The sequence below is a fragment of the Aristolochia californica genome, unplaced genomic scaffold, assembly GCF_029961685.1.
Source record: "Aristolochia californica isolate CCGP_79_NKW_82.1479 unplaced genomic scaffold, dmAriCali1.0.hap1 SCAF_2, whole genome shotgun sequence".
In the NCBI taxonomy this organism is placed as follows: domain Eukaryota; kingdom Viridiplantae; phylum Streptophyta; class Magnoliopsida; order Piperales; family Aristolochiaceae; genus Aristolochia; species Aristolochia californica.
This window is the reverse complement of record NW_027181881.1, coordinates 40,400,869-40,545,047: the sequence shown is the minus strand read 5'-3', so window position 1 is coordinate 40,545,047 and position 144,179 is coordinate 40,400,869. Positions and strand designations below refer to the sequence as shown.

Sequence of the window (144,179 nt, the reverse complement as noted above, 5' to 3'; positions counted from 1 at the left end):
ATTTACATTGGTAAAATATGATATTTTATTCAAGCCTCAGTTTTAACATCAACATGTAATTTGTAATTTTATGCAATTGTACAACCTGCACATTTATCTGATATTCGTTGTGATATCCCTGATCTTAAGGGAGATAACTATAAGGTCTAGAAAGAGAGAATACTTCTTCATTTAGGGTGGAAGGACAGATTATGCTATTAGGAAAGAAGAACCACCAGTAATTACTGATACCAGCACTGCAACTGAAATTACACTTTATGAACGATGGGAGCGATCTAAACGCCTCAGTGTAATGTTCATTAAGACTAAAATTGCTGTTGGTATTCGTGGTTCTGTTGAGCTGTATGAAAATGTTAAAGACTTGCTGAAAGCCATTGATGCTCAATTTGTCACTTCAGATAAGGCATTAGCAAGTACCTTAATCATGAAGTTCTCATCCCTAAAGCACACCAGTATGAGGGGTGTGCGTGAGCACATCATGCAAATGAGGGATATTGCGGCCCAATTAAAAAATCTCGAGGTTGATACGTCAGAATCTTTCGTGGTGCATTACATCCTGAATTCCCTTCCGCACCAATATGGACCCTTCAAAATCTCGTACAACACACATAAAGATAAATGGTCAGTTAATGAACTTTTGACCATGTGTGTTCAAGAGGAAGGGAGACTGGTGATGGAACAAGGAGAAAATGTCATGCTGGCAACACATGAAAAGGGCAAGTATCAAGCCAAACAAAAAGGGAAGGGTAAAATACACCCCCCCAAGATGGTATTAAGAACGATTCCAAGGTTTCTTCTGTAAAAAGAAGGGACACATGAAGAAGGAATGCGCCAAGTTTCAGAAATGGCTTGTTGAGAAAGGTACACCAACCTCATTTGTTTGTTATGAATCTAATATGGTTAATGTCCATAATTACACTTGGTTGATTGATTCTGGATCAACAATCCACATCTCGAATTCCTAAGAAAACCAGTGGGAAGTGAGCATCACATTTTCTCAGGAGATCAGATGAGCTCACATGTGGAAGCTTTAGGAACTTGCTATTTAACTTTAAGTAGTGGCTTTATTTTAAAATTAGAAAAGACCTTTTATGTTCCAAGTTTCTCCAGAAACTTGATTTCATTTTCAAAGCTTGTACCTTATGGATATTCTTTTAACTTTTCAGACTCATCTTTCAGACGCTTAAGGTTCAATGCATGTTCACACTAGTAATAAAAGAGGTGTTATTAATGAGGATTCCTCTACATTATGACACCGGTGATTAGGTCATATCTCCATAGATAGAATTAAAAGATTAGTGAATGAAGGGGTACTTAATACTCCGGATTTTACTGATTTTGAGACTTGTGTAAACTGCATTAAGGGAAAGCAGACTAACAAGTCAAAGAAAGGTGCCAATAGGAGTTCAACCATATTAGAGATCATACATACTGATATATGTAGTCCAGACATGGACTCACATGGTCAAAAATACTTCATCTCTTTTATAGATGATTCCTCATGATACATGTATCTCTACATGCTTTATAACAAGAATGAATCATTAGATGCCTTTAAGATCTTTAAGGCTGAAGTAGAGACACGATGCGGTAAGCAAATTAAGATCATGAGATCAGATAGGGGTGGAGAATACTATGATAGATACACTGAGAATGGACAAGCACCTGGGCCATTTGCAAAGTTTCTTCAAGAACATGGGATTGTTGCTCAATATACCATGCCTGGTTCTCTGGACCAAAATGGTGTAGCAGAAAGAATAAACCGAACATTATTAGACATGGTGCGGAGTATGCTTAGCAACTCCAATCTTCCTAGATCCTTGTGGCCTGAAGCACTTAAGACGTCAGTGTATATATTAAACCGAGTTCCAACCAAGGCTGTTCCCAAAACACCATTTGAATTATGGAAAGGTTGGAAACCGAGTTTACGACATATGCGCGTTTGGAGATGCCCGTCTGAAGTGAGAATTTATAATCCACAAGAGAAGAAGTTGGACCCAAGGACCATTAGTGGGTATTTCATTGGATATGCTGAAAGGTCTAAAGGTTACAGATTTTATTGTCCATCTCACAACACTAGGATTGTGAAATCAAGAAATGCAAAATTTCTTGAAAATGACTTGATCAGTGGGAGGAATCCAACTCGGAACATAGTTTTTGAAAAGGATCATTCAAAATCTCAACCTTCCACCTCAAGTGAGAGATTGGTTATTGTTCACAGCACCCCTCAAGTACAAATTGGTGTTGAACAAACAATCATTGAAGTTCAACAAAATGCTGACAACATTCTAGTAGATCAGGTACTTCAAGAGTTCCCAAACACTTTTGAACAACTAGTTGAACCACTTCTCAGGAAAATGATGGTTCTACATTAAGAAGATCTACTAGACTCAGGAGATCAACAATTCCTGATGATTATATTGTGTATCTGTAAGAATCTGACATTGGAACGGCAAATGATCCCATGTATTTTTCAGAAGCCATGAGTTGCAAAGAATCAGAATTAAGGTACAATGCCATGAAGGAAGAGATGAATTCTATGAAGGGTAATGGAGTATGGGATCTTGTTGAGTTGCCTAGTGGATTTAAAGCCACTTGATGTAAATGGGTTTTTAAAACAAAGAAAGACTCATTAGGCAACATTGAGCTATACAAGGCAAGACTCGTTGCTAAGGGATTCACTCAGAAAGAAGGAATTGATTACAAGAAAACTTTTTCTCATGTATCTAAGAAAGATTCCTTGCACATTATTTTGGCATTAGTAGCCCATTTTAACTTAGAGTTGCAACAAATGGATGTGAAAATGGCATTTCTCAATGGAGATCTAGAGGAGGAGGTTTACATGAAACAACCTGAAGGATTCCCCTCTAGTGATAGTGACCAATTGGTTTGCAAGCTAAAAAAGTCGATATATGGATTAAAACAAGCATCCCGCCAATGATATTTGAAATTCCATAATGTAATTTCTTCATTCGGGTTTGTAGAAAACATAATGGATCAATGTATATACCAGAAGATCAGTGGGAGTAAAATCTGTTTGCTTGTTTTATATGTGGATGACATTTTGCTAGCAACCAATGATAAAGGTTTTCTACATGAGGTGAAACAATTTCGATATGAAGGATATGGGTGAGGCATCTTAAGTCATTGGCATTAAGATTCATAGAGACAGATTTCGAGGTATCTTAGGTCTGTCTCAGGAAACCTGTATTAATACAGTTTTAGAGAGATTTCAGATGAAAAGTTGTTCACCAAGTGTAGCTCCCATTGTGAAGGGTGATAGGTTCAATTTGAACCAATGCACGAAGAACGACCTTGAAAGGGAACAAATGAAGGACATTCCATATGCTTCTGCTGTCGAAAGCCTAATGTATGTTCAAGTCTGTACAAGACCTGATATTGCATTTGCTGTTGGAATGTTGGGGTGATATCAGAGTAATCCCGGGTTAGACCACTGGAGAGCTGCAAAGAAAGTAATGAGATACCTTCAAGGAACCAAAGACTACATGTTGATGTATAGGCGGACGGACAATCTAGAAGTCATTGGTTACTCAGATTCTGACTTTGTTGGCTGTGTTGATTCCCGCAAATCAACATCAGGATACATTTTCTTGTTGGCCAGTGGAGCAATATCATGGAGGAGTGCTAAACAGACTTTGACCGCCACGTCGACTATGGAAGCCGAGTTAGTTTCCTATTTTTGAGGCTACTTCACATGGTGTATGGCTTAAGAGTTTCATTTCTGGGCATAGAATTATGGATTCTATCTCTAGGCCATTAAGAATATATTGTGATAATTCAACTGCTGTTTTTATGGCCAAGAACAACAAAAGTGAAAGTCGAAGTAAACACATCGATATAAAGTATTTGGTCATAAGAGAACGTGTTAAAGAAAAGAAAGTGGTCATTGAGCATGTCAGCACTGACTTAATGATCGCAAATCATTTGACTAAGGGCATGCCACCGTTTAAATTCAAGAATCATGTTGTGAATATGGGACTTGTTTCCATTATGTAAATTTTTCATTATATGAACAATGTTATTTCAGTGAAATTCTTAATTAATGTGATTTTTTTTCTCATATTTATGTGCACTTTAATTTTGAGAAAATTCATCTGTGTTGGACCAAGAGTAAACATAGGGTTTATTCATAAAGTATAAGTAATACATACATAGTAATACATGGAAGATAATACTCGTCATTAGAGGACCTATCGCCATGATTCATGTATTTATTACTTAAATTCAGATTATCGATGGGTTTAAGATTATATTAGAAGTTTGGACCAAGTGGGAGAATGTTAAACGTTTTTATGAGAAACGGTTTTCTCATTAATCGTGGTCTCAAACTTCTGGCAATTTCAACTTCCGCCAGTTGCAACTCCCTAGGTAACACAAAGCCATGAATAACCTTGATGGGAGGTTGGCTTCAGATGGTTTTTTCGGTCCCCTGTCTCGTCACTCAAGCCCCTTCAGTTGAGCCATCGTCATGAGTGCTCAGAGATCGGAAGCGCCGAACAGAGAACGAAATTTGAAGCGTATGGAAGGAGGTATGATTTTGCTTCCGTTTAAATTATATGATGAATTTCATGTTGTTGTTAGAAATTCATGTTTAAGGCTTACACTTCAATGTTATAAACTATTGGCAGTATGACTGCTGCAGGCATGAGATAGGCAAAAACACAGTTTCCAAATTCTGTTTTGGAATGCATTTAATTCATTCGAGGTTCATGAGTTGTTGAGCCATTAAGAGATGGTGTTTCAATATGTTCATCTAGAGCTATTAAGATTGCTCCAAATCTGTGATATGGGTATAGACTGGTGAACAAATTAAATACTTAATAATGGGACTGGTGAACAAATTAAAGCAAAGTGAGAGGGATCATACTCTCTTGAGAGTGAATCGGTTGTAGAGTTCTCTTTTCCTTTTACATAAACAATCTCATAACCAAATTCTAGTAGCTTAACAAGCCATTTCTGCTGTACAAGAGTTGTAATGTGCTGATTTAGAAGGAATCAAAGTGAAGTGTGATTTGTATGAACCAGAAACCATCACCTCAAAAGATATTGCCACTGCAATACTGCTTGAAAAATGGCAAAAATTTCCATCTCATAAGTAGACAATTGGATAAATAATCTGGCATACTTTCAGCAGTGAAAAGCCGAGCACAATATCAAGATTTAAAAAGAAAAGAGCAGATGTAATTAGCTTCTTTTGAAAAATCAAATTGTTAGAAAGAGCTTGAGGGTGAACGAAATTGCTGTACCAATCATTGCTGCAAATTTTGGGGAAAAAATTAATATCCTAATGTTAAAAAAATTAGTCATTTAACTTCAAAAATGCTTTTTTGTCCTCTACCTTAAATTGATCAAAATATAGCTACAAAATTATGATGAAAACAATAATAGTGCTAGGTCACATATTAATTTTGGTAATCTATAGAAGCTGGATTAAAGCTTGCAAGATGAAGATTTGAAATTCTATCGACAACTTTCAGATATTGGGCCGGTATTCAAAAGTGCATATATGCATATGGTATACATGCACGTTGGTACATTTATGTGCTGAAATTTTGCCTACATGCATGAAATTTGTTAGTTCTTCACTTTGGATCATTGATTTTGGAGCATCTTAGTGGTAAAATAGGTAACTTAACCTCTTGTACTATGGGCCGATTTGTTTCTATTGTTGATAGGTCTCAAACCAATGTCCAGGGTACCAATTCTTCTCATATTTCAGTGTCATTATCACTTAACAATATTTATTAATCCCACTGTTGCCATTGAGTCTCATGTGAGTTATCTAGTCGACTAAGAAACTTAATTGTTTGATCACCTTTTCCTTTTCACTATGTTTTTCAAGACATCAACACGAAATAGCTGATTGTTGGCCGGTAGGAGAGAGGGGGTCTATTCTTCTTGGATCCTTCAATATTAACAATTGTAGCAACAACAAGTTCGAATGCACAATTGTGGCACAATGGGCTTGGTTATTCCTCCTCAGAAAATTTAAAATATTAGTTCTATCCCTTAAATCTCTTAGTTAGTTGAATTGTGAGTTTCATGAGCTAGGGAAGCATCATAAATCTATTTTCCTTCCCAGGAAAGATAAAAACAGTTTCAAGTCTATTTTCTTTAATTCACTCCGATTTGTGGGCACCAGTTATTGTTACACAGATTTCCTAGTCTAAGTATTTTGTAATCTTTGTGGATAGGAGTGGCATCGAGTCGAGTCGAACCCGAACCTGCATATGTTCGAGTTGGGCTTGATTTAAATACTTCAAAATCAAGGTCGAGCTGAGCCTTGAGCCTAAAATTGGATCTCAAACCCAATAATTTTAACCGAGTTCAAGCTCGAATTGAGTTCAAGCTCCAACCTACATTTAAAACTTTGCATAAAATATATGTCAAATAAACTGTAACCTACATTTAAAACTTTGCATAAAATACATGTCAAATAAACTGTATATAAAATTATGCATAAATTTTACCTAAAATTAGGCATGACCTCTACACAAACTTTGCATAAAATTGTTCATAAACATTGCATAAACTTTATTCAATAATCAAACACAAAATTTAAATGAAATATCAATATCAAATTTACAATCACCCCCAAAAAAAACTATAAATCTAGTATAAATTTATAAACTCTAGCTTTTTCTCTTCATGCTATACAAAATGCTAAGTCCTCATTTGCATGAACAAAACAAAAGTGTAAAACTTATTATTGCCTGATAAAAAAAATACTTTTCTATAACTAATTACATAATGTAATGAAAAATATTAAAATTACCAAGATGAGAAAAAAATAAAACATCAAGTAACCGGTAGCATTATCTCCACAGTCTTCTTCTTAGGATGTAATCATCAAACAAAAATTTAATAAATGAAACTAAAAAATTTACTCAAAAATATCATAATAAATAATTATTCAAAAGTAACCGACTTTTTTATTTTACTTAACACCGTGAAGAGCCCCAACCCAATCACTGCCACAAATGAAAGCTTGAACTGAATTTGGTGCCAAGGAAGAACGATATGTGACTATTACTCTACCATCAGCACTAAACAGAGACTCTGAGGATACTGTACATATGAGAATTACAAGGATATCTATTGTCACCTTTGACAATACCCGAAATTTCAAATTATTTACTTTCCACCATTCTACAACATCAAATCATACTATGAAGTTTCCTCACAAATATATACACCTTCTTTAAGATAATTTTCCAATTCTGACTTTGGTGAACTCACTACTTCCACTTGTTTCACGCAAGTCATTAACTTTGACCAAACTGAACTTGATGAAGAATGTGACTTACGACCCTTGAAAACAACCGTAGGGCTAATACTTGAAACAAACCCTTCATTACTAATCTCCACGTTATATATGGATACATATTCATCATAAATCTCACATATAGTCCGTCGAACTAAGTTTATATTCATTATAACTTCCTCCTCATAATATATCTCTAGAAAATATATTGTGATCAATCTTAATTTGACCCTTAGATCGAAAACAGAAGTAACAATTGTCTTAATGAAAATATTTTTATTTGTAAAATAAAAATTCAAAACTTCTTTTACCCTATATACTTCATTAAAGTACAAATTAGAAGTAGGGTAGTCACTTCTAGAAATTATATTAATGACTACATTTAAAACTTCTAGAATTCTGCACACCATTTCAACATTTTTTCATTTATCAAGACTTGACAAATAATTATTAGTTGGTTATCTATCTTAAATTCTAGGAAATGCATATTTGAATACTAACTTGACTTCGTGTTTTGGTGATCGATTGGTTGTTCTGCCATTACCTCTACCACTCATTGATCTCTTTGCATGTCCTCTACCGATTGCCATTCTAAACAAAAGCCAAGTTCACTACAATGGTCACCTTCAAACTGAAGTTTCTATTCAAAGGGATAATGACCTGAGTTGAATATGATCAATTTTTGTGTTGTTTCTCTAATTTTGAACATTGAGGACAAGGTTCAATAAGTCTAAGTTAGTCGCTTTCGAGTTCCATACTAATGACTTAGCAGGTATGACTTTTTTTATTGGCTTGTTTTTAGTTGGAGAATGATTTGGTTGGGATGGGCCATCGTTGATCCTAACTTTTCTCTCTCATGTCTTCCTCTCCCACGCACCAAACTCTTTCGAGACTTTCTCTCTCACGCAAAACTTGTTCAAGCACTCTCTCTATCTCATGCCAAACTTGTTCAAAATCTGTCCCTCTTGTGGCTTCATGTGTAGGAATCTTTGCATGGGTGCCCGTATCACTGACATGTCTCTGTGTATTAAAGGTCCTGATACGTCTCGCAATATCGAGGCTCTTACCTCTGATGCATTGTTCTTTCCTAGACTGTTTTCTTCCTGAAGTTAAAAAAATTGATTTACTAATGCGATTCTGAAGGTTGAGGAATTCCTGGAGGCTTCTAGAAATTAGGGGGTGATTAAATGTTCTAGAAATTGGACAAGTTCTAGCGACAGACAAGTCGGCAGTTAACCGTGATAACTACTGGAGAAGAAGATCGAGCAGGGCTTACTTCCACTTCCAATTTTCAACGGTCAAAATTATACGCATTAGGCGGTGGGAGTGTTCCTGGAGTTTTTCCAGAATCGCTACGTTCCACTGGATGATATTGGTGATTGGGTCTCCTCTTCGACAGAGTCAATGGTCAAACTTTTTTAATGCCGCATTTCAAATCATAGTGAGATATAGTCTCATCACCCTCTTTGTCTTATTGATTAATATTTTTACATGTAAAACACTTGAAGAAGTCTTTAACTGCGAATCGACAGGCATCAACTCGCTATACTTAAGGACATGCAGGGCCAGGGCCAGAAATTGTGTATCAAGCAAAGATCAAGTCTCCCAATAACCATGGTGTTGGGCTACCACCTCCTCCTCCTTCTTATCCTCCTTCCATCCACTTATGGTGCCGATAGCATCGGAGAGTTCTGCACCGGCGACAAGAACCTCACCACTGCTCAATCATCCAACGTTGCACGCACACTTGAAGAACTGGTTGCCCGAACTCCGGGAACCGGCTTTGCTACTTCCTCCTTCGGCAGCGGCGACCAAAAGGCCTACGGGCTGGCGCAGTGTAGAGGCGATGTGAGCACGGAAGACTGCTCCTCCTGCGTAGCTGATGCTGCTAAAAGACTCCCTAAGGACTGTCCGAACCGGAACGGTGCAAGAATATGGTTCGATTACTGCTTTCTGCGTTATGGGACTGAGAACTTCATGGGGCAGTTGGACACCGGGTACGGGATTTTCTACTACAATGTAAATGACATTAACACCACAAACCCAGATAGTTTTGACACACAGGTTGGAGATTTGATGAACCATGTTAGGCGGCAAGCTCTCATACCAAAGAATCGTGGACTAGGCAAGGATCAGACTCAGTTTTCATCCTTTGTCACCATCTACGGCCTGGTGCAGTGTAACGGCGATCTGTCTCAGTTGCTTTGTGACCAGTGCTTGGCAATAGCCATCGGCAAGTTGCCTGACTTTTGTCAACATAAGGTTGGTTGCCAAGCTATTTACAGCAGTTGCAAGATTCGGTACGAGATCTATCCCTTCTTTTTCCCTCTTGAACCAGTGGGGAGGAGCAGGGGTTTCAATCGTAAAGTCATAGTGCATCCTTAAGAGCACAGCCGCGTGCAATAGTTACAAAAAATAAAAAGCTTGGTGACATGCCAAATTATTTAAGTTTCGTAAAGTCTCTAGTCTTTCAACTTGTTTTGATTTCTCTATCAATGCCAACGTATTTAATTATTCAAATATATTTACTATTAACTGTAATTGGATGAAATTAAGTGGTCTAATTTTGGTAAGTCCATTTACTGCTACAGAAGAAATATGGTTCAATTGAGTAGATACCCATATTGTCTTATTTAGGGAATTTTAGGAACCCTAATTAAACCATATAATTAGAACATTATTGTTGTGGTCCCCCTAAGACTAAATCAAAATACGGTTTCTCTTCTTCCTGTTCCAAAGAAAGACGATGGTCCCAAGAGGAATGAAGGAGATTTAGTTGAGGAAGATCATAAAACAATTAATACATTCGTATCGATTGTCGTAGTAATTCCGTAACATAAGATGGTTGTTAAAAATGGATCTAGGTATTTATCCTGTAACTCGAATCCTAATATTTTGGCATGATGTAAATTCAAGATTCGGATTTAAGATTAAGGTTATCTAAGAAGTGGTATCAGTGTAGTTCATTATTGTTAGATTATGGGGATTTCTCTTGAATGGAGTGATTTTGTTGAGAGCAACACACAGAGCGTCGACGCTGTGTACCGTCATCTTCCTCCACAGAACTCACCTCAGCGTTATTCGTCGGCCGACGGGAGTCCGACGTTTGACAAAGGAAGTTGAGCCTCCCCCTTCTGCGCGTGGTTGGAGATTGAAGACCCAGCGTGCGTAGGAAAGATTTTTTTTTTTTCGGTTTCATATAAATAACGAGTCGACTCGTACCGTTCGCGAAAGATCGGGTTAGTTGAGACAAGTCAGATGGGTTGACATGATTAAAAAATTAACAGTCGAATTGGGCAATTCGGGTCGACTTAGACGGGCTGAGCTGGCTCACCCGTTCAAATTCGTTGTGTCAACTCGCCTGAGAGAGGACCTAGTCAACTTGGTTCTCAAAATTATATCTTTGCACTAGCAGGGATTCAAACTTGCGCCCGGAATTCACTTAAAGTGTCAGTGACCATTTAGTCCATTGGCATTCATGTGTTATCATTGAATAAAAAAATTCATATATATTAAATTGCATAATCTATTTTTTATGCAATTTCCATTATATGAATATTTTATGCATGCACATATAGTTGTATAATGTGCATATTTAAGTTGATTTTTCAATTGTGAAAAATTCTATTGTATTTTTATGCATTTGGTCTAGTATTTTAATCAAATTGATTGAAGCTACAAGTTGCCAATGTAACCTCTGCAGTGTAGATTAATTGGACTAAAAATACATAGATGTTTGTGCGAAGTTATTTATGAAAACTGATTCGGCCCAAAGAAAGACATAGTTTGGCCAAATCAACAACGTGCTTGTGATGATAAATGTGTGACAATTATAAAGACTTTTCATGTGATCAATAATCGGTCCAAAGAAAGGCAATTGTTTGACAAAACCGATTGTCATTATTTGATCATTGCACTGAGAGTACTACTTACAATTAATTTCTTTGTCCAAAGACTAGGAATTAATGTTGTGCTAGGTATCTTGAGATGGGGGTCCCCAATTTGAATTGTTTGTACATGTCTTGTTTTTCTTTATATGACATGCTAATTTATACTTGTTTATTTTGTTCTATACACAGTTTCTGTTGCAATTGCTACGGATGTTATTGCTCAAATCAGCAACATCCCAATGCTGAGCGGGATGAACTTTAAAGTCTGGAAAGATGCCATGGAAATTGTCCTTGGTTGTATGGATTTGGATCTTGCACTTTGGGCGGAACAACCCACTCCTACTCCGAAAAATCTCAATGAGGTTAAGATTGAGAAGTGGGAGCGCTCTAACCGAATGTGCTTCATGATCATGAAACACTCCATTCTACAGGTGTTTCGGGGCTCTATTATTGAGAACAAGAGCGCCAAGAAGATCCTTGAGGAAATTGAACATTATTTGAGGCGAGTAGCCTTTTGGCAAAACTCGTTTAGATGAAGTAAAAGGGCAATAGGAACATAACGGAATACATCATGGAGATGTCTTATCTCGCGTCAAAACTCAAGTCATTTAAGATGAAACTATTTGATGACTTGCTCATGCACTTGGTTTTGATATCTCTTCATGCACACTTTGGGCAATTCAAAGTGAGTTATAACACTTAAAAGGACAAATGATCCCTAAATGAGTTTATATCTCACTATGTGCAAGAGGAAGAGAGGCAGCAGCGGGATAAGACTGAAAGTGCTCACTTGGCCTCAACCTCTCAAAACAAGAAGAAAAACAGAGGTAAGAATGTTGTGGAAGGAAACAAACAAATGTTAGAAAATTAGGTGCTGAAACAGCTACAAACGTCTTAGAAATTATACATACAAATATCTGTGGTCCATTCCCTACAACTTTATGGAATGGACAACAATACCTCATTATGTTCATAAACGATTACTCTAGATTCAGTTACCTATATTTAATACATTAGAAGTCTTCAAGTCTTTCAAAGCTGAAGTTAAACTTCAACTTGGAAAGAAAATAAAGGCTATCAAATCCGACTGTAGTGGTGAATACTACGGAAGGTATGATGGATCAGGAGAACAATGTCCAAGACCCTTTGCGATTTTCCTCAAAGAGTGTGGAATTATTCCGCAATACGTCGGGCAAACCTAGCATGAACGGTGTTGCAGAGCGACGAAACCGAACTCTTAAGGATATTGTAAGGAGTATGATCAGTCATTCCCCTTTGCCAGAGTCACTTTGGGGAGAAGTTTTAAAGACCGCAGTGTACATCCTTAACAGGGTACCAAGAAAAGCAATTACTAAAACCCCCTATGAGCTTTGGACAGGCAAGAAGCCTTGCATTAGGCACTTACACATTTGGGGTTGTCCAACTGTGGTACGACCTTATAGGCCACATGAAAGAAAACTGGACTCAAGGTCGGTTAGCTATTATTTTGCTGGTTACACTGAATGCTCTCGGGGCTATAAGTTTTATGATCCCACATCAAGATCCTTTTTTGAAACGGGAAATGTGAGATTCTTTGAGGATATTGAGTTTGGAGGAGAAGAAAACATAAGAAATATTGTCTTTGAAAAAGAATCTGTTATTAAGAGTGATCAGGTTTCCATACTTATTGTTGTTCAAGACATAGTTCAAGCACTAGAGGACAATGTTCAGGCTACTATTCCTGACAATGTTCCCGATCAAGACAACATTGAGATTCTTCCTCAAGCACCACCTTTAGAACAAACTCAACAACCTTAAGAAGTGCCATTAAGGAAATCAACTAGGGAGAGGAGAAATATGATTTCAGATGATTATATCATCTTTCCTGAAGAAGATGTGGATGGCATCGGATTGATAGAAGATGACCCGATAAACTTCTGTCATGCCTTATGCTGTTCTAACTTTCAAAAGTGGATTGATGCCATGAAGGATGAGATGAAGTCTATGAAAGACATGACGTTTGGGATCTCATCAAGTTGCTTGAAGGTGAGAAGCCCATTGGTTGTAAATGAATTTTTAAAACCAAGAGGGATTCAAAGGGCAATGCCGAGAGATATAAGGCTCGTCTAGTCGCAAAAGGCTTTACTCAAAAGGAAGGCATAGACTACAAAGAGACTTTCTCTCTGGCATCTTTGAAAGACTCTTTTAGAACAATACTGACACTAGTGGCTCAATTAGATCTAGAGCTGCATCAAATAGATATCAAAACTGTGTTTCTCAATGGAGACATTGACAAGACGATTTATATGGTACAACCAGAAAACTTTGTATCTGGAGATCTAAAGTCTATGGTCTGTAAATTGAAGAAATCCATCTATGGTCTCAAACAGGCTTCTCGTCAATGGTATTACAAGTTTCATCAAGTCATCACCCCTTACGGTTTTGAGATGAATGTTGTTGATTACTGTGTATATCATAAGTTTAGTGGGAGTAAATACATCTTCTTGATATTATATGTCGATGACATTCTGCTTGCTAGTAATGATATAGGCTTATTGCACGAAACCAAGAAATTTCTGACGAAGAAATTCGAGATGAAAGATCTTGGTGATACCTCTTTTGTATTAGGTATTCAGATACTAAGAGATTGTTCTCAAGGTATCCTTAGGTTGTCACAAAAGAGCTATATCGATAAGGTTTTTGAGCAAATTTGACATGAAAGATAGTAAACTTGAAGACACACCCTTCGCTAAAGGAGACACGTTTAGTCTCAAACAATGCCTAATAATGATCTTGAAAGAAAAGAGATGTATAAAATTCCCTATACATCAGTAATAGGGAGTCTAATGTACGCTCAAGTTTGTACTCGTCCCGACATAGCATTTATAGTAGGAGTTCTGGGTAGATATTTTAGCAATCTGGGTATGCAACATTTGAAGACAGCCAAATGTGTGAAGCGTTATTTGAGGAGAACAAAAGACTACATGCTCACTTATCGTAGATCAGACAATTTAGATATAATTGGGTTTTCTGACTTCGACTTTGCGGGATCCCATGATAGCATACGCTCCACATCAGGCTACATCTTTATGTTGGGTGAAGAAGCTATCTCATGGAAGTCTGCTAAACAGACTCTTATAGTTTCTTCAACCATGGCTGCAGAGTTCATTGCTTGTTTTGAGGCGTCCAACCTCGAGATATGGTTGCAAAACTTTGTCACTGGGCTGCGAGTGGTAGATGGTATTGACAAGTCATTAAAGATTTACTGTGACAATAAATCGGTGGTACTTTATTCAAACAACAACAGGAGCTCGACGAAGTCGAAGTTTATCGACATCAAGTTTCTAGTTGTCAATGAGAGAGTTTGGGATAGACAGATTTCTATAGAACATATAGGAACAAGCTCTATCCTAGCAGACTCATTAACCAAGGGCTTAACACTTAAGGTCTTTCATGAACACACTGCTCATATGGGCGTTATTTCTAAGGATACCTTGGTTTAGTGGGAGTTGTTTCTGTACTATTTGTTTGCTTTAAACATTGAGTTATTCGATTTTCTACGTAATAAAATTTGATTTCTTACGATTCTATTTCTGAACTTGCTTGTGTTTTTCTATGTGCAATGTTCACATTGCATTAAGGACTTTGGAAAGATTTCATTAAAGACTAAAGAAGGACCCATTGGAAATAGGCCTGTGTGAGATCACATTGCATGTAATTTCCATGCTACTGATCCATATTTAATCTATGTCATTGAGTGTATTAGTATGGTGATCATCGTGGTTTAGTCAAGACTCTATTGTGATGAAAGTCACGGTGGTTCCATTATTAATATATAAGATGGTTTCATTATTATTAGTATACATATGTGAGCCTAAAGAATTTGTGATATAATTGTTTCAGGAATGATATGTAACCCAAGTGGGAGATTGTTAGGAAATTCACGTTTCCGAATCTAATTTGAGCAACATATTTAATTATTCAATTATATTTACTATTTACTGTAATGGGCTGAAATTAAGTGGTCTAATTTTGGTAATCCCATAGATTGCTACAGAAGTAATATGGGCCAATTGAGTAGATACCCATATTGTCTTAATTAGGGAATTATGAGAACCCTAATTAAATAATATAAATAGAACATTATGGTTGTGGTCCCCAGAGACTAAATCAAAACACAAATTCTCTTCTCCCCATTCAAAAGAGAAATGACAGTCCCAAGAGGAATAACGGAGATTTAGTTGAGGAAGATCATAAAATCATTCATACGTTCATATCAATTGTTGTAGTAATTCCACAACAGAAGACGATCGTTCAGAATGGATCCAAATATTTATCCCGTATCCCGAATACTAATATTCTGGCACGATGTAAATTCTGGATTCGGATTTAAGATTAAGGTTATCTAACAACATCCACCCTAAGTTGCCACTAAGATTAAAGTTTAAACTGCAAGTTGCAAAATCCGAGTTAATGAAATGAATACCTTTAAAGATATTGGAGTGAACAACATTATGCATGAATAAACAAGTTGGCCAATGAGTTTGGTAATTGGCATGCTTCTCACACTGCAGTGGCTGCCATGGTTTTTGGTTGAATACTATATTATTAAGAAACATGCTTTAAAAAAAAAAATATTGACGATTTTTTTAAAGCGGTATTTGAAGAATGTGTTTAACCATATTTGTCACAAAGGACCATACTCAAATGAATTTTAGAAAGTTTGTTGTTTAACCATATTTGTCTTGTCTATATGTGTATTTTTAAGGATGATTTTTTTAATTTTATTATTGATCCTTAATGAGTATTAATGAATAAAATAATATTAACAACAAGTATATTTTAATGAATATTATTTTTTAACAATTTATTTTTAATGTAATAGAAAACAAAGAGAAAACTAAGCTATGATGCATTAAAATGATCCTTCGCTTCTCATCTCTTATCCCAATAGGGGAGGCAAATTTTAAACCAATTGGAAAACGAAACCAAAGCTTGACCCATTCAATTATTTGACCCAAGTTATAAATAAGTTGAAGCTGAAGATTCCTCTAAGTACCCAAGCATGAAGATTCCTCTAAGTACCCTATTTTTATGATAACAAACCCAAGCATTTGGCCTTGGTCTATGAGTGAAACCTTTGTAGAAACCAAAAGATCTTGAACTATTTTTTGAAAAAGGAATGGAGTCCATAATAAAGGAGTCAAACACATTAACGAGTAGAAACAAAGAAAGGCGTTTGTTGGAAGATAGGCCCAAGCCCACACGACCAAGGAAGGCTCACAGGTTCAAGTGTGTTAGAATATGGGCTCAAGCCCACAAAACCAAAGAAGGCCCACACATCCAAGAGAGGTGGTATCATGGTAAAGAATAAGACTTCTCAAAAAGATGGCACAAGGTTGTAATTAGTCAAAGAGGAACATGTCTACTTTTGTCTTTTCTTATGTAAAGCTTGTAGCCCTAAGCTTATTTTGGACATTGTAACATCCTCTCACAAACTATAAATAGAGGCCCTTTTCTTGTGGTAGAGCATTCAAGCTTTCTCCCCTTCTCTCAATTCGTCCAAGATCTCTCTTAGCATGAAGGCTCTCTCTCTCTCTCTCTGCCTTTCTCTCTTCTCTAATCCTCTCCCTCTCTTACTTTGCTCAAGGTTCTAATCATAGAATCCTAAATTCACCATGATATTAGAACGGGGAAAGGTCTCAAAATAAAAAGGAGAAGAAGATGGAGAAGAAGGGGAGGAAGAAGAAGAAAAAGAAAAAGAAACAAGAGGAGTTTCTCATTTTTCTTGTAGTCTTCTTTCCCAATTCATGTGTTTCATTTGATTTTTAACTCTCCTAACGTATGTTTAATATAAAAATTATATATCTTTGGAAATATATTTGAATCTAGTTTCCAACTAAAAAATATTCGTTGAGATCAGATTTTTCTAGAAAGATTAATCGAGATCTGAAGCAGAAAAGTTTTGTGTAGTAGCAGAAAACTTCAAATTTTGAGCCGTTTTATGCCATCAAGAGTGAGACTTTATATGGAGAATTATATACCTAAGAAAATATCTACAATTATATTTTCTTATCTATTTAACCAACTCTCAATCTGAGTTTTTTATATGAAAATATCGATCTCGGAAGAGTCAATGGTCATGTTGGCCAAAGGAGGAAGAGTACTTAGTTTGGTCAGATTTAAGAGTCTGAAATATATTATATAATTTATCTCAAAATAAGAATATTTTATGAAGTGAAGTTATACTTGGATGAAATTTATTTAAGTCTACTTTTAGAAGGAGAAAAATTTATGTCAATCTGATCTATATTTAAGGAGATATTTGCATTGGAAGAATGAAAAGTTATGTTGGTATCATGTTGCATGTGAAGATCCAAATTTAAACCATTTTTTTTACTTTATTGTTTGAGTTGCTGTAATTAATCAACAATATCAAGAAAGTATCTCATGATCTACCCTTGTAAATTTTATGTTTTTTAGCAAACGATATCTGAAAAAAATCTTTTGATTGATTTATTTGTTAAAGAACAGAAGTGTTCATATTCTGAATTATGAACCTTTTTTTACCAACCACGAATTTTGTGAGATTTTGCTGGTGATTTGGAAAGATTAGAAGACTCTAATTTGATATCCTTGAGTATTAAAGCATGTAACGATTGATGTTTTGGTAAGTGGTGCCATAATACAAGGGAAAGTTTTCTTATTTTTATTTGGAAGGCTAATTTTGTGAAAGATCTTCTCAAGATCATGATTAATTATCTTCATTTTGATAAAGAAAGATATGATTTTTGGCCAACCAAGAATTTCCTTAATTAAGTGCATGATTAATTGACTAAAGTTAATAATTGAGTTCAAGTTGAAATAGGAAGATTTGGCTCGTATTCTTCCTTGAGCCGTGTTGTTTATGTTGTCACTTACTTGAGCTATTTAATTTGGTTTCGTTCTTCTTAAACAAATTATGCCAATTGATATTTGAGTTATTGTGAAGTTATTACTTCTAGCCTCCTTAATTAGTGGATGAAAAATTGAGATGGAAAATTGACCTAAGCCCATCATCAACTCAAGCAAGCTCAATTTACCAATGAAGGACATCTAGGGCTAAGTTTAGTGATAGGGTGATTCACAAATATTTTTGGTGAGCTTGTACTTAATCTATTGTTTCTTGAGTTGATTATTAGCCCTTGTTAGTCCTAAGGATCAGCTCTCGCCTTGAAGTTTACCAAGGCTTGGAAATTACTTTCTTACTTCATTATATTAATTGGTTTCAACTTATTATTTGGTGTATATTCTCTTTATTCAAGGATGGACTCACTACGGATTATTTCATGTGTCTTTTTTAAGGATTTTCATTATTTAGTACGTGTTATTCGGCCATTGGCCCAAATCCGTTGTTGTTATTGTACCTCTTTGACTGAGACATTATTATTGGAAAAAAACTTCTTGGTTCCTGATTGTTGTCTGCATTGGTTACTTCGATGAAGAAAAAAATAATGGTGACCCTATACTATTGTCTTCTGGAGATTACCTTTTACCCCCTTATTTGGCCTTTTTACTTCTACAATTTGAGAGTTGGTGCCCTATGTTGGAAAATTGTGATGAAGGAGCTTAATACTACACTTCTTAGCAATGCCTGTAGACCCGCTACCTACAAAGGATAGGATTGTGCCCAACATCCAACATGAGTCAAGCCTATTATTCACCCAAAAGGTGTTTTTTTAGCTACCCTGAGAAAGTGAGTAGACTTTGTGCCCCACAGTAGGGCTACTTTTCCGTATGTCAAATTGAGGGGAAAATATTTTTGACTATGGCCATTTGACCGGAATATGGAGTTTTGCCTTATGACTAGGAGTGATTTTACTCTCTTATATTATGCCAGTTGGGTCTCTTGGAAAAGAACAAAGAGACCACCAGCTTGAGGGGGAGTGTTGGAAGATATGATGGATTGTTATTTTATACGGGAAGATCCTATACACTAATTGCAAGAAGTTGGGTGTTTATGATATTCTCTCACCCCCCAACTTGAGGGAAAATATTGGGAGATGGGCCCAAACCCACAAGACCAAAGAAGGCCCATACATCCAAGAGAGTTGGCAACACGGTAAATAAGAAGACTTCTTATAAATATGGCACATAGATGTAATTAGTCAAGGAGTATCATGTCTACTTATGTCTTTTCTTATTTGAAGCTTGTAGCCCTAAGGGCATTATAGACATTGTAACATCCTCTCAAAAACTATATATAGAGGCACTTGGCTTGGAGTAGAGCATTCAAGCTCTCTCCCCTTCTCTTAATTCGTCTAAGCTTTCTCTTAGCCTAAAGGTTCTCTCTCTCCCTCTCTCTCTTCTCTTCTCTTCTCTTATTCTTTTCTTCTTCTCTCCCTCTCTTACTATGCTCGAGGTTCTAATCATGGGATCCTAGACTTAAAAGATTTGAATCCCACTTACAGTAAGTTTTGAATTTACATATGGATTCGACCCATGTATTGAAGCTATAGAAAGAGTCGACCACATCAAATGCACAAAAAAAAATCAAATTGTGCTAATAGAAAAGGAGTTGAGTACCTAAGGGAGGAGTCGGATCCATTAGAAAAGTTGAAAAGAAAAGGAAGTCAATTCCTACTAATAGTAAGTATTTGGAATAAACGAAGTCCACCCCTCTAGGGTGCAGAAGCCGGTGGAGTCGAGCCCATAGAAGAATTTGAATACAAAAAAAGTTGTTGGAAGAAAAAGAATCCAACCCCAAGAAAAAGAGACTACCCTAGAATGTTAGAGGCAGATCCAGGAACCATAAGTCATCAGAATGTTTTAAGTGATGTACCAACTTTTCAATAGAAAAGATTGGATTTTATAAATTAATTTTTTTCATAAATTTTGGAACTTATGTTCACCTATTTTTGTAAACGGCAAAAACTTATGATTATCCTTTACCTACTCGAATATCAAACTCTTTGGAAAGTGTGATATATATATCAAACTCATCCTAAATTTCCTATTATCCTTGTCTACACGAATTTGAAAGCTCCCAAGATCTACCATGAGGTTTTTTAAGTGCTAGAACCATTTAAAGCTCAAATAGAATTACTTTTGACAAAGTTTTTCATTCAAAGGTAAGTTTTTTTACATCAACTAGAATACTTGGTTTTTTATTTATGGAAGTTTGGTCTCAAATTGTTACATCATAATAGGCTCTGATTTTTACATCAATTGTCTGATTTGAAAAACTTCCCATATGACCAGCTTAAGCAAAGTTCTTGAATGTATTTATTATAAAATTCAATACAGTAGAACTGATGAATTGCTAGTAGTTCACTTTAGGATTCGGTATTCTTTTTTATATGCTTGATTGTTATATTTGCATAAAAAATAACTCAATTGTGCTTCAAATACAAAAGCGAGTCACCCTTCCATGTAAATCGATCAAAACTTGGAAAAAATGTCTAGTTCATTAGTTTTAAATTGGACAATATATTTTGCTCATTAATTTTTACTAAAAATAACTTGTTTACCAACAAATTCTTTTATAAATTTTATGTCCTTTTAATTTTAGGTTCATGTTTTCAAATTAGAACAAGTTAGTGAAGTTTATCTCTTTTCTAGAAATTCAACATAGTATTAGAGTGGGTTCTATGAGTTGACTCGGTCAACCCACAGAAATAATGTGATCATTTTTTTTTATCTATCATCTCTAGTAGTTTAGGTTCGTATTCTATCTTTTTTTTCAATCTTTCGTGTCCCTGAATCTGTTGGTTTTTTGGGGCTTTATTGTATGGCTAGAAGTGATTTTATTCTCGTACAATGGGTTTTGTCAAAGTTGGGTCTATGTCTTTTTTTATCCCAAATTTGAGGGGGAGAAGTAGATGAAGAAATACAAGAATGAGGTATTTTGTTCCACATATTGTGGTAATTTTTATGTGACCAAAATATTTAATAAAAGGGAGACAACAAAAGATGAAGAATTTTTTTCAACAAAAGAAGATTGAAGACCAAAAATCTTTTCGTTGTAAGTTGAAGTTATAAACTCCACCTTGAGGGGGAGTGTTGAAGAGCAGGTATGAAAAAGTTTTACATAACTCTCACAATAAGAAGTCTCATAGAGCCAGAATTGTTATAGAGGAGTCTCATAGAAGGAGGTCTCACAGAAAAATCTCAATTAAAAGTTATAGAGAAGTTTCAAATAAGAGTCTCAATTAAAAGTGTTTTAGTTATGTTAGTATTCTATATATGTTCAGTTGTTCAATTATTCTATAACTTATCTTTTAGTGTTTAACTTAGGGTGTAGTTAGGACAAGGGTAGTTTAATTGTAATTGTAATTTATTTATTTTCTCTATTATAAATAGAGATTCATGTTTTCAAATTATAACAAGTTAGTGAAGTTTTTCTTTTTCCAGAATTCAGCAATAGCTCAAGTATTTGTTATCAAAAAAATAATCTCAGTGGGGATCTAGAGATCAAAGATTGTGTTATTTGATTAATATTATCTTGAGACCAATGATTAATAGTATATATTCCTTATATATGCTAATATCAAGTTAAATTATGTTAGAAGAAGGGCCCAAACCCACACGACCAAAAAAGACCGACACATCCAAGTGTGTTAGAAGATGGGCTCAAACCCACATAACTAAGAAAGGCCCACACGTCCAAGAGAAGTAGATGATGAGCTTAAACCCACACAACTAAGAAAGGCCGACACAGTGGGGGTATGATGGTAAATAAAGAGTCATCTCATAAAGATAACATTGATGTAATTAGTTTAAGTTTCAAGGGTATAATTATAATATTATGGTTTATTCATTTATAAATTGAGTTTCAAGGGGAGGGTTCGGACACAAGTCCGTAACCTTATTCTTCTTCTTATTTTCTCCCCAAACATGTCGTCTCTTTTTTACTTATACATTATTAATATTATACTAAACTTATTTTATTACAAAAATATTTATATCAATTATCGGTTGCAATAAAGTTAATTTTTCACCTATATACTTCTAAATATACCATATTCTATGTATTTTCCTATTTCGAACATACCCTAAATCATCAACATAATAAAAGGATGTATCTCATATGTTTTCTTATTCTTAATTCATTTCCAAAAGTCTTTATATTTATCTAAAGCAAATAAAGTAATTAAAAATTTAGAAATTTTTTTGCTGCCTATTAAAATCTCCATCCAGTCTGCTTAGGCCGAAGAAACGTATTTTCCACCAAGAAGTTGCAGAGAAATTTCAAATTCCAACACAGCCCTCTTACAGGCTACAGCGCGAGTCTAATCAATGCTTACTTGTTGCCCTTTGAGCTGTCGTCCATGGCCTACCATGAAGAGGAATGGCTTTCGTTTATTCTCTAATTGAGGATCCGTCTTCTTCATCAAGAAACTCCGTCCTGTAATGCTCGCTACCCAGTTCTGTGTCAGTTTATCTTCACTTAATCAATCCCCACATGGAACTAGTTGGATTATTTATTTGTTAATTGGATTGTTCCGTGTGGATTGCTTTTGAAAGGATGAAACGGGACCCGTCTTCTTAATCTTTGCTTCCACTCCATACCAATCTCAAAATAAAATTCAGATATGAAAACAAAATGGCATTCTTAGTGATTGAAATCATGGTTTTCTCAACTAAAAAAGCCTTCCTCTTGGTCAGACCATCTTTAATCGAATCCCAACCAGATAATCGACTTGAAAGAAACTGTCGTTGGTCAAAAAATTCCCCTTAGTTTTTCCACAAAAGATTTTGCAATTTCTTCACCGTGACTGATAAGAAACCGCCTCCGCAGCGATCCCCCTTTTTTTTTTCATTATCTTACATGCAAAGAATCATCATCCACGCGTGAAATCACTTTTTGGAACGAAGTTGGCCTCAGATTTAGCTACAGCCGGCGTTTAATAACTTATTTGAGTGAGTTGTAAATGACATTAAAAGCTTATACAGAACACGCTGTTCATGCTGCAGAGAGTGGGAGGCATGAGTGCCAGTAATCACTGGGTTACTGAAGCTTCCGTTTGTGAGCTTTAAAGATTACAGGGGACCCTTCAGAGGCTTCAAACGTTCAGTAATGTATAGGGGAGCTACTGTAAATTTGGCCACTCTGGGGAGATGAACATATTATTGAAGGGCAAGCAGACAGTAAAGAGATGGTCGGGAGTGATACGCTTTTGTCGCGTCTCATAATTGTGCTGTTGGCTGTGTCAAAAGGCTCCTCCATCGAGCATCGAGTGGATGGCTGAAAGAGAGACTCCTGCATAATTCCTCCAAAATGAAGGCCAAGTTCTTCCTCCCCAGGACCTGAACTCGTGCCATGTTCCCTGCCTCCCAGTCGCCATGCCTCAAGTGAAGGTTAAGTTATTCCACACTGTAGAATTGTTCTGGAGTTTGAGGGTGCTGATACAGAGAATGTTTTGGCTGTTGCAATCCCAGACAACTGGAGTGCTTCAATTAAGTCAAGTATAGAGACTCCTGCTTGTTTTTTCTATCCGTTCTGCTTCCATTTGAGGGTTCGGAGTATCGACAATGGCCAACGGAGCAGTCGTTGGCAGTGGCCGTATTCTAAGTTTGGCCGCCATTAAAATAACAGGAGATGCCAGTACGCTCCAAGAGATTAAACATCCAATTGTCCGACCGACATTCTAGTATTCGTAGAATATTTGGTTAACAAACATAAGAATCAAAACAAGACTGCGGCGACGCCACCAAACCAAATGACTGCAAATTTCAAAATTTTGAAATGCTTAAGCTATTCTAAAAAAGATTCTATTATGGTATTCAGTAGCCTTTCATTCGACAAACAAGGAAGATTCAAAGAAACAGTGAATGAATGAGATTATAAACCAGAACCAATTTGTTTATTTTTCTTTTCAATCCAAAGTGGCAAGCAGGTGGCGTAGAGGGAGAGTTGTTTCCGTAAATTTTGGTACAGCTGGTTTGGCCCTTTTCCCCAACTTTCGGCCACTGCTGGTTGCGCCCAGATCATCGGGTGCTTTTGGCAGGAAGGCGCAGACACAGGCGCCTGCTTTTCTTAAATTTAATCCGGTTCCGCCATTTTATTTGCAGCTTCGTAGGCATCGGTGGGGTCTGAGTGCCGACCAGCTAAAGAAGTTTTCAAAGGATGAAAGCGGACTGGAAAAGCAAAAGAAGAGAAGGGTCAGGGACGGAAGGACGGGAGGAGGAATTCCACTACCTAACTTTTTTATATTCCACTTCTCAAATCACTATCATTGCAATCCCATTTCTCAAATCTTCCTTTTTCACACCATTTCTTTTCAATTCAATTTTCATTTGATCCAATCTCTTTCCCTCTTTCCCTCTTCCATCTTCCATACTGGACAGCTATGTTTCATCATTCCTTTCCCGTTTTTCTATTCTTATCTCGAGAGGAATAAAATGCCCTTTGAATCCAAGGAAAACTTCAGAATCCGTTGCGGATACCCAGACCGATTGAATAGATAGATCCTGTATTCACTGTGCGTGAGAAATACTGAGGAATCTTTTTTTTGTTTTTTACTTTGCTAAGCCAAGACTTCTTTAGATAGGATCCACAATTGCCCTGATTCCAAGCCACGGCAAGAATTACATCTTTGATACATTTCAACTATCTTCATCATGAGCGTTAATGGAAAACCAGGACAAGCATTAATGGAGATTGTATGGAGGAATAGCGTTGAGGGTGGGTTAGTCTTTTGAGAATGGCTTATACAGTGTCCAACCGACATTAGTCACCATTAGAAACGACTGATCAACTTTAAATTTTGTACGTTACTGGAAGATTATGTCAGTGGAACCTCCAAAGAATTTCTTCACCGAGGAAGAGGATTACATTATAGAGAAAGAGAAGGTCATTACTGCGATTACCTGTTAATTTCTTGGTACTGACGTAATTAAATCTTTGGTATAAATTGACTATTTTGCCAAAACGCTCCATTTCTTCGCACAACAACTACCCGTTGTTGGTGCGTCTTCTCTCTTTCCCTCTCAAGACCTGTAGAAAAGGCTACTGTGCGCTCCGCGCTCTCTCTGACTTGGAATTCTTTCCAGTCGTCCGTGGCGGTCCCCTGTTGCTCAAAACCACCTTTCTTCTTAAACCCAGCATTCAATTTGTGATTTTTATCTATTCGCTTCTGCGCTTTTGTTTCTTCATCTCCCCCTTCCCCCTGTACAGCATAGAAAACTCTGCAACAGCAACAGCAATGGCTGCAAACAAGTTTGCCACCATGTTACACAGAAACACACATAGGATTACCGTAGTTCTTGTCTACACCGTTCTGGAATGGATTCTCATAATCCTTCTCCTCTTAAATTCCTTGTTTTCCTACCTCATATCGAAATTTGCTTCCTTCTTCGGTTTGCAGACTCCGTGTTTATGGTGTTCGAGGGTCGATCATGTGCTCGAGCCGCAGAAGGGGAAATTTTCTTACAGAAGTCTTATCTGCGAGACTCATGCCAGTGAGATTTCGAAACTGGGTTATTGCTCTAATCATCGGAAATTGGCCGAAGCCTGCGATATGTGCGAGGACTGCTCATCTTCGCGACCTTCAGTGGGCGGGGCGGAACGGCGAATCGCTTTTTTCTCTTTCCTTTCAGGTGATGGTGCGTCCAAAAGCGAATTGGGTACCAAGGATTTGAAGTGTTCGTGCTGTGGTGCGACCTTAGATGAGGGACTATACTCGCCGTATTTGCTGTTGAAGCCTTCTTGGGATGTTTTAGATTGTGCTCCTAAAGGAAATTTGGCTAAGGAAAAGAGTACAGAGGCTCATAATTCTGATGATTTTAATGATGTAAAGTACTTGGATCCATCCAAACCAGATTCCCCGAGAGACGTCGACGAAGATGAGATTCGGAAGAGAATTGAAATGGCAGAAAATCAGCTGCTTTCTGATGTTTCTGAGGACAAAGTTCCTAAAGGAACAGAAAAAATGGCAGAGGAAACAGATAAGAATGGTGCTCCTATGAAGCCAGAGCAAGATCTTATGGATGATCATCCATTTTTGCCTTCGGAAGGTGCCACTGTTTGTGAATCAAGTGAAGATAATGGGTTTTCGATTCAATTAACTTGTAGAGAGGATCCATCTTTCATTATCCTCTCTCCTCGTTTTCAACACCGACCTATTGAGGATCTTATGGTTCCGACTGAATCGGTCGATTCTATGACTACAAAAGGCCATAGGGGGCCAAAAATCAACACCGAGGATGAACAACTCAGTGATCCTGAAGAATTTGAGGTTGCCGAATCCGAAATTCAGAACCACCGTGAACCAGTTATGCAAGTGGAGATCACTTTTGAAGGCAAGGAAGAAACAGCGCTTGAAGAGCTTGAATTAGTGCGGGGAAATGAGTCGTCTTCGTGCTTTCCAGAAAGTGACTACATCAGAGACTCCATTCAAGATAAACGTCATGACATTGCTCAGACTCAAGGAAGTCAGATTCTTCCAGGCAATGGCGAGGAGATAGAAGCAGTAGTCAAAAATTCTGATGAATATTCTGGTAAAAAAATTACAATGTTATGCTTTTTTTTAAAAAAATAGAATGTTTATGATATCATCTCATGTATAATTATCGGCCTCTGTCATAAATTTCATCTCTATATGCAGCATTCCAGGAGAACAAAATTGTAGGCACCGATAACAAATGTGAGAATGGGGACAGCGAGGCCTGTGAAGAGGAACAAATAGCTCCTCGTGTTCATGATCCAATTCCTGTAGAAGGACTCACAATGGGTCATTCACCTTCTGATGAAAAAATGAGCGATGATCGCCAAGGTTTGCATTCTATCTTCCAGTTTCTGTTCCTCTGAAAACTGATGTAGTGTGGTTATGAAATTCAAGTACGGAAATAGCTGCTAATTTGTATATCTTCCAGTTATGAAATTCAAGGATGGGGGACATTACAGCTTGATTTCTCAATCACTGCCTGAGAATGAAGCAGTAGAAAGATTTGAGGCCGAGGAAGACAAAGCTCCTGAAACGCCTACTTACTTGGAAAATATCCACTCGCTGCATAAGAAACTACTATTCGAAAGAAAAGAGTCGGGAACGGAATCCTTGGATGGGAGTGTCATAAGTGACATTGAAGTTGGCGAAGTTACAATTGATCGCCTCAAAACAGCGTTGAAGGCAGAACGAAAAGCTTTATGTGCTTTATATTCTGAACTTGACGAAGAGAGAAGCGCATCAGCTATAGCAGCAAACCAAACAATGGCTATGATAACTCGGCTTCAGGAAGAGAAGGCTGCCATGCAAATGGAAGCTCTGCAATATCAGAGGATGATGGAAGAACAATCCGAGTACGACCAAGAAGCTTTGCAGCTCCTAAATGAGCTCATGGTGAAGAGAGAGAAGGAGAAGCAGGAGTTGGAGAAGGAGCTGGAGTTATACCGGAAGAAGATATTTCACTACGAAGCTAAGGAGAAGAGGATGATGACCAAGAAGAAGTCTAATGGGGTCAACCGAACCTCTTCATCTTCGTCCAGTCTTGTAGATAGCGATGAGCTATCAATAGAACTTAATGAAGGGGAAGAATGTGACAATGGATTTCATGAAAGTGCACAGAACACTCCTGCTGAGGAAGTATTATGTTCAGGTGTGACCCAAGAAAGCACAAAGCATTTGAGTACACTTGAAGAGTCATTAGCTGATTTCGAGGAAGAGAGATTATCAATCCTAGAGCAACTGAAAGCCCTGGAAGAGAAGCTCTTCACATTGGACTATGATGACGAGCTATTTGAAGATGTGAAGTCAATTGAACACTTGAGAGAAAATGGTGAAGTAAGCAGCCACAACTTTGAATTCTACAGTCCAGAAGAGAATGGGATTGCAAATGGGTTCACTGATGAAATGAGTATCAACGGAAAGCACCATCTCGAGAGAAGAAGCATGGGTTCGAAGGCAAAAAGGCTGCTGCCTCTTTTTGATGCAATTATTATGGAGAACGAAGAAGATCTGCACGAAGAACAAGAGGCTAGTGTTTTCCCACAAAGTTGTGTTTCTAAGACCGATTCAGAGAAGAAGCAAGCTATTGAAGAAGAGGTGGACCACGTATACGAGAGATTGCAGGCTCTGGAGGCAGACAGAGAATTCTTAAAGCATTGCATCAACTCCTTGAAAAAAGGGGACAAGGGAATGGATCTGCTTCAAGAGATACTGCAACATCTACGCGATCTCAGGACTGTTGAACTTCGAGCCAGGAGTTCGGCCGAGAGTCTATCGTGAACTCCATCATCATTGGCACAAGGTAACTAACAGAGTAGTCACCTTTGTTCTTTCTTCATCCTTACAAGTCAATTGACCACTTAGTGGCCAATGTACCAGCATATCAAACTGCTATTAAAATTATGTATTTGCCTCATTTTTATTCTGTGAAAGCAGGTCGAGTTCAGGGTAGAAGTGGATCATGATGTCAAGAACGCAGCCAGAAGGAGCTGAAGCTTTGAGGAGATCCACCAAAGTGAATTGTTCTGTCCCGAGAGGGAGAGAGACTCGTTGTTTGGATTGTTTGATGAAATTCTAGTCGTGTCAAGGCAGACAAGAAACAGAGGTCTGCTTGTCATTGTCTTTTTAGTAAGCCCAAAGTTTTTGTTGGGTTTTTTTTGCTTTCCTGTGGCGATTTCACCACTTTTAAGGTGAAGGTGGTGGAGGCAAGGAGTGGTGGGTAGGCCACTCTGTGATATTAGCTTGTGTGAGTCTCTGGTGCAGTGCCAGGTATGAGACAGGTTAAGAACAGATAGGACTAGCTCGGTGTCTTTTTTCTTTCTTTCTTTTATTTTTTTTAGGAGAAGGGTAAAGGAGTACCCTTTTTTCCTGTGGCATATGGTTTTGATCATTGTGAGTATTGATTCTCTTTTGATCACTTTATTGACTAGTTGGATTTGTACACTCTATTCATTTTGTATCTATATGTGTCTCTCTGTTTTTTGTGATCTCTCAAGCAAACAGTGATGAAGCTTCATTCAGACTTTCATATTTTGACTCACTTTTTCATTTCTGAGCAGTGTGATGAGGGAAATGTAAATTTAAGCATGGTAAATTAACAATTCATAGTCTCTGAAAAGAAAATATTTATAAAAGAAGTATTTTCAACCTATGGACATAGATTTCTTTCAAATCCACCCAACTTGTCTTTTCTATATTATTTTGGACTTTGTTGAGGTGTATTTCAACTTCAAGGGCACTAATTTAGCTTGATATGTAATAGCTTAAATAAAAAAAATAAAAAAACAGGAATCTTCCCTAGGAGTTCTTACCTTATCACACATCTATTAATCTTGTAAACATTCTCATAAAAATGTTTCTAATAATGATGGTCTGTTTGGCTTATTGGTGTTACTAATGTTATTAATGATTGTCTAATATAACATGTCGAAAAATTTAAAATTTGAACATGTACTCTTATGATACATGAGTGTTTTTCAAGTTTTCATTCTTTGTTAGGGTGATTTCTATTAAGTTGTGGAGCCTAATCAACACCTTACGTTGAGTCGGTACGCGGATCAACCTTCGTGGTAAGGTTGTCGTGGGGGTTGGAAGGGGGTGGGGAGCCCCTGAAAGGTCCACGATATATTGGTTGTTGTTTCATTAAGGGCAGTTTGGAAATTTTATTCTTGTAAAGCAATTGCCCTAGTTTTCTCTTTATAATTGGGGGAGCCCCACTATTAGGGTTTTATTATCATCACAAAGAATGACCTTGAGTTGCAGCCTAAGAGAGGTTAGAGAAAAACCCTTGTAAGTGTGTGCAATTCCTCTTTATAAACTATTTCATTTTCATAGTGGATTACTGCAACGGCAGAAAATAGGACGTCGTCTCACCTTGAGGTGAACTTGTATAAATTTAGTTGTATTTTTGTACTTGCTTTTTTTTTCTTCCGCGATTATTATTATTGTTCTCGTTAGTTTATGTTTATTTTCATTTTTTTGTTGATTTGAAATGTTCCATATCTTTGTTTTCATTGTGTGTTGTTTTGTGTTGCTGAAATGTTTGTTATTTTCGCTGTGTATTGCTTGTTTGGGTAAAAATGCCTCAATAGCTTTAAATCAAATTTATGTTAAAAACTTGCATGTGGTATTGTGTTCTCATTCACTTGTCATGTTGATTTTCTTGAAGATACTCATCTGGTTAGCTTCCACCATAACATTTTTTGCTTTTGACTTCATGTTAAGGGTTTCTTGTTCACAATTTCTTACATTCCTTCAACTTTGGGAATTTGTTGTTTCAATTTGTAAGTGTCTAATTTATAAGTTATTTTTTTTAAGTGACCAGGAAAGTGACATCCTAGGTGAGTTATTTAGTAGTTTGGGGCTTGGAGTATTGTGAGATCTCCTTTTCATGTTCACCTTAATTTCCTTGCATTGACTGTTAGTTAGTTGATTGGTTTATATCAAAATATTGTTTTTGTTCCTTCTGAATCAATATGGTTGTCACATGAAAGACAAATAACCCTAAAAAAATGGTTTTTATCTTCATAGAAACCTCTTATAAAGTGAAATGTGTGAATGAAAGAGAGAGGTTGTTAAGGTTGATAGTGAAAAGTTGTCAAACTTCTCACTAACTTACCTCATTTGAAATAAACTGGTGGACAAGACTTAGAGTGGGACAACTAAGGTCATAACATCGTATTGCACTACACATTAACCTACTACATCTAATGTAACTAACATGGTACCAAAGTCATGGAAAGGACTTATCCCTTTTGTCGTTTAATCTTGTTGTTCTCCCCTAACACGATATTTTCATGGTAGTGCATAACATGGTAATTTCCTTATAGAGTACCATAACATAGATTACATTTAATTTGTCTTTGCATATTTATTTAGCTAGTCAGTTTGTTTATCTATTTAGTTTGACTATGGTATAATTTTATTTCTCATTTCAGATGTCATGGTGAGTAGCATGGATCCTTTTGAGCCTTCATAAATGAATTTGCGTATTTATACCTTTATTATTTTCTAGATTGAGTCATGATTCAAAAGAAGTGTTGATTTGTAGGGCCAATACATAAACACAAGATATCTCAAGGGAAAGAGAGAAGAGAGGAACTTTGGCTCTTGGGAGAGAGGAGTGAAGAAACCAAGGGAGAGAAAGAAGAGGAAAAAAAGAGAAGTGTAAGAACAAATTTGAGCTAAGAAGGAGAGGCTTGAATGCTCTACCCAATGCCTTGAGGCTATATTTATAGTTGTGGGAATGTGTTTACATTGATTATAATGCACTTAGGGCTACATGTTTCAAAAGGAAAAAGATATAAGAAGACATACACTAGCTTGTATAATTCAAATTATATGTCATCTTTGTGGAAGTTCTCATTATTTACTAGCCATGACACCCCTACACATGCGGGTATGTTTTAACACTCCCCCCTCAAACTAGTGTTTGCAACTCCACTTTGTAAATAATCTTGGTCAAGAAACTTGAGTGTTGTTTTAAAAAGAAATTTTGATTGTCTTTCTTTGATTCATCTTGTTCTTGTTTACATCTTGCTTGTATTATTCATCTTGTTCTCATCTTATTTTCCCCCTTACTTGGATATTCTGACTTGATTCAGTTTGTCAAATTCTTCATGGTAGATTATGTCACCTACCTCACCCTTCATCTTTCTCTGTCTATTCTCCCCTTCAAGCTAGGTGGTAATGGTAATGGTCACAACTCGAAACAAACAAAAAAAATAGTTGTAGTAATTATCTCTCCTCCACCAAGATGTTCCAAGGATAAGTACTCAATAGGACACACTCTTAAAAGGTCAAAAAACATGGGTGATAAAGCAAGACTTGAAACCAACCTCAAAGGATTTCAAACAAAATAGTTATAATAATCACTAAAGAGGGTAATGTATGTCACTCAAATGAAAACATAAAAACCCAAAGGGTACCAATAAAAAGTCTCATTGGACTTAAAAACACCCATATGTAAAAAAAAAAGAGGACCAATCAAAGCAACACACTAAGGGGTTGGCCTAAGAGGGTAAATGAGAGTAAAAAAGGATGATAGGAGAAAGACAACCAAGTAAAATAGTAATGGAGGACTAAAGGAAGAGAAAATAACTAATACTATAATAAGAAGGAGACTGTAATGGTAGTACTGGAAGAACTTAAGAAATTTGACCAAGAATGACTTTTGGGGTGTGACCAAGTTTGAGATAAAAAAATCATCTATGAACATGATGATTAATGAAATTTTTTTAAAAAAAAAGAAATTTTTGACTTGGAATATAATAATTGGAACTTTCTAAAAATAGACATCTCATATAAGGCATTTTTTTTAACACAACTTGACCAATTTTCAAAGAAAATATTCAAGAGATATTTTTTTTGAATAATAGAGATTTAGGACACTAATATTTGGAATTTAGAATGAGGAAACAAGACTATCTAATTAAAAAAATTCAGACTTTGCCAAAAACGAAACTAAATTCATGTAGGGAAAGACTTCTCTTAAGGACATTAATGTAATGTGAGATCAAACAAAAGATACTCAAGTTGATAAAATATTGAATAGATTTTAAAAACAAATAGGAAACTTAACCTAAATTACCAACTCAAAAAATACAAAAAATTCAGCTTAAATTTGATTTTTGTATCCAACAAGATACCAACCTGACCTTTAATTCTTCCAACGTGGATATCTCTCTCTAGAAAGATCAAATTGAAAAATGATTTATTTGGATAGAAAGTAGACTCACATAACTTTCTTTTGAGATATAATTTTCAACAAAATTCTCAATCATGTTGGTACAAACTATTCAAAAATTTGAGGCTTTTTGCTGGTACATAACTTTTCTGCTACTTTAGATGTCAATTTCTCTTTCTATAAAAAATTGATTTCAATGATTTCTTTTGAATTGGAAACTAAACTCAAAAATCTTTCAATGGTATATAATTTGTTATATGAAACATAAGGTAAGAGAGTGAAATATCTAATTAAAAAAAAAAGAATTGGGAAAGAAGACTAAAGGAAAAATGAGAAAACTCTTTTTTTTTCTTTTTTTCTTTTTTTTTTCTTCTTCTTCTTCTTCTTCCTCCCTTTCTTCTCCATCTTCTTCTCCTTTTCCATGTCAGATATTTGCTTGATCTGATACCATATTGATTTGTAGGGCTAACACATAAACACAAGAGATCTCAAGGAAAAGAGAGAAGAGAGGAACTCTAGCTCATGGGAGACAGGAGCGAATAAACCAAGGGAAAGAAAGAAGAGGAAAAGAGAGAGGTGTAAGGAAAAATTTAAACCAAGAGGGAGAGGCTTGAATGCTCTGTCCAATGCCTTGATACTGTATTTATAGTCATGGGAATGTGTTTACAATGACTACAATGCCTTTAGGGCTACATGCTTCAAAAGAAAAAAGACATAAAAAGACATACAATAGCTTGCATAATTACAATTATATGTCATCTTTCCTAAAGTTCTCCTTATTTACTAGTCATACCATCCCTACACATGTGAGTGTCTTTCAACAAGAAGAAATAGGTAGTGGGGGTTAAATTGAGAATTTGTCAAACTCATGTTTAATAGGATGCAATGGGACTTGGGACTTTTTGGATTTTCCAGTGCATGTAGAAGGGGTTTTCAAGGGCAGATTTTGGGATGTTGTGGTTTGAAAGTCATAAATTATGCCAAAATAGAGTTTCCTCAATGCATCTAAGATTGTTGTTTTTATTTCTTCATGTATTTCAAAGCTAGCCTATTTCAAGTATTTTCGAATGACCTCTAAATGGACGCAAATTTAATGTCAAGTGAGATTCAAATGTCTCTCTAGAGTTATTGTGTATTGGGTTGAGTATCCACCAAGTATGGTGAGTATTTGCATCTGGAATATTGTGATGCAATTTGTATTTTCCTTGACGTAGAGATTGCTTTAAATGTGGTATATTCGTTTCCGCCTTCACTTGTAGAGTATTCTTTAGAGAAGGTTACCAAGGCTAAATGAATCACAAGGCTGTTATCAGATTGTAATTCGTTTTACCCTTAATGTTCGATGTCAGTTAGGAATAACATAGTGTCAACACTATTGACAATATAGTACGTATTGATAGTTTAGCATTGTACTTTCTATGCAACTATTACAGGAGCGTATTCTAGAGTAATATACTCAATGAATGCTACCAAGTAAGGGTGTTATTGGATAATAGTCTATAGGATTGTATTCTCCAATATGCTTTCACTTGATGTATCAGTGGAAATACCTTCCATATTGTTTTTAGTGACATAGTAATTACATAGTACCAACTCAGTGGATAACATAGGACATAGTTATGTGTTAACTTAGTTTTTTTTGTATGTAAGTAACCTAATAGAGCATTCCTTTTTAGAAGGTAACTAAAGGCATTGAATCATAATATACCGAATAGTAATATTGGTCTAGGTTGAAGCATAACGTAGTCTCAATTATGATTGTGTAATCTAGGGGAAACATACATATATTACATTATAACATAAAAAAGTAGTCACTACACACAATTGATCGATCAATGTAAAGTCATATTTAAAAAAAAAGGCAAAAAAAAACTAGTTTAGCTAGAAAAACTTGTAAATACCCCACCAAACATCTTTTTGAAAAGTTAATGAGATTTTATTAGTATACCTACTACATACTAGTTTCAATCTCTTGAAAATTCCTTTGTAAGTCTTTTTTAAGAAAGAAATAGCATATTTTTCAAATCCATTTCATCCCTTTCTCAAATTCCACTCCTTACATACATTCTAATCAAGCTTATATCCATCCCATTGTGCATTAAAAGATGGAGGCTTGGATAATTCAAGGAGAAAGTTGTCTCTCCACAAATCTAAAGGGTGTAATTTTTTCTTTATTATGTAATTCTCATTTTCTTGATAGGTTCATTTAGAACCTCTCTCAATCTAGATAGAAATGCTTACTGGAGATAGAATCTAGCCAATTTTTTGGAGAGATTGTATTGTGACCGTGTATTTGGGCATGTGTTGAAAGAGAGTTGGAATCTCTTTCTTGTAAAATTCCGACCTAGTATAACTGATATTAGTGGAATGTCCAAAGCATTGGTACTTGGGTGGTGAATACCAATAGGGAAACATCGATAAAAAATTATGTGAATTTTGTCTCAATTCTTGCACACCAACTCTATTTAGTTTATAGCAATAACTGATCATGTTCAATAGCAATGATCGATCATGTTTATAGTAATGATTTGCCATGCTTCATACACTTGCTTGGCAGCATTTTGATCGATCGATCATGCCCACAAATGATGATCAACCATGCTCCATAACTTTTACCTTGCAGCATTTTGTATGACTGAATGCCCATAAAGGTTGATCGATCATGCATTATAAACTCTACCTTCAAACATATAAGATGATCGATCATGTTTTATATTTAAGGTATACGATATTTTGGATGATTGATCATACAGTTATATATGATGGTTCGTGCTTATTACCATTGTTTGCATTTAAGCTCTAAGCATGATATAGGCCAAAACTAAGTGATTAATTATTTTTAAAATATTTGTATGATAGTTAAAATCGTGGTTTTAGAAAATCTTTTATACCCTAATGCATTAAAACATAATTTTACTTAAGAATTAGAGTTGGTTGGCTATAAGACTTAAGACTCTTACAAAGCTAGAGTTTTGAGATTAGTTTATTAGACTTAGACTCTAGGTCTTCAAATTTTCAAGCTTCCTCGTAGGTGCTTATTCAAGATAACTTAATCCATCATTTAGCTTGAGATCTTTTGTGTGGATTTGCCTATTCTTCCTCATAGACCTTGAATTTTTACCTCTTGAGGTAATGCATCTTGAAATGCTTGAATTGCAAATGTCAGCTGCATAATATCTTAAATTTTGCTATTCACAAAATCTGAGAGGTGAGTTCACCTAGGTCAACAAAAACAAGTTATAGTTTGACTCATGAAAGCCAACTCAGTGCATGATACTCTGGTCCAAATCTAAGTTGCTCAATGATACGCAAAATATAATTTATCTAATATTTTAAAAACCTAATTAACCAATAACAATAAAGATTTATTAAATTTTCAAGTAATTTTATAAAAGACTACTACTAAGATTAATTTAAATTACAGATTTCTTTGAAAACTGTAATCAAGAAAAGCATTTGTACTATAAAAAAAATTAAAATAATTAGAGGCACTGATAGGGCATGTAGTCATATTTGAAAATGACGAACCAAAGAAACATGAGGATAAAAATATCAATATTGTGTCTTATTAAAACATTAAAGTGCTAAAAGTCAAAATAAATTTGATTGATTTAAGTAAAAAAATTCTTTTTTTTGTCCATTAGAAGTAGGGGTTGCCTCGAGTCGAGCCGAACTCGAACCTATATATGTTTAAGCTGGTCTTGATTTAAATACTTTGGACTCGAGCTTGAGCCGAGCCCAACCTTGAGATTAAAATTGAAATCGAGCTCGAGCCCAATAATTTTAACCAAGTTCGAGCTCCAACCTACATTTAAAATTTTGCATAAAATACGTATCAAATAAACTGTACATAAAATTATGCATAAATTTTACTTAAAAAATTATGCATGACCTCTACATAAAATTGGGCATGACCTTTGTACATAAACCCTACATAAAATTGTTCATAAACATGACATAATAGTATACATAAATTTTATTCAATAATCAAACACAAAATATTAAATTAAATATTAATATCAAATTTACAACCACGCAAACAAAAACTGTAAATCTAGTATACATTTAAACTCGAGCTCAGGATTTCGTCTTCTCGTGGTACGGGATAGATTGTTTCCAAAGAGAACATACAGTAAAGAATGCAACCATAACCGCTCTTCTACCGGTGATACAAATGTTGGGACAAATGATGAGGTTTGTCCATTTTACTGTAGCAACGCCATAACTAGCCAGCTTAATTATGTAGCAATCAAATTGAGGTTTATTGTACCAATTTTACTGTAATTGCTGATGCTAGTGATGCTGAATCACCCGAGAGCTCATATAGCAGGCAGCAGATGTCTACTGGATATTGCAATTCTGAACGTTTATTGTGTTAACAGAGGATCCGAGCATCTCCTGGAGATGGATAGTCTCCTGTATGTTATTGTCTTCAACCAGTGGATCCAAGAATGGCTTGGGAGTTGGGAAGTTCCCTTTGTCGATCTCATTTTAAACGACCTAAAACTGCGTCGAAGCCCCAACAGCAGCCTATACGTACGATTACAGATTGGAGCTTAAATGTTGCTTGTCATTTCCCAGCTGGAAAAAAAAAAAATTATGCGGCCGCTGGCTGGTTCGTGTCTGGGTTGCTAGTATTTAAGTTTAAACAGCCGCTAGCTGCAACAGTTTTTTAAGTTTTTATTTACTTGTCTGGGTTGGATTTGATGCCCTGTGCTTGTGCCGGAGTACGGATTGGGTGACTATAAAAAAATGACCGATACTTTGAAACGTTTCTGGTCTTGTGAAAATTGATGTCCTTGTTGGATGAATCTGTTGCGTTCAGAAGAACATATCTGAATCAAAGACAGCAACTATGGAAGCTTGTAAAATACAGTGAAGACTGTTTGGCAGTACTCCCATATTAAGGCGAAAAGCGCCCAAACTCCTATGTTGAAGACACTGGTCCGCATCTCATCAGACCCTCAGGGCTGCGGATTTTTTTGGCGAATCAGATTCTGTGCTCCGGTAGGCCATTTCCACTGTTTTTTGTAGTCTCAGGTAAAGCTGAAACTGAGCTTGTCTTTCTGATTCGACCTCTACATTCAACGGTTAAGGTTTTACAGGTTAGAAACGTCTCAGTTGTTCGTGTATTAGCTTCTTCATCTTCTATGGTTGGAAAGAGAGGTGGGTTTTTGCCGAAGGGGGAAAACCCACGACATATTTGCTTAGAAGAATGAAGCACGAACGAGACATTTGATACTACTTGGAGAGTTTATGCCTGTGAAGAGCAACTAATGAAAAACCTCAAAAGTTCGCCAATTGTTTGACTTGAAATGAATCGAACCTCTACTGTTCCATTAAAGGTAGACCCTAACTTGAAGCTCGACCTGACCTCTTTACGCCGATGGGTTGTCGCATTTTGCGTAATTCGCTTTGATCTAGAACAGGGACAAGTCATTGAAGAATGTTATCCCTCGGGTTCTCTGATCCCAGACGAAGAGCTCAAAATTGCGTTCAACTCCTTTCCTGATTCCATGTCTCAGAACCAAAATCGTTCAAGCATCCATGATTGCATGTTCTTTTTCCGGTTCCCTTGCCGCAGTTCATCCTCATCGGCCAATTCGTCTTCTGAAAATAATAAAGCAGGCCTTGCCAACAGGAGATCAAATAGTCGTACTTGTCCAAAATATATCTATGGTTACGTTTTCAATAGACAGAGACAAGATGAAAGACTTAAACGAGGTGGGGAACAGAAATCTGTAGTGATTTTATCATACAGTCCTTACCCCAGTGTCTTCAAACCGTTACTTCAAATCTTGGGTCCGTTGTTTTTTGAAATAGGCAAAAGGGCACTTGAGCATGTTTCGTCTTATGTTTCAGCATGGCCTGTACCTGTACTAGGTAAGCTAATGGAACTTCCAATCGGGAATGCCACCATGAAGGTCTATCTACCCCCTTTCAATAGTTTTTCACCTGAAGGAGGCAGCTCATCGGAAGAACTAATGTCTGTCCAATTCCCTCCAGTCAACCAGTCAGTTCCACAAGGCCTATTCCATGATGCTGATCTTTTTGGCATATTTCGAGGTCTATTATTGCAACTATGGATGTTGTGGGAGCTTCTAATTGTAGGTGAACCACTGATGATAATTGCTCCAACCCCTCCTCAGTGTTGTGAAGCTGTTGCTAGCCTTGTTAGCCTGGTTGCCCCATTGCCTCTAAGTGTGGATTTCAGGCCATATTTTACCATCCATGATCCAGATTTTACCCATCTAAATTCACTAAAGGAAGGGGAACCATTTCCTCCAATGATCTTGGGTGTGACAAATCTCTTTTTCTTGAAAGCTCTACGAAGTCTTCCTCACATTGTTTCAGTGGGTAGCCTTTCTTCCAATTCAGCCAGACTTCCTCATGTTCCAAGGTCATCTTCTGCGGGTAGAAATGGAACACCTGACAGTTTGAACCTTCATCAGCTTTCTTTGAAGAAATTCTCACCTGCAAATCTACTTACTGCAGTCAAAATGAGGAGAGAGGGACCGCTTAGTCTTATGACTAAACATAAAGAAGCCATCTGGAGTACCTATTCATCAATAACAAAGCCAGACACAGCTATTTTGAATAGGTTAGTTGATGCAGGAATGAATGGGCAAGTTGAGGAGTCTATGTCAGTTGTCAATAATGAGATTTTAAGAAGGCACTTTCTGGAGCTTACAGCCAATTTTCTTTCACCTTTTGGACCCTACTTCAGAGCTACAACCCCATCAGAAGGAGTTTCTCCTTTCATCGACCCACCTCCGTTGCCTTCATTTATCGCTGATGAATTCCTTGAAAGCCTATCTGCGAGAGGTCCTGGAATGTTTTTATCTAAGAGAATGAGAGCTAATTGGCTTGATTTGTACAGGTATTTGTGGATGCAAATAAATTGGTTAATTATCCCTCGTTCATGTGATATTTGTAGCTTTAAGGCATGAATCAAGTTTCTCAGTTAAGCTTCTTTTTTCTTCTTCAATTAGGCACTTTTTGAGAGGAAGAAATTTTATGCCTTGGTTTCAAAGAAAGCGCGCAATAGCAGAGCAAGAACAACAAAGACTTTGGAGACAAGCACGGATGAGGACTGATATACAGATGTTTATCTCAAAAATGTCTGAGTTGGAGATTGTTGACTCTTTTCATGCTATTGAACGGCATCTTCTTGGAGAAATACAGGTAAAGTCTTATTGTGACAATCTTTTAGTTTGTTCAGCTGTGATGCACAGGATAAACATCTATAAGAGTTGATAACATCAAATTTTCACATATTAATGCTGAAACTAATTAAGAAAATTCTTATTCAAGATATTGTACAGGAACTAGAACACCTTCAGTGTTGTTGTCTGTTTGTGAAACTTTTAACTGGAGATGAATTATGATAAGAGAGCATCTGAAACATGAATCGTCTTTTGAGTAGGGGCAGCTTTGAGCTATGGAAGAAGCTGATTATTAGAGTGGTCAACATTCTCTCTCTCTCAAAAAAAAAAAAAAATAAATAAATAAAAAAACAGAAAACAAAAGGTCAACAAATGTTAACTAATCCATTTAAAGAAGCTGTTGAGGAAAACAACTGCCTATGTAGAGATCTGACTCTAAACAGCTGTCATTTATTCTTTGGATAATGCCCTTCTCAAGCTCATATTGATCAATATTTCTATTGCTCAATTGTGCACCAATTGCGTACATTATATCAGAGTTCTTTCCAAATTTCCTCTGATCTAAGGAACATACATAACACAAATAGCGACAAATAATTATATCCTCTGAATTAGGATTTGTAACTTTGACTGATAGTGTTTATAATTAAAATAGTTCAATGAAACATAACTCTCTTGGTTAACTTTGAGTTAGATGTGCTATAAATTAGTAAGATGTGCTGATACCAGGTAGAAGAGCAGGGAATGTTCAAAATTTTATTCTTCAAAGATGTGGTTAACACTCCCACCCAAGCACATTGGATGAACAGATCAAGTTGAACTTTGCCTTTGTGGTAACTGAAAGTGTTCAAGTGCAGTATCTTAATTGATTTTAAAGAATAAAAAAATGAGAATTAGTTTTAATCTCTCTCTCCCAAACTCATCTGTCATATGACTGTTCGCATTTTTTGCTGAAAAAAAGTTAACTCTTGACTTTGTGCACTGAGAATACAGTAGCTCATGCATGTTGCGATGGTCCCAAGGTGACTTTTGAGAGTGTCTAGTGTTTTGTGTTCGTGTCATACTATTTTATATTGACAAAAGCATTGCTCAGAGAGCATTTCTTAAATAGTACCCAACATAGGAATGGCAATGCAGCGAGTTTTAATAAACCCAACTCTACCCCACAATCCGACCAAAGCATAGCATCAAAAGAGAATTTCTTAAATACTACCACGTTCCCCGTCCACCTTTCAACTCTACCGCACAACCTCATCTCCACCCCACCGATGTCGGGGTTGTTTTTTCAACCTTTTCTTGCCTTATAACACATCCCACCCCACACTACAACAGTGTTGATTTTTAATCTTGTCCCTACTTTGTCTCATATTGTTTGTTGAAAATAGAATCATATAAAATTTATAACACAAATAAAATTAAAAAATTCATCTAACAAAATTTGAAAGTATACATGCTAAAACCCTGTGGGAAGGGATAGAAAAACTCATTCCCACCCCAACTCGGTGTGGGGTTTTGGACTTTACCCTATTCCCGCCTTGCAGGGTGAAATAGCAGCCCCATCTCTGCATTTAGCATAGCAGGGTGGGGCAGGTTTCCGGTGAAATCCACTCTGCTGCCTTCCTTTCAAACACACTGGTTTTTCATTTTCCTTGTAATAATGTATAATAGGATCTGCATTCTGTGCAGTAATTTAATTATTTGAAGACATCGGCAACCATTAACCTAAAAGTTTCAAAATTTTGTAAAGCAGCTTATGTATTTCTTTGTTGTACTATCAGTCTCAACAGTCTGGAAGGGCGAACCCTGAATCTGTATCTACATGCCAAAAACTAAAAGGCGACCTTCAAGTGGTGTTCAATATGCTTCCAAAGGACATGCAACAGCTACTTCTCTTCAACCCACAGAGAGCCTCCCTTCTACAAGGAAGCGGGGAACTCACAATTCTACCTGGTCAGGCATCTGTACATGTTGAAAGGGTTCCAGAAAGGTGCAGTTCCACCTCTCTGCTGTAAAAATAAAAAATGAAACAAGAGAAACCTCACTACATGGAAACCCTTTGCTTTTTGGAGACAATATGGCAACTGGCTCACTCATTGGGTCGAGTTGGTGGAGATGTGGTTGGTCATGCCAGTTAAGCTTATTCAAGTGAGGCCAAGGTGCAGTGGAATGGGAGAAAATGAAGCATTTTGCCATGAAAATACGGTTGCCCAGGAGGCAATCAAAACCCGTATGAATAGTTTTCTGTCACGTTTGATTTATTTTTTTCCAAAGCTTCTGATTTTGGAACTGGGTTAAATTGTAAGGGCTCTTGGCATTGTGATGACAGGCCAAGATTTCTTGTTTGTAGCAATTTTCTTTTTGGCTATACGCCCCTAGAACTGCCGTAGCTGTAAAATTAGCTAATAGAAGCTTTGTTGGGTGTCAGTCTGTTGGCTTTTTCTTAGTAACCTTTTGTGAGAATTATTATTGTAGTCATCAACATGATGAATTACATTGTCCCTTTTATTTTGTTTAAAGTAATACAATTTAGAATAAAAAAATAAATTTTATATAATAAAATAAAAAAATAAATACAAGATAGAATAAATCTAATAAGATCTTATCCGATAACTGTAAGGATTATGTTTATCCTTGATCAATATCTCGACGAAACTAGTTGAAAAAAGTTTCATTTCAGTGTGTGCTCAAACAAATTAGCTTCCCAAACCATATGTCAAGGTTCTAACAAACTGATGTAGATGAACTAGAGAAACAAGACTGGTAAAGTGCCGATTGGGTTTCTTCAGTTTGAGTGGTTCACGCAAGATCAGAGGTGATGAACTTCTCCATTAAAAAAGAGGATTATGAAATCTTATCTTGCAAGTAATTGCACCCAAAATATTTAACATCTTACAAGATAACTTACAAAAATTTACCCAAAAAACCAAAGAGGGAAAAACAGATACAGATAAAAACTCCTTTCTACATACATATGGCAGAGGCTGCATGTCCATGGAACACAAAAAGAGAGAGAAACGAGTATCATTCCCTTGGTTGTCTGCACATTTTACTCAGCTATTTTGCTTGACCAGCCTAGCCTAGAAAGCTATCCTGTGACCCAAACTCCTACAACCACAAACCCAAGTTCATTAGTGACATCATCCAGAGATTGTTGACCAGTAAAAACATACAACTACTATGTAAAATTTCTGAATAAAACTTTCGATGGTTAAAAAAAACTTACAAGCTGGCTCAACCGAAAATCTGGGGGTGTATCAAGTTCAAAATGAATGGGATCAAACTGGCTCAACTTTTGGCACTCCTCCAAATCCCTCTTTAAAACTTCAGCTCCTATCTGAGCATAATCAGCTAAACAAGGCTTAACCTCTTTTTGCTCAGCGCCACCACCACCACAAGAAGGCTGACTCTGAAGGAGTTCATCACACAAAGACAACCCTTCCACAAGCTGTTGTGAATCTAGCAGAAACTGAGATTCACCTTCCCACCATTTTGGGTCTTCACTGGAGTGATGTTCATCAGCATCAAGCTTTCCTACACTTTCAGGTCGTACCTCATTTTCCTCTTCAGTCTGTTGAGACATTGCAACCTTTTCTTAAAAGAATATTAACTGAAATAAACGAAAGAAAAATACAAACACAACTATACTCCATTTTTTTCTTGAAAAGCCATACACCATGTTTGACAAAAGAAACATGTTGTAACCACTGAATAATTTTTCAAACAAATTCACCTCGAGGATAAACTCATTACAACTGCATATGAAAAGACGCTCGCTTTTAGAAAATAGATCTGTGGGCAGAAGAACAACCTGACTCCCAGATCATTTAGAAGAAGCCCCATGATGATTAAAAGAATTAACTAGAGCAGTCTGTCCTTCAGAGCAGATGGAGAGAATAATGAACAATTAGAAAGCTTACAGAAACAACTGCAGATGATTCCTCGATCGTAACAGATAAGTCTTGCACAGGATTATGTTCGCTATGCCTCTGATCAGAACGTGGAGGATCAGGTGTCATAGACTTCGGAGAAATGGGATCAACTTCCTTGATCATGGCTTCAGGGAACTCAGAAGGCAGCTCATGCTCAATCTTGTCACCTGGTTTTGACTGCTGCTGGTAAAATATCTTGGAGACAACATGTTCCCCACCCTTCTCATCTTCTCCAGTGCCAAGATGGTATTGATGCATGACCCAGTTAGTTTTTTCAGCTTTTTCACCTTTACCTGCACTCATATATAAAACCATAATCTTCTTACACCCTTTCTGCACTCCATCTATGCTAACAGGCTTTGTCCTGCCTGTCTTATGCCAACGGACATCCCCAAGGTTGTTATGAATTTTCCTCCGCTTTCGGTTCCCAGTGTTATAAGCCTTGATTGTTCTATTGAAAAAGTGAGTCACACTACCATCCTGTTTAACACCTAGAAGCACAACTTTTGGTAAAAATAAGTAATTCTAAAACACGATAACCATGAAAATAGAATTGGGTGTATCAGAAAGCTACATACCAGGTAAATTTTGAGGGTGATCATAACAGATCCCATCATCGTTCTCAAGAGTTGGTATGAATTCATCAATGAATGGGTGTGGTTTTAAACCATCAAAACCTGCTTTTGCCAGTAAATGCCACATAAGTTCTTGATCAGATGGGTCAAATTTCACACCTCTTGGTAAACCCGGCCATTCATGAGCAACCTGAAACATATCAGCCAAATATGCACATAATATAACCAATGGTTTCCAACAAAGTTTGCAAAGTTTGCATAAAGGACAACGAAGAAAAATCATCTTCAAATAAATCATTAAATGAGACATATATTCATAGCATGTGAATTCCAACTGACTTCATGAATTTGAATTTGTTGGCAAGAAAGCTTCCTTATACCTACTTGTCAACCTAACAACCCAATGAACTACAAAATTTAAAAACCTCATCAGGATCCTTCAGTTTGCCCCAAACTTGCTGCTTTTAAAAATAATACCCGAAAATCATGATAAACAAGAAAAATGGAAATCACGGTATGTAAGAATTTATACATCACTATTGTCGATAGTGTGACTGCAATTTGGACACGGCCTTGTTGGGTTGCTTTTCCACTTAGTTGCTTGAGGATCACATGTGTCAGAGGCAGTACGAATTTTGGTTGCAATTCTTCTGCTGTCAACCAACCATGATGGACTGCACAATTTACGTGATGAAAAAGTTTCAGAAAACAAGTTCTGTTCAATCATCAAACAAGAACCCGAATTTTTTATAACCATCTTCACTGATTCTTTTTTTTTTTTTTTTTTTTTTTTTTTTTTGGAAAAGTCTTCACTGATAGCAATATAAAACAACAAACACACCTTATCAAAGTTCATAAGCCAGCTCTTCCATGATAGGTTACAAATATGTTAATATTGATTATGGTACAAGTCCCGACCTCTAAAATCCATAATCATGCTATTGAGCTGATCACCTTCCAGAAGATGGAAAACTACAAGAGCCTCTTGGCAAGGGCTTATCTCATGTTCCATTTGGATAAGCACCGCAGTTAAAGCCATAGATTCCAAGACATGACTACAGAAGATGATCCCATTGAATTCAATCATATGTAACTTTGGCCAAAAAGGCCATACATACTCATACATTCAATTAAAAACATAACTAGTGAAAGCTCCTAACAAAAGAAAGCATTAATTTCTGGTACTCTCTTCTTCATCCTCACGGGCTTATCCCAAACATGTTTGGTAAACAGCAACTTCCAGTACGGATCACAATCCCTGGGGCTTTTTGCACATTAATCATCACAAAAATTGGATATAAAAGAGAAATGAGTATTCAGTTTTCTGTAGGGCAGATGGTAGAGTCCTTAATATGTAAATTATTCGGAAAGCATCAAATCTAGTCTTATCAGTACAATAGAAATGAGCTATCCTACTTGCAAGTGCCGCGCAAGTGCATTATCCACCTAAACATCCGATACAACAGCTACATTACTTACCCTAGACTTAAAAAGCACCCAAAAGAGCACCCAAAGGAGCACCCAAAAGAGTACCCAAAGGAGCACCCAATCTTCCTAGAAGGAATTTGCGGCAATCCGCTCAAATCCTAAAAATCGTTTACTATACTACAGAAAATGTCAAGGTTCTATTTTTCAGACAAATCGACATTAGTTAAAAGACGTAACATCGGGGGGCACGTAATGAACAGGAATATTTAGGGTTTTCAAAGCACGGATGCGAGAGAAGGGGAAAGATGGAAGATACCCAGACATGCCGGACGAGCGGGAAAGAACGCAGAGTTACGAGATGGAATGTGAACAGCGTGCATAAAACCCCTTTGTCCGGTGAATACCAATAATGGTGGTGACCGGCGACTGGTAAGTCTTCGCACATTCAGTGTTGACGCTACATCAACAACACCCTGCTCCCGCTACACGGATATTTAAATGGAAATCGCTGGAGTTACGCGTAATGGACTCGCTCTTTTTGGTAAATGTATTCACCTTTTGAAAGTTTTGACATGACACCAAAATTCGCAATGTATCAAGACCATTGACAACCGATACTTCATGCATACTGGACTTTGAAATTCCCAATATGTATCAGAAATCAGGTAAGCCCATCGCTGATTGAGTCAAATATAAGGGGCTTTATAGAAAATGTAGGATGAATTTGCCTATTTATACCCTAAAATAATTTTAAATATTTCTATACCTTAGGCTTGAAATTCATATGTACATGTTCTATTCATATCTAGAAAAGGCTAGTGAAATCTCGTCATTAAATTCTATCAATCAATTATAAACTACAAGTCGAGCAAATAAAAATACCCTTAGAAAATGTTACTATATGCAAGAAAATTTAATCATCAATGTTCAAGATCAAAAGAACTTGATTGTTAATTGACTAATGGTAAAAGTCAAAACTCTTGACAATCAAAGTATAAAAAATTTTGTTAAATAGTCGATCGGAATTTTGATCAAAATTTAGATCCATCATTGATATTAAAGCACAATTGATAGGGTACGATAAAGTTGATTGCATGGACTAGGACCAAGAAGGTCATCTAAGTATCACCTAAAGTGTTACATAAGCAAATGAGTTCTCGCATGGGTGACGTGTGGCATTGTAATAAAACTCCACCCAAACAAGGGATTTGACACATGAGCAACACATGGCATCATAGAAAAGCTCCACCTAAAAGGAAAAGGCGACATTATTGGAAATGGATAAGATGAGATGTCACACTTTCATGGGAAGAAAAACAAGTCCTGTCATATGTCTCCTGCCCCTTACATGTACACCTACTCAAAGAGAGGGAGAAGACAAGGGAGAGAAAAGGTGAGATGGTTGAACCACCCCCACTACCCTATAAATAGAGGCATCCCTTAGGAGCTTTGGAAAAAGAACTTTGGAAGAGAAAAATTGTGTAGGAGAGGTGTTGAATTTTTAGAAAAGAAAAATATTTCTTTAACTTGTTGTAATTTGAGTATAATAAATCTTTATTTATAATAAAAAAAGAAATTATTAGATTACAAATAAACTACCTTTGTCCTAATTACACCCAAAGTCAAATTTTAAAAGATAAGTCCTAGAAGAATTGAACAACTAAACATAAATAAATGACTAACATAACTAAAATACATTTAACAGATACTTTTCTATGAAACTTCCTTCTATAAGACTCCACCATATTAATTTAGGCTTTGTGAGGCTTCTTGTAGTGAGAGTCATGTAAGACTCTTTCATACCTACTATTCAACAGTCTCCCTCAAGTTGAAGTTTATGCAAGAAAAATGATTCTTGGTCTTCAAGCTAAAAAAAATTCTTCATAAATGCAAAATCTTCACCTTTTATTTTTCCCCTTTTTTGAATATTTTGGTAACATAAAAATTACCACATGTGGAATAAAATACCTCTTTCTTGTAATTCTTCTTCTAATTCTCCCCTTCAAGTTGGGGATAAAAAGAATATAGAGACCCGGCTTGGACAAAACACAATGTGGGAGAAGAAAATCACTTTTAGTCGTATGACAAATAAACTTGTTGAATTTCTTGAAAAGAGAAATACTTCAATCACTTGTTGTAATTTGAGTACAATGAGGCTTTATTTATAATAGAGAAAACAAGTAGAATTAAATTAAAAATAAACTACTTTTATCTCAGTTACACCCAAAGTCAAACACTAAAAGATAAGTCCCGAAATAATTGAAGAATTGAACATAAATAGAAGACTAACATAACAAAAACATCTTTAATTGAGACTATTTTGTGAGACTTCCTCCTACCATATCAATTCAAGCTCTATGAGACTTCTTTGTGAGAGTCATGTAAGACTCTTCCATATCTGCTCTTCGATAAAAGGAAAATTGTCGAAGAATTTTTTTAAATTTTAGTGTGTTAAAACTCTGATCATAAGAAACTAAAAGCTTTAGTTGTACTCCTAACATCTGAAATCTCAAATAAGCTTGAAGCTTTATCAAATTTGTAGCAACAAGAAGTCATCTTTGTCACTACTTTGTTACTATCCTTGGAGCCACTACACGCAATATGGGATCAAATCATCTCATCAAGCATTGAGTGGAGGTCAGTTACAAAATTGAAGCTACTCGACTAAGGGATGAATCAAGCAAAGTTTGAACCAAGTTTGTCCATGGAGATCAAATCGAACGAGTCTATAGATACCTTACATCACATGTAAACTTGTAATTTTCCTTATTGTTGTACTTACAGTGGTAACACTTTGCGGACCGAACTCCTTTGTACGTTGACATCTTTGGCATGCCTAGTGGGACAATCTCTACCTCTCATCTTCTTCTCCACTTTCTCTTTGTCAACTCAATAGCATGTTTCGGCTTCAACAAATGAAAGGATGTTAGCGTCGTCGGATCAATCCCTACTCGTCCAAGCATGAGGCCCTACAATCGGATCATCACCTACCCACGTGTCTTCAAACCAGCCACTATGTATCTAAGTGCTCTTTTCTGTAAAAAAGGGGCACATGTCAGTGCTTCTCCCACGGTTCTATCCAATCACTCATGCAATGATGAAGAATCAGAAGAAGATGAGGCCTAAAATCCTTTTAAGTATCCAAGTTTTTATGATAAAAAACATAGGAATTTGATCATTAATTTTTAAGTAACTTTTGTGCTGAGAACAAAACACTTTTGTAAAACAATTTGAAAAAGGAGTTGATTATATACCATAGGAGTCAAGCTCATTTGGAAGAGGCAAAAAAAGAATTAAAAAATTCATGGAATAAAGTATTGAAAGAAAACAAGGACTCAAGTATATGCACATGGAGTCAAGTATACAAGCAAAGGAGTCAAACCCTTCTTCATTTAATCAAGTCGAATCCAATGCTGAAATTTCAAAAGGAGTCTAGCTCATAAGGAATGAGTCGACCCAATAAAGTAAGAAGGAAGCAAAGAGTCGAACCCTACTTACAGTAAGTTTTGGAATTAAAAAGGAATTGACCCCTGCAAGAAAGACCAATGTATAAGAGTTGCTAAGAAGGATTCCACTAGTTGAAGAAAAGGAATATAGAGGATTCAACCCCAGAAAAATGGAGCTGGACCCTGTAGGAAACAAAAAAAAAGTATTTGAATCATGGAAAAAATTTGTCCTTTGAAAGAGTTGTGGGAAGCAAAAAGATGTAGACCCCTGTTGTTTTTCAGGACTCCATCATCTCTGAACTTTAAGGTCACAAGTGATGAAGGAGAGGAGGAAGAAGGAGAGAAGAAAGAAGAGGAATAAGAAGAAAGAAGAGGAATAAGAAGAAAAGAAGAAGAAGAAGAAGAAGAGAAGAATGAAGGAAGAGGAGAGGACGACTAGAGAAGAAAAAGAGGGAGCATGTAGAGGAGGGGAGAAATTAGGGCTTTGATGAATGACCTAACCCTCCCATTTTGAGATTTATTTATAGTCATCAAGAATATATCAATTACAAGTATACCCTTCACCCAAATAGGGTAAATAAGAGTAAAAAAATAAAAGGGTTATTACAATAATGCCATTTAATCTTGACCATATCTTCCAACACTCCCCCTCAAGTGGGTGGTGAGAAGACATCATATATGCCCATTTTGGTGTATGTAGTGGAGAGTACTTTTGAGCTGACCAATTTTGTAAGTATATCATCAACTTGATTGTGAGAAGAAACATGCATATGACACATAGTTCTTGCTTGCAGTTTTTCTCTAACAAAGTGATAGTTTACTTCAATATGCTTAGTTCTCTCATGAAAGACCTGGTTGGATGCAATGTGGATTGCAACTTGACTATCACAATGAAGTTTCATAGGTCCTCCGTGGTTGAACCCCAACTCTGCTAAGGGCGATTTACCCTATAAGTGCTCACTTACTGCCTGTGTCATAGCTCTATACTCCACTTTAGCACTGGATCTTGCAATTAAATTATGTTTTTTACTTTTCCAAGTCACTAGGTTGCCTCCAACTAGAGTACAATATCCTCAACTAGACTTTCTATCATCTGAAGATCCTTTGTATCAACGAAGCTTTTAATTTTGAGGTGTCCATGGCATTTGTATAGAAGTCCTTGTCCTGGAGACTTTTTCAAATATCTGAGGATCCTTTCTAAAGCTTACCAATGAAAAATTTGGGGTTTGTTCATGTATTGGCTAACCACACTAACCGCAAAGTAAATATCCGGTCTTGTCACAGTAAGATAAATCAACTTCCCAACTAACTTTTGATACTTACCCACATCAACTCTCCAGAACCATCACATAATTTTTTATTTGTATCAATGAGAGTGTCTGTAGGACGACTACCCATCATTCATGTGTCTTTGAGTAAGTCAAGTACATATTTTATATGTGATAGAATAATGTCATGATTGGATTGAAGAACTTCAATACCAAGGAAATATTTTAGGAGCCCTAATTCTTACGTCTTGAACTCATTGCAAATCTTATGATTAACTTGATTAATGTCATTGGTATCACTGCCTATCAAGATAATATCATCAACATATACTGCAAGTAGCGCCACTCCTGTGTTAGTATGCTTGACAAAGATTGAGTGATCTATAGAGCACCGCGTAAACCCAAATTGTAGCATTACTTGGCTGAACTTGTCAAATCAAGCTCATGGAGATTGCTTCAAACCATATAAAGATTTTTTTAAGCAGTATACCAACTCCTCCTCAACCACATAACCAAGTGGTTACTTCATATATATCTCCTCCTTAATATCACCGTTAAGGCAGACATTTTTTACATTGAGCTGATAAACCGACCACTGAGAATTTCTAACAAGGGAGAGTAAAAGGTGCACCAAATAAAGCTTGGAAATAAGCGAGAACGTCCCCTCATAATCAACCCCGTAGCACTAAGTATAGCCTTTAGCCACGAGACATGCCACAGAACCATCTGGATTATGCTTTAGAGTAAAAATCCACTTACAGCCCACCGGCTGTTTGGCAGAAGGAAGAACAACAAATTGCCACGTCTGATTCTTATAAAGGGCCAACATTTCTTTGGACATAGCTAATTTCCATCCTTGATGTTGGAGGGCCTCTTGATATGACTGGGGAATAGAAGTGGAGGAAATAGAAGCAAGAAAGTGACAACACGATGGTGATAAGCCGTGAGTAGATACAAATTGAGATATGGGGTGAGATGTAAACGATCGAGTGCAAGATTGAGCAATTAGATGAGTATAAAAAGGAGGACCAAACACACGAGGAGGAGAAGAAATTTCATCAGGAGAATTTGTAAAAGTCACAGGTGAGGTATCGGCCATGACCTCAAGGGGCTAAAGAGATACGTTATTGCAGCCTGGAGATGTGGAGTCATCAATGGACACAATAGGCTTCGGGAACTCATAAGCAAAGGAGCACCTATAGGTGAATAAAATGGTTGTCTGTAAAATAAAATTACATTTTTGGACACAAATATTTTTTGAAGGGAAGTATTGTAACATGCGTATCCTTTTTTAGTACAAGAGTGCCCCAAGAAGAAACATTTAAGCGCTCTCGGATCCAATTTAGTGGTTTGAAGAGAGGTGACATGGATAAAACACATACAACCAAAGACTCACACTGGAAGGAAAAACAAGTCATCACCAAGAAAAAGATATGAATAAGGAGTGGCACTATTAAAAACTGAAGACAATAATCTATTGGTAAGAAAATAGGCCATAAGGATGGCATGTAACCAATAGAAGTGAGGCACATGCCCATGTTGCAGAAGAGCCCGTGCAACCTCAAGGAGGTGGCGATTCTTTCTTTCAGCCACACAATTCTGTTAGGGTGACAAGAGGTTTGGTGAATAATTCTTTTATCTACACAAAAGGAGTAAAAATCACCTGACATGTATTCCTTGGTATTATCTGATCGAATGACCTTTATAGTTGTGTTGAATTGAGTAGAAACCATGACACAAAAGGATTTAAATATAGATAAGAACTTGGACCTATCCTTAATAAAAAAAAATAACCATGTACCCTTGAGAAATCATCAACAAAAGCAATGAATTACTTTGACTGAGAAATATTTGAAACATTTAATGGTCCCCACGTATCAGTGTGGACTAATGAAAAAGGAGCAACACCTTTAGGTTCTCCACGAGGGGGATAAGTATTCCTCAGGTGTTGACTCATCTAACAAAGCTCATAATTTAAACTAAAAATAGAATACAATGAAGGAAACAAAATTTTAAGGACTGGAGAGATGGATGGTCAAGTCTATTGTGAGCTGGATGTATCAATAAATGCTGGTTGATCAAGATAGTAGAACCTTCCTTGTTCATGGCCTCCACCAATCACCTATTTTGTCTACAGGTTCTGAAAAACACAAGAAGTAGGAGAGAAGGTACTAGAGTAGTTAAACATTTTTGTTAATTGACTAACAAATAAAAGATTCAATGGAAATAGTGGACAAATAAGACATCTTCTAAGGGAAGTGTTGATGTAGCAAAGGTGGATCACATTCCATGTACCTTGGTTTGGGACCCATCGATTGTAGAAACAAACTTGTCAGTCAAACAAGGAGAGATGAAACCCAAAATTTTACCATTACCTATCATGTGCTCGGAGGTCCCAAAATCAATAATCTAGGATGGAGAAGGTGAAGTAGTTGCGACCATACTTTGTTATAGTGGTGGTTGCTATAAATAAAGAAGCCTTTGGAGGTGCTATCATGGTCATTATTTTTTGAAGTAAGTCAAAATCCTCCTAAGAAATATTCTTCTTGCCTGTGGATTGCTCAACTTTGACCCCATCTTTATCACCACTAGTGGTGGAGATGATTTGTTGTAACCCAGCCGGGTACACCATGAATTGTCCAACATGTCTCCATTGAATGATTTGTTTTTCCACAATGAGTACAACTTCGACCATCGTTAGGTCGGGAAGAATTTTGACTAGACTTGCCTTCTCTACCACGACTTCCTTTATTATTCCTAACTCGACCCCTATTCCCGAAACCTCCACCTCTATTAGTGGAGTACTATCTGAAGAAACATCAGTGTGTGTGGTGGAGGATGGCTCTAGGATACGTCTCAATGTAGTCAATATATCATCAAAGGAAGGAAGGGCATCGAAGCTAAGAATTTGAGACTTAACTACCTCCAAATAAGGCTTGTTATTAGCAAGGCAAATAGTGGTTGCTAATGCCTCCCTTTGTTTCTTCTAGACGACAAAATCTGTAGAATAAGGCTGGACAATCTTCCATTCTTGAATAAGTCCTTGAAATCAAGCATGATAATCATGTACACTCTCCCCCTATTTGTATGATACTCATATAATTTTTGGAGACTATTAGCGTTGAAGGATAACTTGGCACAATTATCTCATACTTGTTTAGCAGTCTCAAGATGGGCAACATTGTTGGCAACATTTTCTTCTATTCTGTTAATTATCCAACTCAGGACTTGTGTATCTTCTTTAAGCCACTTCATGTACATGCTATCTTCTTCATCTACCGGAGGAGGCAGCTTACTTAAGTGACACAGCAAATCACGAGTAATGAGGAACCTTTTCACTGATTAGGACCAACTTAAATAATTAGATAGTTTTTTTAAAGGAACCGTAGTGATTTTAAGCAAATCACTTTTTTTCCAACCATTGTAGCACTTAGCTCATCAGCCATATATGAGCTTCGCGAAATAATTAAATTTGAACTCCTTCTTGTGCAATATCAAATAACAAGAGGAGATTAATATACTGATGTTGTAATATAGACCAAAAGCACACTTCAGAAAAATAAGAAACAATTGTTGAACAATAGTCTGAAAATTAGATATAAGAGATGTTGTAATAGATGCCTAGGAGAGGTAATATTTTTTGCTGATTACAAAATAAGAGGATCACCAATATCTCATATGGTTGCTGCAAGAATAAATTTCTAGGAGATGAAATTCCAGCCCAAGAACGTGTTGGACATGAGCAGTAAACCTGTAATTGACGTGCTCCAACGAGTAAGTATAGCAGCAGCAAAACAAGTATGGAAAGTTTGGTAATTTAAAACTTTAACCACAATATTTATTTCCAAATTGGGCAGTCCATATGAGGAAAGCTTCTAATCCAAAAAAAACAATGAATTCCTGGATCGAATCCTATCTAGATTCCGCAAAAACTAACTAGGAAGGTTTCCAAAGATAGAATTGTCCTAAATTAGACTTTCCAAATATAAGAGCTCTCTGAGATCAAAGAGGCTTCAAAACAAGAGGTAAATCTCTGTCCAATATACTAGAATTCTGGAATTCATGCAAAGCTTCTTAGCATACATTAAACAGCAATTCCGGATATCAAATTGCAGCAATCTATCATCCAGTAATACGACAATTCAACCGAGGTATGTAATAAAAAAGAGGCATCCAGTAGTGATAGATTAGACTAATGATTTCTAGAGAATAATATCATCAACCAACCACAAGTTTATAAGAAAAAGAAGGTTGTATGAGGCATAGAAACAAGGTTATAATACTCCTCAATTCAATATCTTTCTTTGACTAAAAGAAACAACATTCATGGAGTAGGAAAAAATTTAACCTTTCCTCATAAATCACATGAAAGAATCATAAATTTTGGATGAAAAAGATTTGGAATTAATATATATATATATATGAAACATCAAGGATCAAACTAGGAATAAAAACTTAGCTTTCCCAAGAAATTCTAGCACAAATCGAAGAAGACTACTTCAACTCTTCAAATCGAAACTTGCACTTTGGGGTCCTGAAATAAGCAGTTCTGATACAATGTCAATTTCAGGATTCCATCCTCTCTGAACTTTAAGGTCAAGTGTGATGAAGTAGAGGAGGAGGAAGGAGAGAAGAGGGAGCACATAGAGGAGGAGGGGAGTGATTAGGGTTGTGATGAATGACCCAATCAACCCCCCCCTCTCTTTAAGCTTTATCTAAAGTGGTCAATAATACATCAATTACAAGTATACCCTTCACCCTAATAAGTGTGAATAAGAGTCTAAAATAAAAGAGTTATTACAATAATGCTATTTAAGCTTGACCATATCTTCCAACAACCCCTATAGGTAACAAAAGACAAAAGGATTCAAGTCATGTTACACACATGGAAACTTATAGCTTTCTAGATGTCATAAGTGTAGTTGTAGGCTATTAGATTTAGGAATCCATGAAGAGTATAGTAAAGGAACTAGGTTAATAGAGAAGAAGGCAATGAGTGAGAGAAAGAGACAACTAGTAGAAGAAGAAGAAGAAGAAGAAAGAGAAAGAGAAGGTAGGATGTTTGGCTAAGAGAGTGAGAGAGAAGGAGGGAAAGAGGATTAGGTTAAGTGATTTGTCTAATCCTCCCCTTCAATCTATTTATAATAATGAGAAACTCAATAATTGCATCAATACTCTTTACCCTAAGAAAAGGAGGAAAAAGGGACAAAAATAAAAGATAATTTATATCATGCCACTATACTTCGAGCTTATCTTCCAACATAGGTCTTCCAATTTTTTAAATGACCTACAAAAATCTTCAATAATGCAAGTAGATTTAGTAAGTATTTTTCATAATTTTTTTAATATTTTAAATGTTTTTACTAAGGTGAGATTCATAATCTTATGCAATAGCTAGTTTTGTAGTTGAAATTTTTTTCTATATATATTCAATTCTTCTCTAGCCTAAATAAGCAATTATCTAGATAAATTTTCAAATCTCTCTAGTCATTCTCAATGCTTCTAAAGCCTTTGATTTTCAAAATCCAAGAAGGAGGTATCTTTTCATGGTTTTTCTTGAAAAACCCAAATATTCATGTTTCATATTTTCGTATATTTAGAATACATTTCATTTGAAAGAAGTTCTTTTATATTTTTTATTCAAGCTCTTATTGTAAATTTAAAATTTTCTTTTCAACGATCCGTTTCAATTAAAATTTGCAATCAATATTAATTGTTGTTGACATCGTGCTAGTTTCACCTAGGTATAGGGAGGTATTGTAATTCTAACCTTCAAGAGGTTTCTCTTTGTGCTTGAAATTGTAAAACAAGTAACCCCTTGCAAAAGTTGTAGAATTTTCTACCAAGTCTAAGTAGTTGTACTTAAAGTTGTTGGCATAAGTTCCAAGGTGTTTGGGCAAGTGTTATAATTTGAACCTTTGTGGTTCTATATTGTAGATGTTGATTGGCAAACAATAGTGGATATTTTAACTCCAAGGCAATGGCTCCTTGGGAGTAGAGTAGAAATATGAAATAGTGATTGTGAACCACTATAAAAATTTCTTGAGTAGTGGACGTTTAAATTGAGTCTAAATTATTAGTATGCCATAAAATTGAAATAAACCTATTCACCCAACCTCACCCCACCCTCTAGGTTTATCATCACAAAAACCTTTCAAAATCTCTCCACCAATTAACCTTCTTTCCAGAGAAGGGACAACAAACAAATCATTATTTTCTCTTCAGTAAGGATACAAGAACAATGGAGTTACTCAACCATAGTGTTGATATCACTAACACGTAGCCCTCTCACCAGCCCGCCAAAGGTACAATTTCAGTGCTTAAGCACACCTCTAGTGCCCATAATGATCAAACATTTTGAAAAGTACCACAATGTAGCTTCTTCAATCAATGAGTAGCTTCCCCCTCAAAGGCCGCTTCATCACTTAGTCAAGGTTATTGCAATGATGACTGAAACAAAAACACTTGAAGAAAAGATTGTTGAACTCCACGATACCAATAAATCTTGGCCCGAGATGTCCAAATCTTGGCTGAAGGTTTTATACTTATCTTTTAATTGGGTCCTAATTCATTTCAATCACATTAGGCAAATTTAGTTTGTATGGAGAGACAAATAATTTCATTAGTTTCATTTTTCTAACAAACAAACTTGTTTCTTAAGGCATAGTTATTCTAATTTTGAGAAATACCTACATCACAGTTATAGTCTACCCACTTAAATTAAACATCATGACTTGAAAGAGTAGCAAATCGATGAGATAAACTAAGCTCATGTTTAGAAAGCGGATAAGTTAATTAAATTCATTTTTGTCGTGAGTACAACTATTTCGTAATACACTAGGGATCTCAAATAATGTTATAGGTAAAAAATTCACATAATTAACACAATAGTAATAAGACTAACAATTTAGGCTTTAAGGTTTCAAACTAGTCTAATTTTCTTTTATAAAAAAAAAATTGAAACCTAGGGTTACAAGATTTTAGTTCATGCACAATACTAATTTCTCATATTACATTAGTTCCACATGAACTAGTTTCAAGCTTGGTTGACGAGGTAAAGTTAATTCAAACTTTTAAACCTCATAAATGACTTACATTTACTAGTCTCCATAAATAAATTGAATAATAAATTTTTCTCAAACTTCTTGTTGAATTTCTAGTAAAGAGAAAAAATTTCACTGACTTGTTGTAATTTGAGTACATGAACCTCTATTTATAATAGAGGAAACAAGTAAAATCCAATTACAATTAAACTACCGTTGTCCCAGTTACACAAAAAATTAAACACTAAAAGATTTGTCTTAGAATAATTGAACATCTGAACATAATTAGGAGATTAACACCTTTAATTGAGACTTTTCTATGAGATCTCCTCCTGTGAGACTCTTGTAAACTCTACCATATTAATTTTGGCTTTGTGATACTTCTTACTATAGTCATGTGAGATTCTTCCATATATTCTCTTCAACACTCCCCCTCAAACTGGAGTTTATAACTTCAGCTGTCAATGAAAAGTTTGAGTTATGCGCTAAAGGTCTCAGTAGAGTTTATTCCATGTATTTTAGTTGAAACCTTAAGCAATAATAACTTCCTTCAACTTCACTTAGTAATTTCTAATTCAATCTATTTTGTTTTTAGGCAAGCTAGTGTAATGAAATCATGCAATCTCTTACTGTGGATTATAAGATTTCTCAAATAAAAATACCTAGTTGATTTCCTCCTAAGTAACAAACCATGGATCCTTGGATAATTCATTTGTCTCATAGAGAAACACCAAAGGCTACCTTCGTTAAATTTAGTATAGGACATACCAAGGTTTTTGTTAAAATGAACCCACGTTTAGGGATGGCATAAGTGATAAATCGATAGACTTCCAATAAGAGGTGACAAATACTAGTTATTGTATGTCTTTATATGTCTTTATTAGATGGATATAGACCTAAGAGCGCCATGGTCATTGTAAACACCTTCCTACAACTATAAATAGAGCCCCAAGGATATGGTTTAGAGCATCCAACCCTAACCTTCTTAACTTCAATTTCTCTCATGAGTTTTCTCTCTTTCTCCTCTTCTTCTCTCCCACGAGATCCTATCCTTGTCTCCCACAAGCTAGAACTCTCTCTCTCTTCTCCTTCTTTTTCTGCCTTTACCTCTTTTCACTTCTTCTCTTTAAACCTTTGTAATCATGTGAGAAAGTCTTAGAAATTAGCATGGTATCAGAACAAATTTTACAGCGCCTTACTTGAAAGCTGTTGAATTTTTTTTCTTAGCTGAAGGAAGAGCCCGTTGGGAAGGGAATTTATGGTTAATTATGGAGGATTGAGTATGGTTGGCATCTTCCTCTTAAATATAAGTTTCTACTACCTTTAAATCCTTAGTTGTTTGAGTTTTTTGTAAAGGATAATCAAATCATTATTTCTTCTATTTTTTCATTATTCAAGTTCATAATTATTGTTTTCTTTTTATGCTTAAGCACGAGTTCTGAACTTGAAAAAGATTCAAGTTTTTGTTCTCTTTTTCAGCTATTCCCTTCAATTATGAAAAAAAAATCAGCCTCAAAGATCTCTCAAAACATGGTTGGAATTTCTCCTTTTTTTGGTAATGTTGCTGGAATTTCCTCCTTTGATATCTTAAGTTGAGGTATTTCATTTTTGAGTTTTTTGTACTCTTTAAATGAAATCCCATAAGATATTTCCAGATTTCAAGTGTTGATTGTTAGCCTCAAAAGTTCATTTTTTGAAAAAAAAAAAGAACGTCAAAAAGAGAAAATTTTATCTTCCCTTGGATTCCTACATAATTAGCAAGGAAAATCTTCTTTTTTTATGACCTTGTAAGTTTGATCTATTAGAATCTTCATCATCCTTTTCTGAAATCGTTGATTGGATATCTAAAAATAGTCACTTCCCTTCTTTTAATCTTGGAAAAGTTCTTAAAATAACTACAATCCCTCTAAAAAGGGTATCAAACTACCCCTCTTGGGCCCAGTCAGTTAAATGATTCCTTATCACAAAATATCTCATTGATCACCTTGTAAAATGTCCGCCACCTATTAATGAGGAAGATGCTAGTAGATGGCTTAAAGAAGATAATTTGGTAAATAAACAGGTTGATCAATAGTATGGAAGAAAGAGTGGCCAATAATGTTTTGCACCTAGATTTTACCAAAATTATTTGGGACACATGTGTTAAGATATACTCTACTATTGTAACCTTCAAAGGGTTTATGATATTTTCTAGACCATATATAATACCAAGCAAGAAGATAATCTCATTGAACTTTTTGAAAAATTCAGAGGTTTCTTACAAAATTAGAAACTGGCACGACCATATTCCATTGATGTTGCCATCTAAGAAAAATAATGAGAAGAGTTGGTTGTAGCAATTTGTTTGACCAATATGAAACCATTTCTTGAGATAAAAAAATCTTAAATCCTCAGTTCCACATCCAAACCAATCTTTGATGATATATATGCCATTATGTTTTGAACTCTGGTCAAAGAAGAATCAAAAGCCCAATATCACAATCACTTAAAAACATTTGCCATATTTTCTCAAGGAAGAGGATCCTCTAATATTTCAAGAGGCCAAGGTAGAGGGGGAAGATGTTGTGGTAATTCCACCAGATGATGAGGTATGCTCATTTCTTCAAATTCTCGTTCTTGCACTTAGTGTGGTTTATTCTATCATGATCGAGACAAGTGTTGGACGTTTCATGGCTGACCAACAAATATGAACCAAGTTAATGAACAAAAGGACGTCGATTCCTAGAAAAATAAAACCCTCTCTAAAGAAGATTATGAAGTCTTTCAACAATTGAAGAGTATGCTCATCACCCTTTTAAGCACATATGTTGCCACCATTGCAACCACAGGTATGTCATCTATGCTATGATGTGCTTCTTTCGCCTCTTGGATTATTGACTCTAGAGTTTCTAAACATCTTATAAGGAATATTGGTAACCTTTCTAAATTGTCCCATTGTCCTACTCCATGATTTGTCTCCATTGTCAATGGATCACAAACACGTAAGATAGGTAAGTGTGGAAGAAAAGATATGGAAGAGTCTTACATGAAACTCACAGTAAGAAGCCTCACAAAGCTAGAATTAATAAGATGGAGTCTTATAAGACACTTACAAGAGGAGGTCTCATAGAAGAGTTTCAGTTAAAAGGTATATTAGTTATTTTAGTCTTTTATTTATGTTTAAATTTTCAATTATTCTAGGACTTATCTTTTATTGTTTAACTTTGGGTGTAACTGGGATAATGACAATTTAATTGTTATTGGATTCTACTTGTTTCCTCTATTATAAATAGAAGCTCATGTACTCAAATTAAAACAAGTAAGTGCAAATTTTCTCTCTTCTATAAATTCAACATGGTATCAGAGAGGGACTCGGTCTACCCATAGAGGTGATGTGATCCTTTTTCTAATTTATGATTTCTAGTTGTTTAGGTTTGTATTCTATCTTTTTCTTTCATTCCTAACCCAATATCCATTATTTTACTGGCTTCTCACCAATATACTGAACTTTTAATATTTTAAATTATATATTATGGATTCAAGTCTACTTTCCAATGCAAAATAATTTTGGCAATAAGAGTTTTCTACAAAGAAAAATTGACATTTGAAGCAACAAAGGTTAGACTGTAAGAGAGGTTTGAGTAGCAGCAGAAAGCTTCAACTTTCAAACCTTTTTATGCTATCAACAGTGAGACTATATATGGATAAATATATATTAAAATAAATATATGTAAGTCTATTTTCTTACCTACCCAACCAATTCTCAATCAAAGTTTTTTGGAGGGAGATATCGATCTAGGAAGAGTCAATGGTGATGCTGGCCAAAGAAATCAAAGTACTCAGTTGGGCTAGATTAAAGAGTCTAAAATCTATCAGATTATTTCTCTTAAAATATTTATATTTTGTGAAATTTCTTATACTTGGATGAAAAGTATCGAAGTCAAGTTTCATAAGGATCAAACTTCATATCAATCTGATCTATATTTAAGGAGATTTTTGCATTGGAGTCGACAAGGGTCAAGCTACTAAACAAAGAAAATCAAGAGGTCATAAAAGATTCAAGAATGAACATTTTAATGTCAAATTAGATATTAATTTAAATCTCTTTGAGCTTAGTTTCTTGAGAAACAAATCATTTTTATTATTTTTTGGAGATATTGATATTACAAGTACCAAATGTCAATTCTGCCAAAAATCTCTTTTTTTTCCTATTTTCTCTCCTATTATCTCTCCCTACATCGACGTGAATCGAGTTTCATTTTCTCCTAAATTCAAGTTTTTTAGCCAAATTTATCTCCTAATCAAAGAGTTTTTGTTAGACTTAATCATTCCATTATGTGCTCATTCAAGTTATGTAATATCTTGCTTTAATGTTGTTTTCAAGTTTACGTTTTTGTTACTTGGTTGTGTATCTGCCGTATAATTAACTCAAAAAAATTGTGGTCACCCCAAAAATACTTGGTCAAATTTATTAAATTATATCGTTATATTCTCCCTTAATCTTAAAAAAATGTGACTTTGGAAGTATTAGTGTTGCATAGTCGCCTCTTCCTAGTTAAAGTTGTTTTCCTCTAGTATTTCTTTAGTTTATCGTCTTAAATTTTTATCACTTCAGAGCAATGCTTAGACCCACTACAAAAAAAGTATAAGAGTATGCCCAACATCTAGCTTGAGTCAAGACTTTTATTCTTCACCCAAGAGGTGATTTGTGTTTGAGCTATCCTTAAAAAATGTTTAGTCTCTTTGTTGTGCCCTAAAGTTGGGTCTTTTTTCCACATTTAAAATTGAGCTGAGTGTGTTTCAGATTACAACCATTTTGACTGGTGTATGAAGCTTAGTTGTATGGCTAGGAATGACTTTTTTTTCTCCTAGATTGGGTTTTATCCAAGATGGGTCTCTATGTCATTTTTATCCCCAACTTAATGGGAAGAAGTAGAAGAAGAAGTCCAAGAAAGAGGTATTTTGTTCTACATGTCGTGGTAATTTTTATGTAACCAAAATCTTCAAGAAAGAGGGAGCACAAAAGATTAATTTTTTGCATATATAATTTTTTTTTCAACAAAAGAAAATTGAAAACCAAGTTTGAAAACAAAAAAATATTTCTATTGCAAGCTGGAGTTATAAACTCTAACTTGAGGGGGGGGGGGTAGTCTTACATGACTCTCACAGTAAGATCTCACATAACTAAATTTAATATGGTGGAGTTTTATAGGAGTCTCACCATAGGAGGTCTCACAAAAGAGTTCCAATTAAAATATGTTTTAGTTATTTTAGTATTCTATTTATATTAGTTGTTCAATTATTCTAAGACTTCAATGTTCTAAGTGAAGAAATTGCAAAACCTTGTCAAAACCTCAATCTTCTAAGTGAAGAAGACACAAGAACCCTGCACAAGACCTTGACATTTCAACACTCACACATGTAAATGGTAGTTGGGCCACCTAAAGGTAAATAAAAATTAAAATAGATACAAAAAATACAAAAGGCCAAGTGAAAGTCAAAGTCCTAGAATCATCCACAAAAGGGTTATTTCAAATTGATTCATTAAGGAGAGCTTTTTCTAAACTAGAGTCCCTTTTGATTAGCAATAGATTTAGATAGACCTCTACTAGTAAAAAAATGGCCAATTTATTTTTTCACCCCTATCAAACTATAAAGAACTTGTGAAAATGAACAATGAGATACACCTTCTTCAAGAGAATTAGCGAAAAGGTTTAGAGTGGAGCTATTGCAAAATCTAGTCAAGAAAGAAAAACCATTGAGTGCACAAATGGACAAATATTCTTGACGAAGAAACTTACCAAGATCGTACCTCTCTGTTTTTATTTATGATCTTATCCTATCTATTATAACATATACTATCTAATAAAAATTGCCAATTATTAAGTAGGCCACTGATTTAGTTCGCATTAAAAATTTCAGAAACTTTTGTTCCTCAAGGACCTGAAGTCCTGAACGGCCCTCGAATCTTTATAGGTTTTTGTTTGTTTGTTTGTTGGGTTGCCCTTGGACATCTTGGTCCGAGAATCAAAGGGCCTTTTTTAAGAGATCTTCCCTGAACTCGTGAATTTCTCTCGTTGACGCTCGAGGGAAGGAATTAAGGACACGAGAATTCGTTGCTCTCGTGGCCATGTCAAGCTTTCATTCTCTTTTGCTCTTACTGTACTTGTTTTCCGTTGTTTCCGCTAGAAATGAGCCTATTGCGGACGTCCTGAAACGTACTTCAAGTCGACAAGCTTCTCCTTCCGAACAAGAATCGGCAGCTCGGGGAGTATTACAGAGATTGTTACCATCCCATATATCCAGCTTTCAATTCGAAATTCTCTCAGACAAGGTGACATTTCTGCAATACTTGAGATAGTATACTAATTGTCTCTTGTATAATTTTTGTTGAGGTCTTTTCAATTGTTAAACAAGTAGATTGGTTTAAGCTAAATTCAACGCAGCATGACTCGATGGTCGAACCTGGCTCGTGAAAGACACAATTCATTTAGAGAATTAATTTGACTGGATTTGATATGATTATTTACTTTACTGCCATTGTGGGTTCGCTTAGTAAGAAGTTGAGAGCGAGAAGAAACCTGGAAGTTGATCTTTTAAACGAAATTTGGTGGCTTGGCTAAATTCCATTTTATGATGCTTCGCATGAAGATTAAACCACACTTAGCAGGTGTCGCAGCAGCTTACAGAGATTCTATGCATGGGTTTCGTTTTATACTTGTTATCTTTAATGAATCAATAGGAAGTGTTGGGATTGAGCTTTTTGCAGTATGGAATCAATTCTGGTATTCTGATGCATTCAATCATGTTATTCGTATGATTGCTTATACATTTCCGCTTCCTTGTCATTCTACAATGATACTAATAAATGAGATATTTGGTGTATATTTATTCTCTAATTCCTGAGAATGGCAGGGTATTTGTGGGGGGTCGGGTTGCTTCTGGATAAACAATGTTAATCTCTCAAGAGGGAAGGGGCCTCAGATACTGTACGTGCTACCAACTTTATAGTTTATTCTTTGGTATTTTAACTATAGCTGTTTAGTGTGGGCTGTGCAGGCGGAGTTGCAGCAACTATTCTGTTTGATAGCAAAAGAGGTGTGCGATATTCTTAATAGGACGGTCCCTATGATAGTTTTCTTTCTGTAAAATTATATGAAACTTGTGAATGTAGGAGAAATAGAGAAAATCGGGAACTTAGTGAGGGTAAAAATGATTCCCTCTTATAGCTTATTCTCTTAAGAATGGTTGTGAGGACTTATTTACCCCTCAATTGAGCTTTCACAAACTAAGATAATTAACATGTTTAAACCACTACCAGACAAACCAAAAAACGTGAGTAAAATCATCCACATAGGACACAAAGTACTGAAACCCAAAAGAACTTTTAGTCCTACAAGTACCCTGAATATCAAAATGAACCAACACAAATGGAGTAAAACAACTGGCTTCTCTTATCGAAGCATAGGAGCTTCTTTAATCTCCTTAATTCTGAAAAAAGCCTCACCTGAACAGCCAGCAGATTATCGGCCTATAAGTCTCATATCCTGCCCTTATAAAATCCTTGCTAGACTTCTAGCTAGAAGACTCAAAACCACCCTCCCTCTTGTCATCAGCCCAAACCAAAGTGCCTTCATAAAAAAATCCTTCTATCCTTGATTCCAACATGGCAACACATGAGATCCTCCATTATTTTTCAACCTTGGGCCAACCCAATTTCCTTCTCAAGCTCGATATGGAGAAAGCCTTTGATCGGGTATGCTGGGCCCTTTTGGACAGTATTCTGGATCGAATGAGTTTTGGACAAAAGTGGAGACTCTGGATTCGGAGCTGTATTTCTTCAGCTCATTATTCTCTTATGCTCAATGGTGCTGTCATTGGCTATTTTCGTGGATCCAGAGGCATCAGACAAGGGGGCCCTCTCACACCCCTTCTCTTCAATATAATGGTAGAATACCTCTCCGTCTTGACCAAGAATACAAAAGAAAAAGGTTGGCTGCTCCCCACGTCCCCTCACCATGATTTTGACATACCTCTTCTGCAATTTGCAGATGATATAATTTTATTTGGAGTAGGGACTCTTGATGAAACTATCAAGATTAAGGCTCTCCTCAGCCTCTTTGAAATCACCTCGGGCCAAAAAGTCAACTCGAAGAAAACTTCAATAATTGGACTAAACATTGAAGAAAGTCTGCTTCAGCAAATGGTCTCCTCTCTTGGATGTGTAGTCGGCACTCTTCCAACCACACATCTGGGTCTTCCCTTATTCTGCAGCAGGCGTAATAAATACCTAAGGTTTCCGGTTATTGAGCGGCTTGAGGTCAGATTAGCAACATGGAGGGGTCGGTTACTTTCAAAGGCTAGAAGAGTCACTCTCCCGAAATCATGCATTGCGGGCATCCCCAACTTCTTCATGTCATTCCTCTGCTACCCAGCCTCAATCTCCAACTGTATCAAAGCCATTGAACATTGTTTTCTTTGGCGAGGAAGTAGGAAAACTTTAAATATCACTTGGTTTCCCGGAAAGAGGTATGTCAACCAAAGCATGCCGGTGGTCTTGGAGTCCACTCTACCAGATTAATGAATGCTGCTCTTCTTAAACAATGGTTCTGGGTTTTTAACTCCAGGCCAAACCTCATTTGGAGGCCAATGGTGGCAGCCAAACTCGATATTGGTGGTTGCTGGTGGACCTCGGGTGGGTTGAATCAATTGAACTTCGACGATAGTGCCCTTGGCTGCCTGGGCTCGGGAACAAGTATTCTTTCTGGTCTGATAAGTGGCTAGGGGACCAAACCATCACTGGCAATCCCTCTAGCACTATCAGTCAAAGTCTGTGTCCTTGGGGAGGGGAGTGGATGGAATATGAACTTGAGAAGATCTTTCTTTGACCGTGAATTGGAGCAAGCAGATCAGTTGCTGGAAATATTGAATGGCTTTTATATGAGAGGAAGAGGGGATGGCCAGCTGTGTTGGACTGTGGAGTGTTCTGGGATTGATATTGTTCAATTTGGTTACAGACTTCTTGCTTAGGAGCTCACTGGCATTCCCACTCTGCCTGCCATTGCGGGGAAGCTGATTGCTCCCTCCTAGAGTCAAAATTTTTATCTGGAGCTTGATGAAAGGCAAAATTTTGATGTGTTATCAACTCCAAAGAAGAGGAATGCAAATTAGTAACACCCTTGCAAATTCTGCAACCAGGTTGATGAATGAATTGACCATTCTCTTCTTCACTGCCCTTTTCCTAGTGAAGTTGAGCCTCCTTATGTAGATTTGGGATTCAATTCTGTATGTTTGCTATGGTTGTGGAGCTGATCATGGGGAAATTCTTGCTTGGCCTTCCAAGATACCTTTGAAGAATCACAGTTGCTGCTGTTCTGTGGTGTCTTTGGCTTGAAAGGAACATCCGAATCTTCTCTACTGCTGGCTACTCCATCGGTGGGGTTATTAAAGAAAGCCATGCACTTGAGTCGGCAGCAACTTAAGAAATGCTGGCGAACCGGCGACATTCATCAACGGGTGATGACTGGAGGTGCACTCGGGCGATCCCTGGGACGAACAGCTCACTGTTTGACCTTGGTGATTTGGACATCTGATCGAGGAGGAGGGACCCTTTGTCCTATAGGGTCTGCGGGCAATGGTGTCGGCTACATTACCACACAAACCGACATGGAGCACTCTGATGCTGCAAACAATGACTCCTTGGCTGGATGGCAAACTGTTCAATGTAAAAACCAGCGACCTCGATCATCACCGGACACCCACCTCTCTGCAATCTTTCTTGTGGGGAGAACTTCCTACACATTTGCTCGGATCATTGATCGATCGGGACCTCTAATCCGGATCACCACCACCACTGGGGAAAAGCGATCCTTCATTTCCATACCCCCAAGGGCATGCTCTGGCTTTCTCGCGCAATTCCTAAAGGCCCTTACTACTAGTAGCTCGGGGCGACGAACCTGGAAATTCTGGATGGTAAAGTCGTCTTTTACGTCTCGGTATTCCGATACTGAGTACTGGAGGAATGTAAAATCACCCACTATCATGAAGGCATCATAATGGCCAAAGTATACATCCCAAAGCACTCCAACTCTGGTTTTGGTTGGCAGGTTTTTGCAAATGAAATCCAAAAATTCACTCCTCACACCCACCCCCCCAAACCTCCTGCCATACCCCGCATTGAATCTTTTCCCCCACTTTCCTCAACTGAAACAAATAACCAGCAAGGAAATGTTTTCCTCACCTATTAGCCAATGGCAAGGAAATGTTTTCTTGCTCACTGCTCCTTGCTACCCAATCTAATACAACTGACGCCACCCAAATTTCTAATTGGTTGGCTGAATCTCTCAAACTAAATTATCTTCCTCCCTTCTCCTTCCTTGGCAACCACAAGTGGCTCTTTCACTACCGCACTACCGAGGAGATGAGTGCTGCCAGACTGCTCCTCCTTGCTCGTCTCTCGGTGTTCGGCTAATCAACAATTGGGAATCCCCTTCCCTCTATAGGACATGGGTCAATGGATTCACATCAGCGGTCTACCTGCGGAGCTTTGGCAGGACCAGGTCTTCACCCAAATTGCTGGGCATTTCTGATTGCACTTCTCATATGACCAGATTGGATACTGCTGAACTATTCATCATTCCAAACTGCTTCCATCATGGCTCCACTCAGTCCTGTGCATCGCTCATCCACTATCTGCCATGATCCTGGGACTCTATGTCATCGCGATTCAAATTCAAACTCCCCACTAAAAAGCAGCCTACACCCAACCACCATGTCGCTACAACAAGAAAGTCTGACACCCCCCTGACAAGTCTGCCTTTGCCCCCTAACAGACCTCCTGCAACCTGCAACCTGCAACCTGCAACCCAAGTTCCTTTTTCTCCTGTGACACTTACACCATTTCTGACTACGTCCCCCATCCCAATATGGTCAACAGCCTTCTCCAATCCAACTTTGAAAAAAAAAAGGCAACCGAATCCTCTGACCTGTCAACCACCTAACACTGGACCTGTATCTTCCCCGCCCCTGGGAGATCTAATTCTTTCCACCTGGCAAGCCATCTCACCTATCCTGGCTTTTGAAAACCCCAACATTTATACAGAACCTCAATACCCGATTTCATCATCCACAACTGCCATCCTCACAATCCACCCCCCCCCCCCCCCCCCTACACACACACACACACACACACACACACACACACACACACACAAAAAAAACTCAGGACCTCCACTGATCCTTGCTGGCCAGGTCTCTGACCCAGAAGCTGATACTCCACCATCCTCCCCTCGCATACCAAACCATCTATTTGACACCGAATCAAGCACCTCCTCCCCTCCTCGAATACTACCCCGTCCTAGGTCCAACAACTCATCCGTCAGATCCCCTGAAATTGCCACTTACCAGCAACGAGTCAGAGGTCAAACTAGAGACCTCATACATGGAGAATCCAACCAACCACCTCTATTACAAAGTCCTTCAGACCCTATCACTCGAAGTCTAATCTTCCCTCACCAGATGGCAACTCACAGCGCCTTGTGGTGGCACTCCAGTCTGAGAGACATAAATTTGATGATGAGACTTGGAACCAAAAGATGCGTCTCGTTGAGCTGATAGGAGTAATTTATCAGGGCTAGCTTCCTGGAATTAACCGAAAGTCCAAGAACTAGAAGAAGAAATGATCATCTTAACCTGGAATACTCAAGTAATTGGTTCTCCCCACAAGCGATCTATCATTCATGACCTACTCTCATCTTGTAAAGCCTCCGTATCTTTATCCAAAAACCAAAGATTCAAACCATGTCTGACCAAATCTTACATGACCTCTGGTCTTGTACCTCCCTTGCCTGGACAACTATCCCTGTGTCTGGCCACTTTGGTGGAACACTGATCTCATTGAGGTCCTGCAAGTGCATATTGCATTATTCTCTATTAGCCTCCTGATCCATGATAGATGCTCTGGAAACACCTGGAGTATTTCAGGGGTTCCAACTTGGTACTGTGACCATAATGATTTCTGGGATGAATTGGCTTCTCTTCATTCTCTCTAGAATATGGCTTGGCTCATCACGAGAGTCTTCAATGCCATTTGATATTGCAATGACAAATCCCCTCCCAGCTAACGCATTCACTACATCAATGCAAAGCTTTACTGACTTCCTGGGTGGGTGTGAACTAGAGGAAATACAACTAACAAGAAAGAATTTTACATGGTCTAATGGGCGACTTCACAATCTGGTGTTATCCAGATTGGATCGTTTCTTCACCAACAATGCTTGGCTTCAACAACATCAGAACATCACCGGTTGCGTCCTAAATCGAGTTTTCTTAGATCATTGGCCCATTCTCCTTGACACAAAGTTCAGGGAATATGGTCTATTAAGGAATAGTCCCGCATGGATTAGTGAGTACAAATATCTTGAGTTTATTAGTTGAGAATAAGGCTTCCTAAGGTGGTTAGTCATTTTGGGATGGGCCTTGGACCCAACTTAACATGGTATCAGAGCAGGTACTCATATGTGAGCCTGCACCTAAACTATTTACTTATAGAGCCACAAAAGAGGACCTACACCTAAACTTTCTACTCCTAAATTATCCACTTGTAGAGCCACAAAAAGAGGGTCTACACGTGAAGGGGAGTGTTAAGGAATAGTCCCACATGGATTAGTGAGTACAAATATCTTGAGTTTATTAGTTGAGAATAAGGCTTCCTAAGGTGGCTAATCATTTTGGGATGGACCTTGGACCCAACTTAACAGGGTCCCTGACCCTTCCGATTCAAGAACTCTTGGCTTACCCATGCCGATTTTGAGTCTTATAAGCTCTTCCTGGTCCAACCTTACCATCCTAAATCCAGTGGCTTAAAAGTTACCCCAAAAGATAAAACTTCTGAAACCCAAATTGAAGGCCTAGGCCTCTTAGATTCATGCTGCTTCCAGAACTGAGTGCTGTGAAATTTTATCTGGCCTTTCCGAGCTAGACTACATTGAGGAGGGCAGTCCACTTTCAGTTGAGGAATTTCAAACCCATCTCTTTCTTCGAAACCAGCATCAATCTCACTCTTAGAACAATCTCGCTGGAAACAAAGTGCCAGATATTGTTGGCTGAAAGAGGGCGATGGTAACATAAAGTTTTTTCATGCAATTGCGTCATCTCGTTGTCGAACCAACTGGATCTCATCCCTCTGCCATGATGGGGTAGTGACCTCGGACAAGAACATTATTGCTAACGCTTAGTTTTTTTATCAAATCTTTATGAAGATGAAATTCCTAGACGGGCCCAAATCTCTTGCCTCCAATTCCCTACTATCCGTGGCCCCCTAGCATCTCTATTGGAGCTCCCTTTCTTGGACCTGGAAATTGAGAAAGGTGCTCTGGGATCTACTATGGATCGGGCCCTTGGGCCCCATGGCTACAACACAGAGTTCTATATTCACTGCTGGCCAACAATCAAATCTGATATCTTGGACATGGTTCAAAATTTTTTTTTTTTTTTTTGAAATGATGCTGAATTTTATTATGAGAGCTCAAACGAGCAGATTACAAGAGGGGAAACCTTCCCAAACAATGAGAGATTGCTGGGAGGTTCCGAATGTAGCCAATTTATCAGCCAAAGAATTTGCTGATCTAGGAACGAGGTTCCAATTACAATGAATGGATGACACAATGTCAACAATACAATAAGTGATTGGCCAGTGGCGGCAAGGAGAGTAGCTGTCTTTTGAACACCAGCTGATGACAGTCTTTGAGTCGCCTTCGATAATCAACTTGCCATGAAGCCGCTCTTTAAAGATTTGGAGGCCGAATAGAAGAGCACTCACTTCAGCAGTATTTGAATCAGCAATACCCGCCGGCCTTGCATAGGATAGAATAGGGTCTCCACTGCTGTCTCTGAAATCACCATTAGCTCCAGCCGGCCCAGGACAGCCTAAAACACTGCCATCCAAAATGAGTTTGGTGCAGTCGTAAGGGGGAAGATCCTAGGTGGCCATAACCGGTTTCCTACCGGGGCCCGCCATGTGTGCAATCAAGCCCCAATTTTCTCAAAGGGAGACGCCCCACAGAGAAGCAAACTCCTTCCTAGAATGTAGCCAACTTGAGATAAGGCCCACTGCGTGAGAAGCTATATTATCCGGGTTGCTAGCCTTGGAGTTGAATCTCCGGTTGTTTCGCTCGAGCCATATACAACATGGGACATGCGCAAGGCATGCCAAGAGAATTATCTTGCCCAACTTAGGAAGGCATATCCCCATAACCATCTCAATGGTTTCGAAAAGGTCTTGATGCAGCCCCATTTGGAGACCAATCTTCTAAAATATCTTCATCCAAACTTGCCAAAAAAAGTCACAATGCAAGAGAACATGCTGGACTGTCTCGTCGCACACACCACAAAGGGGACAAGTGCGATCTGGGGCTGTGTAACCTCTTTTATGGAGGTTGTCAGAGGTGAGGATCTGTTCCCTGATGGCCGTCCACACGAAAAATTTGATTTTACTAGGCGCTGAGAGCTTCCATGCCAGGTTTGCCTTGTGCTCATGCATGCTGTAATCTTCTTTTCTAATGTGAGAGTAGGCGGATGCAATTGTGAATCGACCATTAATGCTGGGCTGCCATATCAGTTTATCAACTGCATGCTCACGAATAGTAGTGCTGTTGAGTCTGGAGAGGAGAGCAAAAAGCCGTTGTTTCCTCATCATTTAGTCCCCAGCGAAACGTGAGACTCCATGAGAGCGATCTCTCCAAGAATCAGCCACTGAGCAAGAGAGGTCCCTCACCACCCTAGAGAGCCCCGGGAAATCCTCGGAGAGGGGCAGGGGCCACACCATTCATCCGACCAAAATAGGAGTATCTTTCCATTGCCTGTGTGAAAGGAAGTTGCAACTTTGAATATTGGGAGGAGCTTTTGAATTGCTTTCCATACCGGGGATAGGAGGCGAGTAGCGCCATCCTCCCTCCACCGACCCGAAGGTTGAAGATAGAATCTCACCATATCGCCCCATAGGCTGTTATGCTTGATGTTGAAGTTCCAGATCTATTTGAGCAAAAGGGTATTGTTCATCTCCTTCGTATGCCGAATGCCTAAACCACCCCGATTGCGGGGCATGCAAATATCCTTCCAACTCACCAAACGATATTTGAAGGTGTCTTCTGATCCTCTCCAAAGGAAACACCGACGGATGGAGTCAATCCTGTTGCAAATGGAGGCCGGACAGTGCATGAATGATAGTAAATAGTTTGGCAGTCCGGCCAAACAAGACTTGAGGAGAGTGAGTCGCCCAACAGTAGATAAAAGCTTGCCCCTCCAAGTAGCTAGCCTCTTCTCAAATTTCTCAATGAGGGGGGACCAGAGCGTCACCGAAGGCCGACAGTCAAAGAGTGGTAGTCCAAGATATGTAGTTGGCAAATTTTCCACTGAGCACCCCAAATAGTCGGCCATACCCTGAAGCACCGGTGAGTCGATATGATAGCCTAGGAGGGTGGTTTTCTTCTAGTTAATATTCTGACTAGAAGCCAGTTCAAATAGTCCCAATATATCATGCAATTTTCGGATATGATCCATAGTACCAACCCCAAAGCAAATTGTATCGTCTGCAAACTGAAGGATTGATACGTCAAAGGCTGCACAGTCCGTCGTGGGGAGGTGCCAACCCAGATTTTTGGTCGAATAGATCAAAGATGATAGGTTTTCCGCTACCACATTGAAGAGGAAAGGGGAAAGGGGGTCTCCCTGTCTGATCCCCCTGGATCCCTTAAAATAACCGCAGGCCGTTCCACTGAAAAGAACAGAGTAGCTTGCAGTGGAGATGCAACTTTGAATCCAGAAGCGCCATTTTTCCCCGAATCCCATCTTTCCGAAGAGAGTGTCCAAAAGCTTCCAGTTAACTCTGTCAAAGGCTTTCTCAAAATCAAACTTTAGGATGAATTTGGGAAGCTTTAAAGCCTTAAAATGGTGGACGAGCTCGTGACATGCCATGTCCTAATATATTTCTTCCCTTGATAAAAGCACTTTGGCCATGATGAATGGTAATAGGGAGAACCGCCCTGAGGCGATTGGCAAGGAGGCGCGCAAGCACCTTGTATGCACTAGTGGTGAGGCTGATCGGCTGAAAGTCGAAGGGAATTTTTGTGGCTTCTTTTTTAGGGATGAGGGTAATAAACGAGGCTCTGATGCTCCTATATCTGATGCCATGCTGATGGAACGAGTGGACCATGCAGGCAATATCATCTCTGATGAAGGGCGTCGGCGATAGATTTCCCCATTGAAACCATCCGGGCCCGGAGCACGATCCAAAGGAAGACCCAATGCTGCCTTTTCAAATTCCTTACTGGAGAAAGGGAGCTCAATGAGTCTAGCTGCGGCCGAAGGAATAGCCTGGAGATGAACCCTTTCAAAAAAAGGGCGAACTAGCTGGCCATCAGAGTAAAATTGTGCAAAAAAGTTCACTAGTGAGTCTGAAATAAGGGAACGATCTGAGGTACTCTCACCATTGATGTTGAGCGTGGTGATGCGGTTGGCTCTTCTCCGAGCAGAGGCGGCTGCATGGAAGAATTTAGTATTGGCATCCCCCTCAATGAGCCATTTAAATATTGCATGCTGCTTCTAGTGCACGAGTTCACTATGAGTGAAGGACTACATTTGCCCTTGGAGAGCGTATCTCTGAGTAACTTCTGACGAAGAGAGGTTTCTAGATTCCTCTTCAGAGTCAAGAGTGGGAATCTGAGAAAAGGCGCGGCTCTCTCGGCTGAGGAAGAGGCCTTTCTCGCAGAGGCCCATGATCGCAGCAACGGCTTCAACATCTTGAGGTTGGCTGGGAAATTCCACCCGATCGAACCCACCACCACCATCCTCTCCTAGAAGGACTGGATAGAGGAGTCAAAAGGGGGGGGGGGGGGGGGGGGGGGGGGGGGGGGGCAACTACAAAAGTGGGTATCTACCATAATCGGCCAATGGTCGGAAACGACCCTATTGAGGACTTTGCTTGTGGCATTGCTGTATAACTGAAGCCAATCATTGTTGGCTAAGAAACGGTCAAGCGTGGAGAGGACGGGGGGCTGTCTGCCATTTGACCAAGTGAAGGTCTTCCCAGATAGGGTAACCTCATCAAGATCCCAACTACCAATAAAGTCTGCAAATAGCCTCATGAAGGTAGTGATTCTCCGGGAGAGCGGGGATTTCTCGTGGCAGAAGTGGGTAACATTGAAGTCTCTCGCAAGCATCAAAGGAATGGGCCACCTTTGACAAATCCTCGTAAGGTCATCCCAGAAGAGATGTCTGTCATGGTGTCTAGTAGGACCATATACACCCACAAGGCACCAAATGTTCCCTGATCCTTTGTCTCTTAATTTGATTCCGAGGGAGTAAGTGCCATAACAACGATCGAGCACCTCAATGGTGTTAGTGTCCCACACAATCAGAATGCCGCCAGCCGATCCAATCACATCCACAAAAATCCATCCAGGCTCCTTAAGAGGCCACAACTCACGTATATATCCAAGGGGCAGATAAGCCGCCTTGGTTTCTTTCTTGAAAAATAGCAACATTTGCCTTGGTAGAGGCAAGGAGGTCCCGAATTGCGGGACGACGACGCACAGATCCAATTCCTCTAACATTCCAAGAGATAATGATCATTGATCACTTTTTTCTTCTTGGACATCTCAGATCGGTGGTTTATCTCTCTTGAGGGGCTCCGTGTAGACGACGCCCATCACTTTGGTAAGTTCAACTATCTGTGCCCAGGTTTGTAGGTCGAATTTTTGCTGTTCTCTCTGAAGAGTAGCCACATACTTCTGAGCTCTTTCACCCGTCTCTGGAAAGATGAAGTCCCCTATCTCTGGTTTGCAGGGGTATCTAGTAGTAGCACTGGGATCTTCCTGGAGAAGTTGTCTCGGATGACCTCTATTCCGATGCTGGTAGGTGGCAAGGGGTGGAGGAGAGGGAATTTTGGAATGGGAATATCTCAGAGGTGGTGGAGGGGGAGAGTTTATAATTTGGGTGGTGGTTTGAGGGGTGTGAGGACTGTGGATGGAGTTATAGGGAGGCCTGCGAGGCTTTTAATGGGGGGGAGGGGGGGAGGAGGGGGTGTGGTGATTTCAGGAGGTAAAGTAGAAGGGTGAATGGCAGCAATAGGTATCTGGGGGTTGGAATAGATTTTGTCATGGATAATATCTGTGGTGGGTTCAGATGGACTGGTGGGTGGGAGATATGGCAGGCTGGAGGGAGGGGGGGGGGGGGGGGGGGGCAACCAAGGAGGCAATTGGAATAGAGTCAGTGCCAGCTGTAAGACTAGCTAGTTCAGGACGCCTCTTTTGGGGAGAAGAGGTCGGGGTTGCTACTCTCAATATGTGGACAGGTTGTGAAGAATCTCTGGATTTAGTTGTAGGACTTGAGGTCACATTTATGAAATCTTGCATATCTGCCAACTTGATACGAATCCAGAATCGGGCATTATCCACCGTAATGCATCGGAAGTAGCGTCCTTCGTAAGGATGAATAGGATTGATGATGATCCGGGTCTCATCAAGGCGATGCCAGTGCTTAGTAAGGGGTCCAGAGCAATTATGTTGCCAAACTCCGAGATGATGCTCTTGAAGACCTCATTATGCCATAGTTCCACCGGGAGGCCCGTGACTGTAACCCATTGCCCAAATTGACTGGGAGGAGTCGAGGGGAGCCATTCTGATATCCTAATGATGCCCAAGGGGGTGTGGGGTGTGAGAGCAAGGGCCATAGAAGACTCTTGCTGGGTTTCAAAGTGAACCAGCCAGGAATGGGGGTTGAGGTAAGAAATTCTGGGTGTGTAGGGGAGGTGAAGCTCATCAGTCAGCCTTTGAAGGATGCTAGATTTGATGATACTGGAGGAGGTGTGGACTAGGATAGAGCGGGTCAGAGATTGTCGCCCTTTATGGAGTAAGTTCGGATGGTTTTGGATTTTTCTGAAGGAAGGTGTGTAGGAATATGGTGATCTGAAAAGAGGTTCTGCATGGCTGAGTTAAGGGGGTTAGGGAATTTCGAAGGAAGGGGAGGGCTGGTTGGGGGAAGCAATGGGCTTAGAGGAGTGTTTTGTCGCTGGTGGGGCTCAGGTATAAGGGGGGAGGTTGGGGTGGTGTCGCTGGATCTGGGGGCTCCCCCTGCCGGAGTCTGCGCTGGAGAGAGGCTCTAGATGGCTTCTTCGAACTCCTTCCAACCAAATCCTGAGTTTGTTGCCTCGGGAATATAGATCTTGGCGAGCATTGTTGAGCCATGCCGATGGACGACACGACACTCTCTTTGTCCCCGAAAGGAGCTCACCGACAGGAAGAAAATCAAATCCCGTGTCCTAAGTTCACGGGTTCGGTTAGCTTTGTTCGTGACTCGTTGGAATTGAAGGACGAAGCTTGAAGTGGCTTCCATCAGAAACTAGATGAAGGACATCTTCGATCTGACGGCAGAGGAGATGCGAATCACTTGTCAGGAGTTCTGGGCGACTTTCTCCACTGTAAATCTGTTTTTTCTGTAGTTGAAACGGAAAGGGGGGTTCCTTTTCTTTCGCCGGGAGATCGTCTTCCAGCTGGCTTCAAAATCTTCCGTAGGAGGTTCCGTTGGCTCGTCGAAGGGAAGATTCAAGGTTTCCAAGCGTCTGGCTTGATGTTTTTCTGGTTCGGAATTTCTGTGTCTTCTCGGAAGGTCAACCTTTTTCCGTCGATCGGTGTTGGAGAAGGAGTCGGCATCCTTGCCGGAAGTCTGCCGTCGAGGGGTTCAGGTCACCGATCGCGGGGACGGTGATTGGAGAAGGATCTCGGCTCATTTTCGAAAAAGCGGTGCACGTTAGCACATTCAAAGCAAACGGCGCACGTTACGCGTTTCGCCAGTGCACGTTACGTGTAACGTTAATTTCTCTCCGGAAATTGCCCAGAGTGATGGAGATGTGAAGATTTCAGTTCCACCGACATGGTTCAAGATTTTCACAAGCATGGAATTACATATCGTAGTGTTGGGGCTTCATTCATTGCTCTAGTTCCCAAATGTAGCTCCCGGAGAGCCCTGCTGACTTCAAGCCTATCAGTCTTAAAAATAAGGTGATTTGGGGAGAAAATAGAAGAGAAAATGGATTTCTGGAAGAAAAGCAGCTTTGCTGCCTTGGAATCTGAGCCATAAAGGACTTTCCTGCTTCTTTATAATCAGGATTTAAGTGAAATTTTACAATAGGACAAAAATGCCCCTCAATACTCAAAATTACATCTCCTAAAATACATGTCTAAATGGAAAGAAAATTTAACTAGAGATAAAATAAGATATTATCTATTTAATAGCCATACTATAAGAGAAAAATGTAATATTGAAAATCTAAGAAATGACCAAAATACCCCTGAACTTGTATTTTAACACTCCCCCTCAAGCTAGAGAGTAGATATGTTCATGTCTCCCCAAAGGCTTGGTAAATATATCTCCTAATTGGTCTGAAGACTTTACATAAGGAGTTAACACCTTCCCCTGCATAACTGCATCTCTAATGAAGTGGCAGTCAACCTCTATATGTTTCATTCTCTCATGGAATACAGGGTTGCTGGCACAATTCATAACCATAGGGTCATGTAGCATAAACCAAACTCAAGAAGCACAGACTTAATCCACATAAGCTCACTAATTGTATGAGCCATTGCTCGATATTCGGCCTCTGCACTGGACCTAGCCACAACTGTCTGTTTCTTACTTTTCCAACTTATCAGGTTGCCTCCAACAAAACAATAGTAGCCTGATGTAAAATGTCTATCCATCTTACACCCAGCATAATCGGCATCAGACTACCCAAGTATATCAATTTTCCCATTATGAGTATACAGACCCTTCTAGTACTTCAAAATCCTCTGAGCAGCTTCTAAATGGACTTTTTGAGGATTTTCCATGAATTGGCTCACAACTCCCACAACAAATGAAATATCCCGCCTGGTAACTGTAGCATAGATCAGTTTACCTACTAATCGTCGGTATTGAGTTTTATCCTTGAGTGTAGGACCCTGGGTGTCATGTAGATTATGATTAACTTCCATGGGGGTGTCTATAGGTTTAGCACCTAATAAACCATACTTCTGTAACATATCCAATATATATTTTCTCTGAGAAAGAACAATACCTTGCTTGCTACGTGCGACTTCAATGCCAAGGAAGTACTTGAGAGGACCCAAATCCTTTGTTTGAAAATGTGTGGCCAGATATTGTTTAACTTCTGTAATACCATCAAGATCATCACCAGATAACACAATGTCATCTACATAGACAACCAAAACCACCATACCAGTCTTCCTTTTAAGTAGGAACATAGAATGATCACAATGACTCCTATAGAACCCAAATTTTAGTACCACATCACTAAACTTTTCAAACCAGGCCCGTGGACTTTGTTTAAGTCCATAAATAGCCTTATGCAGCTTACACACCTTTTTTGTCTCCCCCTGAGCAACATACCCAGGAGGTTGCTCCATATACACTTCCTCATATAGATCACTATATAAAAAGGCATTCTTCACATCGAGTTGAAAGAGGGGCCAACCCTTATTAACAGCCACAGATATTAAGATACGTACCGAAGTAAGTCGGGCCACAAGAGAGAATGTCTCAAAGACATCAACTCCAAAAGTCTTCGTATACCCTTTCGCTACTAGCCGAGCTTTGTACCGTTCAATAGAGCCATCATCATTATATTTGATAGTATAAACCTAACGACACCCCACAATAGCTGCTCCTGCAGGTGGATCACATAGATTCCATGTTCCCCGAGACACCAAAGCACTCATCTCATCATCCATAGCTTGTTTCCATTATGGAGAGCACAAGGCTTCCTGCACTGAACGAGGTATATGGGAAGTAGACAATGACATAGCAAAGGACTTGAAGGATGGGGACAAAAAATCAAGTGACACATATTTGGATATCGGATGAGAAGTACAGGACCGTTTACCTTTTCGTAGACTAATAGGCAGGTCCAAATCAGAGACAACAGGATCTGCAGGTAATGAGGAAGCTGGTGGATCATGAGAAGAGAGCTCTGTAGAGGTAACTGCTGGAGGCGCTGTAGGAGAATGAGAGCGACGACTATAAACACGAAGAGGCAATGAAGAACTCGATGATGTTGGTACATCCAAAACTGCAATAGGAACAAGACAGTCTGAAGGAGATTCAGGTGATACAGGAAGCTTAGTAGATGATGAAAAATATGGAGTATGTTCCAAAACGGTCACATTGGCTAACACATGTTTTTCGTCGAACATGATCATAACATTTGTACCCTTTTTGTTGACGAGAATATCCCAAAAAAACACATTTGACAGACCGAGGTGACAACTTATCGACGAAAGTTCCAAGCATATGAACAAAACATGTACATCCAAAAATACGAAGAACCACACCAAACAATTTACAATTGGGTTTTAAAACCTGAAGTGGAACTTGACCACTCAAAACAGTTGAGGGCATACGATTAACCAAGTAGCATGAAGTTAAAACTGCATCTCCCCAAAAAGATTTAGGAACATTTATATGCAATAATAGTGTCCTTGTAACCTCAAGGAGATGTCTATTTTTACGTTCAACCACCCCATTTTGTTGTGGTGTATAAGGGCATGATGTTTGATGGGTAATACCATGAGAATCAAAAAATACTAAAAATTTATGGTTAAGATATTCCAAACCATTGTCAGTACGAAGTACATGAACACATGCACCAAATTGATTTTTTATTTTATTAAAAAAATTGAGGAATACATCAAATACTTTGGACTTCTCCCATAGGAGATACACCCAAGTGACTCTACTGAAATCATGAATGAACGACACAAAATACTTAAAAACAAATGGGCTAAGAACCCGACATAGACCCCCATACATCAGAGTGGACTAATTCAAACAACTTGGTGCTTTGACTAGAACTAATTGGGAAACTGGAGCGATGATGCTTTCCCAACTGACAGGATTCGCAATCAAATGAAATATTGGCTGACAGAGAAGGAAAAGACTGACGCAACTTAGCTGGTGAGGGATGTCCCAAGCGCAAATGCCACAAGTAAGAAGAATCTGTAGTAGTGAGAGCTATAACTCGAGAAACAAATATATCGTCCAGCATGTAGAGCCCTCCCTTCTCATGTCCTGAACCAATCGTCCTCTTCGTTTGCAAGTCCTGGAAAACACAAGAAGTAGGATAAAAGGTTACTGAACAGTTTAAGGATTTAGTTATATGACTCACAGACAAGAGATTAATTGGAAACTTTGGTACAAATAAAACAGAATCTAAGGATATTTGTGGAGTAGTGCGAACTATACCCTCCCCCTGAATGGGAGAGGTGGATCCATCAGCTAAAGTAACTCGACGATATGAATGAGATGGACTAATGGATTGAAATAAAGAGGGCATACCTGACATGTGTGTAGAGGCTCCAAAATCAATGATCCAAGAGGGGGAATGAGACACATTTAGTGCATTCATACCTGTACTAGCCATCGTGGCACTTGTTGAGGAAGAAGGAGGAGTCTCGGTAGTCTGAGAAGCAATAAATGAAGCAGTCAGTTGACCCAGTCGCTGTAATAACTGCTGAATTTCCTCATACGATCCAGTATGTGAGGAGGCATCCTTATCTGTGACTATAGAATTGGCACAGGTAGGTTTACCAAATTTGTCCTAACATTTCTCAGAAATATGATTAGTCCTACCACAATAAACGTATCTTCGATCCCCTTGATCATTTCGGCCACGACCACGGGTTGTGTAAGAGCGACCTCTAGCTCTATTATTACCACCATGAACCTGACCGTCGGGCTTAGCAGTAAAAGATTGAAGGTTAAGAACAACTGCTTCTGAGAGGGCTTTACCTAACTCATTCTTATTTACAACTGCACCTTCAGCTCGAAGAACTCTGTTAAAAGCTTGCTCAAGAGTGATCACATCCTCATTAACCAACAATTGGGCTCTAATAGCATCATACTCACGCCCTAAACCATCCAAAAACCGGGCTACTTGAATCCGATTTTCTTTCTTATGGATGTCTTCAACATTCGTAGTAAAAGGATGGAATGTACTAATCTCTTGTAGTACTCCCCTTATCTCAATGAAATAATCTGTCACTGATCTACCTCCACGCTTCATATTAAAGAACTTCACATAAAACTCATAGATCCTTGATAAATTACTTTCTTGAGACAAAATGGAAGCCAATGTAGTCCACATTGCCTTAGTAGTATTGCAACTCAAAATCTGATCACTAAATCTAGATTCCATACTATTGACCAACCAGGTCATTACTAAATTATCTTCTGCCACCCAATCTTCAGTAACTGGTATCAGGGGATCATCATTTATATATTTTGCCATTCTTCTAGCCCTCAAATACATCAAAACTGATCTAGACCAGTTAACATAATTCGATCCATTCAACCGGATTGTAGTTATCTGAATAGACTGAGAGAATTTCACATCTGAGCTCTTAGCAGTCCTTTGGACAACAACCCGTATGTTGGAATTAGCCATTAAATATCACCAAACACCACAATTCAGTGCACTAGAGCGTCAATAAACCAAAGAGAAACACTTTCCCCAAATTTCAATATTTGCGTAGTCAAGTGGGCCCCACACATAATTCAATTAGGGCAATGCAGTACCCAATTCATTAAATTTAGAACCAATAGTGATCAATTTCAGCAATTGAGACCATAAATCAATGAAAGAATGACTTAATTACAAGAAATCAAGATGGCGTAGGCTATATGGATGATGATGCAAGCATTAGGTTGACGATGCAGGCAGATTTGAGAAATTTCCTGAAATTGGGATCATTAAACAATTCTAAATCCCAACATTCTGTCAAATAGAAGCAGTAATCATTAGCCAATAGGCTAAGATAGGAAGAAAAAGGAAAAAAATGAAAATTTTACCTACTAGTCCAGAAATGTGGGGAAAACCTTCATGTAGATTGCTAAAAATGGAGAGAAGATTTACAAAATCCAAAGAAACTTGCCCAAGACTTGCGTTACTGCTCTGATACCATGAAAAATAGGTGATTTGGGGAGAAAATAGAAGAGAAAATGGATTTCTGGAAGAGAGGCAGCTTTGATGCCTTGGAATCCGAGCCAGAAAGGCCCATCCTGCTTCTTTATAATCAGGGTTTAAGTGAAATTTTACAATAGGACAAAAATGCCCCTCAATACTCAAAATTACATATCTCCTAAAATACATGTCTAAATTGAATGAAAATTTAACTAGAGATAAAATAAGACATTCTCTATCTAATAGACATACTATAAGAGAAAAATGTAATATTGAAAATCTAAGAAATGACCAAAATACCCCTGAACTTGTATTTTAACAAGTCTTATTTCCAGCTCCTACAAAATCCTAGCTCGTCTCTCGGCTCGAAGACTTAAGTTCACTTTTCCCCTTGTTATTAGTCCTGGACAATGTGCATTCATCAAGAATAGATCCATCTTAGACTCCACCATGGCTACATATGAAATCTTGGACCATTTCAAAGTTTCTGGCAGACTGAGATTCATCCTCAAATTAGATTTGGAAAAAGCATTTGATTGCATCAATTGGAATCTATTGGACAAAACTCTTGTCAGAATGGGCTTGGATACAAAGTTGTGTTTCCTCTACACATTTTTCTCCTCTCCTAAATGGAACAGCCTCTAGCACTACCATCTGAAATGTACTGTTCGGTGGGGTGTTTTTTAACTCTTGTAGGACCACACACATTTCCTACACGGGACCTATGGGTGTGTCTGATTCCATAGAATCTAAACTTATGGCCTTACTGCAGGGACTCTTTATCTTCCGGGATCAATTACGTGGTCCTCTCCTCATTGAAGGAGACTCCCAAATGATCATCCGATGGAGCTCTTCCATTGTTGCGCCACCTTGGAGACATTGGCATGTATTCTATCAGATAATGGACATTGTAATGCATCTTCAATGTACGTGGGCTCATGTCCCCAGGTCCGCCAATTCTTTGGCACTCTTTGGCTAAACAAGGTGCCTCCCTTCAATCTCTCCGGGTTGAAGGGCCACCTGACTAGATAAGAGGGAAGAAAAGAAATGTGGAGCAAGATCGTAGGATCGATGACGAGCCTCGAGATGGAGTTGTTAGACTCAGTGGGTGATCCTGCTCTGTAAGTATTAAGCAATGATGCAACATGGATAATGAGACAAGGCATCATCAGCATCACCTTCTGTGCACCAATCCGAGGACCACCCAGCTGGAAGAAGACAATTGTGAATGGATACAGCGGAAAGCATCCCGCCAGAAGCATCATGCCGACTGATGTAGCCAACACTCTGAGGAGTTCTAATTCACCAATGGCAGCACTATTCTTTTGATATCCAAGATACTCTTGCGTCACTAAATTACCCTTGACTAATTGTATATAATAAAGAAATCCCTAACTTTGACAGAAATTACAAGACTATCCTTGTACTATTGTCACTCAACACCCTTCTTCCAAGTATCTAATTTAACACTTTCTATCTTCCTTACCCAATTATTGTTGAGATTTTTGTTTCTGAGAGCACAATTTGATTTGCTAAAAATAAAGGTGAGCAAAGCTAGCAAATTTAAGCATTTATGAATTTTCTAAGTTGCCCAGTATACATCATGATCCACCATCCTGGTCTACCTTCATGTTTCACCATATGCTTCATGTATCTTTCTGGCTGCAGTGCCTTCATATTGGAGAGGACTTCAGTGTTTTTACTGAAATTTGGTGCTGCCAAGTTAAAAATCTTATACGAGAAAGCTAAACCCCACATGTACTTTTCTTGATGATGTTTTTACTTATGACTTGATCCTTTTTGTGATCTAGGATTAAAGGTACCACTGCAGTTGAGATTGCATCGGGTCTTCATTGGTATTTAAAATACTGGTGTGGTGCTCATATTTCATGGGACAAGACTGGCGGAATTCAAGTAGATTCAGTTCCCAGATCAGGATCTCTTCCTCATGTACAAGATGGAGGGATAATAGTTCGGCGTCCTGTTCCATGGAATTACTATCAAAATGTTGTTACTTCCAGTTGTAAGTACCAAATATAGTGTGTAAGTGGTATTTTCATGTGTGAATTGCTTTCTATGCCATATCTTTTTATCAAAAGGAAAATATATGGCTTTTAAAAGAGATTAAACTTTTCAGACCCCAATGAGTTATATTTCTATTGTAGTTGTTTTTTGTTTTATTTTTATTTTTTGAAAAGGTTGATCCATATCTCTGTTGTTACCTTTTATTATGAGCTGGGAATGTAAGAGTTCTTCATATGCCATAAACCCTTAAGCAGCATTAGAGTTTCCGTAACAGTGGAAATCTTGGGCCTACTGGGCCTTAAAATGAGGAAATAACAGACTTGCAAAAGTTTCTGAAACATGCAGCCAAGAATTTACTGCATCTACCAGTTTTACTAATTGGATGCTTTTGGATCTTGATTCATTTATTTTCATGCCTTCAAAGTTTCTCTGGCTAGCTACTCATTTCTACTCTTTACCTGTGATTTTTTATTATTATATTTTTATTTTTATATATTTTTTGACTGACATAATATATGCAATTTATCTAGTCTTTTACTTTCTGAAATTATGTTAAGTAATTCTGTAGATTCTTTTGTCTGGTGGGATTGGGAGCGATGGGAAAAAGAGATCGACTGGATGGCTCTTCAAGGGATTAATTTACCATTGGCTTTTACAGGGCAAGAGGCTATTTGGCAAAAAGTTTTCAAGGTGATCGTATTATTCATACATCTCAAAAGCATCATTTAAGTTTGTGCTGTAGTCTACACTTCTTTCATGTGATTTAATTTTGTTTCTTCATCTTGGGTTCTGTTTGCTTTGTGGACCATTATTTAATCCTATTTGGGTGATTTTGTGTTCAAAACTTTTGTTGAACAAAAGAATGAAATTGGTGAACTGGTGCCTAGGTTTGCTTCATGGGTTTTTGGAAACTTCCACTACGAAGGAATAAGAACATTGGGAGAAGTTCATGGCAAAATTCAAATATTTTCTGTTTTTAGTGTTTATCTGTTATGCAAATTGTTGTTGTGATAATGTGCCTTTCATGCATGATGTTGGTATAAAAGGGAAGTATTGTATAGAACCAATGCCCAAAGGGTTTATATGTGAATTATGCTCATCTCTGCAGGCTACTGGTGATAGCTATTCAGCTATCAAGAAATCTGCCTGCCATAATAGAATTGTCAATTGCTGATGATTTTAGTTGTTATTTTCTTCTTTGACTTGTCTTTGGTGACCAATAGGTTTCTGATGTGGTGTCAGGAGATGTTAGTCAAAAGGCTATTTTTTTAGGTGGTTTCAGTTCTGAATTCCAATATTATTGGAAAATGTACCAAATAGACAAAGTTCTCATAATCTGAAAATTCACTTAGTCATCTTGCTAATTTCTTGATGTGGTCCTTTCCTGAGGCTTTTTATTTTTCTTGTTCTTTTTTTTGAAAGCGGGCTATATTGGGGGTTTCTAGTGTAAGGTCCTGGCTTCAAGTTTCAATGGGGAAAATAGAGTACTGTGTATGTGCTCACATTCGAAAAATTATAAAATTTTCACGTACAACAGAACTTTGTTAAGATGAGTTACAATCAAGTAGAAGCAAGCCTCATATATACTTTTGTACTTGATGAATTTCACATAAGGAGTTGTGTAGAAATTTCTTTTTTTACAAGGGAGTGAACCGAGTGATTAGCTTCTATTAGAGTATGTGTCCACCGAGGCGATTTGGGCGATTTCCGGAGAGAAATTAACGTTACGTGTAACATGCACCGGCGAAACGCGTAACATGCGCCACTTTTTCGAAAATGAGCCGAAATCCTTCTCTGATCACTGTCCCTGCGGCCAGTGACCGGAATCCTCGACGACAGACTTCCGGCAAGGATGCCGACTCCTTCTCCGACACCGATCGACGGAAAGAGGTTGACCTTCTGAGAAGACACAAAAATTCCGAACCAGAAAAACGTCAAGCCAGACGCTCGGAAACCTTGAATCTTCCCTTCGACGAGCCAACGGAACCTCCTATTGAAGATTTTGAAGCCAGCTCGAAGACGATCTCCCGGCGAAAGAAAAAGGAACCCCCCTTTCCGTTTCAACTACGGAAAAAATAGATTTACAGTGGAGAAAGTTGCCTGGAGCTCCAAACAAGCGATTCACATCTCCTCTGCCGTCAGATCGAAGATGTCCTTGATCTGTGTTCCGATGGAAGCCGCTTCCAGTTTCGTCCTTCAGTTCCAACGAGTCACGAACGAAGCTAACCGAACCCGTGAACTTTGGACACGGGATTCGATTTTCTTCCTGTCGGTAAGCTCCTTTTGGGGACAAAGAGAGTGCCGTGTCATCCATCGGCGTGGCTCAACAATGCTCGCCAAGATCTATATTCCCGAGGCAACAAACTTGGGATTTGGCTGGAAGGAGTTCGAAGAAGCCATCCGGAGCCTCTCTCTAGCGCAGACTCCGGCAGAGGGAGCCCCCAGATCCAACGACACCACCCGAGCCTTCCCCCCCCCGCCTTATACCTGAGCCCCACCAGCGACAAAACACTCCTCTAAGCCCATTTCTTCCCCCAACCAGCCCTCCCCTTCCTTCGAAATTCCCCTTTTCTTGTAGAGAAATCGAGAAAGCTGCAATGGGGCTCCCCCTGGACCGTGCGCGCCCCCCCCCCCCCGCTGATACATGAGCCCCACCAGTGACAAAACACTCCTCTAAGCCATTTCTTCCCCCAACCAGCCCTCCCCTTCCTTCGAAATTCCCCTTTTCTTGTAGAGAAATTGAGAAAGCCGCAATGGGGCTCCCTCTGAATTGTGCTCCAAGCCCAGACAAATTCAATGGCGAATTCTACCCGCATTGCTGGCCCCTCATCGGTGAAGACATAGCTCGCATGGTCCACTCGTTCTACCACAGGGGCATTACTTTCAAGAGTATTGGGGCTTCATTCATCACCCTTATTCCCAAAAAAGTCGGGGCTGATTTCCGGCCTATTAGTCTCACCACCAGCACCTATAAAATCATTGCGCGTCTTCTTGCCAATCTTCTCAGAGCGGTTCTTCCGATTTCTATTCACAAAGTGCAGAGTGCCTTCATCAAAGGGAGGAACATCCTGGATTCTGCCATGGCTTGTCATGAGCTTCTGCACCACTTCAAGACCTTGAAGCTTCCTAGATTGGTTCTCAAGCTAGATTTTGAGAAGGCATTCGACAGAGTCAATTGGAAGCTTCTTGATATTCTTTTGGATAGAATGTGTTTTGGTGTTAAGTGGAGATTTTGGATTCAAAGTTGCATCTCCTCGGCCAGCTACTCGGTGCTTATGAATGGTAAAGTGTGTAGATTTTTTAAAGGCACTCGGGGCATTCGTCAGGGGGAACCCCTGTCCCCTCTGCTTTTTAATGTGGTGGCGGAATATCTCTCTTCTCTGATTTATTCGGCCAAGGATTTGGGGTGGCTTCTACCCACAACGGATATTGCGGGTTTTGACATATCGATTCTTCAGTTTGCGGATGACACTATTTGCTTCGGAGTGGGCACCATGGATCGGATCAAGAAGTTGAGAGCTGTTCTTAGTCTATCTGAGTTGGGTTTAGATTAGAAAATCAATTGGAGGAAAACCACTTTACTGGGATATTATATTAATGGAGCTGAGCTCAGAGGTATGGCTGATTTCCTAGGATGCTCTCTTGAGAGTACGCCTGCTACATATTTGGGCCTCCCCCTCTTTGATTCTCGCTCCACGGCTGGGCTTTGGTCCCCCATTATTGAGAAATTTGAGAAGCATCTTGCAACTTGGCGGGGCAAGCTCCTATCCACAACGGGTAGACTTACTCTGCTAAAGTCTTGCTTGGCTGGCTTGCCAAATTATCTCCTATCTTTTATTAAGTGTCCAGCCACTGTGTGCTCAAAAGTTAGATGCTATTTGCCGGCTTCCTATGGAGAGGATCGGAAGACACATTTAGATATCATTTGGTCAGTTGGAAGGAAATCTGTATGCCTCAGAATAGAGGTGGGTTGGGCATTCGGCCTACACAGGATATGAATAATGCCCTCTTGCTTAAGTGGATTTGGATCCTCAATGCCAACCATAAAAAAATGATGAAAAATATGGTGTGCCACTATCTTCAGATTCCTGGGCACTGGTGGATAGAGGGAGGTGCTCCTTGCCATCTATCCCCAATTTGGAAATCCGTTTATAAGTTGCTTCCAACCTTCAAGGCCGCACCTTCTACCTAGGAAACGGGAGGACTCTTTTATTTTGGACCGACGAGTGGTGCGGTCCCCAACCCTTCTCTGAGGTATACTCGGGACTGTACAGGATTGCTATGGACCTTTCATGCTCGGTAGCCGAATCTTGGAGTAATCTTTCTTGGAGTCTTCTCTTCTGTTAGAGCTTGAATGATGATGAAGCTGTTACCTTCTGCTCGCTTCTTTCCAGTCTCAGTGGTACCATCCTCTGGGAGAGAGTGTAAGATAAGTTGATTTGAAAACCTAGTATCAGCGGAACATTCATAGTGGCTACAACCTATTTCCACATCAGGGAAGCTGTCCTCAGTCAATCAGAGCACCAAGCAAACCTCGCTTGGAGACTTTCAGCGCCTAACAAAGTTAAATTTTTGTAGTTGGACAGCCATCAGAGAGAAAATCCTCACAACGGACAATCTCCACAGGAGAGGCTTCACCGTCTCGGATGTGACCTGCCCCTTATGTGGCATTTGTGAGGAGTCAGTACAACATATCCTTTTGCATTGTGGCTTCTCGTGGAGAGTTTGGATGGCTGTATTCCAGAAAATCGGGATTCAAGTGGGCCTCCATCAGGATCTATTTGGCACTTTATAGATGGTACTTGGGACTCACCTCCCCAAAATTGGCAAGATTTTGCCCTCTGCCTTCTTTGCTCACACCCCCTGGTGTCTCTGTATTGAGAGAAATAATCAGAGATTCAGCTTCAAATTCAGCAATCTGGATAGTACGGTCTCTTGCACTATGGGTATGGTTTCTAGTTGGCTCCACACCAAGAAGGAATTTGCTCCTCAGGCTGGTATCTCCTTTTGATGGAATTGGGGTCTTCTGGCTCACATGGCCGGGCCCCAAGAGGACTCCGATCATAGCTGAGTGGGGGCCTCCCCCCAGAGATTGCATTAAACTGAATTTCAACGGAAGTGCTCTGCGTTGTCCAGGTCCAGCTGGTGCTCTAATTCAGCCACTCCCCCTTGGAGGCATTGGCCAATTACTTTTTCTATTTCAGATATTGTATCTTCCATTTCTTATACTAGGAATCACATTCCTAGGTGAGCCAATCCTGTGGCTGATAGGCTAGCTAAATTTGGAACCTCCCAGCAATCTCTCATTGTTTTGGATGGCTCCCCTTCCTTGTAATTTTGCTCCTTTGAGCCTTTTAATATAACTCAGCACTATTTAAAAAAAAGAGTATGTATCCACCTTACTTCAATCTTAGAAGCAATATCTACTTCCCATCATAATATTGAAGTTACCAAGCAGGAGATGAATGCCTACAGAACCAGCTTCTGCAGAATCATTCTCATTGTATTGTGGACCCAAGAAAGAGTCTCCATGCGTGAATACCATGAAGGAGGACTCACATTTTAGCCTCTCGTCCAAAAGGAGCAGAACATATAAAGAAAATTTTCCTAATTAAATGTTTAATGAAATCACTACTACTCATGAGTCCTTTATTTCTTCTTGAGCTTCCATAATATTAACCAGCCCTCATATTGAGGAGTCTATGTAGCACCCTTACTGATGAAATTTGAAAAAACTGCCTCTGAAATTAGGTCTAAGCCTTATCTCTAAATAATTAGCCAAGATAGGAAGTCTCTTTTCCAACTAATGAACCCAAATTCTTTCTATACTATTCTTTAACACTTCTCCTCACGTATGACTCCTCTTAGTAGCTCCTACATGTGGACAACTTGGCTGGAAGGTCACACACGGGCACTTGCTATGATACCATGTGAAATTTTGGTCTAGTGCCTATACCAAAATGACTAACCAAGTTAGAAAACCTCTTTCCTAACTAATAAACCTAAGATTTTTTTACTCTATTGATTATTCACTAATCCCTACTATTTGCCTCAGGTAGATGGTGAAACTTGGTTTTTTGTAAATGGTGATGATTTCATTAAGAAAAGTTGATTACAAAAGGAGATGGGCCCTCAAGCCCTAAGGGGAAGAGGCTTTCCCACAGTAATACATAATCGTGAGACTTAAGAATTTTATTAGCAAATAAATGAGAAAATAAGAGAAAACCAGTAAATAACTTCAGAAATGAAAGAGCTACATGTTTTGAGACCTGATGGAAATCTGTCGAAGTAATAAGAAAGTAGTTAGGTTTTTAAAACTGAACACTGTTGAACTGCTCAGAATCTACTTCAAAGAAAAACCAAGACTTCTAAAACAGTCCTCAGTTAATAATAACCAACCAAGAAACAAGATATATACCATCAGAGGGTATTTTTCTAATTCTTTCTGTATGATAAAGTGGACTATGATCCCACTATTTGATGGAATACTCAAATCTGAAATTATTGAGAGCCTCCATGTCTGACAGACAAACTAGCAATCAGTATTGGTAATTTGCCATCTTTGAGCAGTATCAATGGGGACTATAGGACCTGCTCAGATTATGTTTACATCCAATGAGTCTTAAATTGGTAGATAAACAAGATAGGGAAAATGGTGGGCAGGAGTTACATTGTGGGAAGAGGGAAAGAGAAAGAACAGAGAGAAGGAACGAATTTCAAAAAAGGAGGAAGGTTGATTTATTCAGCATCAATCCTCTGAGCTTATTTATAGTCTTCTTATAATATATCAAATTCTATAGATAGTTATCACTTGGTTCTAATTTGAAGAAGTTTCTCTTTATGTAATATACTCCAACATGTCTTTTATGGCAGAGTTTCAATGTCAGTAAAGAAGATTTGGATGGATTCTTTGGTGGACCTGCTTTTCTTGCTTGGGCTCGCATGGGAAATCTGCACGGGTAGGTAAAGTTGAAACTCAAAAGAGTGGACAGTTAATCTTCACTGCTGCTGTTATCTTAGAAACAAGTTTTTTTAATTTTTCTTTTTCTTTAAAATGGTTAGAAAATAAGGCGGGATCGACATTCTTTTCAAGGTGTCTTTGAGATCCGTAAAATTGAGTGGAAGAGATAGAATAGAGAGGAAAGAGGAAAGAGAGAAGGGGAAGAAGAGAATTCAGAAGTGCTGCAGAGTGCGGCACTCTTCTCAGAGGTCAGAATTCAATTTCTCTTTATTAAATAGGCCACTTAAGTGAAAACTTAGTACAATAACATAATGCCCCTCTAGAATGAATTACTTATTATCTCCTTTTTTTGAGGTTGTCTGCAGTGAGGATTTGCTCCCTGATGGCTGTCCATAGAAGAATTTTATCTTGCTAGGCGCAAAGAGTCTCTAGGTGAGATTCGCCTTGTGCTCAGGCAGGTTGGGGTCATCTTCCTTGATGTGGGAATAGGTTGAGGCCACTGAGAAGATACCATTGATGCTAGGCTTCCGGTACTACTGAGACTGGATAGAAGTGAGCAGAAGGCTATAACTTCATCGTCATTCAAGCCCTGATGGAAGAGAAGACTCCAAGACTGATTACTCCATGATTATGCCATCGAACATGATAAGTCCATAGCAATCCTGGAAAGCCCCGGGTAGTCCTTAGAAAGGGATCGGGAACTACACCACTCATCAGTCTAGAAGAGAAGAGTCCTCCCATTCCTATGGTAGAAGGAGGTCGCGGCCTTGAAGGTTGGAAGTAGTTTGTATACGATTTTTCAAATCGGGGATAGGCGATGGGGAGTGCCGCCCTCTCTCCACCAGTGGCTTGGGATTTGAAGATGGCATCTCACCATATTCCTCCACAAATTGCTATGATTGGCATTGAGATTCCAAATCCACTTAAGGAGGAGGGCATTGTTCATGTCCTTCGTAGGTCGGATACCTAGACCACCCTTATCTGAGGCAGACAAATCTCCTTCCAACTGACCAAGTGATATCTGGATGTGTCTTCAGAACCTCTCTATAGATAGCACCGGCGGATAACATCAATCTTTGAGCACACTGAGGTTGGACATTGAATAAAAGACAGGAGGTAATTGGGGCAGCCCTACCAAGCATGACTTTAATAGGGTAAGTCGACCCGCTGTGGATATGAGTTGGCCCCGCCAGGTGGCAAGTCTCTTCCCAAACTTCTCAATAAGAGGGGACCAAAGTGTAGTTGTGGGCCGAGAATCAAAAAGAGGAAGACCTAAGTATGTAGCTGGCATGTTCTCCAGAGTGCACCCCAAGAAATCAGCCATATCTCTAGGCACTGCACCATCAATGTAGTATCCAAGAAGAGTGGTTTTCATGCAGTTTATAATCTGACCCGAAGCCAATTCAAATAGACCAAGAACAACCCTCAGCTTCTTGATATGCTTCTTGGTGCCCAAACCAAAGCAAAATGGTGTCGTCCGCAAACAGAAGAATCGGAATATCAAATGCCTCAGAATCAGCTGGGGGGAGGAGCCATTGGCCGAATAAATTAAGGAGGAAAGATATTCCACCACCACGTTGAAAAGCAAGGGGGACAAGGGGGTCCCCCTGGTGCATGCCTCAAATTCCTTTAAAATAGTCGCACATTGTTCCATTAAGAAGTATCGAATAATTGGCAGAGGAGATGCAACTTTGAATCCAGAACCGCCACTTGATACCGAATCCCATTTTTTCCAGTAGAATATCCAAAAGCTTTCAATTAACTCTGTTAAATGCCTTCTCAAAATCTAGTTTGAGAATAAACCTGGGGAGCTTCAAAGTTTTGAAGTGCTGAAGGAGTTCATGACAAGCCATAGCTGAATCCAGAATTTTCCTCCCTTTAATGAAAGCACTCTGCTCCCGATGGATGGCAACCAGAAGCGACAAGCCATAGCTGAATCCAGAATATTCCTCCCTTTAATGAAAGCACTCTGTCCCTGATGAATTGGCAACCGGAAGCACTCTAGTGTCGCTTCGCTCATAGACACTATCGCCGTGTCGGGAGCCATCGAACCTTAGTTGTTGAACATTATAGTTGTGATTTATTGAATAAAAATTGAAAAGACAGTTTTTACTCTTCATTTTTTTATGGTATTGGAGCCTTGGCTCTAATTTTTTTTTTCACCAGTCTTCATTGCTGCCAGTCACCATTGTTTCCAGTCTTAATTACCGATTTTTATTTTTATTTTATTTTTTTATCGACCCTTTACTGGCCTCTACTTGTTGAAATCCTTTAACTGGCGTTCATCGCCAGTCTTTTTTGTGTGGAAAGGTGCAACTACAAGTTTCTCTTTCCTCTCAAACTTTTCTGCCACTGTCTTTGAAACTTCCGGGGTCCTCAAGTCCTATAGATAACTATAACAATTTGCGTATCTTATATGTGGCTGCTTTGCTCATAATGTCATAGTTTCATTTTCTTCACTTTGTAAGCTCTGTGACTGACCAGCTAACAAAGTATGAAAGTTTTTTTTTTTTTTTGAAAAGGTGATTAGCATAGTATGAAAGTTGTGATCAACATCTTGTTGTAGGCCTGCTGGTTGAGCCCTTGTGGGCTCTTTGATTTGTATGCCTTTGTTTCACACTGCTAGATTGAGTGAACAATCACTCCTAGAACCTCAGCGTGGCCTAGTTCACTCCGAATGAAAAGTAGGCTAGTCAGCCTCTTGTGCAAGAAGAAACAAGTGAGATAGTAGAGAAACTCACTCTTGAGTGTAATGGAGAATCATTTGCACAAAAATGAGATGTTCTACATCAGTTTACAAAGCCTATTTATAGGCAAAATGGAGATAAGCCCTCCTTATCCCTTCATCATACTCTAACCTATGAGATTTTGCCACCTAAGCAAGGCAAGGATCTCCTCTTTGTTCAAATTTAAATGTGGCATTATCACACATGCCTAAATCATCCCAGATAACCCTATCCATATCCATTTGGGTAGGCCCCAAACTCAAATTTTAAATTTCAAAGCGAACTGCCAGTCAACCATCCTTCTTCCAGCTGTTGGTCCGCTGCCCCTGCATGGGCTCGTGCTGCTTGCATGTGCACGTCTGCCTTGGCTGAGCATGCCTGCAGTGTGCCTCTCCATGCCCCACACTCGTGCGGCTTCCTACGCCCGCACACCCTCTTGTGCCTATGTGCCCGCCTGTGTGCTCGCCAGTGCGCCCACCTGCATTCCCAATCAAGTGCTCACCTGCATGCCCTTGTGCTTGCGCACCTATTGCTCACCCGTGTGCACGTCTGTGCAACAACTACTGGCTACGTTGCGCCCCTGCTACTGCTGCCACTGCACCTTGGCTATTTCGCATTTTTGAACCACCCAAAGGTGTTACTGGTCCCCGTGTGGGCATTTTGAAAACCATGGGGCTGCCATACCTCCTCGGAAACCTTGTTTTGGCTGCCAATTTCGCCTGTGTGGCTATGCCGTGTCCATCTATGCTTGTGTTGCCTATGCTGCATCCATCTATGCCTGTTTTCTCTCTCTTTTTTTTTTTTTTTTTATGAAATGTGATTTTATTAAGAGAGCAAAGAAGAGGAGCTAACTCCTAACAACAAGAGGTTGCAAGGAGACTCCTTGCTTGGCTAAAGCATCAACCACAAAATTTGCTGATCTCGGAATGAGAGACCAAAAACAGTAAAAAAGATTGAAAAAATCCAAAATTTCAAAAAAGGTATCCCAATGTTGCCACGGAGGCACAGAGGCATTCTCACACCAACCAATCACCACCTTAGAGTCTCCCTCAATCAGGATAGGCCCGAAGTAGTGATCTCGAAAGACACAAAGCCCATTAAGAAGGCTTTGAAGCTCGGCTGTTGTGGAGTCTGCAATACTGAGAGGGCCGGAAAAGGAGACGATCTGGTTCCCAAGAGAATCACGAATCACGCCGTTGACACCCGCTATGCTAGGGTTATCGAAAGAAGATCCGTTAAAGTTTAACTTAAGGACAGACACCTACAGGTGGCGGAGTCCACTCACAGATAATGGGAGGCTTTGAAGAAGTGTGGAGCTGAGCAAGGCACCTTCAATTATTTTTGATGGAAGATCCCAAGAAGGGGCGAAGACTTTTCGAGAGTGAAGCCAAGTAGCAATATTGCTTGAGATTGTTTCAATGATTCTATCTTGAGTGCTGAATTTGGCATTGAATCTTCTTTGATTGCGCTCTAGCCAAAGACCCTAAGGGATGGATGCGGAGAGGGCAGAGATCATCAATTTCCCGAGACCGGGGACAGGGGTCCTTGCAAGCATTCAGCAGGCAGCAGCCAAGTCTTTTGGGAAGCAGAGATGTAGCCCATGTATCATTCTCTTGCAACAATAATACAAACGTCCTCATCGCATTATCCTTCTAATAGTTTGAGATGAAACACGTACAAAATCGATGTGCTCCCTCCACCGTTTGGCAACAAGTCGACTGGGCTCCTCCTAGACTTGCTTGAAAATGTATCATGAGACACAAGAGGCTGCTGATTTGTTGTAAATGCCTCCTCTGCAGCATACTAGCTTGGCGGGTCATGAATGTGTCAATGCTGAAAAACCGGTTTGTTGGCTCTCCCTCGAGTTGCTTTTGGTGCTCCTTCAAATTAATGCGGAATGATGCTAAGGTTGAATGATGCTAAGGTTGGTATTTTGACACTTGGATTGACCTTGATCATGTATTCAACCTTCTTCCTTGGAGACAAGTTCTTTGGCATCTCCTTCGGCATGGAGTTCTTCAGCTCTTTTGGGACTTTCTGCTCTTCAACCGACATGGATTGACCTTCAACCCACTGTTCATCTCCTGCCAAAGAAACAAGAAGAGTGGACTCTCCACGCCTAAGACCCTTCTTAAGTTGGAAGCCAAAGAGCATAGTCGCATTCTCATTTACGTAGTTACCTACTTCAGAAATCATGCAAAGTCCATTTTCACAAGTAATCCCTTCTATTCCTATACAGGGCATTACAAACACCTTGCTTTTACAAAGGAAATCTTCCCCGTATTACTTTTGCTCTTTTCTTTTTCATGAAAATTTCCAAATTAAAAGAAAAATAATGCACTTGAATTTCCTTCTTCCTTCTCCTTTCATTATAACAGTTACTTTTGTCATCATCTATTGTCTGTATGTATTTATTTCCATTAGCTTCAACCTCATTTATCCTGAGTTGATTGATTTATGTTTCTTACAAAATAATTTTGTGCAGTTGGGGTGGGCCACTTTCTAAAAATTGGTTGGCTCAACAATTGGCTCTTCAGAAGCGCATACTTAGCCGTATGCTAGAACTTGGCATGACACCAGGTATATATGTACATTGGTAATTGTTAAATTGTAGCCTTACAATGTCTGTAGAATTATCTAGAAGAAGATCAAAGATACTTGTGGGACAATATTAATTTACAGTGATTTTTACATTGACTTAGTGTCTTTCTACTGCTTCAGTGTTGCCAGCATTCTCTGGGAATGTTCCAAAAGCGCTAAAGAAGATATTCCCTTCGGCAAATATAACAAGACTTGGTGACTGGTATCATGCTCTTTTCCCTTTATATAACTTGCACTATAGCTGTTTGATAGTATCACTTTATTGATGGCACTATATGACACTTTATTTATTTAGTTATTTTTTTGTGGAAACTATATAAACTTTATTGGTAACACTTTATCATGATTATTTCCCTTTATATAACTTGCACTATCAGCAATACTATGAGTGATGGGCCAGTGGCGCCAAGGGGGAAGGCTGTCTTTGGAACACCAACTAATAACCATATTCGAGTCGCCTTTAATGATTAACTTGCCATGGAGACGATCCCTGAAGATTTGGAGGCCGAACAGCAGAGCACTAACTTCAGCAGTATTAGAATCGGCAATGCCCACCGGACCAACATCAGAAAGAATGGGGTCTCCATTATGCCCTTTGAATACAACACCGGCTCCTGTTGGACCAGGACATGCAATAGCACTACTGTCAAAATTCAGTTTTACGCAGTCGCAAGGGGGAGGATCCTAGATAGCCATTCTTGGAGCTTTGTTAGGGCCAGACATGTGAGCGATCAAATTCCAATTTTCCCGAAGGGAAACCCCTGATAGAGTGGCAAAACGAGCCCAATGTACTCTGTTAGGTCCACTGACAGTCGCCAAATTGATGGGGGGCCTGACGGACTGCGAATTGAAGGGGGGTGATGTGAAGATGGGTGCACTTTCCGGGGGGGGGGGGGGGGGGGGGATATGTCAGGTGATCTGACCAAGGCGGGCGACAAGATGGGGGCTGGTCTGACAACTGAAGGTAAAGTGGGAGATTGGACGAGATTGGATTGCAACCGGGCAGGTTGTTTGCCCGAGGCTGAAGGAAGGGTGATGGGCGATCTGCCCGACGTGTGAAGAGATTTCGAGGTGTGATTTGAAGTGACAAATGATTGCGGCCAGGTGGGTGTTGTGGTAGGTGGGTTTAGGTCAGAGAGAATTGTAGCAGGGAGTTTCAAGATATTCGAATTTTTGAATTTTGGATTTTGGTTTGGGACAGTTGTCCCTGCTTGGTCCTTGTGTGACTCAGATTCGGTTCGGATCCGAGTTAACTCAGAGTTTGGTTGAGTTAACCCGGACTGAGTTGGACTTAGTTGGGAACCTATCGAGTTAGGGATCATGGCGGGGAGGACGACTAGGCTGTCGAGCTCCAGTATTTCCTAGGAGGTGTCGCCGGAGATGAGATTCACATATTGAGTACCACTTACCGGGGTTTTTGACCGGAGGATGAGTTTCTCCCACTGAAGAGTCGTGGGCTGTTCTTCTGCCAAGAGGAGCTCACCGAAAATGCTCGTGAGGCACTCAATGGTGTGCTTGCAGCGTAATTCCACTGGGATGCCGCCGATGATCACCCAGTGGCCTGAGATGGTGGATGTGAGTTCAGAGGACCAATCTTCCATTTTTAAGATTGGGAATCCTACCTCGCTCATCAGTGTGTGGACTTTTTTCCAATCTTCAGATGAGTTGAAGACGACTATCCATTTATGGTCTTGAATATGGGTAGTGGCTTGGACTTCAATCTTTGGTTCTCTTTCGTGAATCCATTGTTTTAGTTGCTGGCCAGAGTTGCTGTTTGTGTGGATAGAGATGATTGCCGCCTGAGACAACCGACACACTCCTTCAGTCATGGCTTGGCTTGGAAGGGTGAGGGAGTAGTGAATTTCATGTTTTATAATATGAGGGGGGGGATACGAGGTTGGCGCTTGACTTCGGCCTTTGTAAGAGGGGAAATATGAGTGGGTGGTTTTGGGTATTTTTTGTAGTGTGGTTAGGTAGAGGGGGAAGTTTTTGGTTTTTGCAGGATTTGCAGCAAGGTATCTTGGAATTTGTTCCAGCCAAGTCCAAAAGCAGAGTTTTGTGGGAGGAAAAACATACCCATGACCAGAGCTCCTCGGTGCTGAGTGATGACACATTCGATCTGTCCTCTATGATATTGGGTGTGAACTTGAAATTCCAGGTCTCCCGTGAGAAGGGATAGCCTGAATCCTCTCCCAGTTTTGCCAGCCTGAATCTTGTCAAAGATGGTCACAAAAGCATCTGCTGCTTGGATCGGGATGGAAATAAAGAATTTTTTCGTGTCAGATTTGGTGAGAATGCGAATGATTTCGCCAATCCTCTCTCTCGTTCGCCTGACGAAAATCAAAGTGTTCCCAATTTTAAATTCAAAATCACGATCTTCATTTAGTAGTATTCTTCATCGGGACGTTCGTCTGATGACGGTTTGCCGACCCGGGTCTTCTTCATCCGCTACGTGCTGAGCCTACTTCTGCTTCTGTTGCTGTTTCTCTGAGGCTGAGTGATCTTTTCCGTGATCTGGGTTGTATCCCTCCCGAAGAGATGGACCAGGAGGAGGGGGGTTTGTAGTCGGAAGGATGCCCCGTGCTCCTTGTGGGAAGAGGAGGCTCAGTCTTTCGCGTGGGTCCCTCTCTTCCGATTGCGGGTCCCTCATTCTCCTCAATTGATGTGCGGAGAACACTATAAATAGAGGTGATTGTAACTCGAATTATTCAAGCAAGTTACTTCTTTTTTTCTCCTCTCTTGTGATGTTCTCTATCTCTCTAATCTCTCTTATTTTCCTTCTCTTCTCTCTCTACCCGAGAACTTTTCTCTTTTTCTCTTTTTTCTTTCTCTCTCCCCTTGCTCGAGGTATTATTCATAGGGTCCTAAATTCAACAAGATTAGATTCTAAAACTGTGTTGTATTGGGACTATTTGAATTGGTTTCTGGTCAGAACATTAACTGGAAGAAAACTACCCTCCTAGGCTATCATGTCGACTCATCTGTATTTCAGGGTATGGCTGACTATTTGGGGTGCTTAGTGGAAATTTTCCAGTTACATATCTTGGACTCCCACTCTTTGACTCATGGCCTTTGGCGACGCTTTGGTCTCCCTTTATTAATAAATTTGAAAAGAGACTAGTTACTTGAAGGGGCAAGCTTTTATCTACTGCAGGGCGACTCACTTTCCTCAAGTCTTGTTTGGCAGGACTGCCAATCTATTTATTATTCTTCATGTACTGTCTGGCCTCCGTTTGCTACAGGATTGATGCCATCCGTCGGCGTTTTGTCTGGAGAGGATCAGAGGATACCTTCAGATATCATTTGGTGAGTTGGAAGGATATTTGCATGCTCCACAATCGGGGTGGGTTAGGCATCCAGCCTACATAGGAGATGAACAATGCCTTTATGCTCAAATGGATTTGGAACTTCCACATCAAGCATAACAGCCTATGGGGAGATATGGTCAGGTTCTATCTCCAACCTTCGGGTGCCTGGTGGAGGGAGGATGGCACATGGATATCAATTTAAAAGTGTTATGGTTCTGGGTTAAGTACCTATGCCTTTCGCTCCTAATAGGCTGGTCTTTTGGGTAGTATTGGTTAGGTGCTTAACATTTGGTATCAGAGCAGGCGCTACGTCCTGAGTTCAACTCCCCACGTGCACGGGCGACCGCAATCCCCGGACGTTCCCCAAAGGTTCTCGTTGTTGTGTTAATGCCGCCATGGTTGTCGGCTCGGGAGGGCGGGGTGTACTGTTATGGTTCTGGGTTAAGTACCTATGCCTTCCGCTCTTAATAGGCCGGTCTTTTGGGTAGTATTGGCTAGGTGCTTAACAAAAAGCTCCTCCCATTCAGAGATGCAACTTCTTTTCACACAGGCAATGGAAGGACCCTCCTCTTTTGGTCGGATGATTGGTGCGGCCCCCGCCCCCTCTCCTTGGATTTCCGGGGGCTCTCTAGGGTGGCGAGAGACCTCTCTTGCTCAGTGGCTGATTCTTGGAGTCACCGGGGATTAAATGATGAGGAAACTTCGGCTTTTTACTCTCTCCTCTCTAGACTCAACAACATTACTATTTGTGACCATGTAGTTGATAAACTGACATGGAAGCCCAACATTAATGGCCGATTCACAGTTGCATCCGCCTACTCTCATATTAGAAAGTAAGATTACAGCATGCATGAGCACAAGGCAAACCTGGCATGGAAGCTCTCAAAGCCTAGTAAAATCAAATTCTTCGTGTGGACGGTCATTAGGGAACAAATCCTCACCTCTGACAACCTCCGTAAAAGAGTTTACACAGCCCCCGATTGTACTTGTCCCCTTTGTGGTGTGTGCGACGAGACATTCCAGCATGTTCTCTTACATTGTGATTTTTCTTGGTAAGTCTGGATGAAGATCTTTCAGAAGATTGGACTCCAAATGGGGCTACATCAGGACCTTTTTGGCACCTATGAGATGGTTATGAGGATCCGCCTTCCTAGGTTGGGCAAGCTAATTCTCTTGGCATGCCTTGCGCATGTCCCATGGTGCCTATGGCTCGAGTGAAATAACTGAAGATTCAATTCCAAGGCTACCACCCCGGATAATACAGCTTCTTAGGTAGTGGGCCTTATCTCGAGTTGGTTGTATACTAGGAAGGAGTTTGCCTCTCTATTGGGTGTTTCCCTTAGGGAAAATTGGGGTTTGATCGTGCATATGGTGGGCCCCTGTTGGAATCCGGTTATGGCCACCTGGGATCCTCTCCCTTGCGACTGTATCAAACTCAATTTTGATGGCAGTGCTCTAGGCTATCCTGGGCTAGCTGGAGCTGGTGGTGTTTTTAGAGACAACAGTGGAGATCCTATTCTATCTTATGTTGGGTTGGTGGGTATTGCTGATTCAAAGATTGCTGAAGTGAAGTGAGTGCTCTTCTATTCGGCCTCCAAATCTTCAAAGAGCGTCTCAATGGCAAGCTGCTTATTGAAGGAGACTTAAAGACTGTCATTAGCTGGAGTTCAAAAGATAGCTCCTCCCCTTGGCGCCACTGGCCAATCACTGATTGTATTGCTAGCATTGTGTCATCAATTCATTGTAATTGGAACCTCGTTCCTAGATCAGCCAATTCTTTGGCTGATAAATTGGCAAAATTCGGAACCTCCCAGCAATCTCTTATTGTTTGGGAAGGCTTACCCCCTTGTAATCTGCTCGTTGGAGCTATCTCTTAATAAAATTTAGCATCATTTACAAAAAAACAGTTTTGGCTCCCAACAACCTATAGTCTTGTAAATCTGTTACATACTTTCTCCGTATCAGTACTAGGTCTTCCTTATTGCCAAATTTAATGCCTAGAAAATATTTTAGCAAACCAAGGTCCACATATATGTTTGCTTATACACAAGTGAAATTGTTGACCCTGGTTTCACTCTTCCACTTCAGTTCCGTTGGTCTATGTTTCTTATTTGGCTATGATTATGAAATTAAATTGTGTTTCTATATAACTGCTTATCTTTCTGTTAATCTGTTGACTTTTAGGAACACTGTTAATGGTGATACCCGATGGTGCTGTACATTCCTTCTTGATCCAGCTGATTCCTTATTTCTTGAAATAGGAAAAGCTTTTATCCAGCAGCAAATTGAAGGTTTGTAGCTTTATGAATGTGATGCAATAACCTCATTTATTTAATGTCCTGGAAGAATTGGCTGCTGTAATTATATTTTTAACGCTCCTGATGAAGCTAGTAATTCCATGAGTGCTTTGTTTGATTAGTATGTTGTTGCTCACCTTTGTAGGGTTCTTGTAATCCTGTGATGAGTTTTTTTTTAATATTCCAATTCTTATCCTATGTTATAATCTGTAAGACATTTATCTGTACATTATTAAGGTGTGATCGAATTAGAGGTAACATGTGTTTGATACTTTTATCATGTCATTTGTAGATGATTAACTGCAGTTGTAAATCCTTTATTGCAGAATATGGAGACATAACTAACATCTACAGCTGGTAATATCTTCTCCTGGTCTATGTATTATGTAATATTAGTGTATACTGAATTAATTGCTTGGCCAAGTAAACATTGTCTTCAGTTAAATGATTAAAGAGGGTGCAAGTTTGAAAAGTAGAAAAAATATTTTCAGTTATTGCTTTTTGATTAGTGGGAAAAGATAATTTTGGTTCTGTATGAACAGTGATAGTTGGAGTATAAGGGATTCCTCTTAGCCATTTTTTGTCTCAACCATGTGCTCATAATAATGTCGCAATAATTTGGCTCTCTCTAAAATGAATATACTGATTATTGAGGACATCGATCTTTATTCGTTTGTTGGATGATGAGGGTGTTCTTCATTGTTGTGTTTTTTGGTTTCATAATTAATTGTATGGACTTCATATATATATATATATGTATGTATTTTTATTTTTTGAAATAGTAGTAATTCATTAAAGTAAGGGCTCAACCCTTAAGAGGAAGAGAATCCCCCATTACAAAGACAGCTCTGGAAATTCTAGCTTTATCTAAGTCATCAGCAATTGAGTTAGCTTACCTTGCAACATGTATCCAAGTAACATTCAAATCTTTAGTATCTTCTACGCATTGTAATTGGAATCTCATTCCTAGATCAGCCAACTTTTTGGCTGATAAATTGGCAAAATTCGGAACTTCCCAGCAATCTCTCATTGTATGGGAAGGATTCCCTCCTTTGTAATTTGCTCTTATGAGTTTTTTTCTTAATAAAAATCAGCACTATTTCAAAAAAAAAAACATTCAAATCTTTAGAATGATGAATAATCTCCTCAAAATAGTATTGAAGCTGTGAAGATGGCATAGAGGAGCCTTTGCACCATGGACTTCCATATAGTGTGTCATGTGAATAACTTCAACGAGTTAACCTTTCTTACGATGTGAAGTATCAGATTCTGAAAGTGAAAATTTATCATCTTTTAGCTGCATTTTTTCGTCACTGTTTTGTCCTTTCTTTCTATCGCTATGACCCCACCAACAGCCCCCTTCCCCATTTGAGGCCTTGATTTTCTGTGCATAATGTTACTGAAATTGTTATCCTCTTTCATTTAACTCTAATATTACCTTTTTATTTCGTAAGTTAAATGGTTCTTGAGTAGTTAATGAGTGATGCAGATGTAGGAAGACCTTGGATAGCACTAGATTTATGGAAGGATTTGCAAAATCATATGAAAGATAACTTGCAATGGACGAAAGAAATCTGAACAAAAAACTTAATAAAATTTTAAACCAGAATAAGTTGTATTACACAAAGTTGATAGGACTTTTGAGAGCCTCTCATAGAAATTTAACATAGAAACTTACTAAAGTGAAATTTTGACTTGCATTTCACGCAGCAACTGAGATTTCTTATACTGCCACGGACCTCATCTCTACCTAGATGCGCTTTAGAAAGGAGTTTCAGGACCTCTCCCGTGCTGCCCGCATCCCCCCCCCCTGACTGGTCGCTTCAAGCTCAACTTTGATGGATGTGCCCTCGCCTGTCCTGGTTTGGCGGGCTTTGGTGGAGTGATCTTTGATGCTGGTGGCACCGCGATTATTTCCTACTCGGGCCCTTTTGGCAATGCTGACTCGACTACGGCTGAGCTATCTGGTCTCCTTCACGGTCTTCGTATATTTCATGATCATTTCAGCGGACCTCTCATTGTAGTAGGAGATTCTCAGGTCTTCATCGGCTGGTGCTCCTCCTCCACCTTCCCACTCTGGCATCTTTGGCAGATTTTTCTTGACATTATTGATCTCGTATCCTTAATTCCTTGTACCACTCCACAACAGTAGAACTTTCAGGAATGCTAAATGGAATTCAATTTTTTTCTAGTCAGCTCACGGGCCCACTCTGCATTGAAGGCGACTTAAAGGTCATCATGAACTGGTGTGCAAACTCCATCAGACCTCCTAGGCGTCACTGGGACGTACTCAGAAATTCGTAATTTAATTTCCATTTTGAATTGTACTTTTTAGGCTAAGGCGGGCATTTCACACCAACACCTTGTTGTGGAGGAAGACCCTCTATTCTAGGTTTGATTGTGTTTCTCTCTTCTTTTAATAGTCTATACACACTTTTTCAAAAATAAAAATAAAAATTCCTTGTACCTAGTCCCATGTTCTGAGATCAGCCAATTCAACTGTTGATTCTTGTGCAATGCTGGGTCCCTCCCTTCAACCCCTTGTTGTAAGGGGAGGCCTCCCTTGATGTATCTTTTTCTTTCTTGAATTAATATTATCACCTCAAAATAAGACCTCTGCTTACCTTATTTAGGTTGAAACACCTTAAACAAGTGAAACCCAACCTAAACTCTTGTAGAAATCTCAAATCTAAAATAAGAATTTTCCAATGACTAAAGACTAAAAACTATCAAAAACTCCTTATAATAAAAGAAACTGTTAATGATAAAGGACTTCTATATAAACATATTTAGTATAGGGACTGTTATGATTGTTGTTGAATTTAGGCACCTAGGTGCAATTACAGGAATATACGACTTGTAAATAATATTGTATGTAGATAAGGGCAAACTTGTCCTTTTGAGTGTAATCTGGTTTCTGAATTAATAACTGAGCGCCGAGCAGAAGAGTTGGCTTGATATTACAAAATTTTACTCTTTTTAACCCTAAAACTTCATGCTGCTCAAATAGACTATGATTATACCATGGATCTTGCATTCACCTATTGTTATGCCTGATATAGTGACACCTTCAATGAAAATTCGCCACCTACGAATGATCCGAAGTATATCTCAGCTCTTGGTGCTGCTGTTTATGAGGCAATGTCGAAAGGGGATAAGGATGCAGTTTGGTTGATGCAAGTATGTGTTCTTCCCAGTGACTATGCTATCTGTCACTGCATAATTTTTTTTATATTCAAGTCTCTTTAATGATTCTGAACTACTATGATAGTACGCTTTATTTTGGGGTTTTTGAGATGACAGAATGCAGAAATAATCTAAGTTTACATGTTTTTGTACCACAGTGGATCTTATACCACTTGTTTTCTTCACCGTATATTACAGAGTGGTGATTTATGAAAATTTACTGCTGAAATTTTTGCCACTTTCCTGAACATATGGAAGAGGGCTTCTATTTTAATGCTGAGGAATTCTATGTGAAAAAAAAGGTGGGCCAATGAATAGACTAATAACAAGAGAGCTATGGAAGCTTTGCTATTTATTAGAAATCAAAGCTTCTATTTAGGGCTTCTAGCATTATGTTCAACGTGATTCTTGTCTTCTTATTATAGAAGGGAATTCTTTTGCTATAACGTCTTGGTGTTCCGGTGCTGCCACTCCTACTTGGTGGCTTAGGCATTATTATGATGAGATTGTATTTGTCATCTAGACTTTCTTGTTTCTAACCATGTCTCTAGGGTCAGCTAACCAAGTTGCTAATAGTTTTGCAAAGTTTTCAAAACCAACCAAGCTTCTAGGTACTGATATAAATGGAATAAGTGGAATGGAGCGTCAGGTGAGAGAGCAAGTGACCAATGGCACCAAGGAGGGCAGCTATGTTCACAACAAGATATTGAAGAGAGGCCACCTCTTTAGCAAAAGCATCAGCCATCAAATTTGCAGAATGGAGAAACTGCTTCCAAGAGATTAGAAGAGATCATGAGGTTAGCACTCTGAAGGAAATGGCAGTCCAACAGTGATTTCCCTAGCATTCAGAAAAGGAATGTGAACTATCTAAACAAGCTGACAAAGTTGGGGAAGGAAGAAGCAAAGTCAAAGTTGATGCAAATTCTCATACCTCTGAATTGCAAGAAAACTGGGGATTTGCTGGACCGGACTCAAACTGACTTCCAAAACTTGATTTGTGAAGATTATTTCCTGGAATACAAGGAGCCATGAAGAAGTGTGGAAAGCTTCAGTTACTTGAGACCTTTTTTCCATTAATAAACCAGTGATTGCTATGCTACAAGAATCAAAAATTCCAAAATTGCAGCGAATAACATTATCAAGGACTTTTTGGACGGCAAGGAGTTTTACATGGAAAGACATTCCTTCATTGGTTCTTCAAGGGGAATTTTAATGGTATGGGAGAATTCCGTTTGGAAATTCTTGATGGTTCTTGATGAATTCTTTGGCCATTGTGCTCTCCCTGGGAAATCTTTGACTGGTGGGAGTTCTAGGATGAACTGAATGAGCATGTTGGAAGATGGTATGCAATCATACTTGGGGTTGGGGTGGGGGGTGGGGTGCTGGAACATGTTTGAAAGGATTCCTTCCCTGACTAGAATCATGTTTTGTAATAGTTTAGAGACAAAAGGTGTTGAAAGAAACACACAGAAGTAAATTGTAGCCGTTGAAGGTTTGGCTATAGGCATCATGGAGTGAGTTAATTTCTTGTGTTTTTTAAAAACCATTTTTCTTGCTCCTAGGTTGTCTCACTTTTTGTTGGGTGTCTGTGTTGAGGATTTTTGTATGTTCACCACAACTTCGCAAAGTGTAATCATGTTGATGCTGGAATGACTGAATTCTGTGAAATAGAAAGAATCTGCAATGTTTGAAGTGTCATTTATTATGTTCTTGTTACTTTTCAAAGGTTAAGTTAACGAAAATCGTACTATCTTTCTGATCTTGTAGAGAAGGTTTGATCTGTTATAACTGTTCATATTATGCAGGGATGGCTGTTTTATTCAGACTCTAAATTTTGGAAGCCACCACAAATGAGAGTAAGCAGCTACTTTACCAATTCTTACTTTGTATGCATAGAAATTTGTCTTCATTTTTGCATCTACATTCAAGTTTTTTAACCTGTAAACTTCATGTCGATGTCCTTTTATATCAGAATAATTATATAATCTTATAATTAAGGAGAAGTAAAAAGGAAAAGAGAGGAAAGAACTAGTTGAGCAGGCTGCGACAAAAAAGGCAGCAGTCGTTGGGTCAGAATTTGATGCCAACCTTCTTTTGTTCTGTCACTTCAACTTTTTTTTTTGTTGAAATGATGCTGATTTTTATTAAGACAAAAGCTCAAAAGAGCAAATTACAAAGGAGGGAAGCCTTCCCAAACAATGAGAGATTGCTGGGAAGTTCCGAATTTTGCCAAATTATAAACCAAAGAGTTGGCTGATCTAGGAATGAGATTCCAATTACAATGGATAGATGATACAATGTTAGCAATACAATATATGATAGGTCAGTGGTGCCAGGGGGGGGGGGGGGGGGGGGGGGGGGGGAGCGATGACAGTCTTCGAGTCTCCTTTAATCATTAACTTGCCATGGAGACGTTCCTTGAAAATTCAGAGGTCGAATAGAAGAGCACTAACTTCAGCAGTATTAGAATTAGCAATGCCCACCAGTCCAACATAAGAAAGAATAGGGTCTCCATAGTGACCTCTGAAAACACCACCTGCTCCAGCCGGCCCAGGACAACCAATAACACTACCATCGAAATTGAGTTTGATGCAGCCACAAGGGGGAGGATCCCAAATGGCCATAATCAGAGTTCTGCAGGGGCCAGTCATATGAGCGATCAAACTCCAATTTTCCCTAAGGGAAACACCCGATAGAGCGGCAAATTCTTTCCTTGTATGAAGCCAGCTCGAGATAAGGCCAACGGCATGTGAAGCCATGTTGTTCGAGGTGCAAGCTTTGGAGTTAAATCTTCGATTATTTCTCTCTAGCCAAATGCACCATGCAACATGCACAACACATGCCAAAAGTATTAACTTGCCCAACCGAGGAAGGCGAATCCCTCTAACCATCTCAAAGGTGCTAAAGAGGTCCTGATGTAGCCCCATTGGGAGTCCAATCTTTTGAAAAATCTTCATCTAGACTTGCCAAGAAAATCCACAGTTTAATAGGACATGCTGGACTGTCTCATCGCACACACCACAAAGGTGACAAGAAAGATCAGGGGCGGTGAAGCCTCTTCTATGAAGACTATCAGACGTAAGGATCTGTTCTCTGATGGCCGAACACACGAAAAATTTGATTTTGCTTGGCGTTGAGAGTTTCCTAGCCAGATTAGCCTTGTGCTCATGCATATTGTAGTCTTATTTTTTGATATGAGAGTAAGCAGAAGCAACATTGAATCGGCCATTAATACTGGGCTTCCAAGTCAGCTTATCAACTATATGCTCCCGGATAATGATACTACTGAGTCTGGTAAGGAGAGAGCAAAAAGCCGAAGATTCCTCATCATTTAGTCCCCGCTGGAGCAGGGGACTCCATGACTGATCCCTCCAAGAATCAACCACTGAGCAAGAGAGGTCTCTAGCCACCCTATACAACCCCGGGAAGTCCTCCGAGAGGGAGCAGGGGCCGCACCATTCATCCGACCAGAAGAGGAGGGTCCTTCCATTGCCCGTGTGAAACAGGGTAGCATCTCTGAATATTGGGAGGAGCTTATAAATTGATTTCCATATCGGGGATAGGAGGCAAGCGGTACCACCCTCTCTCCACTAGGCACCTGAAAACTGAATGTACAATTTGACTATATTCTTCCATAGACTGTTATGCTTGATGTTGAAGTTCCAAATCCATTTGAGCATAAGAGCTTTATTCATTTCCTTCGTAGGCCGGATGCCAAATCCTCCCCTCTTACGAGGCATGCAAATATCCTTCTAACTAACCAAGTCGTATCTAAAGGTGTCTTTTGATCCTCTCCAGAGAAATCACCGACGGATGGCGTCAATTTTGGAACAAACAGAGGTCGGATAGTGCATAAATGATAGCAGATAATTTGGCAACCCTGCCAGACTAGACTTGAGGAGAGTGAGACGCCCCGTTGTACATAGAAGCTTATCCCTCCAAGTGGCTAGCCTCTTTTCAAATTTCTCAATGAAGGGGGACCAGAGTGATGCCGAAGGCCGAGAATCAAAAAGTGGGGAGCCCAAGATATGTAGCTAGCAGATTTCCCACAGAGCATCCCAAGTAGTCAGCCATATCCCGAAGCCCAGCTAGATCGATGTGGTAGCCTAGAAGAGTGTTTTTTTTCCAGTTTATGTTCTGACCAGAAGCCAATTCAAATAATCCCAAAACAACATGCAGTGTTTTGATTTGATTCATAGTACCGACCCTGAAGCAAATAGTATCATCGGCAAACTGGAGGATTGGAATATCAAAGGCTGTGCAATCCGTCATGGGGAGGAGCCATCCCAGTTCTTGGCCGAGTAGATCAATGAGGATAGATATTCTGCCACCACATTGAAGAGCAAGGGGGAAAGGGGTCTCCCTGTCTGATTCCCTTGGTTCCCTTAAAATACCAACAAACTGTTCCGTTGAGAAGGACGAAGTAACTTGCTGTCACTTAAAGTTAATTATGTAAAATGCCAAAACTACTCATTCCTAAACACCTAATAGCTCATTACATATTAGAATTAAACCAAAACAGTACCAATCTGTTTCTAATAAAAACATAAAGACTTCTAACCTATGAGGGGAAACACATATAAAGTAAAATGAGCATTATGCCCTTGAATACATATTTCAACACTCTCCCTCAAGCTAGACTGTATATATATATCAAAGAATCCCAACTTGTTACAAAAGGTACTAAACTGGAGTGAAGATATCAAGGAGCCCGAACTTGTTACAAAAGGTAATAAATTGGAGTGTATATATCAAGGAGCCCCAACTTGTTATAAAAGCTACTAAACTGGAGCGTATATATCAAGGAACCCCAACTTGTTACAAAAAGGTGCTAAAATTTATGTCTTCCAAGTGTATTGGTGAACACATCTCCAAGCTAATCAACAGATTTCACATATGGAACAAAAGCAGCACCACTCATCATAACATCACAAAGAAACTGACAGTCCACTTCAATATATTTAGTCCTCTTATGGAATACCCAATTGCTAGCAATAAAAGTGGCTACTTAATTATCACAATTCATCACCATTGGACCACCACTGTGGAAACCGATCTCAGACAACTTAGACCTCACTCAAAGATGCTCACTCATTACATGAGCCATAGCCCTTTATTGTCTCTGTAATGGAACGGACTACCACATTTTGTGTCTAGCTCTTCTAATCACCAAGTTACCTCCAAATACACCATATCAAGTAGTAGACTTCCTGTCTGGCTTAGACTTTACATAATCAGAATCATTATACCCTGCAACTTGTAAATCATTATATGGCTCATACAATAAACATTTCTAGGTGCCCCCTTCAGGTATTTTGGGATTCTTTCAGCTGTTTGTAAGTGGAACTTTCTCGGGTTCTGCATAAACTGGCTGACCACACTCACAACAAATGCAATACCTGGTCTATTCAGTTGCATATACACCCCATGAGTCTTCTATACATTGTTTGGTCTCGAATTACTGGACTATCCTCATTATAAAGAGTTGGGTTTACTTCCATGGGTGTCTTAACTGGTTTTGCAGCCAATAAACCAATTTCTTGTAACATATCTGTTATATACTTTCTTTGTGACAGAATAATTACGATCTTGCTTCTTGCTACTTCAATGCCTTGGAAGTACCTAAGGGATCACACTCTTGAAGTGATCTTTTGATTGCTGTCTCCCTTGCAGTAGTGGGATACCCAATAAACATCTTGTTGTGGGAAATTTGTTTTTCCACTTTTATAGGACTAAATGTTTTAATTGTTAGTGTGATTTGTCTTTCTTCTGTACTTTATCTGTAGGTAGTGTTAGCTGACTGTGATGCAATACTCTTTCTTGTATTTTTTTTTAATAAAAAAAATCAATATATGAAAAAAAATACTCTTTCTTGTATTGCTTCTCTCTCTTCAATGAAATTCTCACAAGAAAAAAGAAGGTTCTGTAGTATTTGGGTCAAGTCCTGTTATCAGAGTAACCACAAGGGCCTCAACATTCTGTCACTAATTCATATCATTTTGTAGTTTGTTGCACACTTTCCATGTCATAACTGAGCTTTCTTATTGTGATTTGACCTTATCAGGCCCTTTTACACTCGGTTCCATTTGGAAAGATGATAGTCATTGATTTATTTGCTGACGTGAAACCTTTATGGGAAAAATCTTCTCAATTTTACGGCATTCCTTATGTCTGGTAAGCTATTTAATTGTATAACAGATACAGAATTTTTATTGTGAACTTGCAAACACTCGAGCGTGTGGAGGATTTTCTGTTCAGTCTTTACTAATATATTTTTGTCCATTAGTTAATTGTATTTTATTTTTATTTACTTTTCCAGTTTTTGTATCCTTATCTTTCCTCCTTTTGCTGTGCATGTAATCTCTTTTCTATTTAAATGAAATTTTCTCGCCATTCAATAAAAAGAAATGTTATTTGCATTTGCCCACATCTTTTGAGCTACCATAATTTCTCTTTATTAAAGATTATACACTTTCAGTTAATTTTTCTATCCAGGGACTGTTCCGTAATTTAGGCTTGAATTGGGGGGGTTTAAGTACAGTTTTTTTTTTTTGAAAAGGGGGTTTAAGTACAGTTATTAGTTGATAGTTTATATGTAATTTTGAATATTTGCTCAGGACTGTAATTAAATACATGCTACTTCCATCAGATCAAGAAGTTGAGAGCTGTTCTTGGTCTATTCAAGTTGGCTTCGGGTCTGAATATAAATTGGAGGAAAACCACTCTCCTGGGATATAGCTGATTTCCTGAGATGCTCTCTGGAGAATACGCTAGCTGCATATTTGGGTCTCCACCTTTTTTTATTCTCGTCCCACGGCTGGGCATTGGTCCCCCCTTATTGAGAAAATTGAGAAGCAACTTGCAACTTGGCGGGGCAAGCTCCTATCTACTATAGGTCGACTCACTTTGTTAAAGTCTTGCTTGCCTGGCCTGCCAAATTGTCTCCTATCTTTTATAAAGTGTCCAGCCTCTGTGTGCTCAAAGATCGTTGCTATTCGCCGTCGCTTCCTATGTAGAGGTTTAGTAGTCATGTTCAAATATCATTTGGTTAGTTGGAAGGAGATTTGTCTGCCTCGGGATAGGGGTGGGCTGGGCTGGGTTGGGCTGGGCATACGACCTTTAAAGGATATGGGTAATGCCCTTCTGCTTAAGTGGATTTGGAACCTTAATGCTAACCATAGAAATTTGTGGAGGAATATGGTGTATTACTATCTTCAGATTCCAGGGCATTTGGTGGAGAGAGGGAGGCGCTCCCTGCCGTTTATCCCCAATTTGGAAATCCGTTTATAAGTTGCTTCCTACCTTCAAGACCGCGACCTCCTTCTACACAAGAAATGGGAGGACTCTTTTATTCTGGGCCGATGAATGGTGTGGTTCCTGCCCCCTCTTTGAGGAATACCTGGGGTTGGATAGGACTGCTATGGACCTTTCATGCTCAGTAGCAGAATCTTGGAGTAATCTTTCTTGGAGTTTTCTCTTCCGTCAGAGCTTGAATGATGATAAAGCTATAGCCTTCTGCTCGCTTCTTTCTTGTCTCAATAGTACCATCCCCTGGGAGAGAGTGCCAAATAAGCTGATTAGGAAGCCTAGCATCAGTGGTACATTCGCAGTCACTCTAGCCTATTCCCACATCAGGGACGTTGTCCCTAGTTAGCCAGAGCACAAGGCAAATCTCACTTGGAAACTTTCAGTACCTAACAAAGTAAAATTCTTTATTTGGATAGCCATTAGAGAGCAAATCCTTATTACAGACAATCTTTAGAAGAGAGGCTTCACTGCCCCGGATACTACCTGCCTCTTATGTGTCATTTGTGAGGAGTCAGTATAACATGTTCTTTTGCATTGTGGCTTTTCATGGAGAGTTTGGATGACAATGTTCCAAAAAATTGGCATTCAGGTGGGCCTCCATCAGGATCTATTAGGCACTTTTCAGATTGTGCTTGGGACTCTCCTTCCTATATCTTTGGCTCGAGAGAAATAATCGGAGATTCAATTCCAATTTCAGCAATCTAGATAGTATGGTCTCTTGAGCTGTGGGTATGGTTTCCAGCTGGCTCCACACTAGGAAAGAATTTGTTCCTCAGGCTGGTGTCTCCCTTCGATGGAAATGGTGTCTTCTGGCCCACATGGCAGGTCCCCATAAGATTCCGATCATGGCTAAGTGGGAGCCTCCCCCTAGTGACTGCATTAAGCTGAATTTTGACAGTAGTGCTCTGGGATGCCCTGGATTGGCTGGTACGGGGGACTATTCTCTCCTATGCTGGGCCAATTGGCATCGCGGATTCTAACACTGCGGAGGTGTATGCTTTTCATTTTGGGTTGAAGATTTTCAAAGACCGACTTCAAGGGAAGCTACTGATTGAGGGGGACTCTAAAGTGGTTATCAGCTGGTGCTCTAATTGAGCCTCCCCCTTGGCGGCATTGGCCAATTACTGCATCTATTGTAGATATTGTATCTTCCATTTCTTGTACTTGGAATCACATTCCTAGGTCAACCAATTCTGTGGCTGATAGGCTAGCTAAATTTGGAACCTCCTAGCAATCTCTTATTGTTTGGGATGGTTCCCCCTCCTTGTAATCTTGCTCTTTTGAGCCTTTTAATATAACTCAACACTATTTCAAAAAAAAAAAAAAAAAAAATACATGCTACTTCCTTCTGAGCTCCAATCATTTATCCTAGTGGAAGATTTAATACTTCAGGATGAATAAAGAGATGGAGAAGAGCTTTGAGAAAGAAGCAACAAAGAGAGAGGGGTGAAGAACCTTCCAGATAGAAACTTCAGAAAGTCATACTAAGGGTTAGAATTCAAACCCTAACCTATTCTATTCCTCACTTGAGAAGAAAAAATTTAGTACATCCTAAAAAATGTCTTTCTTTTGTTTTTCTAAATGTTGATTAAACATTCATTCACCCCTTTTACCCTTGGTGAGACTTAAACCTATGACCTCAAAATAAAAAAGCCCCCATGTGGCCATTGAGCCAAAGGCCCGAATCACTAAGAAATGCCTCTTTCTAATAACATATGCCTAATAACTCCAAACATACAATTTTTTTTTTAGTATCATCAGAAAATTATAAACACTAAAATTTTCCTTGTAATGAATGCTTCTAATAAAACTTGAGTGAGAGGTTAACCAAATGACTCGGCTACTCAATATGTAAAAATACCAAATTTCCCTTCAGACAGACTAGACATTTTTTAATACTTACCCCCAAGATGGGTTGTAAATGTCTGTCATGCCTGGCTTGTTAAAAAATTCCAAAATTCTCGCTTTTTTGCTGCTTTAGTAAAACATTTGCCGAGCCATTCTTTAGAACCAGCATATGGAGTATTGATCTGCCCGCTCATTAGTGCATCCCTAATAAAGAGGTAGTCAACTTCTATATGCTATTTTTAGGGAAGACAAGATTGTCGGCAATGTTTAATTATCACACCCCATAACAATAGGTCCCTTGATTTCCAACTCAAACTCTGCCATGAGAGACTGGCAACAATAGTTTGCTTCTTGCTCCTTCATGTAACTAGATTTCCTTCAACAAGAGGTACAATATCCACTTGTAGTCCTATCTAGTCTTGGCCCAGCACAATCTGCGTCTAAGAAGCCTTTGACTTCTAGATGCATATGAGACTTAAAATATTTACCTATACTAGCAAAACCCTTCAGATTTCTATGAATCCGATAAATTGCATCAAGATGAACCTTCCAAGGACTCTCCATGAACTGGTTGTCAACACTAACAACATATTATATAGGTGGTCCTGTAATTGTAGCATAGATCAACTTTCCATCTAATCTTTTGAGTTGTGTCCAACGTTGGAGTGGAGGTCTTCTAATTTCACTTATATTAGGAGTTTATGTCTCCTTGTTTGCCTGCACTATTCATTACTTTGTTCCTTCCATTATAAGGATTAATTATATTTTAGTAAATGGATTAGTTAAAAGGAAGAGATGAAGGAGAACTCATATGCTTCTATCTATTGTTCTCTTAGTTTCACTGAGAGGATAGTGGATGGCAAATTTTGGGAGGTACAATACTGGAGGCCGATTTTATTTAGGAGGCTAGTCCAGACTGCATGGGCAAAGTGGCAGTGGAGAAGGACATGGGTGGCAGTTTCGGGAGTATTTTTGCAAAAGGGGCAAGAGGGGTCTTGGACAAAAGTGCTGCTCCGAATAAGAGAATTAGAGGTGAGAATTTTATTTTTAAAAGCACTCCAGATAAAGAATTTCGCACGACGAGGGGCAAGTAAGGTCCAGGCAATGGCTGCAGGGTGGCTAAGTTGAGGGGGCTTGGGACTGTTGAGGAATTCATAGGCCGAGGCGGTGGTAAAAGATCCTCTGGGTGAAGGGGTCTAGATAAGTGTATCTGGCGAGGTTGTTGGAGCTTTACCTTGGAGAGGCTGGTAATTTATTTGAAATCTCATATGAGAAAAAGGTAAGCTAGATAAAATCCTCCATCACCGGTTTCAATATTGATCCAATTGTTCTGAACTTAATGGCTTGTTATCTGGGATGCAAAATTGCCACACCTCCCTACACCTATTTGGGCCTCCCCTTGTCATCCGTTCTGCCTTCCAAAAGCTCTTGGCATCCTATTATTGAGCGTCTGTAGGGTCGTCTGGCTTCCTGGAGTGGAAAATTTCTTTCTAAAGCGGGTAAGCTTGTTCTTATTAAATCATGCCTTCACAGTATCCAATCTTATTTTCTTTCATTATATTTGTGTCCTGCCTCTATCCGGAAAAGAATTGAATTCCTCAAAAGGAGGTTTCTTTGGGGAGGACTGAACAGTGAAAGGATGTATAATCTCGTGAAATGGGTTGAGTGTGCAATCCTAAACTCCTTGGAGGTCTCGGGATCCGAGATATTGCTACCACTAATTATGCCTTGTTGCTTAAATGGATTTGGAAATTTAATATGTGTCCTGATTTGATTTGGAGAACTTTAGTCACTGCTAAAGCAAACAAATTATCTGGGTGTTGGACTGAGGATAGGAGACGTAATAAACTGTCCCTTGTTTGGAAAAAAATTGTAATATTATTACATGATTTCAAGAAGGCCGTAAAATGCTACTTTTGTAAGGGAAATCTAACAAAATTTTGGTCAGATTGGTGGATGGGCCTGTGCAGTTTCAATATCAGCCATGGTTTGATTTCAAACTTGGCCAGGAATATTGAACCCTCTATCTCTGACCTGCGGACCGAATCTGGAGGTTGGAACTTGAATCTCTGGAGAGCCCTTTCGGACTCAAAAGCCTTATTGGCATCCAACCTCCTTGTCTCTCCTCGGTAACTCCCCGGAATGTGCCTGATACACTCATATGGACTCCTTGCAAAGAAGGTACGTTCTCCACTGCATCTGCTCATAAATTCCTTAGCTGCCCCAACCCCCCACAAACCGATCATCTTGCAGCCATTGCCTGGACCTTGCTTCCCCCATCCTTAGTGCAAATTTTTTTATCTGGAGCGCCTGTCGGAATAAAATCCTCATGTCTGATTCTTTAATCCAAAGAGGAACCCCTGTCCAGGACCCCTCCTCAACAAAATTAGTTTCTAGCACTGCCCTTCTCAAAATCTTACATCCACAATTCTCTTGCTGCGTTGGCCACATCATTTGGGCCTTATGGAAGGAAAGAAACAACCGAAATTCAACTTAAAATTTATCCCTATTGATATACAGATAGAAAATATTGTTGGCCAAGTTTTCACGTGGATCCTCATGCGTAAGGAATTTCGGAATCTTAACAGCTCCAACCTAAGAGGGAACTGGTTGCTGATAGCTGGCATGACTTGTCCTTCCTATCCCCAACTTTGGAAATTTGGCTCGCCCTTCGATGGGCCACTACAAATTAAATTTTGATGGTAGTGCTTTTGGATGCCTTGGTCTTGTGGGCTTATGCGGAGTCATCCATGATGGTAATAGTTGTCTACTTTTTACCTTCATTGGGCCAATTGGAATCTCCGATTCTACCACTGCTGAGCTCTCCCGTTTGCTTAATGAGCTGCAGATTTTCAAACACCTCTTGTTGGGCCCCTCTGTATTGAAGGTGATTCTAAAATTGTCATTAATTGGTGTGCGAAGTCAACTCCTCCCCCTTGGCGGCACTAGGATATGTTTTTTGATATATGTTATTTAATTTCTTTTATGAACTGTAATTGGAATCACATTCCTAGGTCAGCTAACCATTTAGCTAACACTCAAGCTAAATTAGGTGTTTCACTCCAACACCTTGTTGTGGAGGAAGACCCTTTTTAGCTAGGTATTGTAGTTTTCCTCTTTTAATAGTTTATACATCTTCATTCAAAACAAAAAAAGGTGTTTAGCTATGTTAGTCTTCAATTCTTGTTCAATTGTTTAATTGTTTTAGAACTTATCTTTTAATGTTTGACTTTGGGTGTAACTGGGATTTGGGTAGTTTATTTATAATCTGATTCTATACTCAATTATAATTAAGTCAATAAATTATTTCTCTTTTCCATAAATTCAACAAAGAAGAAGGACAGTTTTTCTATATCAGCCATGGAAATTGTAGATTCAGATTTCATACAGACTAAGAAAATCCATTGAAAAAAGATTTCATACAGATAAGTCTTAATAATTTCTAGTTCTCCATCACTCACCTCCTCCTCCTCCCCCCCCCCCCCACAAGCTTGGTTTACGCCTTAGGTACCTAACAAAAAGTGTTGAGATAGACCACCATTCCTTTCAAGAAAAGGTTCAAGAGAAAATATATCTCTATCCCATTTCACTGGAAAGTAATTTTTTTGTTTTTTTTTTAAATGATGCTGTTTTTTATTAAGACAGAAGCTCAAAACAGCAATTTACAAAGGAGGGAAGCCTTCCCAAACAATGAGAGATTACTGGAAAGTTCCGAATTTTGCCAATTTATCAGCCAAAGAGTTGGTTGATCTAGGAATGAGATTCCAATTACAATGAGTAGAAGATACAATGTCAGCAATACTATCATTGATGGGCCAGTGGCGCCAAGGGGGGAAGTTGTCTTTGGAACACCAACTAATAACCGTCTTCGAGTTGCCTTCAATGATTAACTTGCAATGGAGACGATCCTTGAAGATTTGGAGGCTGAACAATAGAGCACTAACTTCAGCAATATTAGAATCGACAATGCCCACCGGATCAGCATAAGAAAGAATATGGTCTCTATTGTGACCTCTGAACATACCACTTGCTCCAGCCGGCCCAGGACATCTAATAGCACTACCATCAAAATTCAGCTTAATGCAATCGCAAGGGGGAGTATCCCAGATGGCCATACTCAGAGTTCTGCTAGGGCCAGACATATGAGCAATCAAATTCCAATTTTCCCCAAGGGAAGCCCCCGATACAGTATTGTATTTTTCTTTTTGTTTTCATGTAAACTGTTTTATTTATTATTAATAAATCCACACTATTAAAAAAATCTTCAATTTTTTATTTTAGTTCATAAATGTAAGGAGAAATAATGTTATTGATATTAGGCATCATTTGATTTTTTTGTTTTCATGACATGTATTTCAGGTGCTTGTTGCATAATTTTGGTGGGAATATTGAAATGTATGGCTTACTCGATGCAGTCTCTTCTGGTCCTATAGATGCTCGACTCAGCCAAAATTCGACCATGGTATATAGGAGCCTAAGACTAAATTATTCATAAGATTAAGATGTTTATCTTATGTTCTTGGGGATTTTTGTAACAATTTGCAGAACCAGAAAATGTTAAGCTTGCTCATGTATAAGTGAAATATCTATGAGCTCCTCTTTTTTCATGTCTTGCATCACATCGTAAGTCTCTAAATCTCGGGGGACAACTAAAGTTTTTGAACATAATTCCTGAAGAGTCTTTCTTATGGAAGGTTCTGTTGTGATAAAAAAATATGATATCAATTTGTTGTTGAAGTTATGGACTTTTCTTTAATTATTTATAATAATTTGGATTTGAATGTAACTTTTTTGTCATTAGTTGTTAAAAAGAGAGGGGCAAGCTCGAGCGAAACAACCAAAGATTCAACTCCAAAGCTAGCATCCTAGACAACACGGCTTCTCATGCCGTTGGCCTCATCTTGAGCTGGCTTCATACAAGGAAGGATTTTGCCACTGTATCGGGGGTTTCCCTTGGGGAAAATTGGAATTTGATCGCTCATACTGGCCCTAGCAGAACTCTGAGTATGGCCATCTAGGATCTTCCCCCTTGCGACTGCATTAAGTTGAATTTTGATGGTAGTACTATTGGATAACCTGGGCCGACTGGAGCAGGTGGTGTGTTCAAAGGTCACAATGGAGACCCTATTTTTTCTTATGCTGATCCGGTGGGCATTACCGATTCTAAGATTGCTGAAGTTAGTGCTCTACTGTTAGGCCTCTAAATCTTCAGGGATCGTCTCTATTGCAAGTTAATCATTGAAGGCGACTCGAAGACGGTTATTAGTTGGTGTTCCAAAGACAACTTCCCCCCTTGGCGCCACTGGCTCATCACTGATAGTATTGCTGACATTGTATCTTCTACTCATTGTAATTGGAATCTCGTTCCTAGATCAGCCAACTCTTTGGCTAATAAATTGGCAAAATTTGGAACTTCCCAGCAATCTCTCATTGTTTGGGAAGGCTTCCCTCCTTTGTAAATTGCACTTTTGAGCTTTTGTCTTAATAAAAATCAACATCATTTAAAAAAAGAAGAAGAGAGGGGCAAGCAAATTGATATGGACCTTGGTTTCTATGCAGCATGTTTAGTTTAGGGTTTGAGGAACAATAGTAGGAAGGAAAGTGTCAAAGGAAGCAGAAATGTCTTTCCAATGCATGCAAAAAACAATGGTTGAAAGGGGATGAACCCCTGAAAATTTAACAATTCGATGGCGCAGAGCATGGCGAGTGGTGAGGCAAGGGAGACTTGGGAGAGAAAGCAATACAGGCAGAGAGCACCAGTGAGCATTTTATTGAAAGCCACCAGATCCGCCAGTATACAGAATTGCAGCCCGACCTTGCAACGAACGGAGGTCCACACGAGCCACGAGAAAGAGCATTGTAGGAGGATATAGCTGGTTGATTTCTCCCCCGAATTGCAGAATGGTTAATTTCTCATGACTGGTAGAGTTTGCCTAGGTAGACTTTCCAAACTTTATCCAAAACCTATCAAGAGTAATGGTTAATTCGCCCATAATGGACACTCTTCCTCTCGGACTTACAATCACCTCTGCCTAAATTATCTCTACCTCTACCTCTCCCAAAACCTATCCAGCCTAGAGATGAGTCTGGTGGGCTAGGTCTAGGGCTCAAAGTATTAAATGCAGCAATATCTATCACCTTACTCTCTTTTTCTTCTTTGGATACCAAAGTTGTTTCAGCCTTCATAGTTTTATTGAAAGTAGTGGGTAATGAAGGTGTTTCTTCTGAATCTAGGACTTGTGCCTTAATGCTGTCAAACTCACCGCCTAGATCATCAAGAAACTTCGCCACCAGTAGTTGGTTCTCTTGTTTCCTCAATTCCTGCTCATCTATAGTGAATAGATGATACACATTAATTTCCTGCCAGAGTCCCACAAATGCATCATAATATTGTGTAATTGTCTTGTTACCCCTTTTAAACCAAAGAAATTGGTGTACAATTCATACACTCTAGATAAATTGCTCTCTTGAGCATACAAGTACCCCAAAGAAACCCACAACCTTTGCAGTTTCACAATGCATCACTTGATTCCTCAATTTTGAATCAATACTGTTGACAATCCAAGTCATAACTTGGTTGTCTTCAGCTTCCCAATCATCAGTTGTTGGGATTAGAGAGTCGTCTCAAATGTACTTTGTCCTCCTTTTGCCCTTCAAGAACGTTCTCACAGATCTGGCCCAATGGAGATAATTTGGTCCTGTCAACTTCTTATATGTCATAAACATAACTTCTTTACCATTAGATCCACCCATATCTCTAGATGGTACATAAACTTCACCAAAATCAGCCATAGAATAAGTATAGAATCACCAAAATATTCAATTTCAATATCCAAACATTTTGCAATTTTCAAATATGTGGGCCCCACTTCGTAAAAATTAGGGTTAGGGCAGGAATGAGATGTGTGCAAGTGGTATGTGCTCAAATCAACACCATACAACAATTAGAAAAAAAATCTTTGAAGAATAAACTACAATTAGGGCTGATGTTAGCATACAGGTTGATGATTCAGGCACTAGTCTATGGATAGTTGATGCACATCCCAAGATCACTCGAAAAGAACCCTTTTTAGAGCAATCAAGCTATGAATAATCCTTTAAAGGATTATAGAACCAGTAACCCTAGGGTTATGGTAGAAGAAAAGAAGAAAAATTGAATTTTTACCAACCAATCACTGAGGAGATTTGAGAAACCACCTTGTTTTTGCGAAGTCCTCCAGATAAAAAGAGAGGTTTTTCTAGCTAAGATGCACTCCTAGCAACAATTATTGCTCTGATACCATTTAAAATGTATGAAAAACCTAGAGAGAGAATGAGAGGAAGAAGAGGAAAAAGGAGGCAAAGCTCTGAATGAGCTGCATAGGGGTTTGTGCACGACCCTCAATGCTATTTATTAGGTTTTTAAGTCATAAATTACAGAAATAACAAAAATGTCCCTCTTACATAGAAAACACTTTTTTCCTTATAACTCCCATTTTACTCGGCCTATGAATATAAAAAATTGTACATAGACTAAATCAAACATGCTGAACAAGATAGTGCCATAATATAAATTATATGATCATGTAAAATGACCAAACTACCCCTGAGCTGATTTTCTCACAAGCGGGAATAATCCCATATAGATATTTGTTAAGAAAAGTTGTTGGTTTATTAGGTTGAGTATAGGCATCATAAGTGGCCAGTCATTTTTGGATGGAACCGGCTTCAATCTTAGGATGGTATTAGTGTAGGACATTGCTTGTTGGCCCCAGTTTCTGCCTCATTGAATCCCGAGGATGTCTGCATTACCCATCTCTTAGTTCATTATCTATACATGTAAGCCCAAACTTGAAGGGGGAACATTAGTAAGAATAGTTCCAAATAGATATGTGTTAAGAAACATTGTGGGTTTCTAAGGTCGAGTAATAGGTATTGTAAGTAGCTAGTCATTTTTGGATGGAACTAGGCTCAATCTTAACAAAATGATGCGATAACCGGTTACTCTTGTCAACTTCTATATTTTGAATACCCATACAATTATTTTATTAACTTTTATTTTTTATTATGTCTATTTTTTTCCAGGTAGTATCTTTTTTTGAATCCTTTGTTTCTTCTCTCTTAATTCCCATCATTTTCTCAGAAAAGTAATTATAAACATAATAATTACTATTTGAAAGGACCTATATGGTAATCAATTGTAGAAGGTAAAATCTCGACTGCAGTTTTTTTTTTTTTTTCCAAATAGACGTTTTGAGTTCCAATTGGTTCAAGTTTATATACAGGTTGGAGTTGGCATGTGCATGGAGGGAATAGAGCAGAATCCAGTTGTATATGAACTAATGTCTGAGATGGCATTTCGTGGTGAAAAGGTTCAAATTGAGGTAATACACTATTTTGATTTAAGCATTCACTGTATTGTCTAGAATTCATATCAGAGGAGATCTCCTTAAGCAACAAAAGATTAACCCAGGAAGTGTGGTTTGTGTTTTTGTATGCTAAGACACCAAAAGGTTGTCTAGAGCCATGTTCTATGAGATTGAATAGTGCTTAGTAGCCTCCTCCCACTTTGGTTGAGTTGATTCTTTGGCTTTGTCCCAGATCTTAAGGAATTTGCTCAAGATGAGTGAGGATTTAGCTTAACTGTTTCACTGATATTCTTGTGGAGTATCTGAATCCCAGAAGTGAATGAGATGCCCTCCAGTTTAGACTTCTTCATCATTATTTACTTGCATACATGATATTTGAATCATTAATGTATAGTTGTGTGTTAAGTTGGGTCCAAGGTCCTATCCCAAAATGACTAGCCAACTTAGGAAACCTCTTTTTTTTTTTAGAAGTAAGTGTGAATGTATTACTGAAGAAAAAAGGATTACAACCCTAAAAGCTAAAGAGACATTTCCTCCACAACAAGGTGTTGGAGGGAAACGCCTTTTTTAGCTTGATCATCGGCTAAGTGATTAGCTGATCTTGGAACATGTTTTCAAGTACAATGTAAAACAGAAATTAACTTACAGATTTCCTCAAATAACTCCCAATGACGCCAAGGAGGTTTGGATGGCTTTGTGCACCAGTTGATAATGACTTGAGAATCTTCTTCAACTAAGAGAGCACCTTCCTTTTTTTGCTTGAAAAGTTTCAGACCGTTGTACAGCCCATGTAATTCCGTGTTAGTAGAGTTAGATACACCAATTGGACCCGCATATGAGAAGATAAGATTGGCTTGTTCATCGTGAATAACTCTGCCAAAACCAGCCGGTCCCGGACATCCAAGAGCACTTCCATCAAAATTTAGTTTAAAGTGCCCAGGAGGGGGTTTGGACCATTCAACCATTTCAGGGGCTCTTGTCGGATTAGACATACCTACAACATTTCGCCAATTTCCTCGCATGTTTGTCCCTTTCAAGTTGTAGAATTCTTTGCTTTGGAGAACCCAAGAGGTTACTTGACCGATAATCTGATCACAAAGAATTTCCGTGGGAGAGCTTTCTGATTGAATTTTCGATTATTTCTTTCTTTGCATAAATTCCATGCAATGTGTCCAACACAGCAAGAGATTAAATTTTTCCCAATTTTGGGAGATGAGAGCTAACCAAAGGATGGTGTTATGTAAATCTTGAGATGGGCAGTATGAAATACTGATTTTATCCATCAATTCGGTCCAAATCTTATGAGCATATGCACAGTGCAGAAGCGTGTGATCTGTTGTTTCGGGAGATGAATTACAAAACGGGCATTCTGGGTTTGGAACATTAGTGTCACGTCTTTGTAAAGCGTCAGAGGTTAAGATTTTCTTGCGGCATATCGTCCGGATAAAGAACTTAACTCGAGGAGGAATAGGTAGTGCCCATGCAAAGGCAGCAGGATGTGCCGCTTGGGGAGTCGGATATGCAATCATATGGTGGTACACAGAAGCAGTGGAGAACATACCTTGTTTGTTCGGCGTCTAGATAACTGTGTCAGTAAAGCTTTTTAATGTCACTTCTGAGAGCATTTTGACCAGGCCAGTGGCTTCCAGAGCTTCAGAATCATTCAATGCTCGCCTTAGATGTAGATTCCAGCCACCCGAAGGCTGCCAATGGTCAGAAACCATCATGCTATGAGATCTTGATAATTGATAAAGACGTTGATGACTATCCTTCAAACAGCTTGAACCTATCCACCAATCCGTCCAAAATAAAGTTTCTTTTCCGCACCCGATGTAGCATTTGACGGCAGACTTGAAAGATGGTAAAAATTTGGCAATTTTCTTCCAAACAGGAAACCTCTTTACGAACTAATAAACTCAAGATCTTTGTACTCACTAATCTATGTGGGACTATTCCTTAACACTCCCCCTCACGTGTGGAACCTCTTTTGTGGCTCTACAAGTGGATAATTTAGGAGTAGGCAGTTTAGGTATAGGCCCTCTTTTGTGGCTCTACAAGTGGATAGTTTTAGGTGTAGGCCCTTTATTGTAGCTCTACAAGTAGATAGTTTAGGTGTAGGCCCACATATGAGTACCTGCTCTAATACCATGTTAAGTAGGGTCCAAGGCCCTATCCCAAAATGACTAGCCAACTTAGGAAACCTCTTTACCAACTAATAAACTCAAGATCTTTGTACTCACTAATCTATGTGGGACTATTCCTTAACAGTGATGTTAATAGTTGGTTCACAGGTTCATCAAACTTTATTGAAGGATTTAGGACCGTGTAATTTATATCTGCTGCCTGTTGAGAAAGGTATAAAAATGGTCATGAAGTCATCTGCAACCTAGTATAAGAACAAAGATTGCGTCTCCACTAATCTTGAGCATTTATGTTGGATGTCTTTCTCTATTTTTAAAGTTGGAACCATGGAACAAACAGGAGAAGTTTCTGCAATAGAAATGCCATATAGTCTGAAATCTGTTCAGGTTTTTTGTTGACCCTTCTCTTCTTTACTAATTGTAGCTTAACCTAGGGAAAATTCTTCAATGACAATTATACCCCTCAGCCTGAACTGTATCACCTATTATTGATCTGACTAAATTGCCACTTCACTATAAAATTACCAACTGACACTTTAACAAATACGTGAGAAGAAAACCAGAAGCCAGTTCAGAAGAATAGAGAAATTAAAACTTTACCTTGTTGTAAAGGGGGTGCTCCTTTGGTTGCTCCTTTGCTTTGTTTGCTGAAATAAAATTCCATTGTTTAAAAAAAAACTTTTTCTATGTAAACTTCGAAACCAAAAGAGAAGAAGAAATACAGTGATAAAATCAGAAAAAAAACTGGATTGATCGTTTTCTGATCTGATGCATTGTAAAGTTGAAACAAGGAAGAAGAAGAGAAGTTTTCTCTACAGTCCAGAAGTCCATCCACATCTTTTTGTCACACTTCTCTTTTCTTATTAATTGTAGTTTAAGTCGGGGTCAATATGCCAATGACCATTATTCCCCTTTTTACAACGGTTAACTGCTCCATACAGCATAAACTACCTGCTGACACTTAAGCAAATACGCAACTTGATATTCACAAAGCAGATGGGCCTTGACCTTGAGTTGGCTTCCAATCAACGTCATCCATAGGTTGGGATCTCCAAAGAAGGTCCACATGTAAGGAGAGGTATTTATAATAGGTCATTGCTGGTCATGAAGTGATCTACTACTTAGTATAAGAACTTGGTTTATACCTCTTTGACTCTAAGCTTGAAGTTTTGAATTGGATGTGTTTCATCACCCGCTAACATTTTCCTATTTTTGTTTTGATCACAGATAGCTTGGGATTAAATAAAAATTTTGTCTTTTCTTTTAGGAATGGCTGAAAAGCTACTCTCAAAGGCGTTATGGCAAAGCAGTGAGTCAAAGTGAGACAGCTTGGAAAATTCTCTATGGTACCATCTACAACTGTACAGATGGGATTGCTGTAAGTTCTTGTTTTTTTTTCTTGAACATGATTAGAAATGTAGTTTCCGAGGATCAATTTAGCATTGTCACCTCTTGGCAACAGTACAGGCTGCAGACTAGAGTTTGAGATTAACTTCAAAGTGGCTGAGGTTTTGACAAAAAACTGCTTACAATATATGAAAAATCGATCAAAGGAACTATGAATTGCGTAAAGTTGGGTGCAAGGCCTATCCCTAAATGACTAGCCAACTTAGAAAACCTCTTTCCCAACTAATAAACTCAAGATCTTTGTACTCACTAATCCATGTGGGACTATTCCTTAACACTCCCCCTCACATGTAGGCCCTCTTTTGTGGCTCTACAAGTGGATAATTAGGTGTAGGCCCTCTTTTGTGGCTCTACAAGTAGATAATTTAGGTGTAGGCCCTCTTTTGTGGCTCTACAAGTAGATAATTTAGGTGTAGGCCCTCTTTTGTGGCTCCACAAGTAGATAGTTTAGGTGTTGGCCCTCTTTTGTGGCTTTCTAAGTGAATAATTAGGTGTAGACCCACATATGAGTACCTGCTCTGATACCATATAAAGTTGGGTCTAAGGCTCTTCCCAAAATGACTAGCCAACTTAAGAAACCTCTTTCCCAACTAAAAACTCAAGATCTTTGGCTGATAAATTGGCAAAATTCGGAACTTCCCAGCAATCTCTCATTGTTTGGGAAGGTTTCCCTCCCTTGTAATATGCTCTCTTGAGCTTTTGCATTAGTAAAAATCAGCATCGTTTCAAAAAAAAAAAAAAAACTCAAGATCGTTGTACTCAATGATCCATGTGGGACTATTCTTTAACAAATTGATTATAAATAAAAGGAAACAACCCCAATAGACATCAATCCTGGTCCTTGTCCAGTTCTTTATATGATGTTCAGCTTCTTGCTGCTCTGCTGGCTTTCTTTCCATGATTAACATCTTGTTAATAAGAAGTGTTGAATGACATAAGGGTGTCTTTTTAATTCGCCATACTTATTCTCTTTATAGGATTTGTGGGTAGATTAGGAAGTTAACTTAAAGTGTTTTTAATTGTAGTAGTTTATGAAGGGGCAATATTGTCTTTTAACCCTTACTAGTGTACTTAAAGGAGGAGAGATGATTTATCTCTAATCTCCTCTTTCCTTCTATGAGAAGTTGACAGCTGCTGCTGGTTTTCACACTTATTTCCTCTATCTCCTTCAAGATTTGATTTGTACCCCTTTACATAGTATCAGAGCAATGCTCAATCTGATTTAGGTCTTCTTTTCCTCTTTTTTTTTCTGTTTTTTTTTTTTTTTTCTGGTTCTCCAGCTCTTGCGGCGGCCCTTTTTCTCTTGTTTTATGGTTTACTCAACCTCCAGGTTGTGGTATTAGAGTCATTACTATAGGGTAATGATGTAAGTACCTAATTTTTTAGCCCTTGATGGTGCCTCTCTGCTTGCCTACTGCCTGTGAATATTCTCTGAGGAAAACGGAAGGACTTTATGCCTCAAATTTGTTTAATTGGAGCATGTTAAGAGACACCCACGTGTGTAGGGGTGGCATTAGTAAATGAGGAGAAGTTTCTTAGAGATGACATAAAATTGTAATTATGCAAGCTGGTGTATGTCCTCTTAAGTCTTTTTCCTTTTGAAGCATGTAGCCCTAAGGGCATTGTAGTCATTGTAAACATCTTACTACAACTATAAATACAACCTCAAGGCATGGGATAGAGCATTCAAGTCTATTCCTCTTGTCTCAAATTCCTCCATACACCTCTCTCACTTATCCTCTTCCTTCTCTCCCAAGAGCTAGAATTCCTCTCTTCTCTCCTTCCCTTGAGATCTTTGTGTTTATGTCTTTGACAAGATTTTCTGAAGCTTATTTTGATTTCCCGAAACAAGAGATCGAAATCGATTGATCTCGATAACGTTTATTTACTCCCGATACATAGATATACATAGGTTAAGTTATAAGGTACAGAAATTACAATAATACCCGTTCATGGTACAGAAATGACAATAATATACGATAACATCCTCCCTCAAATTGATGCTGGTAAGTCAACCAACAACAATTTGCCAACCAAAAATTGATGCCGCTGCCGAGTCATGGCTTTGGTGAAGACATAGGCCACTTGGAGATCCGAAGAAATGTAAGGAAGAGAGATCACCCGACTATCCAAGGTATCGCGGATAGAATGACAATCAACCTCAATGTGCTTGGTGCGTTCATGGAAAACAGGGTTGGTGGCAATCTGAATAGCACTAGTGTTATCAGCATGAAGAGGGGTAGAAGTAGTCTGAGGGAACTCAAGTTCCACAAGAAGACTGCATAGCCATACAATCTCAAAACAAGCAGTAGACATGGCACGATACTCAACTTCAGTAGAGGATTTAGAAACACGATCTTGTTTTTTACATCTCCAAGAAATTAAGGCATCACCTAAAAACATACACCAACCTGTAGTAGTGTGACGGGTATCCGGACACCCAGCTCAATCAGGATCACTATAAGCAATAAGTTGAAGAGAGGAGCCTGTAGGAAAGAATAACCCACGAGTAGGAGAACCTCAAAGATAGCGGATGATGCATCGAACTGCAGCAATATGGAGATGACGAGGAGAGGACATAAACTGACTAACCTGATGAACGGCATAGGAGATGTCAGGACGAGTAGTGGTCAAGTAGATGAGACTCCCAACCAAGCGCCGATAGAGTGTAGGGTCATCTAGAAGGTCCCCTTCATCTTTCCTGTATTTGACATTTACCTCCATAGGAGTATCAACAGAAGAAGTGTCCTCCAAACCAGCCAAGGTAATAATATCTTGAAGATACTTATGCTAGTTTAAGAAAATACCATTGGCCCGATGATGGACTTCCACTCCTAAGAAGTACGTGAGTTGGCCAAGATCTTTCATATGGAAAGTGGCATGTAACACCTACTGCAACTTGGTAATCAGTCCAGAGTCAGTGCCAGTAATAATGATGTCATCTACATAAACCAGGAGAATGACCATGCCCGCGGCAAACTTATGATAGAAGAGAGATGAATCATACTGACTCTGTGTAAACCGGTGGAGAATAAGGGTACCATGAAATTTCTCAAAGCAAGCCCGGGGGGCTTGTTTAAGCCCATACAGAGGACGACGAAGCTTGCAAACCTGATCAGGAGAGGAGATAGTCATACCAGAGGGGAGCTTCATGTATACATCTTCCTGGAGGTCACCGTGGAGAAATGCATTCTTCGCATCCATCTAATGCAACGGCCAGGACTGAGAGGCTGCAATCGCGAATATAGTACGGACCGTGGCCATCTTGGCAACCGGCGCAAATGTCCCCTCATAATCAATCCCATATTCCTGTTTGTTGCCCAAAGCTACTAGGCGAGCTTTGTACCGATCCAAAGAGCCATCAGAACGAAGTTTGACAGAGAAAACCCATTTACTCCCAAGAGGCTCAAGGAGAGGAGGGCAAAGAACAATATCCCAAGTGTGATTCTCCTCAAGTGCTCGAAGTTCTGTTTGCATTGCATGTTGCCAACACTCATGTGCCATGGCCTATTTGTAACAAGTGGGAATGGAAATAGAGGATAAAGTAGTGACAGGAGAGACAGTGGAGGAGTAACAATACCAATGAGGAGACCTAGAAGAGCAAGTAGACCGGCGAAGAGCGGTGGAAGCTGGTGCAAGAGTAGGATTAGGTGACAGGACAAGATCGGAGGGGGCACAGAGGAAGTAGAACCAAACTCAGGGCCACTACATCGGCCATACACAAAACCAAGTTTGAACCTTTCCACAATTGGCGAAAAATCATCAAAGCAAAGTAGAAGAGATAAAGAGGCAAATGGTTGCTCAACATGAGATGGAAAAAAATATTGATTTTCAAAGAAAACGACATTCCGAGAACAACGTATACGACGAGCATGTGGATCATAACAAACATAACCCTTTTGAGGGATAGCATAACCAAGAAAAACACACTTAACTGATCGGGTTGTAAGTTTATGTCGTTCATGAGCAGGGAGATGCACAAAACAAACACAACCAAATGTCCAAAGATTAAAATATGAAAGAGAATGGCCAAACAACTTAAAGAAGGGAGAAACATGATGTAATGTAGGAGAAGGTAAACGATTGATCAAATGAACCGAAGTAGAAAGTGTTTCACACCAAAAACGAGAAGGAACAGAGGATTCAAGTAAAAGGGTTCGGACCACATCAAGAAGATGACGATTTTTCCTCTCAGCAACACCATTTTGTTGCGGTGTCGAAGGACAAGAGTGCTGAGAGACGATCCCTTTGCTTTAAAGAAAGTTCTGAAACTCATGAGACATGTATTTCGCCGCCAGGATCAAAGCGCAAGACCTTGATGCTGGCAGAGAATTGAGTATCTAGAAGTGCAAGAAAACGCTTGAATGCTAAAAAAAATTCGGCCTTAGCCCGTAGAAAGTAAACCCAAGTAAACCGACTATAGTCATCAATAAAGGTGACAAAGTACTTGTAATGCGCATGAGAAACAACAGGAGCAATCCCCCAAACATCAGTATGAATAAGATCTAAACATTGCAAGGCATGAGAGGCATTATGAGGAAAAGGTAGAACTTTACTTTTGCCAAGTTTGCATGATGGACATTCAACACGCTTTATGTCCCAAGACTCCTGAATTAAATAATTTTCGAAGTACATCAGAGTTGGGGTGGCCTAGATGTTTATGCCACATCTTAGGTCCAAAATTAACAACATTACATGCAAAGGAAAGGAAAGAAAATAGGACTAATGGTGGGAGGAAAAACAAAAAGAGGAAAGAGTCGTTCCACTTTAGGCCCCTTCGCGATCATCGTCCTGGACACTTGATCCTGCACAACACAACCAGATCGAGAGAAATGGACATTACAATTATTATCGACCAATTGACCAACAGAAATAAGATTTTTGGAGAGGTCAGGAGATACAAAAACATCAGTTAAACAAGAGGAAAAATCACCAACAGCACTGATAGGCAAAGAACTGCCATCAGCGGTGTTAATTTTCTGATTTCCATCATAATTTCGGACATTGGAAAGAAAAACAACAGTATTGGTCATGTGATTAGAAACTCCAAAGTCAAAATACCATGGCTTAGAAGAAACTTTAGGATTACCTGAGAGCCCAAAAGTAGAGAAAGCAGAAATGATCATCTGTTATACCGTCTCAGGAGTGAGTATGGTCGGTGGGGTGGAAGTGGTAGGTGCAGCAGGAACAACCGGCGAGGCAGCAGGCAATGCAATAGAACTAGAGGCACCAGTGTAGGCATGATAATCAGTAACCAGCCTCCTTGTAGGTCGAATGGGGCGAGTAGAGATGATATGACCTAGTTTCTTGCAGTAGTTACAAAACTTTCTAGGGCAATCCCGAGAAACATGACCAAAAGCTTTACAACTATAGCACTAAACAGCATGCATATCTTGACCCTTATTCCTCCCCTATGCTGCATAAGCCATAGTAACAGGGGCACTAACAGTAGCTCGATGTTCCATGCCAGCCTGAGTTACTATACGCTGCTCCTCACGAAGAAGTTCGCTGAAACAAGCATCTAGAGATGGTACAGGATGATGATTCATCATATTAGAACGTGCAATTTCAAAATCGGAACGGAGCATCAAGAATTGATCTCTCTTGCTTGTTTCATGCACTGCTTGAACAGGAGAGAGAGTGGCAATAGAAACATTAGCATAAACAATGTCTGAATAGTCAACCCAAAGATTTTGAAAACCAGAAAAATATTCCTCAATGGAGAGACTTTGGGTGAAATTAGCCATCTCATATTCCAATTGAAAACGCCGAGCCGTGTTGTCTTGATCGTAAACCTTGTTGAGGTAATTCTACATGTCAGCAACATTTTTATAAGGCTTCAGATTGAGAACAAAGTGAGGCTCAATGGAGCCAAGGATCCAGGTCATGACCCTAGCATCCTTGACTGTCCACTTGGACAAAGCCTCGGCCTCTTGAGGTGCGGGATCACTCCCATCTAGATGAACCCATAACTCTTTTCCCATAAAAAATAAACGAAACTAAAATTCTCAGGCAGTGTAATTTTTACCCATGAAACGAATAGGGAACGAGTCTAACCTTTCAGATGACATGATAAAATCTAGATGATAAAAATCCAACGTAACGAAAAATTCCAACGACAAAATCCAACCTCTGCAACAACAAATTCCAACGACAAAACTCAACCTCTACAACGACAAAATCCAACAGAAATAAGAGAGCATTGTTTTCGTTTCTAACGCCTTACCCAGAGAACCTGAATCTTCTGAAATGAAAAGCAGGACAACCCCAGTGCCGATTGAAGAACAACAGCAAGAAACAAAAGAGAACCACAATACAAGAAGAAGTGAAAGAACTAACAAAATCCTCTGCAAACGATTGAGTCTCCTTTGCAAACGAAATCCAATCGGAATGAAAACGAGATAAGAAAACCCCTCTAGACAGAACCACCGAAAGCCCACGAAACCTCTGCAACAAACCAACCCCAACGGAACCTCTCTGGACAGAACCACCGAAAGCCCACAAAATCTCTGCAACAAACCAACCCCAACGGAACCTCTCTACAAATCAGGAACCTAGAACCGAAAACCGACAAACTGAGAAAGAGGGAAAAGATAACCTACCTCTGATAGCACCGAAAATGTCGAAGGAGTACTCACCGATGATCTCCAACGCCAAACCGAAAACTCCGAAGGTGCCGAACCAAGCTCTGAAAAAAAAAATATTCAAGGCGTCGAACCAAGCTCTGAAACCATGTCAAAAGATTTCTAGAAAATTATTTCATCAAGAGATAGAGAGGTTAGGAAACATATAGTCCCGTAAGTGATAACCCTCAGAAAATTACAATAATGCCCCTCCCCACTTAAGGTATTTTACATATATATATATATATATGATAACAAGAAGAAGAAAAAGAAAAAGAAAAAAGAAGTGTTTTTTGTTCTTCATTTGTCTTCTTTTCCAATTCCTAGTTTTTAGTTGGATTTTTCACTCTCTCACCATATGTTTCATATAGCAAATTATATACCGTTGGAAAGACCTTTGAGTCTAGTTTCCAACTCAAAAAGAATCGTTAAAATCCGATTTTTCTAGAAAGAGAAATTCTCAAGCAGTAGAAAAGTTTCATGTAGCAACTAAAAGCCTCAATTTCTTGAACGTTTTGTACCAACATTACTGAGGATTTATATTGAGATATATATCTCAAAAGAAATCTATGTGAGTCAACTTTCTATCCCAATAAAACCATTTCTCAATCTGATCTTTCTAGAGAGAGATATCCACATTGGAAGAATCAAAGGTCATGCTGGTATCCTATTGGATGCACAAATCTGAATTTAAGCCGAATGTTTTGCTTCACATTTTGATTTGCTAATGTTAGTTAAGTTTACTATTTGCTTTCAAAATCTAGTCAAAATTTTACCAACCGGAGTATCTTTCCTTCCTTAAAAGTTTCTTTTGCTTGATCTCATATTACATTATTTTCCTTAGGAGAAGTCTTTCCTATTATGAGTTTAGTTTTTTTTTTTTACAAAGTCTGAAAATTTTTATTTTGAAAGTTTTGTTTTCTAATTCTAGATTCCAAATAAATGTCCTAAATCTCCCTTATTCCTGAATTATCTCTTGAATATTTTTTTTTCCAAATTGGTGAAGTTGTGTAAAAAACTGATTGCGTTATATGAGAAGTCTATTTTTAGAAAGTTTGCATTATTATATTCTATCTCAAAAGCTTCTTATTGGAGATTTATTTTAAATTTCCTCAATCATCATGTTTATAGAGAAATTATTTTTATCTCCCGCTTGAGTCAAATCTGGTCACATTTTATCTATCCATTGGTTTAAAAGCGCTTCCTTCTTACTTGGAAATATGAAGAGCTGCATTGTGTCTCCTTCCTTTTGAAGTATGAGAGCTGCTGTCTTTTTATTCACACCTTTAATTCCTCAAAGTACTTTCTTTCAATTTGTATTTGTGAAAATCATTTCAGAACAATGCTTATAGACCCACTACATAAAAGGATAGGAGTGTGCCCAATATCCAGCTTGACTCAAGTCTTTTATTCTCACCCAAGAGGTGATTTGAGTTTGAGTTACTCTTAAAAAGTGAGTAGTCTCTTTGTTGTGCCCTAAAGTTGGGCTATTTTTCAGCCTTTGAAATTGAGCAATTTGTTTTAGACTATGACCGTTTTAACTGGTGTATGGAGCTTTGTCATACGGCTACATACGGCTATGAGTGATTTTTATTCTCTCACTATTATGACGTGCAAGTTGGGTCTTTTGGTAAAGAACAAAGAGATCCCCAGCTTGATGGGGAGAAGTAGAAGAAGTACAAAAAAAGGTAACGAATAATGAAGAATTCCATGAATTGTCACAATCAAGTTTTATCTAGCTAGAATATCCAAGTAAGGGCGAGACAAGATGAGAACAAGATGAAGACTACAAACAAGATGTGAACAAGAAGAAGATGAATCAAATCAAGGCAATCAATTTTTTTTTCAAGCAAACAAGTTTTTTGACCAAGGTTATTTGCAAAGTGAAGTTACAAACACCAACTTGAGGGGGAATGTTAAGAGACACCCATGTGTGTAAGGGTGGCATGGCTAGTAAATAGGGAGAACTTTCATAGAGATGGTATAGATTTGTAATTATGCAAGCCGGTGTATGTCTTCTTATATCTTTTTCCTTTTGAAGCATGTAGCCCTAGGGCATTGTAGTCATTGTAAACATCTTCCTACAATTATAAATACAACCTCAAGGCATGGGGTAGATAGAGCATTCAAGCCTATTCCTCTTGGTTCAAATTCGTCCATATACCTCTCTCTTTTTCTCTTCCTTCTCTCCCTTGGCTTCTTCTATCCTCTCTCCCAAGAACTATATTTCCTCTCTTCTCTTTCCCTTGAGATCTCTTATGTTTATGTCTTGTCCCTAGAAATCAACAGAGCATATAACTGTTTGCAAGTTTATAGCTTTGAAACCTAGATCCTTATTTGCATCATTTTGCATTAAAGATTTGTATTTGGAAGGCGATTGATCTAATTGTAGGCTGAAGTGTGTTTATCTACTGGATGCACACCCTATGCCGGTGAAATTTTTAGTGAATGTGTTGTTAATTTGCCTTTAGACTCTTGTATTATTCCATATAGCTAAATCTTCAAACATGGAACCAACAAAGGTAGATGTGAAAGATGGAAATATAACCCAGATTACTCTGTCACACATGATATTCAAAATTATGTAGTGTGGGCTCAAGCAGTCCAAATCCTTTTGGGCTCCAAAGGGAAAGTGAAGTTCCTAATTGAAGGTCCTCCAAATCAAAGGATAGAAGAATGGGAACAAGAAAACCATATTATTATGGCACGACTATTAAATAGAATGGAATCAAAGATTGTGAATCAAATGATTTTGTCATTTCTTCTTTAGTGTTTAACTTTGGGTGGAACTGGGATAAAGGTAGTTTAATTGTAATTGGATTCTACTCAAATTAAATCAAGTTAATGGAGTTTTTCACTTTTCCAGAAATTCAACAGATATAAAAAAAATTTGACCAACATACTGTTGTGGATTGGATCGGATCGGGTGAATTTATATTTTTTATTCATTTGCAATGGATTAGATTGATCGACTCCAAAATCCCCATGTAATTTGTTTTCGTGCAGATTTATTCATTTGCAATGGATTGGATTGACTGACTCTTTCACCAATCTTAACATCTTTTTAAGGGTGGTTTAGGTTGAAGGGACCTTATAGAATAACAGATTTGGAGATATTGTTATCTTTCGTTTTTCACTTGTCTTTCTTTTTTATTAATTGTTAATGTTTTACTGTAACTTTCTGTAATTCAGTTCTGTATGTCTTATAACTTATCTATTTACTATTCATACAATATCCTCACACATTGTGATGAGTGATTTTCTCCTCTCATTCTTTGATAATGATATGATGATTTAATGTGTTCATCGGTATTCTTTTCTTTCTTATCTTTGTTAATGTCCTGTGCAGGACCATAATAGAGATTTTATTGTTCAATTCCCTGATCTTGATCCATCATCAGTATCCGGCTTTGATTTTGCTAGAGTTCAGAAGCCAAATTCTTCCTTGAGGGATGGTGCCAAAAGATTCTTCTTTAGGGAGACGAGCTCTGATATTCCTCAGCCACATTTGTGGTACTCCACTGACCAAGTGATTCAAGCCTTGAAGTTGTTCCTTGATGCAGGAGATGATCTTTCTGGAAGCCATACATACAGGTACAAGTCGAAAATTCCTCATCTATGATTTTGATCAGATTGAGTTACATAATTTAGTATGGTGTGAATATGATGCGGCACGATGATGCTTCAGCCTGAAAATCAGAATGGAGAAGAACAAATAGAAGAGAGAGAGAGATTATCAACTTCATATTCATCAAAAACCTAACATTGTGTCTAAACCCTAATTTAGTAATTCAAATGATGATAAAATCCATAACCAACTTCTAATAACTTGGAAAAATGAAATAAAAGGAAATACAAAATCTCTCCTAAAATGAATAATCACCACCCAGCCAATGTGGTGGGTCCAGTCGTGGCCCAATGCCTCGGGTGGACACTCGTGTAATCAGCGGCATATAATTGGTGTCCCACCAACTCTCTTAGGGTGAGTGAAACTCGACCCTATCGAATGTAAATCCAAATCAGGGTCCAACTACTGAATTGTATATTGTGAAATTCAAGTGTAGTCTAAATTCGTTTTCACTCACCCTATCGAATGTAAATCCAAATCAGGGTCCAACTACTGAATTGTATATTGTGAAATTCAAGTGTAGTCTAAATTCGTTCACCTTGCCCAACGTACTAGGAAACGTTGAACTTCACCACTTCTATGTAAAAACAACTTGCTCGTCTTAAATAGCATCAATATGGACTTTTTTTGCCGGTGCGATAAGGAGGGCAATAAGATCCAAAGGAACATCAAAAGAGGAAAAGGGTGTTGTGTCAGTCAATGTGGTGGAGTCAGGATGTGTAATACAAAAAGGGTCATCGAGAATGGATGGGTGGCCCCTATATGCCATCAAGTCTTCAATGTTAAAAGTGGAGCTAATTCTTGAGTCAAATAACAAGTCAATAAGCATTAGGACCTACCTTTCTCAGCACCTCAAAAGGTCCTGCAGTACAAGCTTGCAACTTTTGTGCAGGTATTATAGGAAACCACTCAGGTCTAATTTGAACCAATGTGTTTTTAGGAGGAAATTTAGTAATTCGTAGAATGTGGTAGCACATTCTAATGCAGAAACTGAGTATAGAGCTATAGTTCATATTGTATGTGAGTTGATGTGGGTCAGATCAGTTCTTCAAGAGTTAAATCTACAGGTCCCTGAACCTATGACTATGTATTGTGATAACTAGGCAGCTATTTCCATTACAAGCAATCCAATTTTTCATGAAAATACCACAAACATATAGAAGTTGATTGCCACTTTATTCGAGATGGTATAATGCGGAAAAATTTTGTCACCCCTTATGTCATGTCTAGTAATCGAGTAGGTGATATATTTACTAAAGCATTGAGTAAAGGTGAATTTGGGGTATTTTGTAACAAGTGGGGCTTTTAGACATTTATGTTCCAGCTTGAGGGGGAGTATTAAAATATAAGATAAAGGGCATTTTGGTCTTGTTATATGGTCTATATATTTTAATGAGAGTACAGTCATGTTCAGAGTATTAGTATTTTTTTGTCTATGGTCCATTTTTTATGTTGTTTAGAGGTATTGATGGGGTAAATGTGTAACTGTCCCTTAATCTGACTTAAATGAATAAGAAGGATAAGGGGTCGGATTCAGAATCCAATTGAGAGCTCTTCTTACGTTCTCTTCCCGTACTCCTCCTTTTTCTTCTTCCTCTCTTTTCTCATTCTTCTATTTCTCAATTCTTGATATTATGCAATGTAGCGTCCGGTATTTTTGCCCATTATAGGCTATAAACGATTGTCCGAGCATTATGCATGATATAACCTCCCCTCACAGACGTGCCAATATTACATATTGCTGACGTGGCCATTATAGGTATGGGGTGGGGTTCAAAAGAACGTTTTCCCTTACTGAAGGCCTTTTGGGGAAAAAAGAGGAAAAAAACAACTGCTCCTTGGAGGGACAGCACATTAGTTTTTATGACATACATCTATTCCTGATACACATGGTTAATGCTCATCTTGTCCTTTTATATGAATTGTTCATGTACCTTATTGTTCTATGCTTTTGTTTTTCATCTTTTTGAAGGGCATTATTATGGTCTGATATGATTGTCTTGTTTCTAACATATGAGTATGTAAAAAGCTAGTCTGATATGATTGTCTTTTTGGAGGGCATTATTGTCTTGTCTGATATTATTATTGGACTTTATAACATGTATAAGCCGTAATGTGTAAAACCTGATATATATCAGGTATTGGGGACCCTGATACATGTTGGGTTCCAATAACACCACCCCTCATTGTATGAGCACCTAATTCTCTATTTCCTTCAATTGATCTTCACTTTTCATAAAGTCGGTTAGTTGGGCCTCTGCCCAATTGTCAACATGTTTAGAACCACAATGACGACTACATGTTAGGGGGGGGCGGGGGGATTGGTTGAGAAAAGATCTTTTATTGGTTGTAAAGTGGTTCACATCCTACTATAAAAAACTTCTTTTAGTCTTGAATTTGAACATTTAAGCTAGAGGCAACTCCAGAATGAGAACTCAAAGCCTAATTTTGAGCATTTCTGCTATGATGAAGCTTATTATAAGAACTTGGGACCTAAATTTGAGCATTTGCGAGGTTGGGCAAGTTTTTTTTTTTTTTTTTTTCAATGGGAAGTGTATCAGCTGTACACTTTTGTATTACAATTGTATTGGGAAAATTATGGAAAGAGTTGAATTTAGTTTTAACTCTCACTCACTTGAAAGATCAGTTAGAGACTGTCAACTCAGTTTATGAGGAGTTATGAGTTGCCTGAGGAGGATATTGCCTTTTTTTATGTTTACAGGAGCTGCTGCCCTGATTCTGATTCAGTTTAATCTGAAATCAGTTTTGAGGGAACAGCTGAGCTTTAACAGAATTGTAGAAACGCTTTTCTGAATAAAGTTTCTACTTCAGAATGTAGGATAGGCAGTTCTTTTGTAACATGTACTTTATTGGAATGGATTTAATAACTATTTGGTGCATGTGTTTGTGTGCAAATCATTGTTAGAATTACTGTCCCTGGAGCTGTAAAATTCCCTGATAAACACTTTTTGTTTTCAAATTGTCTTAAAAGATTGTTGTTTTTGAACTCTTTGTTACTTTCTGATTTGTGTTCTTTGGGCTGGTAGAAGATAAATAACAAATGAATAGCCACGCTTGATGATTCTTCATTATCAATTCTAATGTTACGTGGTTATCAGGTATGACTTGGTTGACCTAAGTCGGCAAGTATTATCTAAGTTAGCAAACCAAGTCTATCTGGACGCCTTGAATGCATATCGAGACAGAAATGTGAAAGCCTTAGCTCTCCAAAGCCAGAAGTTTATTGAACTAATTATGGATATCGACACTCTTCTAGCTTCAGATGATAATTTCTTACTTGGGACATGGCTAGAAAGTGCTAAAAAACTTTCAGTAAATTCAGCTGAGATGAGGCAGGTGGGTTTTGAACAATTGGCCTGTTACTGTTCGCCTACTCATTGACTCAGATTTTCATTTATTTCCATTTTGTTAATTTAAGCTTTATCCTTGTTTAGTATGAATGGAATGCAAGAACGCAAGTGACAATGTGGTACGATAACACCAGAACCAATCAGAGTAAACTTCATGATTATGGTAAGCTTACTTCCTTAATAAGATATTTCTTGAAATTTATGTAATCTATTTTATTTTTCACCATTCTTGTTGTCATGAGTATAACGTTACTGTAACCAGCAAACAAGTTCTGGAGCGGATTGCTGGAGAGGTATTATTTGCCGAGGGCTTCGAGTTTCTTCAGTTATTTACAGAAGAGTTTGAGACAAAACAAGAGATTTCAGGTGGATAAATGGAGAAGAAAATGGATATCGTACTCCAACAAATGGCAAGCAGGCACAGAGAATTATTCAATTAAGGCAGAAGGAGATGCTCTTGATATTTCCAAAGCGTTGTTCAGGAAATACTTCAACTGAAAGCTCGGAGAGTGGCCACGAAAATAAAATAAAAAAATCAAACCAATTCGGTTTTGGATATACTTGTCCGGATCTTATTACACCAGAAGTTATATCTAAATGAATTAAATACAGTTGCTCCTCAGTTTAGTTTATAGTGACTACTAATACTGAAATCTTATATGTGAAGAAGATGGAATCGCGCCAGGAAGAGAGTTTTCTGCAATAGTGTGCAGAAAGTTCCAGCAACCCTTTTTAAGTTGGACCATATATGCTAAACATTATCTTCTTGTTATACATACGATGGAAGTCCTTAATTAGTCTCTAGATCTCATAAATTACATCTTGAACACAGTCATAATCTATTTTAATATCATGTATTCTCTGGTTCAAAAAGGAAAAGTGGTGAGAATGGATTGTGTTTGTTGTTTAGGGAGATGGATGGGAATGAATGCTCGTCGTGGCCATGATCAACGGAGAGATGCGAGCATTGGCAACGGTTGAGATTGAAAAAAGATCTTGCAACCTGCAGATGATCTAATGTGGTAAAACAAGTCCTGGGAGGCCTCGGCGGGACCATCCCAGGATTGACATAGGCAAACTTAGCAGTTTTGTCAACGAAGATCGTTTCATGGAACTTCAGAGGTTGGGACGCTCTTCCTAGGCAAGCAATTCTTCGCCATCTTTGCAATCTCTATAAGCAGCCTTTATGTACTATTGTTAAAATGATTTTTGGGCTGAACTGCAAAATAGCATTGGGGCTTTGGACGTATACTAGGTTACTTCAACGCCATCTACTACCCCATGAAAAATGCTAATTGATTACCATTTAAGAGCCACCCTTAATGATGAGACTACTGCTGAGATGGTTACAAAAGATGATGAGACCTTAAAAGAGGATAAAGAGTTCGACCGAAGTAGAGTCTGCAGTTCCTATCAGACTGCAATAAGTAATAAGAGGGTTACCATCAACATCTTAGAAAACTCCTATGTAGCTAGCAATTACCGGGTTGCCAAGAATGGTGCCATCAAAATTGAGTTTTTGGGTACCCAAGTAAGGCAACTTCCAAGCAAGTATAGTGGGAGGACAGATGGAGTTCCTTTCAAGTTGTTGAATTTCTTTTTGCTGGGAAGCCAGGACGGGACCTGGTCGATGATGATGTTGGACATGTCCTTGGCGTAGTTGATTTTGCAATTAAATTTTCTATTATTTTTCTCCTTTCAAAGGGCCTAAGGAATGTGGGTAAAACAGGCTGAGAGCAAAATCTTCCCAAATTTTGGGATAGGTACTAAGAATGAGTGCTAACGGCCGAGGAGACTGTTAGGAAGGTAGAATCAAAGGCTACTCTAATTGACCGTGCAAGTTCAAACCTTCCAGGGGAAGGTGAAGGACCAGTGAAGGAGGAGGTGACAAATTGTTTCATCTTCAACATTGCAAAAAGGATAGAGAATGCAAAGAGTAGTGTTTCCACATTGCTCGAGACTTTTTGTGTAAGGACTATAGACACTAATTTTCTCCACATTGGTATGATATTATCCTCTTTGGGCCTAAGCCCTCATAGATTTGCTCTTGGACTTTTACCCCAAAAGGTCACATACCGAGATAGTGTCCACACTTATATATCCATGATCATCCCCACTTTTAGTCAATGTGGGACTTCAGTTGTATACCCAATAGTCCTCTCCTCGAACAAAGGACCATCAAGTCTCCCCTCAAACAATCATCCATCCGTCCACTCTCTACCAACCCGGATTTTTCACTCCAATGCGTTGGAAGCACACGCCTTACATAGAGTACCACCTGTCTCGAGAGCGTGCTCTATCCAAATCAACTCCTCTTCACTTTGTTGGGACTTGGACACGTCCATGAAGAATTTGGAGCACACCACCTGTCCAATAGAGCACATCCATAGATCACTTTGTGATCTAATTTGAGGCCCACTACCTTCGTTCGGCATTCAGAGGATCCATCCATCATGGCTAACTTTGGGGCATAACACTGATACCATTTGTAAGATCAGAGGCATTTAATCTTCCTCCCTGTTTAGTTCTCTACTTCAGTTTTCCACAACTTAAACTTGGTAAACATTTCTGACTTGTGCTGCATGAAGTACACCCAAACTTTTCATGAGTAGTCATCAATAAAGGTCATGAAATACATGTGTCCTCCTCAGGATGCTACTCTTACTGGCTCCCAAACATCTGAGTGAACGTAGTCTAGAATCCCCTTCGTCTTGTGTGTGGCCGCCTTGAACTGCACCTTATTTTGTTTCTCAAGGACACAAAACTTGCAGAAATCAAGTTTGCATGTTTTGATACCCTTCAATAGATCTCTCTTATGAAGCTCCATCATCTCACGCACCCCCGTATGACCTAACCACATATGCCACAAGACTATACAATCTGACTCAGACTCTACAACTGCAACTCCACCTACAACTATGGTACCTTGCAGTGTATAGATATTGTCAGATATTTTTTGTCCCTTCATCACTGTTAAGACACCTTTACTAACTTTCATTGTTCCACTTGCAGACTTGTAACTATATCCATTACAATCTAAAGTGCCTAATGAAATCAGATTCTTTCTTAAATCAGGTATGTGTCTAATATCACACAACGTTCAAATCACACCATCATATATTTTAATTTGTATACTCCCTATTCCAACAATTTTGCATGAAGCATCATTACCCATCAGAACTGAACCGGAGTTTACTAACCTGTAATTGTGAAACCAATTTTTATTTGGCGTCATGTGATAAGAGCATGTCGCATCCAGAATCCAAGAATCTCTGAGATGCTCTGAATTGGATGAGACAGAAAGCATATCCCCGTCACCACTCTCTGACTCTTCTTCTTCCACTACATTCACAGACTTTGATGGACTCTCTCTGTTCTCTGCGTTCCCTTCTTTTTCTATAGACAATCCCATTTGATGTGCCCCTTTTTCCCGCAGTTAAAACACGTGATGTCTTTCCTCTTCCTGGATTTAGATCGAACTTTGTTTTTTACTCGATCCACTCTGAGACTTGTTTCTTCAACGTTCCTAGTTACCCTTCACTACAAGTCCTTCACCTTGTGAAGTCTCATCACTGGTTTTCTTCCTCTGATGAAAGCCTAATAGAGCTCTTGTGATTTTCTTCAATTCGAGAGTTTTTTTTTCCCTAACAACTGGTATCGGCAAATTGCCTACGTCCACGGGAGTTGCCACGGGATTTGCAGAGGATTTTATTACTTGAGGAATCTCAATAAGATTTTTACTCACAACAGTACACAACTTCACCGTTACAACAAGTCCAAAGAGTCCTCTGTAAC

General features: G+C 38.9%; 6 protein-coding genes across 8 annotated transcripts; 5 read left to right on the top strand and 1 right to left on the bottom strand.

Annotated features, from left to right (window-relative positions):
* The first annotated feature begins 8,899 nt into the window (after positions 1-8,899).
* Positions 8,900-9,670, top strand: LOC137955066 (cysteine-rich repeat secretory protein 55-like). The gene has a single exon (XM_068801939.1). The coding sequence runs from the start codon at positions 8,900-8,902 to the stop codon at positions 9,668-9,670; it is 771 nt and encodes a 256-aa protein (XP_068658040.1).
* A 4,261-nt stretch (positions 9,671-13,931) lies between these two features.
* Positions 13,932-14,657, top strand: LOC137955065 (secreted RxLR effector protein 161-like). The gene has a single exon (XM_068801938.1). The coding sequence runs from the start codon at positions 13,932-13,934 to the stop codon at positions 14,655-14,657; it is 726 nt and encodes a 241-aa protein (XP_068658039.1).
* Positions 14,658-25,100: 10,443 nt separating this feature from the next.
* Positions 25,101-29,033, top strand: LOC137956124 (myosin-binding protein 3-like). Of its 2 annotated transcripts, none has more exons than XM_068803471.1 (4): positions 25,101-26,634; positions 26,742-26,909; positions 27,010-28,380; positions 28,515-29,033. In XM_068803471.1, the coding sequence occupies exons 1-3, from the start codon at positions 25,341-25,343 to the stop codon at positions 28,356-28,358; spliced, it is 2,811 nt and encodes a 936-aa protein (XP_068659572.1). In that variant the 5' UTR covers positions 25,101-25,340; the 3' UTR covers positions 28,359-28,380; positions 28,515-29,033. The 2 variants fall into 2 exon arrangements, with proteins under 2 accessions (XP_068659572.1, XP_068659573.1); XM_068803472.1 differs by having other exon boundaries at positions 28,512-29,033.
* An 8,224-nt stretch (positions 29,034-37,257) lies between these two features.
* On the top strand, positions 37,258-42,425 carry LOC137955968 (uncharacterized). Of its 2 annotated transcripts, none has more exons than XM_068803216.1 (4): positions 37,258-37,770; positions 37,869-39,643; positions 39,756-39,948; positions 41,708-42,425. In XM_068803216.1, exons 2-4 carry the CDS (start codon positions 38,079-38,081, stop codon positions 41,939-41,941), a joined length of 1,992 nt encoding a protein of 663 aa, XP_068659317.1. In that variant the 5' UTR covers positions 37,258-37,770; positions 37,869-38,078; the 3' UTR covers positions 41,942-42,425. The 2 variants fall into 2 exon arrangements, with proteins under 2 accessions (XP_068659317.1, XP_068659316.1); XM_068803215.1 differs by having other exon boundaries at positions 37,860-39,643.
* Positions 42,426-42,750: 325 nt separating this feature from the next.
* On the bottom strand, positions 42,751-46,119 carry LOC137955569 (SUPPRESSOR OF GAMMA RESPONSE 1-like). The gene is made up of 5 exons (XM_068802569.1): positions 44,966-46,119; positions 44,437-44,623; positions 43,847-44,349; positions 43,153-43,497; positions 42,751-43,034 (listed from the first exon to the last, which is right to left on the bottom strand). The coding sequence occupies exons 1-5, from the start codon at positions 45,287-45,289 to the stop codon at positions 43,002-43,004; spliced, it is 1,392 nt and encodes a 463-aa protein (XP_068658670.1). The 5' UTR covers positions 45,290-46,119; the 3' UTR covers positions 42,751-43,001.
* Positions 46,120-63,532: 17,413 nt separating this feature from the next.
* On the top strand, positions 63,533-141,158 carry LOC137955512 (alpha-N-acetylglucosaminidase). Its single transcript, XM_068802485.1, has 19 exons — positions 63,533-63,931; positions 64,513-64,586; positions 84,418-84,629; positions 85,200-85,321; positions 91,505-91,590; positions 96,804-96,898; positions 97,040-97,121; positions 102,412-102,518; positions 102,851-102,881; positions 105,587-105,704; positions 107,516-107,566; positions 111,775-111,884; positions 119,226-119,328; positions 123,131-123,229; positions 126,623-126,733; positions 136,735-136,979; positions 140,133-140,370; positions 140,469-140,547; positions 140,647-141,158. The coding sequence occupies exons 1-19, from the start codon at positions 63,728-63,730 to the stop codon at positions 140,880-140,882; spliced, it is 2,403 nt and encodes an 800-aa protein (XP_068658586.1). The 5' UTR covers positions 63,533-63,727; the 3' UTR covers positions 140,883-141,158.
* The last annotated feature ends 3,021 nt before the right edge of the window (positions 141,159-144,179 follow it).

Bases quoted from the DNA above. Each gene is read 5' to 3' on its own strand.
- LOC137955066 (XM_068801939.1), top strand. From the start codon at position 8,900: ATGGTGTTGGGCTACCACCTCCTCCTCCTTCTTATCCTCCTTCCATCC.
- LOC137955065 (XM_068801938.1), top strand. From the start codon at position 13,932: ATGCCTAATAATGATCTTGAAAGAAAAGAGATGTATAAAATTCCCTAT.
- LOC137956124 (XM_068803471.1), top strand. From the start codon at position 25,341: ATGGCTGCAAACAAGTTTGCCACCATGTTACACAGAAACACACATAGG. The intron at 26,635-26,741 runs GTAAAAAAATTA...CTCTATATGCAG, and splicing joins AAATTCTGATGAATATTCTG to CATTCCAGGAGAACAAAATT. The intron at 26,910-27,009 runs GTTTGCATTCTA...TATATCTTCCAG, and splicing joins AATGAGCGATGATCGCCAAG to TTATGAAATTCAAGGATGGG.
- LOC137955968 (XM_068803216.1), top strand. From the start codon at position 38,079: ATGAATCGAACCTCTACTGTTCCATTAAAGGTAGACCCTAACTTGAAG. The intron at 39,644-39,755 runs GTATTTGTGGAT...TTCTTCAATTAG, and splicing joins AATTGGCTTGATTTGTACAG to GCACTTTTTGAGAGGAAGAA. The intron at 39,949-41,707 runs GTAAAGTCTTAT...TTGTACTATCAG, and splicing joins ATCTTCTTGGAGAAATACAG to TCTCAACAGTCTGGAAGGGC.
- LOC137955569 (XM_068802569.1), bottom strand. From the start codon at position 45,289: ATGAACTTTGATAAGGTGTGTTTGTTGTTTTATATTGCTATCAGTGAA. The intron at 44,624-44,965 runs GTATAAATTCTT...GATATGTTTCAG, and splicing joins ACACTATCGACAATAGTGAT to GTTGCTCATGAATGGCCGGG. The intron at 43,035-43,152 runs GTAAGTTTTTTT...TTGTGGTTGTAG, and splicing joins ATTTTCGGTTGAGCCAGCTT to GAGTTTGGGTCACAGGATAG.
- LOC137955512 (XM_068802485.1), top strand. From the start codon at position 63,728: ATGTCAAGCTTTCATTCTCTTTTGCTCTTACTGTACTTGTTTTCCGTT. The intron at 85,322-91,504 runs GTGATCGTATTA...CTTTTATGGCAG, and splicing joins TTTGGCAAAAAGTTTTCAAG to AGTTTCAATGTCAGTAAAGA. The intron at 102,519-102,850 runs GTTTGTAGCTTT...CCTTTATTGCAG, and splicing joins TATCCAGCAGCAAATTGAAG to AATATGGAGACATAACTAAC.